We start from the raw sequence: 137995 nt of genomic DNA on the forward strand, positions 1-137995 counted from the left end.
TGCTAACCAAAAGGTTGGTGGTTTGAACCCACCAGCTGCTCTACGGGATAAAGATGTGGCAGTCTGCTTCCATACAGATTCCAGCCTTAGAAACCCTATGGGGCAGTTCTACTCTGTCCTGTAGGGTTACCATGAGTCAGAATTGACTCAATGAGAATGAGCAATATCTTTGCACCATCTATACTAATATTTACTTACTATCTTTTTAAATTGAGTCCCTTTTTTATTTAAATGAATTAATTAAAAAAAAAAGAAACTACATAATAATCGTAAATGGAAAGATAATAGCAAAAGTGTCACTTGCCGAAATTGTTGCTGTTAGGTGCTGTTCAGTTGGTTCCAACTCCTAGTGACGCTATGTACAATGGAACAAAACAGTGCCCGGTCCTGGGCCATCTTTACAATTGTTATTATGTTGCAGCCACTGTGTCAGCCCATCTCGTTGAAGGTCTTCCTCTTTTTCCCTGACCCTCTACTTTACCAAGCATGATGTCCTTCTCCAGGGACTGGTCCCTCCTGATAATATGTCCAAAGTATGTAAGAAAAAGTCTTGCCATCCTCGCTTCTAAGGAGCATTCTTTTTGTGTGTGTGTGCATTAGGTGGAAACCCTGGTGGTGTAGTGGTTAAGTGCTATGGCTGCTAACCAAAAGGTCGGCAGTTCGAATCTGCCAGGCGCTCCTTGGAGACTCTCTGGGGCAGTTCTACTCTGTCCTATAGGGTCGCTGTCAGTTGGAATTGACTCGGCGGCACTGGGTTTGGTTTGGTTTGGTTTGGGTGCATCAGGCGAAAGTTTACAACTGAAGTTAGTTTCTCATACGAAAATTTATGCACACTTTGCTATGTGACCTTAGTTGCTATCCCTATAATGTGACAGCACACCCCCTTTCTAGCCCAGATTTTCCACGTCCATTCAACCAGCTCCTATCCCTTTCGTCCTTCTCATCTTGCCTCCGGACAGGAGCTGCCATGTTAGTCTCGTATATCTACTTGAACTAAGAAGCACAGTCTTCATGAGTATTATTTTATGTCTTATAGTCCAGTCTAATCTTTGAAGAGTGGTCTTTGGGAATGGTTTTAGTTCTGAGTTAATTGAGAGTCTGAGGGCCACGTCTTCTGGGGTTCCTCTAGTCTCAGTAAGACCATTAAGTCTCATCTTTTTACCGGAATTTGAGTTCTGTTATACACTTTCTCCTGCTCCATCAGGAACTCTCTGTTGTGTTCCCTGTCAGGGCAGTCATTGGTGGTAGCTGGGCACCATCTAGTTCTTCTGGTCTCTGGCTGATGGAGTCTCTGGTTTATGTTGCCCTTTTGTCTCTTGGGCTAATATTTTCCTTGTGTCTTTGGTGTTCTTCATTCCCCTTTGCTCCAGGTGGGTTGGGACCCATTGATGTATCTTAGATAGCCACTCGCTTTTAAGACCCTAGACGCCACTCAGCAATGAGGGATGCAGAACATTTTCTTAATAAACTTTGTTATGCCAGTTGACCTAGATGTCCCCTGAAACCATCATCCCCAGACCCCTGCCTCTGCTACTCTGTACCTCTAAGTGTTGACCGTATTCAGGAAACTCCTTAGCTTTTGGATTAGTCCAGTTGTGCTGACTTCCCCTGTATCGTGTGCTGTCCTTCCCTTCACTTAAGATAATTCTTTTCTACTATCTAGTTAGTGAATTCCCTGCTCACTACCTCCCCACCCTCGTAACCATCAAAAAATGTTTTCTTCTGTGTTTAAACTTTTTTTGATTTTCTAAGGAACATTCTTGCTGTACTTCTTCCAAAAGAGATTTGTTTGTTCTTCTGGAAGTCCATGGTACAGGCAGTATTCTTCGCCAGCACCATAATTCAAAGGCATTGATTCTTCTTTGGTCTTCCTTATTCATTGTCCAGCTTTCACATGCATATGAGGTGATTGAAAATACCATGCCTTGGGTCAGGTGCACCTTAGTCCTTAAAGTGACATCTTTGCTTTTTAATACTTTCAAGAGGTATTTTGCAGCAGATTTGCCCAGTGCAATGTGTCATTCGATTTCCGTGGGCATTGATTGTGGACCCAAGTAAAATGAAATCCATGACAGCTTCAATCTTTTCTGTTGCTTATTGGTACAGTTGTGAAGATTTTTGTTTTCATATGTTGAGGTGTAATTCATATTGAAGGCTGTGGTCTTTGATCTTCATAAATAAGTGCTTCAAGTCCTCTTCACTTTCAGCAGGGTTGTGTCATCTGGATATCACAGGTTGTTAATGAGTCTTCCTCCAATCCTGATGTCACATTCTTCTTTATATAGTTCAGCTTCTCGGATTATTTGCTTAGCTTACAGACTGAATAAGTATGGTCAAAGGATACAACCCTGATGCACACATTTCTTGACTTTAAACTATGCATATCCCCTTGTTCTGTTAGAACAACTGCCTCTTGATCTAAGCACAGGTTCCACATGAGCACAATTAAGTGTTCTGGAATTCCCATTCTTTGCAATGTTATCCATAATTTATTACAATCCACACAGTTGAATGCCTTTGCATAGGTAAACACAGGTAATCATCTTTCTAGTATTCTTTGCTTCTGGCCAGGATCCATCTGACATCAGCAATGATATCCCTTGTTCCTTGTCCTCTTCTGAATCAGGCTTGATTTCTGGCAGTTCCCTGTTGATGTACTGCTGCAAACGCTTTTGAATGCTCTTCAGCAAAATTTTACTTGCTAGCGATATTAAGAGTTTCTAAGGAGCGCCTGGTGGATTAATGATATTGTTCTATAATTTCCGCATTCTATTGGATCATCTTTCTTTGGAATGTTTACAAATACGGATTTCTTCCAGTCAGTTGGCCAGGTAGCTGTCTTCCAAGTTTCTTGGCATAGACGAGTGAGCACTTCAAGTGCTGCCTCCATTTGTTGAAAGATCTCATTTGGTATTCCATCAATTCCTGTTGTTTTTCACCAATACCTTCCGTGCAGCTTGGACCTCATCCTTCAGTACCATCAGTTCCTGTTCATATGCTACCTCCTGTAATGATTGAATGCTGACCAATTCTTTTTAGTACAGTGACTCTGTAAATTCCTTCCAACTTCTTTTTATGCTTCATGCATTGTTTAATATTTTCCCCATAGAATCCCTCAATATTGCAACTCAAGGCTTGAATTTTTTCTTCAGTTCTTTCAGCTGGAGAAATGCCTTTTGGTTTTCTATCTCTAGGTCTTTGCACATTTCATTATAATATTTCACTTTGTCTTCTTGAGCACCCCCTTTGAAATCTTCTGTTCTGCTCTTTTCCTTCATTTTTTCCTTTCGCTTTAGCTACTGTACGTTAAAGAGCAAATTTCAGAGTCTCTTCTGACAGGCATTTTACTCTTTTCCTTCTTTCCTGTCTTTTTAATGACTTCTTGCTTTCTTCATGTATGATGTCCTTGATGTCATTCCGCAACTCATCTGGTCTTTGGTCATTAGTGTTCAATGCGTCAAAACTGTTCCTGAGATGGTCTTTAAATTCAGGTGGGATATACTCAAGGTCGTACTTTGGCTCTCGAGGACTTGTTTTAATTTTCTTCAACTTCAGCTTGCATATGAGCAATTGATGGTCTGTTCCACAATCGGCCCCTAGCCTTGTTCTGACTGATGATATTGAGCTTTTCTATCATCTCTTTCCACAGATGTAGTCAGTTTGATTCCTGTGTATTCCATCTGGTGAGATCCACCTGTATAGTCACTGTTTATGTTGCTGAAAAAAGATATTTGCGATGAAGAAGTCATTGGTCTTGCAAAATTCTATCATGAGATCTCTGGTGTCTTTTCTATCACCAAGGTCATGTTCTCCAACTACCGATGCTTCTTCTTTGTTCCAAGTTTTGCATTCCAGTTGCCAGTAATTATCAATGCATCTTGATTGCATGTTTGAACAATTTCAGACTGCAGAAGTTGGTAAAAATCTTCAACTTCTTCATCTTTGGCCTTAGTTGTTGGTGCGTAAATTTGATTAATAGTTGTATGAACTGGTCTTCCTTGTAGGCCACCACCACCACCACCACTCGTACTTCAGCATAGATCTTGAAATGTTCTTTTTGACAATGAATGTGATGCCATTCCTCTTCAATTTGTCATTTCCGGCATAGTAGACCATTTGATTGTCTGATTCAACATGGACAATACCAGCCCATTTCAGCTCACTAATGCCTAGGATATCAACGTTTATGCATTTCATTTAATTTTTGACAACTTCCAATGTCCTAGATTCATACCTCATACATTCCATGTTCCGATTATTAATGGATGTTTGCAGCTGTTTCTTCTTGTTTTGTGTCCTTCCACATCAGCAAATGAAGGTCCCGAAAGCTCGACTGTATCCATGTCATTAAGGTCCACTGTACTTTGAGGAGGCAGCTCTTCCCTAGTCGTATTTTGAGTGCTTTCCAACCTGAGGGGCTCATCATCTGGCACCATATCCGACAATGTTCGTAAGCTTTTCACTGGCCAGTTTTTTTCAGAAGTAGACTGCCAGGTCCTTCTTTCTAGTGTGTCTTGGTCTGGAAGCTCACCTGAAACCTGTCCACCAAGAGTGACCCTGCTGGTATTCGAAATACTGGTGGTAAAGCTACCAGTGTCACAGCAACACAGAAGCCTAACACAGTACAACAATCTGACAGACACTTGGTGGTTGCCAAAATTCAAAAAGATGTAAAACAAGTAGATAAAATATTACTGACTTTTTTTCCTAACTTTTTATTATATTTTCAAACATGCAGCAAAGTCGAAAGACTTTTACAGTGAACACACCCATATATCCACCACCCAGATTCTACCATTAACTTTTTATTCTACTTGATTACTTGATTTATTGCATATCTGTTCATCTTTCCATCCCTCTGTCCATTCGTTAAGGAGCCCTGGTGGTGCAATGAATGGCTAAGTGCTCAGCTGCTAACTGAAAGGTCGACAATTTGGACCCACCAGCCGCTCTGTGGGAGACAGATGAGGCAGTCTGCCTCAGTAAAATTACAGCTTTGAAAACCCTATGGGGCAGTTCTACTCTGTCCTATAGGGTCGTTAAGAGTCAGAATTGACTGGCAGCAATGGGTTTTGTTTTGTTTTTAATCCATCCATTAATCCATCTATCTTTTCATGCATTTCAAAGCAAATTACAGACATCAGAAAGTGTCCCTATATCTAAGTCAATTAGCATAAAAAAGTTTCTTAAAAAATGTTCTGCATCCTACTTTGGTGAGTGGTGCCTGGGATCTTAAAAGCTGTGAGCAGCCATCTAAGATACATCAATTGATCCCAACTCACTTGGAGCAAAGGAGAATGAAGAACACCATAGACAAAAGGAAAATATTAGCCCAAGAGACAAAAGGGCAACATAAACCAGAGACTCCATCAGCCTGAGACCAGAAGAACTAGATGGTGCCCAGCTACCACCGATCACTGCCCTGACAGGGAACACAACAGAGAGTTCCTGATGGAGCAGGAGAAAAGTGTGTAACAGAACTCAAGCTCACATAAAAAGGCTAGACTTAATGGTCCGACTGAGACTGGAGGAACCCCTGAAGCCACAGCTGCCAGATGCTCCGTTAACCCAGAACTAAAACCATTCCCAAAGACCACTCTTCAGACAAAGATTAGACTGGACTATAAGACATAAAATAATACTCAAGAAGTGTGTGCTTCTCAGTTCAAGCAGATACACGAGACCAAAGGGGTAGCTCCTGTCCAGAGGCAGGATGAGAAGGCAGGAAGGGACAGGAGTTGGTTAGACAGACACGGGAAACCTGGGGTGGAAAGGGGGAGTGTGTTGTCACATTACAGAGATTGCAACTAGTGTCAAAGGACAATATGTGTATAAAATTTTGTGTGAGACATTGACTTGAGCTGTAAACTTTCACCTAAAAAAAAAAAAATTGTCCCCTACACACTTCAGAATGTGTATCATTAGCTAGAGTTAAATATTTACTTAAGGTTGTTTTTCTTTTGCTTAAAATTTACATACAATGAAATGCACAAATCTAAAGAGTATACTTGCTGAGTTTTGACAAATGGTTATGCTAACCTCCTATCAAGGCACAGAAATTACAAAGTTCTCTCATGCCCCATCCCAGCCAATCTCCACACTGCTACTTCCCCTGGCCCAGGCAACCATATCTCTGATTTTTTCCCCCATAGGTTAGTCTGTTCTAGACTGTCACATAGATGGAATAATATCGTAGACGGAATAATATAGTTTGCACTCTTTTGTGGGTGCCTGGCTTTATTCAGCATGTTGTTTTGGAGATCCATTCATGTTACTGCATGCATTAGTTATTTGTCCCCTTGTATCGCTGAGTCCTATTCCATTGTATAAATATACCACAGTTAGCTTATCAACTATCCTGTCAGTGTACATCTGAGCTGTTTCTAGTTTTGGGCTATTAAGAATAAAGATGCTATAAACAAGTCTTTTGTGAATATATGTTTTTATTTCTTTTGGGTAAATATCTAGGAATAGAATTCTTGGGTCATAGGGTAGATGCATATTTAGTTTAAAAGAAACTGCTAGAACTTTTTCCAAAGTAGGTGTACCGCCTTACACTCCTTTCAACGACGTATGAGAGTTCCAGTTGCTCTACAACCTCATCAACATTTTGTATTGTCAATCTTTAATTTTAGCCATCCCTGTGGTATGTAGTAGTGCCATATTGTGGTTTTAATTTGCATTTCCTTGATAACTAATGGTGTTGAATATTTTCTCATGTGCTTATTGGCCATTCATATGCCTTCTTTTGTGAAGTCTCTATCCAAGTTTTTGCCCATTTTCAAATTTTGTTGTTGTCCTTTTATTATTGAGTTGCGGGGGTACTTTATATATTCTGGATACAATTCCTTGTCAGATACATGTTTGCAAGTATTTCTCCCTGTCTGCAGCTTGTCTGTTTATTTTCTTAACAGTGCATTTTGAAGAGCAGAAGTTTAAAATTTTGATGAAGCATTTTCCCATTGGATTGCTTCAGCATCATTGTGAAAAACCAAATCTTAACTGTAAAAACAAACAAAACAACGTTATTAAATTATAAAGTTTTCAAAATAAAACATGTAAATAAAATAGAATGTAAGTAAAAGTAGTCTAGCTGAGTTACAAAAATTTGTATTTAAAAATAAGTTCCTTGATGAGAAGAATAGTACTGATTATGACCAGTCTATAATAAAATGATACTAGTTTAATGTCATTTATGTCTAAAATGAATAGGTAGTTCTCCATCAAAAGGCAATTCTCTTTTTAAACTTTGATATTCACTAGCACTGAGAATGCCAACAGCCATATGCATGTAGGCGGAAAGAGCAAAAGATTTTAACTGCCTACTCCGATACAATTATGGGTATTTATCAGTTTGTCACATAGAAAATGGTTGTCAATGTTCAGAAGTAATGTTTTGTCACAGGGATGTGTATGTAAATTCAGTACGCAAAAACCCACACCAGTTGATCACTGTCACCTACGTTGTCCATAACTCTGGGACAGTGTGGCAGGAGCTTTAGGTAGCTGGCAGCCTGTGAGTCATGTAGGTAGTGTCTGGCCAGTGTCAGGAGGATGGCTGGGACAATACCTCCTTTGGTCTTATGCTGACAAGATGCTGTCTCCTTTGGCCAAGATAATAAAAACCTCCATTGGCCTCCTTTGGCCAATACAATACCTCCTTTAGCCTTATCCTAAGACTAATAATGATGAGATGTGCTTAGCATGTGTGAGGCACTGCTTCTATTTATCTCATTTGTTTCTTAGAAAGACTCTGAGATAGAGGAAGAGTAGAACTGCTCCATAGGGTTTTCTAGGCTTGAGACCTGGTAGGACAATGGTTAAGCATTCAGCTGCTAACTGAAATGTTGCCAGTTAGGACCCACCCAGCAGCTCTGCAGGAGAAAAATCTGGTGATCTGCTTCTGTAAGGATTACAGCCACGAAAGCCCTACCAGGCAGTTCTCCTTTGTCACATGGGGTTGCTAGGAGTCAGAACCAACTCGACGACACATAACAACAGCAATCTTTATGGGAGCAGATCACCGGGTCTTTCTCCCTCTGGTGGGTTCGAACTGCCTACCTTTTGGTTAGAATCCAAGTGCTTAACCACCAGGGCTCCTTGCTAAGCTCTTAAAGATTGTTTTATTGTGTCCTCACCTTAACTTTATGAACTCAGTTCTACTGCGGCCCCATTATACAGCTAAAGAAACAGGCTTAGAGAGGTTAAGTTGTCCAACAGCACATACTCATAAAGGCAGGTTTGAGACTTGAACCCAAAGCTCTACACATCCACAACCCACCATCTTGCCTCTTGCACTGGGTGTTTTGCTGACCACTGCCAAGATTTCTTCATTCCATTTGAGGACTGGGGTTGGTTCTTATTTTCTGCTTCATCTCCTTTTGTCTTCCCCAGGAGTCATGAATTTTTAAACCTATGTGAGATCAACCCATTCACTCAGAAGAGACAGTGAAAGAACAGAACAGGCAGGAACACAACAGTCATCGGTAAGCACTATAGAGTTCTTCCAGGAAACGTCCAATGTGGGAGGAGGAGAGACAGATCAGACCATCACGGAAATGGTTTCCTTTTTGGAAAGGGAAGGAGAGAGAGATTGGCTGGGGGCTTGCAGGTCCTGGTTGTGGTGTAGAGCAGAGGACACAGTTCCAAAGCACTTTTTTTTTTAAATATAATTTCCGTTTTATTTTCCTTCAGGTCAGTTTTTCTTTAGTCTTTAAGGATTCAGATCCTTCCATGGGCTTTGGTGGAGGTCGTGGGTGGCACCTGTAGCTCTGAATCAGGGTGGGCATATTGGGTCCTTGCAGGCTTCGTGAGGATGGCTCCTGACCACTTTCCTTGCTGTGAATGGTGCCACTCACACAGTACTGGGGTTGCACAGCCACCTTGGAAATCACGTCAGTGTTGAAGACACTCGCTTCCAAAATGTTCTGGATGGCTGCAGGCTCTACTGTGTTTCAAATGACGAACCTCTTTTTTTTTTTAAGTGTTATTTTTTTAGGGTGCTTTAAGTGAAAGTTTACAAGTCAAGTCAGTCTGTCATACAAAAACTTATACACACCTCCCTATGTACTCCTAGCTGCTCTCTCCCTAATGTGACAGCACACTCCTCCTCTCCACCCTGTATTTCCCCTGTCTATTCAACCAGCTCCAGTCCCCCTCTGCCTTCTCATCCCACCTCCAGACAGGAGCTGCCCATGTAGACTCATGTGTTTACATGAGCTAAGAAGCCCACTTCTCACCAGTGTCGTTTATGTCACGTAGTCCAGTCTAATCTTTGTCTGAAGAGTTGATTTCGGGAATGGTTTTAGTTTGGGGCTAAAAGACAGTCCAGGGGCCATGACCTCTGGGGTCCCTCCAGGCTCAGTCAGACCATTAAGTCTGGTCTTTTTACAAGAATTTGAGGTCTGCATCCGCTTTTCTCCTGCTTTGTCAGGGACTCTCTGTTGTGTTCAAATGAAGAACCTCTTGATGGCCTTGTCTCTGCGCACAGAGCAGGTACAGCTCATGGAGCAAATAGGCTGCATGTGACTGGTCCCTTTGGGCACAAACCATTGTTCTTTCTTTGTCTTCTTGGGAGCAAGAACCTGAGAGCTCCAAAGCACTTATTAAAGACGGGAGTGTAAGGCCCAAGTCACAACTCAGAGGAACCGGGAAGAGGTAAAATCCTGACAGTGGGCTGTATCTTCTGCCCGTTCCCTGGACCCAGTCTTTGCTCCCGTAATAATCACATCAGCCATCGCTCACAGGTGCCTGCCGCACAGGCCTCATGCTGGGTACCTTCCTTACAGGGTGTTCTTATTTCCCACAACAATCCAGGGAACAGCCATCATCCCCATGTTAAAACAGCTGCCTTTACATCAATTTTGACTCATGGCGACCCCACGTGTGTCAGAATAGAACTGTGCTCCGTAGGATTTTCAATGGCTGATTTTTCAGAAGCAATTGCCAGGCCTTTCTTCCGAAGTGCCACTGGTGGATTCGAGGCACCAACCTTTTTTTTTGGTTAGCAGCCGAATGCGTTAACCATTTGTACCACCAGGGACTCCCCAGGTTACAGGCCAAGAAAGTGAGCAATGGAGACTGAGCAACTTCTCTGGTCTCCTGGTTAGTCCATAAAGAAGCTGGGGCTGGATGCAGGTCTACCAGCTCCCAAAGCCGGGGCTATCACAGCTAGGTCATTCAGAGCCTATCATCTCTGGATCCACTTCCACCAACTCCATGTTATCAGGACTCCCAGGTCTAGATCAAGGGGCCACGCTGTTACCCCCATCCCAGGGACTTGGCATTCCCCAAGCAGCCCTTCCCTGCTGTCTTAGCTACCTAGCGCTGCTATAACAGAAATACTACAAATGGGTGGCTTTAACAAACAGAAGTCTATTTTCTCACAGTTTAGGAGGCTAGAAGTCTGAATTCAGGGCACTGGCTCTAGGGGACGGCTCTATCTCTCTATCTGCTCTGGGGGAAGGTCCTTGTCTCTTTTCACCTTCTATTCCTAGGTTCTCGGCAAACATGTGGCGTGTATCTTCTCCTCCATTTTTGCTTGCTTAATATGCTATTTTATATCTCAAAAGAGGTTAACTTAAGACACACCTACACTAGCTCGCTAACATAATGAAAAAAACCAAGATTTCCCAAATGGAGCTAAACCACAGGTATAAGCCAAAAGCCAAACCCCTTGCTGTCGAGTCAGTTCCAACTCATAGTGGCCCTATTGGACAGAGAACTGCCCCATAGGGTTTCCAAGGAGCACCTGGTGGATTTGAACTGCTGACCTTTTGGTTAGCAGCCTGAGCTGGATCGCCACAGAAATAGGGGTTAGGATTTACAACACGTATTTTTTGGGGGGAGACAATTCAATCCCTGACACCTGCCATGACTCCTGTATCCATATCCCAACATCAAATTTGCCCACCAGGGAGGGCCAGGTGGGGTAGCTGGAGCTGGCGGTCACGCAGTCAGATAACTGACCACAGTGGTTTGTCAAGCCAACACAGAAGAATCTAAGTTCGAAAACAGTGTTCCCATCAGCAGAAGGAGGGCTTTGGTGATCACTGTCCTGAGGACTTTGGGGCCTCTGTGGATATGCCTCAGGGTCTGTCCCAGGAGAGACCACTCCTGCGGGCCCAGCAGACCTCAGAGGGCCAGGCTGTGTGGGCTGGGGGGATGCAAACTCCCTCCACCCTCCCGGGCAATAAGATAGAGGGAACCACGATTTCAGTATCCTCTTGAAGACAGAGTTCCATGGCCAAACAAACCATACGTCCCAAACTAAGAGCAAACAAGCCAAACCTCCTGGTCTGGCTCACCCCCCTGATTTCATAGGTAATGGATCAAGGATCAGAGAGGGGTAGTTACTTAAGGGAGGTCACACAGCACTATTGGGGCCTGGGCCAGACCTAAACCATGTTCTAGAAGAGGCTCAGAAAGGAGCAGGGATGGGACCTTGGTTAGCCCAAGACATCAGCATCTCTGCCTTTTGTTCTGTCTCCTCAAGGAGCTCAGCCCAGGCCCTCCCTGGGGTAATACCTGATCCAACTGCCCCATCACCCCCTTGCCTCAAGGCCTGCCTGAAGCCAGGAGCATGCAGGGAAGTCCCCCCTGCCCGCCACCCCAGCCTCCTGGTCTGTGCAGTTTCCTCAGCTGCGCTCCAGGGTTATGCTCCCCACTTCCTAACTGTTCTGGACAATTTCAAACCTTTCTTCTGCGGATTCTCATGCAACAGCACCCGGCAAGGCTGGGGAGCTGGGGTGCAGGGGAGACCCTGGGAGGAATGATGTTTTAAGTTTTTAAAAAGCTGTCATGTAAGGTCAGATTTTGGAGAGAGCTTGGAGAAACTCTAGCTCAACCCACGAGGCAGTATGTAAGTGGTCACCAGCACAACCTTTGGAGCCAGTCTACCTAGGTTCAAATCCTGGCCCTTTCCCTTAATAGCTGTGTGACCCTGGACATGTTATTCAGCCTCTCTGTGTCTGTCTCTTCATCTGTAAAATGGAGGTGTAGATACTACCCACCACATGGGAATGTGGTGAGGTTTAATTATGCTAATATGGCGAAACCTGTGAGAGCTGGAACTTGATGGGACTGCACTGTTTTTCCTGGTCTTGCAAGTTTTCCACCTTTGACAGGGTCTAGTCTTACCACTTTTGTATTGTTCCTTTTAGTGAAAATATTTGAGTTTTCCTTCTCTGACAGGTTCCGCCTTATACAAGTTCTGGCTTTTGCAGGTTTTGCTGTACGTGTGAATACTTAGAACACTGCCTGGTACCTGATAACCTCAAGCGAGAATGGATTTCCTGGATGATGCAAACTGTTAATGCTCTTGGCTGATTATCTTCCCTCTACACAGAGGTGCCTCTGAAGAAAAGCCTGGCAATCTACTTATAGAAAAGCAGCCATTGAAACCCTGTGGAGTACAGCTCTATTCTGACACACATGGGGTCCACATGAGTTGGAAGTGACTTGATGGCAACTGGTTTTTTGGAAAGTTTGTTATTATTGTCATCTTATCAAGCCTCTGCTTGAATGCCTCCTGGGATGGGGCACTCACTGCCCCCAAGGCAGCCATTCCCCTGGCAGATGGTTCGGTGTGTTAGGAAGGTCTCCCTCCGTTAAACTCAAGTCAGCCAACCTGTCTCCTCCTGGCAATAGCCCTGGCCATGCCCTTGGAAGCCAGCCACAAAGACGTATGTCAGCCAAAGCACAACGACACACACTTGGTGTTGTGCTGTCCCATTTGCTTAAGTTAATTCTCCTTTGGGGACCTGAAGCCCACACAACCCAGAGCACAGAGGGCAGTTGTATGTTCAGAACCCAGCAGTCACAGGATGGTGTCCTCTGGCCTTGGTGCCTCATAGGGGTCTATCCCCACTGGTCATTGGGGTTGTTGAGGAGACTCACAGGCCAGGGCCCCAAGATATCCTCTCTTGCCGGGTGCCTGAACCTCAACCTTCCAGACCTCAGAGGGGAGGCAGCTGCTGGTGCCCAGGGCCAGCCTCCCTCTTCTTGCAGGAGAGCAACAAGCATATCTTTTTTTAAAATAATTTTTATTGTGCTTTAAGTGATAGTTTACAAATCAAGTCAGTCTCTCACATATAAACTTACATACACCTTACTACATACTCCCATTTACTCTCCCCCTAATGAGTCAGCCCGCTCCCTCCTTCCAGTCTCTCCTTTCGTGACCTTTTTGCCAGTTTCTAACCCCCTCTACACTCCCATCTCCCCTCCAGACAGGAGATGCCAACACATTCTCAAGTGTCCACCTGGTACAAGTAGCTCACTCCTCATCAGCATCTCTCTCCAACCCATTGTCCAGTCCCTTCCATGTCTGATGAGTTGTCTTCGGGAATGGTTCCTGTCCTGGGCCAACAGAAGGTTTGGGGACCCTGACCACCACGATTCTTTTAGTCTCAGTGAGACCATTAAGTCTGGTCTTCTTATGAGAATTTGGGGTCTGCATCCCACTGTTCTTCTGCTCCCTCAGGGGTTCTCTGTTGTGCTCCCTATCAGGGCAGTCATCGGTTGTGGCCGGGCACCATCTAGTTCTTCTGGTCTCAGGATGATGTAGTCTCTAGTTCATGTAGCCCTTTCCAAGAGTATCTTATTGCTCAGGACGGGGCATGTCTAGAAAGGGGAAGGAGGTGACCCAACTGGCCAGTAGTCTGTCCCTTTGGAAAATCAAGCGGTGCTTAACCAAGTGGTGCTAAAGCCCACCACTACAAGACTTGAAAGCGATTATGGAAATGAAGCCCAGAGGTAAGGGGGGACAGGCTTTGGGTTAATGCTGGGTTTGAATCTGGCTCCACCTCTTACTGCCTGTAAGACCACAGGCAGTTTCCTCATATGTAAAATGAGGATGGTAATAACAGTTCCTGCCTTGTAGGGCTGGGTAAAATACGGTGAGATGACTCAGGTAAAACCCTTAGCTCAGGGCCTGGCACATAGTAGGTGCTTAGTAAATGAGAACTGTGATGGGAAGAAAGTGGGGGTTAGGTGGGCCAGAATCTCCAACTTAGACTCAAATCTGAAAGGACTGCTTGGTCCCTTTCTTCTTTTTACAAGAAGGGGAACTGAGGCTCAGAGATGAGGGGTCCAAAAGTCATATGGCAATTTGATTATCCAGGTGAGCTGTCCCTTTGGCTCCTGCTCCTCGTAGGCCCCAGGGCCTTCCCCTCCCAGAACACTTCTCGCCCAGGTCTCTCCTTTCTGGGAGCCTGGGGCTTGGGTGAGGCTGGGTGCCTCATCAGGGCAGCACCTGCAGCATTGCCTGCAGTTACAAAATCATGCCACTGGGTGTCACCACACAACAAAAAACCACGGGCCAGGGGGAGGACTGGAATTGGAACTTAACGGCAGCCAACTCCTCCAATTCCTGCAGACTTTTGTCAACTACTGTCCAGGTGGACCCCAGCGGTCCAGGAGCTTCTCACAGCTTTAAGGGACGATTTCAAACTTTCCTACTGTCCCAGCATCCCAACCGCTAAAGGAAAACCCCGCCACAACCCTCCCAAAGGCTTCTCCCGGCTGAACACCTTTTTTCCACACCTGGTTCCCAGCCACAGCTCTCAAGGTGCCAGCACTTCCCCACCTTTGTCCTGTCTGGACCTTCCACGTCGGAAGGAAGGAGTCCCCTCCTTCATCGCTGCCTTCTGCAGTGCCTACTGCCTGCTAGGCACTTTGCATAGGGCATTTCAAATCCACCCTGCAGACCTGTAAGGTAGGTGTGTGTTCCTTGCTTCTTGTTAGCTGCTGTTGAGCGGCCCCCAACTCATGGCAACCGCATGCACAATGGAACAAAACACTGTCCGGTGCTGTACATTTCCTAGATGGGTGGGGATCTTACCGTTGTGATCCATAGGTTTTTTCACTGGCTGATATTCAGAAGTAGATTGCCAGGCCTTTCTTCCTAGTCCATCTTAATTTGAAAGCTCTGCTGAAACCTGTCCAGCATCATAACAACACACAAGCCTCTACTGACAGACGGTGGCTGCTCATGAGGTACACTGGCCGGGAATCGAACCTGGGTCTCCTGCGTGGAAGGCGAGAGTTCTACCACTGAGCCACTGCTAACTCTGTTCCTTACTTAGAGGTGCAGAAACAGGCTCGGCTAGGTGAATCCCAGTGTCACACAGCTGGCAAGAAGCAGAAGCAGGGTTTGAGCTCAGACCTCTCTGGCTCCCAGACTGAGCTTTCTTTCACTACATCGCCCTGGCTGTGGCTAAGATGTCTTGTAAACTGTGGGCTCCCCGAGGGCAGAGCTGTGTAGAATTCCTGTTTTTAACTCTTGGGTCACTCCTTGGCCTAGTGCACAATGATCACTTGTAAAAATGATGTGGGGTGGTATCTGACAGCCTCTCACCTTATAAGGGGGAAGGAGAATCAAGAACAACAGCCCAAGGCTGATTCCTATCAGGCGGAGGTCAGGCATGCCTCCTTTCTCTGCCATCTTTACCAATTTTGACACCAACCTTCCCTCCCACGGCACTCTCTACTTCTCTGCTGGGTTCGATAATTCATTGCAATGGCCACAAAGAGCTTACAGACAATACTCACGACTATGGGGTTTATTAGGGAAGTGACAGGTTACAATTCAGGATCAGAAACAACTCAGGATACAGTTCTTCCATCAGGACAGCCTCTTCTCAGCTGTGCCTGCAGGCAGGCTTCTCTGGCCCTCAGCCTGTTCCCTGCTTGGGCAAGTGTTACAAAGTTCTTTTATCTCTGCCTATAAGTGTCCAAAGGCAGTAAGCCTCAGCCTGAAGGGATTCAGCTCTATCTCCATGGGTGGGCAAACCTAGCGACATCAAGTGCTTGGAGGCACACTACTCTGCCAGCCAGCCTCCTGCAGGAAGGCACTCAGGTTTCTAGCTCTGTGGGCTGGGAAACCCACCATGCTGACTCCTGCTGCTCTCTACTGCCACTGTTTCTCTGCCCCCGCTTCTCAACGTCTTCAGTGTCACAGCTCTCTGTCTCTCTCAGTCTCCTGGTTCCAGGAGCTTCTTAGCCCAGGGATCCCAGGTCCAAAGATGTGCTCTGCTCTTGGCTCTTCTTCCTTGGTGGTGGTGAGATACTCTCCTTCTTGCCTCTGGGATGGTTCATTTTAAGCCTGGCGGGATGGCAAAACTTGGTGGGCCACATATACCGTATTTGCACAGTCCCACCCAATCGCTTGGGTGGGAGTTACAAGACCATGGCGAGAAAGGCCACACAAAAGCGATCCATCGTGCTACAGCACACAAAGACACCTTCCCCAGGGCCTTTCCCTAACTCTTAGGAGGCACTTACCATGTGCCAGGTACTGGGCTAATGTTTTATGTGTACCACAACCCCACAGGTTGGTACTCTTTTCACCTTCATTTTCTAGAAGGGGAAATTGGGGCACAAGTAACATACGCAAAGCCTTACAAAGCAGTAGAGCTAGGCCCATGCTGTCTGGATTCTGAATCAAATTCTTGCTATAAGCATTTTCACTCACACCTTGGAGAGGGCCGCTCTCTCCCTTTGCCCTGGGTGAGTGCCCCAACTATGGTGTTCTTGCCCTACCTCTTGGCTCATGGGTGGCGCTCACTGAGCCTTCTTCACTTGACTTGGAGCTCCTTGGTAGAGGGCAGCGCTGTGTCCTTGCAGCCTCTGATCCCCTGAGCAGAATCAATACTCTGGAAGGCAGGTGCCCCTCCGCCTGCTCCACACCCCTGACGGAACTCTGGTCACCTCTGAGTCCAGGGCCTTTATGTGGAAGTCGAGTGTGGCTGTGAGCCCCCTTGCTGGCAGGCCCAGTCGCTGCAGGGTGAGTGCAGCGTGGACATGGTCCTTTCTAGTACATTCTAATAGCCTCCCCTTCACCCACACCTCTGCCCTAAGAACAGGGGTGCCCTGGGGCCAACTCTTACTGGGTCAAGCTCTGCAAAGGTAACATTTTCAGGAAATTTGCAAGCTGGTTGTTAAACTCAGCCATAATTAAAAATCAAAATTATATAAACTTACAGAAAACCCAAAACTAAACCCATTGCTGTTGAGTCAGTTCTGACTCATAACGGCCCTATAGGACAGAGTTGAAATGCCCCATAATGTTTCTAAGGAGCGGCTGGTAGATTCTAACTGCCAATCTTTTGATTAGCAGCCGAGCTCTTAACCACTGTGGCACCAGAGCTTCATAAACTTACAAGTTAAAAAATTATAGTAACGACAAAGGTGATACTCAAAACTCATAAAAAAAAAGAAAAAAAAACCCATTGCCGACTCACAGCGACACTATAGGACAGAGTAGAACTGCCCTCTAGGGTTTCCAAGGCTGTAAATTTTTATGGAAGCAGACTGCCACATCTTCCTCCCACAGAGTGGTGGCTAGTGGGTTTGAACCGCTGACCTTCTGGTTAGCAGCTAAGCACTTAGCCAGTATACCACCAGGGCTACATTTTACTATTATTTATGCTCTTGAGGTTACTTATGTCTAGTGTATCTGCAGATGGAAATACTATATAGTGGTGCCGCTGAGCATCTCTTCCCAGTGACATTGCCTTGGTAGCTTGAAGCAGCCATAACGGGAACATTTAAAGCACGGAAGTTGGCAAATGCTACAAATTAGGACTTCTCCCACTTTTCCTCCCCAGAAATCCAATTGTTAAACATTTACAAGCCTGAGAGCCATCGGGAGGCAAACTGTAGAGGGAATGTGGACTGTGGAGTTGGCTCACCGGGTTTGAGTCCAGGCTCTGGACTCCACCAGCCATGAAAAAAGCCTGGGCAATTTGCCCCTGAACTTCACCTTCCCCATCTGCAAAATAAGGCTGAGAATAGCAGCTTTAAAAAATCGAGCATTTACTATCTTCCAGGTGGCGGATTCATGTTCTCATTAAATCTCCCATTGACTCAGTAAGGTGGGTACCCTTCTGTGGTTCCCTTAAGAAGAGGAAATGGGGCATCAGGTGGCTAAGAACCTCACCAGAGGTGGCAGGTCACGTTTCAGCCATGCTTGTAACAAAACAAAAACCCACTGCTGTTGAGTCGACTCGTAGTGACCCTATAGGACAGAGTAGAACTGCCCCACAGAGTTTCCAAGGAGCACCTGGTGGATTTGAACTGCCAACCTCACGGCTAGCAGCCATAGCACTTAACCGCTACGCCACCAGGGTTTCCATGCTTGTAACAGCTATGGCTTATTAGCCCTGTAATAACGGTACCCAGTTCACCGGATGGCTCTGAGAGTTATTTATGGTAATGTGTATGAAAGGGCTTTCCACAGATTTGGCTCTAGCCTAACATAAAACCTAAATCCAAATCAAACTCGTTGCCTATGAGTCTATTCTGACTCATAGCGACCCTACAGGACAGAACATAACCAAAACCAAACCCACCGCTGTTGAGTCAATTCCAACTCATAGTGACCCCATAGGGTTTCCAAGGCTGTAAATCTCTACAGAAGCAGACTGCCACATCTTTCTCCTGCTGAGTTGCTGGTGGTTTCAAACCACCGACCTTTCGTTTAGCAGGGCATCGCTTTAACCACTGCACCACCCGGGATCCTTAGGCAAACATACCCGTTACTGCCAAGTCAATTCCGACACATGGCGACCCTATAGGACAGAGTAGAACTGCCCCACAGGGTTTCCAAGGAGCAGTTGGTGGATTCAAACTGCTGAACTTTTGGTTAGCACCCAAGCTCTTAACCACTGCATCACCAGGGCTCCTAGCAAACATAGTAAATGTTAATTTACCGGGAGGCATGAAGTGGGGTCTGGACCCACTTACGTTTGAATCCCGACTCTCTTGTTTTCCCAGTGTGCCATCGCTGGCCGGTCGAGTCACTGTGCTTGTCTAAGCCTGATTTCCCCCTGTAAAAACAGGGATACCAATCGCTACCTGGAAGAGCTGCTCAGAGGACTGGAGATAAAGGATACAAAGTGTCTGGTGAGAAGTGGGAACTCAATAAATTGGAGTGATTGCTTGGGATTATCATTTATTTCACGGCACTCAGACAGCAACTCTTCCTGGCTCTGTCGAGGGGGGCTGAGGACAGGCAAAGCCTTAGGAGGCAGAGAGAGCCCTGCCTGGGCAGCTCCTGCATCCCTCCGCCCCTCTGGCCAAGTTAGCCCCCAGGCCAGGCCTGGAAGGGCCTCAGAGGTGTGAGGACGCTGTTGCCAGGTGCTGGTTGCCAGGCAACGCACTGTTTCTCCAAGCTGGGCCACCTTCAGGAGGGCCTGGCTTTTCTGGCTTGGCTCCTGACTCCTGCAGCCTCTCTCCGGGCCTCAGAGCTACGCTAGAGGGCAGGTGAGAGTGGGGCCAGCTGCGGTTGGCCCCCAGGAAAGCACAGAGCCAGCTTCTAGCTGAAGGCAGTGGGCAAGGTTGGGGAGCTGAGGGAGAGACCAGGGGCCTGGGGCTTGGGTAAGTGTTTGAGCTGGGGTGGCCAAGAGTTCCCCTGGCAGGAGGTTGTCCTGTCACTCCTTCCCTGAGAGGAGGGTATGTAGAGGCTGAGAGGTCAGGTACGCTGGGTCCGAATCTGGCTCTGCCACCTCCCGTGAACAAATCCTTAATCACATGGGATGTTGTCGTTAGTTACCATGGAGTCGATTCTGACTCATGGCTACCCCATGTGTTACAGAGTAGAACGGCTCCATAGGGCTTTCAAGGCTATGACCTTGTAGAAGCAGATCACCAGGCCTATCTTCTTTTTTTTTTTTTTAATTAATTTTTATTAAGCTTCAAGTGAACATTTACCATTCCAATCAGTCTGTCACATGTAGGTTTACATACATCTTACTCCCTTCTCCCACTTGCTCTCCCCCTATTGAGTCAGCCCTTTCCGTCTCTCGTTTCGTGCCAATTTTGCCATCTTCCCTCTCTCTCTATCTTCCCATCCCCCCTCCAGTCAAGAGTTGCCAACACACTCTCCAGTGTCCACCTAACTTAATTGGCTCACTCTTCATCAGCATCTCTCTCCCCCCCGCTGACCAGTCCTTTTCATACCAGGCCTATCTTCTGAGGTACCTCTCAGTGGGTTTGAACTGCCAACCTTTTGGCTAGTAATGAAGGTCTTAACCATTTGTACCCTATAGGGACTCCTTACAAAATGGGATAACAGAAACAAAAACAAAAACAAAAAAACCTGTTACCTCAAGTCGATTCCAACTCATAGCCACCCGATAGGGAGAGTTAACAATAAGGTGTAAGGAAGATGAACTGAGACACACGTAAATGTGGCCTAAGTGTTGACGGGTGTGAGTTCTTTCCTCAGTTTGGCGTGTAGGTGCAGAGAAGCAGCCCTGGGGAAGGAGCCAGCAGTATTGGGGGTTAGTTTTCACCTCTGCGGTGGCCCCGTGGAGACCTGGGGCAGGCGCTGAGCCCTTTGGAGGGCTGGGCTGATGACCCCCTTGTGCTTTCTTCCCAGGCCCCCCAGGGGTCACCCCACAGCAACATGATGGGGAAACTCCCCCTAGGGGTTGTCTCCCCTCATGTGAAGATGAGTTCGGGGGGCTGCTCGGACCCCCTGAAATTCTACGCCACCAGCTACTCCACGGCCTACGGTGAGGGCAACTAGGGAGCAGGAACCATCTCCAGGCCCCTGGACAGGAGTGGAGCCCCTTCCTCCGAGAGTGACCCCATCACACTGAGTCAATTATCCCTGAGCCCCCCAAGGACTTGTCCACAACTGTGCCATCAGCCTGGTCCCACTACACTGCCCCTTTCTGAATTCTGTCACTCTGATTCCATCTCTGTGATTCTGACCCTGTCCCCGTCATGGACTCTGTCTCCTGCTGTCACAATCCTGAAGGGCGGGGCTTTACAGGTCCTCTTACACTCATCCCTGCCCATGGATCTGTGCCTTCCCCTATTACAGGGACCCCCAGACCCCTTGGGGGGACACTGCTCCTGTCTGGGGAGCCCTCTCCTTTCTTGGCTCTGCTGGTCCACGGCCCCCATGTCTTCCATTTCCCCTCTGGCAGGTCGGGAGGAGTTCAAGCCTCGAATGGGCAGCCACATAGGCACAGGCTATAAGTCCAATTACCGGCCCCTGGTCTCATATCAAGCCAATCTCAATGCCCTGGACAGCCCAGCCATGGGGTACGGTCTGTACAACTTCCTTCTTCTCAGTACCTGCCCTGCTAGGCCTTAGCTCTCAGGCATATCACATCTCCTTAGAACAAGTCTGGGCTCCACGGATGGGCCCCGAGGCCTGGAGGCACAGAGCTTGGCCTGGCCTAGGTCTGGGACCTGGGGTGACTCAGGACATGGCACCTGGCCCGGTGCCCAAAGGCATGCAGATTCCTGAGGTTTCTGTGGGGAGAGTTGCGTGAGAAGGGAAGCTCCTGGGGAGAGCCAATGCAGCCACCGCAGGACAAAGGTGGGTGGTTCTGGTGGTCCTAACTCCTGCTGTCCCCTCAACCTCCCAGGGAACAAGTCCGGAACAATCTCCAAACAGTGACCAGTCAGAGTTACCGCCCGTTAGCGGTGCCTGATGGCAAGGACCCACTGCCCTGGAACATGCACCAGACCTGCTCTGGCTATGGGCGGGAGAAGGCCAACACAGGGCCCTCCACCAAGGAGGTCAGTGCTGGGCCAGGGCCGAGAAAGGGGGGAAAACACTAGTAGGTGGGAACAGCTGGGACTGCACTGCCAATAGTTGGTCGGGTACATCCAAACTCCCTGCAGGCCGAATTGCTGGGCTGAGGGCTGTAGGGACCATGATCTAGGGAACATCTAGCTCAACTGACATAACATACTTTACAAAGAAAAAGTTCTGCATTCTGCTTTGCTGAGTAGCTTTGGGAGTCTTAGAAGCCTGTAAGGGGCCATCCGAGATACTCCACTGGTCTCAGCCCTTTGGGAGCAAGGGAGAATGAAGAAAACTAAAGACACAAGGGAAAGATTAGTCCAAAGGACTAATGGATCACACCTACCACAGCCTCCACCAGGCTGAGTCCAGTACAACTAGATGATGCCCAGCTACCACCACTGACTGCTCTGACAGGGATCACAATAGAGGGTCCTGGATACAGCTGGAGAAAAATGTAGGACAAAATTCTAACTCACAAAAAAATACCAGACTTACTGGCCTATCAGAAACTGGAGAAACCCCAAGAGTATGTATGGCCCCTGGACACCCTTTTAGCTCAGTAATGAAGTCACTCCCGAGGTTCAACCTTCAGCCAGAGATTAGACAGACCCATAAAACAAAATGAGACTAAAGGGGCACACCAGCCCAGGGGCAGGGACTAGAAGGCAGGAGGGGACAGAAAAGGGTAATAGGGAACCCAAGGTCAAGAAGGGAGAATGTTGACATGTCATGGGGTTGTTAACCAATGTCATAAAACAATATGTGTACTAACTGTTTAATGAGAAGCTAGTTTGTTCTGTAAACCTTCATCTAAAGCACAATAAAAAAAATAAATAAATAGTTGGTCGGGGTTGAGATGACTAGGCATGGAGGAGCCACAATGTGGGGATCCACTCACCTTTATCACCTTTGTCCTCATTCCCATCCCTACTATCACTAACATCTCCCTTCCCCTCCATTTCTATCCCTGTCACCATCACCATCACCACCACCATGAACCCCACAGTCCCATCATTTCTACCATTTCCATCTCTATCCTCATTCCCTTCCCATCCCAATCCCACCCCCGTTCCATCCCATCTACATCTCCAAGCCCGCATCACCATCCTCACCACCACCACCATTATTCTATCACCATCATTACACTTACTTTTGTCACTTCATTTCTATCATCATTACTGCCATCATCTTTAGCACTGTCATCATCAACAGAACAGATATTCATTCATTCACTCAACCGATGTAGTCTGAACAGGTCTTCAACATTTGAAGGTGATAAGCGCTAGGAGACAGATGCTTAGAGGTAGGGGTGCAGCAGAAGTGAAGCATTGCAACTTCACATTGGAAGGGTCAGGAAAGAGCTTCCTACGGTGACACTTGACAAAGACTTGAGGGAAGTTAGGAAGCCAGTCATGCAGCTATCTAAGGGAAGGGTTTTCCCAGCAGTGAAAACAGCAAGTGCAAAGGCCCTGAGGTAGGAGTGCCTCTGATGTGAGGAGGGACAGCAAGAAGGCAAGTGGCTGGAGATGGGTGAGGCACCCATGTCCTTGAGGGCCATTGTCAGGATGTAGGATTCTACCCTGAGTGCTGTGTGAGTGCTGCAGGGCTCTGACCAGATGAAGGACAGGATTTTGCTTCGGTGAAGATAGTCTGTAGGGGTCAAGAGCAGAATTAGGGTCAGAAGTGACTGCCAACCCCTCACCTGCCCCTGGAGAGTAATTGGCTGCTCCCTCCCTCCAGGTCAAAAAGGTCCATTTTGACACCCAGGAGCACGGGGCCCAGAGCATCACGGGGCTGGAGCCCAAGGAGGTGCCACTGCTCCACCAGCAGCAGGGCAAGGGCTCCATGGAGTGGGAGAACGCCCGACACGTGAGTGGGCAGCCCAAGCCTCAGGCTGTGGGCTGGGCAGAGGGACTGGCTTGCCCCCTTCTCCCTCTGCCAGACAGGCACTACAGTGGCTCACCCAAGGAGCCAACTTAATGTGAACTCAGGACACCATGAAAAATGAGAGGGCAAAGGATTTGATATTTGACATTTCCGTAAGAGCATCAAAGTGGTCATCACAGGCTTCCTTACATGCATTTTATGACTTAACACCCAAGCCCCCTTCTCTCACCTGCCCCATCCAGACCCCCAAACCCAGGGCAGTGAATTGTGAAGTGAGCGTCCATTTTTTTCCATCAGCCTCTCCTCTTGTTTAGACCCACCCTCTTCTGGTCTAGGTTCTGGGGGTTCTGGGTTCAGTTGTTAATTCCCAGAAGCTCAATGTGGTAGGTGACTTAACATTCATTGTCACAGGAGAACTGTACTCTTGTGGTGCAATTTCTGGCTCTGTGATGGCAATCAGAGAGGGATTCTGTGGCTCTGTGATGGCGATCAGAGAGGGATTCATGGCAGAAGCGCAAGGCAGCTAAGAGCACAGACAGCCAAAGAGCTACCACCACCACCAAACCCACTCTGGGGCCTGGTGTCCCTTGTGTCCCCCATAACCCTGTCTCTCTGTGTTCCAGGGCCCTCGATTCATGACATCTGAGTACAACTCCAGGTATCTCAACGAGCCCTCCAACCAGCCAGGTAGGCCCATGCCTGAGCTCACACCTCCCTCCCACTGCACCTCCTTGCTCCCTCCACCTCTAAGACAGGCTCCCAGGGGGACCTGGAGCTGGTATAGGCCCAAGAAGATACCTGTGGAAGAAAGAAGGACATACGGAAAGCTTGGGAGAATGGCATCCCCCAAGCTGACCTCTATGCCTTAGGGCTACTGACCCCCAAAGGAAACTTATTGGTTCCTATCCACAACCTTCTCCTGGCCTGTTGGCCCTTGCCTTTCTTTCTACCCTTCTCTCTTGTTCCTGGCCTGGACTCCGGAGTCTTCTCCTGGGGCCCATGATCCTGGTGGGTCAGGTCTCCAGATCCTTGGATTCAGGTCACTTCCCACCCACCTGAAGTCCAGGTAAGCAAGGAAGGTGGCCTGGGGACAGCATGGGGGACTGTGTCTTGCAGATCTCTTGCAGAAGACATCAATTGGTGCCAAGGAGGAGACTGGCTTCACAGAAGAGTCCACCAAGAACCCCATTGTCTTCAAGCCGCCCTCCCAGACCCTTCCTGGGGACCCTGTAAGTCAGACTAGGCCCCTCCTAGAATCTCAGGGTACTGAAATACCTCCAGTCTAGGGTCTTCTGGCTTAAAAAAAAAAAAACAATTTATTATGTTTTTGTTGAGAATATACACAGTAGAACAAATACCAATTCAACAATTTCTACATGTACAATTCAGTGTCATTGATTACTGCCCCCTAAGCTTCTTATCTAATCTTTTGAGTTGCTGTTGTCGTTTTGGTCCCATATAGATAGTTTTTTGAAACAGTACAATGTTCAAGGCAGAAGTTCTTTACTAATTAAGCTAAACTATTGTTTAGTTTCAAGAAGACTTTGGGAATATTTTTGGTTTAAGGTTTAAAGATTATCTCAGGGCAATAGTCTTGGGGTTGGATAAGCCTCCATGGATCCAGAAAGTCTGGATTCCACAAGAATTTGAAATCTGAAAATTTCCCCCTTTTAATCAGGATTCTTCTATAAAATCTTTGATGAAAGTGTTCAATAATGGTGGGCTTCTTAGTTCAAACTCAAGTTGAAAGAGGAGTTCTCATGGATAGAAAGTACTGTTTTGGTCCAACTCCCCCATTTAACAGATGAGAAGAATAAGGCCCAAAGAGGAGAAGGGGTATAGCCAAGGTCACTCAGCTGTTTAGACAAGAGCCCTGGCCTGCAGGTTCTATCATGTCTTTCCCTTTTTCTTCCCAAACGCTTCCCTTTCCTTGGTTACCCCAATTATATCCATTTGCACTGAGTCCTCCCTAGGTGGCACAGATGGTTTCTGCTCAAATATTAATTGAAAGGTTGGCAGTTCAAACCCACCCAGAGGTGCCACAGAAAAAGCCTTGGAAATCTGCTTCTGTAAAGATTACAGCCTTGGAAACCCTACGAAGTTCAGCTCTACTCTGTAGCACATGGCGTCGCCATGAGTCAGAGTCAACTAGAGGGCAGCGGGGTTGATTTTTTCTCTTCTGTACCCAGCCGCAGTGGGGGCCCGGAGGCAGAGGAGGGTGGGGGAAAATCAACTTTACTTAGAACAAGAGGGTAAGAGGCCCGTCTGGCCAAGCTGCTGGTCTGACACGCCCCCATGGGCCTTTTTTCCAGACTCTTCTCCCGGGCAGGAGTGTTACTAAGTCAGACTTCCTTCCCATGACCCACTCTCGTGTAAGCCAGAGCTGAGCTGACGGGGGGAGGTGGCTAAGGGGCTGACCAGGGCCTGGGTGGCACCCTTGGGCTGGAGGTCCTCCTGTGGGTGGAATTAGGACATAGCTCTGGGAAGCCGACTGGGCGATGGGAGGGATGGCCGTATGCTGTACCAGTGGCCTCTTTGCCTCCTCCAGGGAGATGAGTTCCTACCTGGGTTGACCAGAGGCTCTGAGCGAGGGACAGGCTTCAGCCGAGTGAATGAAAAGATTCTGAACCCCAGAGTGAGTGGCCGTGAAGGACTTCCTCAGAGAAGGGAGTACTCAGAGCCGAAGGGTCAGGGAGGCTTCTTGGAAGATGTGGTATTTGGGCAGGATTGAATGACGGGAAGAATTAGGATATTTGGAGATGGGGAGGAAGTTCTTCCCAGGAAAAGGGTTAAAGTCCTGGGGGCTGGAAAGTGAAAGATCTGTTCTGAACTAGTGAAGTGGGCTTCTAACTAAAAGGTGGACAATTCAAGTCTACCCAGAGGTGCCTTGGAAGAAAGGCCTGGCACTCTACTTCCAAGAGATCAGCCGTTGAAAACCGTACCCTATGGCGTGCAGTTCTGCTCTGACACACATAGAGTCACCATGAGTTGGAATCAACTCGATGGCAACTGGTTTGGTTTGAGTTTTTGAGGAGGGAGGACTAGGAAGAATGGGGCTGAGGTGGGCTGCAGCTGTGCGTGTTTCCGCCTGCCCTCCCCTCCTCCTTGCTGTCCCACCCTGGCCTTCTCACCCACCTTCTCGTGGCTCTATCCCCTGCAGGCTCCCCCTCCCGGCCTGGAACCCAGCAGCATGAGCCACTGGCAATTCCAGCCACCCCAGCGGATGCAACAGACCAATGTCGCCATGCTTGGCCGGGAGACTGTGGGGAAAAAAGTAAGGCCTGGTGTATCCAACCCCCACCCCAAAACCCTCACCCTCTCCTGGCCTGACAACCCCCCTCTATCCTTCTTCTGCAGGAGCCCACAGGGTTCAGCCTAAACAACCCCAGCTATGTCCGGAGCTCCTATGACCCCGACATGGATAATCAGTATCTGACCACCTATAACCAGATGTGAGCCCCCTTCTCTGCCCAAACCTGGGGGTGTGAGGCTGGCACCTACTTTATAGACAGGGAGGCTGAGGCTGGGACAGATAATATAATAAGCTCACAGCCTTGTGGAGAAGGCCAAACTGTCTTAGTGTGGATTCCTCCAGAAGCCAACCCTGAGCCAAGGATTCAAGTGCCAGCAGTTTACTGGGGACATGGGGGAGCCAGGAAGAGGGGCAGGGAAGGGAAGGCGACCAATTCTCGGGTGTTATTAAGCCAGATGGCCCTTGAGAAGACTCTAGAAAACAATGCAAAACACACAACTCAGAATTATTCCTGCCAAGGTTGAGAGAGCTGGGGTACAAATATCCTACGTCCACCTCATTAGTTAAGGGCTGTTCCCGGGGCAGCATTAAATTCCAGGTACTTCCTTGCTCAGGCAACTCCATGATCTTTCAAGGTAACCCTCCGCATCTCTGACCATCTCCTCACTCTCCTCTCTCCCCATCTCTGCTCCAGGGTGATGTTGCTAGCGCTGTGTGGCGTCCAGTCAATTTCCATCCATAGCGGCCCTGTAGGACAGAGTAGAATAGCCACATAGGGTTTTTTGTTTCAAATAATATTTTGTTGTGTTTTCGGTGAAGGTTTAACAGCAGTTTAGGTTCCCATTCAACTGTTGGTACACAAATTCTTCAGTGACATTGGTCACATTCTTCACAATGCATGAACATTATCATTACATTTCCATTCTGGTTGTTCCATTTCCATTAATCTAGTTTCCCTATCCCCTTACCTTCTCATCTTTGTTTTAAGGTAAATGTCGACAGTTTGGTCTCATATAGATGACTTTTTAAAGGAGCACAGTACTCATGGATGATATTCTTTATTTTGTGGGCCAATCTATTATTTAGCTAAAAGGTGACCTGAAAGGTTAGTTTCAGTTCAAGGTTTAAGAAGTGTCTCAGGGCAATAGCCTTGGAGAGTCTTCCAATCTCAACTGGTCCGGTAAGTCTGAATTTTTTTGAGAATTTGAAGTTCTATTCCACATTTTTTCCCATTCTATGAGGATCCGTATCACAGCCCTAATCAGAACAGTCAGTAATGGTAACTGGGCACCATCTAGTTCTTCTGGTCCCAGGGTAGATGAGGCTGTGGTCCATGTAGACTATTAGTCCTGTAGACTAGTTTCTTCTTTGAGTCTTTGGTTTCCTTCTTTCTCTTTTGCTTTGGATGAGTAGAGACCAATAGCTGTATCTTAGATGGCCTGTCCCCATAGGGGTCCAGGCTGAAATCTTCACAGTAGCAAATGGCCAAGTCTTTTCTCCAGGAGCATGGCTGGTGGGTTCGAACTACCAACCTTTCCGTTAGCAGCTGACTACTTAACCATTGCATCATCAGGGCTCCTTCTGCTCCAGGGTACCTCACTGAATTCATTCTTTCAACAGATTTTAACTGAGCGCCAATTAGGTGTCAGCCACTGTTCTAGGCACTGGGAATAGAAAGAAAATCTCTGCCCTTGCAGAGCTCACATTCAGGCAGAGGGAGGAGGAATACACAATAACCAGCCGGTCAGTGACCATACACATGGGCTAGGAGGTGGTAAGCTCTATGGAACAGACTGAGCCAGTGACGGAGACCAGGAGGGGTGACGTGGGGCATGGGTTGAAATGTTTGGTTGGTGGTCAGGGTAGGCCACCTTGAGAAGGTGACCATGGAGCAGATGTGATCACAGCAGCCATGACGACGGGTGAGGGCGACAGCCATGAGAACAGGTGAGGGCGGCAGCCACGAGAACAGGTGAGGGCGGCAGCCACGAAGACAGGTGAGGGCGGCAGCCATGAGGACTGGTGAGAGCGGCAGCCATGAGGACAGGTGAGAGTGGCAGCCATGAGGACTGGTGAAGGGGGAGTGTTCTGGGCAGAGGGGACAGCCAGTGAATGGGCAATTACAGAGGCCCTGCTGGAAGGCCTTGGTTATCCTCTGAACTGAACCCCGTCTCTTTGGAATGGGGACCTGAGCCTCAGAGAGGAGAAACGTGTGCCTGAGCGGCACAGAGGCCCAGGGCCCATGTGGGATTGGGACTCAGTGTTGGCTTCCAGCTCTGTGGCTGCTCCTACTCCAACAAAGGGAAGGGGTAGAGGCTCCCTCTGGGCATTGGGAGACAACTATGCCCCTGCCCCTCCTTAGGCAAATGCCCTCCTCCTGTAGCTCCAACAGACCCCCAACCCTAAGCCATCTCTGCTGGGTCCCACCCCCTCCCGTCTGGAGTTTCCTGAGCCCCTGCCAGGTGCTAGGAGCCTCCAGGGGTATAATCACTGACTTCTGCCTTTATCTGTCTGCACTCCCCTTCATCAGCTCAAGGCAGGCCCAAGACCAGCTCATCTTTGCATCCTCAGAACCTGCCCAGTGCTCAGTGAATACTGGTGGGATGGAGGAGAAGCTGAATGCCTAGAGAGGAATGAACAAGACAGGGTCTCTCTTGCTCCCCCAGATGCTCACAGGCTGGGGAGGGAGGCACCACCTTGTTCTTTATGATTGAAATTACCGGGGTGGGTGTGGGGCACAAAGGAGGAGAACCTTGCTCAGGGCCAGGGCCGGGCCAGGCTTCCTGAGTGAGTTAGCCAAGTGGACAGGGGCTTAGGGAGTACCAGGCAGAGGGCACAGCATGGCCAAGGCAGGAAGGCCAGAGGGACATGAGCACAGTTTGGACTGCTGGAGCCAGGATTCCTGCTGTGGGGCTGCCAGCTGGAGAGGCTGCAGGGGCTGGAGAGGGTAGTGGCCGCCTTGGGGCCATGACTGTGGACATTTCCTTGGTGGTGTGGTGGAGGGTCCCCTAAAGATTTCACACCAGGGAGTGGTCAGATGTGCACTTTTGAAATACCTCCTGGGGACAAGGACTGAGGCAGGGAGGCTGGCTAGGAGGCTGAAGAGGGCTCTACCAGACAGACCATTGTGGCCTGGTCTGCTGCACCAGCTGTGGCTACCGGATGCGGAAATAGCCTGGATGGATTTCTCAAGCTGGAGTAGTGGGTGGGCAATGTGGGGGCTTGATGACAGTGAGATTGAGCCTCTCCACCATGGCAACCTCTGCCCATATACCCGCCCCCTCCACCCTTTAGGTACTTTGAGAATATTCCCAAGGGTCTAGACCGGGAAGGCTGGACTCGAGGTGGCATCCAGCCCCAGAAGCCGGGAGGCTATGCCCTCAACCAGCCAGTCACCCACATGGAGCCCACCCCCAACCCCACGGAGAGCCTGCAGCGCCTGCACCCCGAAGTGGGAAGGTAGCACCCCCAGGCCTCCTCTTCCTCCTCAGTCTTTGCTGCCTTCAGAGCCTCCTCCCTGCTGCCCGCTTCATCTATTCCCTTCCCCTGTCTCTGTCTGTCTGCCTGTCTCTTTTCTTCTCTCTGGCTTTGTCCATTGCTTTTTCCAATTCCATTCTCTTGGCTGGGCAGACTACTCCTTTCTCCCTCCCCACCTGCCCCCGGACCCAGGCTTCTGGCAAACCTTCCCTGGCTCCCTGAGAGCTCCCGCCAGGCTGCGTGTGTGTGGAGGGGGGGATCCAAAGATGAATGGACTATGGTCCCGCCTCGCTTGTTATTCGTTTGTGCTCAATCCAATTCCACAAAATTTATATTTATACGACAACTGCCCAGAGTTGGCAAGCAAGACTGTTTGTGGCTTGGCTGCCAGCCACGCAGGGAGGAACAGCAGAGAGAAGGTGCAGGCCTCGCAGCCCTTTGAGGCTGCCCCCGTCCCACCCTCATCCATACCTCCTCCTTGCCGCGCAGAACCCTGACCAGCATAGACCACTTCTATCGAGACACGCCTCACAGCAGTCGCTTCACCCCGCCCAGCTGAGCTGAGGACTGGGTAAGAGGCCTGGGGACCCCCACCCACGGCTGCCCTACCTGTGGGGGTGGCTATTGTGGGCCAGCCCCGCCTTCCAAGCCCTGGGTCAAGCAGGCCCTGTCCCTGGGGCCTACCCCCAGAGTGGATGGGAGGTCAGGTGCACAGAACCACTCCGGAGCCCCTCAGGCCTGCTTCCTGTTCCCCACAGGTTTGCCACCTCAACAGAACAGGAACCAGGCTACTGTTTCCAGCCCCCACCCCACCCCCCACTGGGAGTCCCCAGCTACTTTCCAAATGAAATAAAGAGCTGCAAGTAGAGGGTGCCAGACACTGTCCGGGGTGAAGGGAAGTGAGGGGGGAGGTAGGGCAATGGGACAGGGGCAGAGGCTGGAGGCTAGGGCCAGCACCTCGACTCACTGTGAGACCACACATGAGCCTCTCGAGACTCAGCCTCCTCTTCTGTGAAGTGGTCCTTCTAAGGCCTGTCCTGTCTGAGGAAGCTCTCAGACAGGCGTGGATGGGGGAAAACCCGGGGAGGCCGGGCAGGCAGGTGGGCAGCCCAGACAGGAGGAAGAGGGAGGCAGAGGTGGGTCGGGGGGTGGGCTGAGGGTCAAGTCTCATGCTTCTCTAGGCCTCAGTGGCCTGGTCTATAAAATGGGAGGGGGGTCTATAAACTGGAGGCAGGAGCAGGATGCTGGGGCCCTTCTGGGTCTCACATTGAATGGATTAAAGGAGATGGACACCTGGGCCCCGGAAGAGGCGGGTGCTGGGCACAAAGGCTGGTGCTCCCTCCCTCCAGCCAAGGCCATTAGAGTGGGGCATGCCATTCAAGAATATTAGAACAAGGTGCCCCCAGGTGGACACCTTGGGTGGGCACAGCCTTATGGGCTAACGAGTTGTGGGCGGTGCCAGGCAGAATCTGGGCCGGCTCTAGTGTCTTTTGTCTGCTCGGCCAGGTGCATTTGTACAGCTGTACGCAGTGGTCCTGCTGGCACCAGCCCCTTATTTTATTGAGGACATGGACCCCGGAGTGTGCCCGAGCTGCCCTAGGTCACATAGGGCAGACAGGCAGCAGCAGCCCTGCACATGGGATACTTCCCTAGCACCTTGCAGCCCAGCCCTGCAAGTGGGGGCAGACTCAGCCATCCAGCAGCACCTCCCACCCTCTACCTTGCCTCCATCCCAGCTCCTTGGTGTGTTCTGTTGAGCAGCTCTGCTGGCCCTGGGGCCTGGCTGTTCCCACACAGTCTGGAGAGGCAGGCCCAGGGGCTGTCCGCAGGCTGGCAGGGGCTCCATGAGAAGTGTAGGCGACTCCAGCTGGCCCAGCCTTGGGCGTGGGGGTGGGGGACACACTGTTTCTCAGCTATAAACCCAGCCACTCAGGACCCAGTGACAGTCCCACCTCTAGAGCCACACAGACTGCCTGCAGGGACCTGCTGGTCCATGGTCCCCAACATTAGGGGTGAGTCACCAAACCACATGTGCCAACTGGGCTGGACCCTAACCGTAGCCTGGCCATGGTGAGGTGGGGCACACACACACATCCAAGCACACACTGTCAACACAAAAGACACACAAATGCAAATAGAAATACGCACAGACCTCCAAAGACACGTGTATATACACACACAGGCACATAAATGCCAACCGACCAGCACGTGTGGACCCACTAACACAGCCCCCCAGACTCGGAAAAGCGACAACACAAAACAAACATGTCCACAACCACACAGATCTTCACACATAGCCACACACACAACAGGCAGAGACCTACAAACACACCAACAGGCAGTCGCACAAACACAGATGCTCAGAGACTTGTGGGACAGATATGCACACCCCCGCTCCGCCTACTGCACCGTCTCCATTTCCCTCTTCAGCTGCCAGTGTCCTTTTACAGCTCAGGTTCCTGCCCGCCCCACCTCTACCAGGCTCAACGGGGGATCTGGTGTCGGGCCACCGCAGCCTGGTTACACCCTCTCTTCAGCGCCTCCCCCTCTCCCATGGTCCCACCCAGTTTCCAGGACACTTGAGCTGGGCCCGTCCACGGGTGATTCCTGAGCTGGAGCTGTAGACTCCGCCTAAGGGGACTCCCCTTAGCCCCTGCCTTCTTCCCCACTACATGGGGCGGGGGGGCGGGAGGGGGCTGCAGACAGGGCGGCCCAGGGCTGAGGTGGCAAGAGGGGAGCCCAGGGGGGCCGAGGCCGAGCCAAGGTGTTCTGGAACCCTCGCCTGGGGCAGGCACTGAGTCCCTGCTCTCATAGGCTGGGCGACAGAGAGGGAGGTAGAAGGGCTTGCCCCAAGTCATACAGCCAGTAAGGGTGGAGTGGGGGCCCAGCACAGCAGCAACCCGAGTGGGGACCATGAGCTGACACCAAGTCACTCCAACCTCCAGGTCATTATCTCCTGAGTTAGTCAGGGCAGGCTTCCTGGAGGAGGTGTGAGCTGAACTTTGGATCAAATGGGCCGTGGGAGGCACTGAAGGAGGCAAGGCTGTGGATGAGCACATGAGGTAGGTGAGCCAAGGCTGGGCCAGGGGGTTAAGTGCCCTCAGTGGAGAAGGTGGCTGGCCAGATTATGGGGGCCTTGAGGGCCATGCTAAGGAGCACTTCTTTGTGCCCCTCCTCAACTGTGAAACTCAACAAGGTAGAGACCATGCTTGTCTTCTTCATGGCTGGAACTCCAAAGCTCACAATGGTACCTGGCACGGTTGCAGGTGCTCAACACATATTAGATGAATAAATAAATGATGGAAAAATGAACCAGCTATGGGTTTCTGAATGTCACCCACCCAGACACCACAACATCTCTCACGCAAGATCTGTCCTCTGCGCAGCCTGGCAGCTGAGATCCTGCCCTGGCTGTGGCCCCTCAGGGCCTCTGTGCTTTGCCCTACCTTAGCATACCAGGGCCCTGAGGCTGCTGGGCACACGGGAGCCCTGGGGAAGGTTCTGTCTTGTGTGGCCCTTGCCACATCACTCTCCTGCTTTGAGCTGTACAGTGATTGTGAGGTGACTCCTACCTCTCCGGGGTGTGTGGGTGACGAGGGTTTGAAAGAGAGGTGGTGTGAGAAGCCCTGGGGACTCCTCCAGACAAGAGGAACAGACGAGGCACAATGACAGTGTGACTTCAGAGTCAGTGGCCCTGGGCTGTGGCCCCTGGCCTTGAGGTGACTCCAGTCTCCTTCCTGGCTCAGGCATCAGCCCAGGCTTTTCCTCTTCTGTTTCAGGCAGTCTGCAGAGTGTATTAGTTACAGAAGTCAGACTGCCTGGGTTCAAATCCCAGCTCCACCACACCCTGAGGCTGCTTCTTGCCACCAGCTGTGTGCCTTTGAGCAGGTCACCTAAGGATTTTGAGCGCCAGCTAATAGCAGAACCTATCTTGCGGGTTAAATGAGGGGATACGTGTGCTGTGCTTAGCATGCACATAGTAGCTGCTCTGACGGTGGAGCAGGGGAAATAGAGGCCCGGGGGGCTTGGGACTTAACCAAGGCCACACAGGGGACAACCCTGGAGCCAGCCATTGCCTCCTCCTGCTTAGCCCCAATAGGCCTCCTCAAGACCCTCTCTGGATGAAGTCCTGATGCATGCCACAATGTGAATGAACCTTAAAAACATTATACTTAGCAAAATAAATCAGTTGCAAAAAGACAAATACTGTGTGATCCCACGTATATGAAATAAGCAAATATATAGAAACCAGGTTATTAGTGGTTACGGGGGGGAGGTGGTGGGAAGGAAGGGGGAAGGGTAAATTTTTGCTTAGGGGGCACTGAGTTTATGTTAATGGTGTGGAATAATTTGGAAAAGGATAGGACAGAATGGTTACACAACATGAAAAATGTAATAAATATCACCGAATTATACATGGGGAAATTGTTGAATGGGTGAATGTTTTGTTGTGTGTATTTTCACTGCAATGAAAAAAAGGGAAAAAAAGAAACTCTGTTCACTGAGACCATTTAAGCAATGGCCCTGCCTTCTAGACTGTAGGCACTGGCCACACTCTCCAGATTCTCAGTGGAGGTCCCTCAGCCCTGGGCTATAGCTCCGCCTTCCAGGCCCACTGGAAGGGCAACTCTGCTCCCTTGGCTTTAGGCAGCCCCATTCTCGTAGTCCATCTGAGTGTTGATCCTACCCCTTCAGCCCCAGCAGGCCCTGTTCTTCTGCCTCTTGAGCATGGCAGCCCCACCTCCTCAGCTTTGGGCAGTAGATCTGGCCCCATCCCACTGGCACTCATGCAAGGCAGCTTCACACTCCAGAACTGAGTTCATGAAGATCTGACTCTTTGAGACCTAGGAGGCTGTGACCCCACCCTTAAAAACCCCAGAGTACATGGCTTCACCATTTAAGACCCCAGAGGTCCTGGCCCTACCCCTTGAGACTGAGGCAGCTCTGCTTCCTGTGTTCCTTGTCTCTTCAGCTTCTGCTTCTTGGTTCCTTAGCCTCTCTGCCCCTCGGGCCTCATTGGCCTCATCGGCCTCATCTGCTCTGCTGGGGTAAATGTTCTAAAGCTCTGTAGCTCCACCAGGAAGTGCCTGGTGGCACCCCACTCCACCAGGAAGCCTCCTGTGTGCAAAGGCACTCAGCTCTCTCCATGGGCTGGCTCCAGCACTGTCTGGTGCTGGTCTCCTGGTTCTGCTGCTGCTGTTTCTCTGCCTCTGTGTCTCTGCTGCTGCTTCTCATAGTCTGTGCTGTCTCCAGTGTAATAGCAGTCCTCACTTCCTTCTAAGTCCCCACCAGAATTGTCTTCCTTGTCCATAATTCCACCAACAGTCTGTTCAAGGCAATTTGGGCTTTACTATTAAAAAAAAAAAAAAAAAAATTTACTATTAGGCACTTTAAAACTCTTTCAGCTTCTACCCCATTCACAGTTTCAAAACTGCTTACACATTTTAGGTTTCTGTTAGAGCAGCACCCTAGTCTTCTAGTACCAAATGCTTAGTTATCTAGTGCTGTGATAACAGGAATACCACAAGTGGACGGCTTTAACAAAGAGAAATTTATTCTTTCACAGTCTAGGAGGCTGGAAGTCTGAATTCAGGGTGCCAGCTCCAGGAGAAAGCTTTCTTTTTCTGTTGGCTCTGGAGGAAGGTCTTTGTAGTCAATCTTCCTGTGGTCTAGGAGCTTCTCAGTGCAGGGACCCCAGGTTCAAAGGATGTGCTATTCTCCTGGCTCTTGTTTCTTGGTGGTATGAGCCCCCCCACCCTTCTCTCTTTTTATCTTAAAAGAGATTGACTGGAGATACAACCTAGTCTTGTAGATTGAATCCTGCATAATTAACATAACTGCCTCTAATCCTGCCTTATTAACATCATAGGGGTAGGATTTACAACACATAGGAAAGTCATATCACATGACAAAATGGTAGACAATCTCACACAATACTGGGAATTATGGCCCAGCCAAGTTGACACATATTTTGAGGGGACACAATTCAATCCATAACAGACCCTTTCTGGCACAGGCTTCTCTTCTCTGGGAGAGCCTGGGTTGGTGATCAACCTAAACTGCCTTACATAGAGGCCTTGGCTACACCTCAAGGGTGCCAAGTCTTCACCCTCCCCCTAGAGCCAACTTGTATGAGACCCTTCTAGAAGCTTCTCTGCTTACCTGGTAATCAGGCTTTGGGCGTTCAGCCGAGTCACTTCTTCCAGTGGGTGATGATTGTAACCACCACCAAAAGCTTCCCTCCCTTCCTGGGGGTTATTTTAGAAAATTTTCTGAGGTGTACAATGACGATGATTAACCTTTATTAAGCCCCCACAGCCTGCCAAGTGCTGAGACTATTCCGTGGGCCTTCATCTTTTCAGCAAGAACGCAGTGGGGCCTCCCTTCAGCGAAAGTTTGGGGATGCTTGTGGGAGCTACACTGACGCATTGGTGTAGGGGTGTAGTGCCCAGAGGTCTGAGGGAGCAGCGGGGTGGAGACTGAGGCTGGGCACCACATGAGCGGGCCCCACTCCTGACGGACACACACAACCCAAGTGAGGTGGTTCCTGTCATGGCACAGTGGCAACGGATGTAGTCAGGGACCATCTGGCCTGGGTCACATGATAACACGCAGAGCCACCAGCCCATGGGTTTGACAGCTGGTCACTGGGAAAACAGAGCTCCTGAAGGGGAGTTAAAGGCATCTGTCTGTGGGACCTGGAGGCCGAGCGGGTTGCAGGAAGGCCTGCACGGTGGCGGGCCTTGCAGAGACAGACGGAGGATGCGACGCTCTGAACGGTTCCCCAGCTTCCTGTGACCATCTGGAGGATCACCTATTCCTGTGGAACTGTTCCTGAACCACTGAATATTCTAGGGCTGAGGAGGAACCAGACCCAGCAAGCCCCACCAAGGGCCTCTGTTCAAGGGCCGGAGGGGACATCATGAGCCTCCTGGGGGTGGCGTCATCTTGCTTTCTCAAGATGCTGCTACGGACATGTAAGAACATTCTTAGAGTTGGGGAACTACTCCTGGAAGGACCTTTGTGACAACCAAGTCCCCAGGGAGATGAAGTGCCTGCCCAAAGCCACATGGCTTAGTGAGGGCCTGCTGGGTCTCTCTCTCAGGGGGGGCTTTTCCACCATCCCACTACTTACCTGGGGGTCCTGGGTGGGCAGGAGTGGGGCCTGGAAACCTCTGAGGAGAGCCTGCAACACATTTGCAGCCACTGATAAGCATAGGGCCTTTGTTTTCTTTTGCTGAAGAAGGTGTGTGTGTGTGTATGGTGTGTGAAGTGTGGTATGTGTGGTGTGTGTAGTGTGGTGTGTGTCTGTGGCACGGTGTGTGTAGTGTGGTATGTTTGTAGTGTGTGTGTATGTGTGTGGTGTGTGTGTGGTGTGTGTGTTTTCAGAGGCCCCAGGGAAGAGACAGAGAGATTGAGACACTGAGGAGCTGTGTTCAGGAAAGACTTGATGAGACTCTGGTCCAAAGAGCTTTGCTAAGGGGCCCGATGACAAGGTGTGGTCCCTGTGTTAGGACAGTGTGCAGGGGAGCAGCGCTCTCCTGGGGGGCTCTGGCATCAGGGGCAGGAGGCTGGTATTGAAGATCATGGGGAAACTGCTTACCAAGCACGCAGGAGGCACCTCCCACTGTCGGGACTCCTGGAAACAACCGTGGAAGGCTCGGGTTCAGGACAGTGGTCTGTGAGAAAGTGACCCCAATGGTAATCATGGGTTGATGAAGTTTGACCATGGGGTGATCAGTCAGAGCTCTTTGCAAGTAACAGAAAGCAGCTTTGGCTAATTTAAGCAGAAAAGGAATTTATCAGAAGGATTTGGGTGCTTGCAGACACTTCGGATGAACAACGCTTGGAGGTGACCCAGCCAGGAACCAAAGCCCAAACTTCCCATGGACCTGGGCCAATGCAGACCCTCAGCCTCCCCCCCTGCCGGCTCCTGCTGTCACTACCCACCCCCCACCCCCCACCCCCCCCCATCCTCAGAGGGGCTCAAGGGTCCTTTCTGCCCTACCTCTCATTTCAGACTCAAAATCTGGGGTGGGTGCTTCTGGTGGGTGGTCACACACCTGTACCCAACTTGCAAGGGAAGCTGGGTGCCCCAAGGATTCAAATGTCATTTGCATGTCGGTTACCCCTGAGAAGGAGGGAGTAAGTGTTTGAGGAGAGACTCCTGCGGCCCAGGTACTTTACACACCTGGCAGGGGTGCAGCTGGCCCTTTGTGAGACATAGAACGAGGTGTCCTTTCTCAAGACGCTTGACTCCCATCTGTGGGAAAACTGTCCCGATAGTGTGCAGATCTACCAAGTCTCTGATGCCAATGGGGCCCTTTAGACATACTTCTCTGTGTACTGCACCACCTGCACAACTGTGTACTCAGCACATATGGATTTCACAGGCACAGACCAGGTGCACAGAAACGCACCTTAGTGTGAGCTGAGCTTAGCAAAGACATACCTCAGTCCCCTTTGAATGTAAATCCTGCTCCCTCAGGACTCAAATTCAGTCGGCCCAGGAAGGCTGTCTCTCCTCCCTTCCATTTTCTTCTCCCTTCCATTTTCTTCTCCCTCTCTATTGCCCTGGTGGTGCAGCAGTTAAGAGCTTGGCTGCTAACCAAAAAGTTGGCAGTTCCAATCCACCAGTTGCTCCTTGGAAACTCTGTGGGGCAGTTCTACTCTGTCCTATAGGGTTGCGATGAATCAGAACCCACTCGATGGCAATGGGTTCTTTGGTTCGATTACGTTGTTAGCTGCTGTCCAGTTGGCCCCCAGCTCCTGGTGACCCCGCACACAATGGAACAAAATGCTGCCTGGTCCTGCACTATCCCCGTGATTGGCTGCGCACTGGACTGCTGTGATCCGTAGTGTTTTCACTGGCTGAAGGAGTTCCAGGGTAGCGCAAACAGTTAAGCGGTTGACTACTAATTGAAAGATGGTTGTCCAAACCCATCCAGAGATGCCTCAAGCTCACCCGGGGTGCCTCGGAAGTAAGGTCTGGCAATCTGCTTCACCTCGAAAACCCTACAGAGCGCAGTTCTACTCTGTAACACGTCGGGTTGCCATGAGCTGGAACTGGCTCAATGACAACTGGTTTGCTTTGGTTTTTCACTGGCTGGTTTTCCAAAGTAGATTGCCAGGCCTTTCTTCCTAGTCTGTCTTAGTCTGGAAGTTCTGCTGAAACTTGTTTATGATGATAGCAACACACGAGCCTCCACTGACAAACAGGTCATGGCTGCACATGAAGGGCATTGGCCGGGAATTGAACCCAGGTCTCCTGAATGGAAGGGAGAATTCTACCACATAACCACCAATGTGCATATATTCCAGGGACTTTATAAATCATCTTGCTATTGGGGAGAGGCATCCATCCATGCCGTTTTCCCCAAAGATGTGTGATCTCCACGGCCTTTAATCACCCACACCTGTCCTCGCTGCACCTGCCCAGAAGCAACTGTGACCTCTGACCTCTGGTTGCTAGGGTCACAACGTTACTCTGCAGGCAGCTTACCTGGACAAGTGGCCCCTCCAGATCCATCAGCCTGCTCTCAGCCACACTCACATCCATCTTGGAGTTGCCCAAGCTTCTGAACACTTCGCCCTCGTGAGGCAGGTGTGTGTAGGGGATCCGGGGGAGGGGCCAGCTCACCTCCATGTCTACCCACCTGAGTTCTCACCTTATCAGCAGGGGGACTTGTTGGGGGAGGCCTCTGCATCCTCAGGCCACACCTGGTAAAGGAAGTGCAGGTCTCCTCTGCCCTGGTGTCCCCCAAATGTACCCAGGACTTCTCTCTTGCCACCCTGGGCTCAGTCCAGGGAAAGAGGGGGCTGAGGACTCCTTTTCGGGCCAGCATCTCTCCCACCTGCCGGTTGAGCATTCTCTCCTTTTGGGTGGGATTCTCGGTTCTGGGATGACACATGCTTCCCTACTCCAGAGTTTATGGCATCAGCTCCCTGCTGTCCATGTTCAAAGCCAAGCTTCTGGACCTGCAAAAACTATTTCAATATTTCTCCGTCAAAACCTGACTCTTCAAAGGCTGATAGTCCCAGCTCTGGGTTTCAGAGCCTCTTTTGCAACTCCAAGCCAAGGATTTGACTCTTTGTTCTGCATTTTCCTTGGGGAGCAGAGACTGTGGAAAGCCAACTTGGCATCGGAGTGGAGGGGAATGGATAGAAAATGGAGAGTGCCAGAAGTAGAACATCATTTATATTTCAAAACATAATAGCTACCTCTCATATCATGCCACTGACGCTTCGTGATAATCCTTTAGGGAAGGAGGCTATGCCCTTTCCAAGGCCAGGGCTAGGGTGAAGCTGGCGAGACATCTGTCCCAGGTACAGAATTTAAGGAGGGCTAACATCTCATGAAATAATTTTCTTTTTAAAATAAAAACTGTCTTAGTTACCTAGTGCCGCTGTAATAGAAATACCACAAGTGGGTGGCCTCAAAGAACAAGAATTTATTTTCTCCCAGTTCTGGAGGCTTAAAGTCCAAATCAGGGTCTTAGCTGTGTTGATTCCTTCCTTCTAGACAGCTCTGGGTGCTCCTTGGTTCCATGGCTCGGATCTTCACTTGGCATCTGTCTTTCCCCAAGTGGTCGAGTCTCTGTGTCTAATCTGTTCTTTTTATAACTCAGAAGTGATTAGACTCAGAACCCACCCTACTTGGGTATGATCTAATTAACAAAACTAAGACAGCCCTACTTCCAAGCAGGATTACTTCCACAGGGGTAGGGTTAGGATTCTAACACATATTTTTTGGTGGGGGGGAAGGAGGAACGCAATTCAATCCAACAAAAGCTAATGTAAAAAATCTATGATGAACAGAATATCATAATTTTAAATACAAACTGTACTGTGTTCCTGATTTTTCCTTTTGCCTCAGTCTCCAATCTGGCTTAGCATAGCCCTGGTACTGATCCTGTCTTTACTTACAATCTTAATGTTTTGTACATAGGGCTTTTTTTTTTTTTTGCATTAATTTTGAATTTTTAAAAATATTGTATCAAGCTATTACTTAATTTGATTACTGAGTTTTTTGGTGCCCCCTTAAATTTGGTGCCCAGCGCAAGTGCCTCACTCACCTCATACTAGTAGTCCTGGTCCTGGCCCATTCTCCGAATGTGAGACTCAAGACTCAGAGAGAATGAGTAGCTCAAGTGGAACAGATGTCCCCAGGGGAACATGTGGGAGAGAGGGCACCCATTCATTCATTCAACACATATGCATCGAGCTGGCACGATACAGCAGACACGGGACTGAGTACTGTGGAACATCGGTAAACAAGGGCCCTGCCCTCATGGAGCTTACATTCTAATATAGGGGAAACAGTCTTCAATCAAAGAGTTCACAGTCCATTCACTTTTATTTAATCATGATTGGAATAAGTGCCTTGAAGGAGCAATGCTAGAGCTCAAGAATCTATAACATGGGGGCCCAACATGCTCTGGAGGTTTCCAGAAGGATTCTCCCTGGGAGGGAGGCTTCAGAAGAAACCTCAAGGATGAGCGATGTGAGCCAGGCTGAGTGGGAGAGTTTCCAGCAAAGGGGCCAGCATATGCAATGGCCCTGGGGTGGAAAGAAGTTGTCAAGTTTGAGGAACTAAGAGGAAGCATGTTAGCCAGGGAACATTTGCCTCACAGTCTGTGGCTCATCTCTAGAGACCCAAGCTTTTTTCCATTTTAACCACTGTAGAAGATAAAAGAGAGCAGATGATTGTGTGTGGATGTGGTACATGCCACTTCTGCCCACACTCCTTGGCCCAATGCTCATCCCCAGACCCTGCCTACATCCAAAAGGCCGGGGAAAACGGGAGTTTAGCTGAGTGCCTGGGAAGAAGAGGGAGAAACAGAAGTTGGTGAAACCCAACGGCTCCTGCCCCAGAGAGGGTCCAGGCCAGGCAAGTCCAAGGCCAGGAGGTCATGGTTGGGTCCTGGGTCTGTATTCTCAGCACAGAAGGGGAGGATTTAGGGCAGTGATATGGGAAGATCCATTTTGCACCTGGTCACAGGTCCAGGAAGGTATTAACGTAAGTACATAGCTGCCAGCTATGACCACTGAGGCCTCCTCCCAGGGGGAAGAAGCTGTCATGCCCACAATCCATTTTGCAATATGGTGGCCTACTAGAACCCATTAGATGGTCAGGTTCCTGTCTGTGGGGTGGAGGCATGGCACTGGGCACCAAGCCACCTTCTCTGCTTCCTCACACTTCCTTGGCCTCTGCTGCTCCAGCTCTTGTGTCCCTGGGAGGGGAGAAGGAGGGTTCAGCTTTCAACAGACCCACGCAGGTCTTCATCAGAGGTAGAGTTCCAGGGCAATGTGATCTCCAGGCTATATCGGGCTCTGGTTTCTATCAGGGTTTGGTAGCAGGTTCGCAGCGGCTGAGTTGGCCTCATGAGTTTGGGTATTCAGTGAATGGCCCTGGACCAGCGGTGGGCGAGGGGCTCCCTGGAACTTGTTATCAGGAGAGCCCCGAACCCAGATCACAGTCCTGGGGTGACCATGGACTTTGGGGCCTCTTGGTCCTGGTCTTCTTGAATCTGTTTGAACATCTTAAGCTTGCCCCGTGGATTCCAGGATGCTCTTCAGTTAGGCAAACACACTGAGCTCTGGGGTCCTAGATGGGAAAGGGGGAGGAGTGTGGCTCTTAGCCACTCGTTCTCTCTGGTAACCTCAAAAATCTCCAATAAGGAGGTCCTGGGAATTGTTCGGAGCCCTGGTGGTGCAGTGGTTAAGAGCTACAGCTGCTAACCAAAAGGTCAGCAGTTCAAATCCACCAGCCACTCCTTGGAAATCCTATGGGGCAGTTTTACGGTGTCCTATAGGGTCTGTATGAGTGTCTATGAGTCGGAATAGACTCGACGGCAATGGGTTTGGCTTGGGTTTGGGAACTGTTCTGCTGTTTTCAGGATGGGGGCAGCCATCTGGGCACCCTGGGTGGTATCTCTCATTTCTCCAGTCAAGAGAGTAAGAAAAGCCCAGATTCTGGAATAAGATGGACCCCCAGGAGACCATGCGCCCCTGGGAATTGTGTACATCGTTGGGTGAGTACCTGTCTCCACCATACATTTTTCTGGAATGAGGGTCCCTAGTTTCTTGCAGACATTCAACACAGCCTGTGACCTCCCGGGAGTCCCTGGGTGGTGCCAATGGGTTGATATGCTCTACTGCTAATAGAAAGGTTGGATGTTCGAGTCCACCTCAGAGGAACTTGCTGGTCTACTTCTGAAAAATGAGCCATTGAAAACCCTTTCGAGCACAGTTCTACTCTGATACACATGGGGTCACCATGAGTCAGAGTTGACTCGATGCCAGCTGGTTTTCACTGGTTATGATCTCTCAGAGCAGCTATGCACCCTCCCTGCTCTGACATTTTGTGGTTGACTCTAATAGGTTCAAGTCCTTGCTTTCTAAGAACGGTGATGCTAGCGTTCCACGTTCTTATTCAAGTCTCAGCAGCCAAGGCGGTCCTGGCCCCAGGGAAGGGAGGAGGGCCAGAGGGGATCTTGGACGGGTGAGTTCCCTCTGAGGGCATGGGAGGGGAAACAAAGGAGACTTCTATATTGCCTGTGCTTTTTCTTCCCCTTATTTAAAAGGAAACAGACTTAAAGCAAGTATGGCAAAGCGTGCACAATTGTCAATGCCAGAGGCTGGCACAAGGGTGTTTATCGTGGAAAGCTTTGTACTTTTTCTGTATTTCAAAAAATTCTTTGAAAATTACAGACTTGGGAGTGGGCAGGACAGTTACAGCTCATAGTTAGGAACAGACGGGCTGTTTCTGGGGGCCTGTCCTTTGGGTATTATTCCAGCGTGTGTGTGTGTGTGTGTGTGTGTGTGTGTGTGTGTGTGTAGAGGGGGTGGCAAGGCTCTGAGCCCATCCTGGGACTCTCAAAACCTCCCTCTCCTCCCCAGCTCCCCGCTCCAGGTCTCAGTTTCCTGCCTTCCTGGGAAGTGGGGAAAGGCTGAGAGGCCCCGTGCTGGGCACGAGGCTAATTCATTAGTGACGCCTCGACAAGGACCGGGCACCCGCAGTGCCAGCATGATTCATCACAATGATTGCTCCGCTGCCAGGCTGCGTGGGCCCAGAACACCAGCACATTTTACCTTCACCCGCTGAGCAGGGCCTGGTGGGAGGCGAAGGTACAGGCTCTACCTACGGCAGGAGAAAGAGAAAGGAGAGGCTGGCCCTCCGTGCCCTGAGCCCCAGGGAGCTCTGCCAGGCTGTGGCCGGGGTGCAGGGGCTTCTGCTCTTGCTCACAGAGCCCAAGAGGGCTTCCTTGGTGCTGGAGTGCCAGCTCCGAGCATGTGGTGAGGGTGGGTGGCCGAGCTCCCTCCTCCACAGTGAATGTTCCCTTGAGGAAACTTCTGGGGAATAGGGAAGAGGGAGAAGGCTCATCCTCGGCTCGCCAGCCTGGCTCTTCTTTCCACAGCTTTCTGGACTCTGAGGTGCCACCTCCTCCGAGAAGTCTTCCCAAATGAGTAGAAGGGGGAGAGTTGGAATGGGGCTTAAGTGAGGTCTGGAAGGAGCTTGCAGCCCTTCAGGGGGAGCTAAGAACCCTCTTACACCCAGGACTGGTGTCCAGGCTCCATTTGGTCCCTGCCTGGGTCCTCTCCTTGGCCTGGAGTCCCGTCTTCCTGTCAATCTTCTTCTCAGGACAGAGAGGTCCATGGCTAATTCCTGGCTCTGAGCAATACCTACCTCTGCATCTCCCATCACACTTTCACCCCATGACACCCCCTGCCGGATCGCAGCTGCTATGGCTCTGCCCTTTCATTCCTTTGTTATTAGTTGCTGTCAAGTGAATTCCGACTCATGGTAACTCCATGTGTGCAGAGTAGAACTGCACTCCACAGGGTTTTTAAGGCTGTGAACTTTTGGAAGCAGATCGCCAGGCTTGTCTTCCTAGGCACTTCTTGGTAGGTCCGAACTGCCAGCCTTTCAGTTGGTAGTCAAATGCTTAACCATGTGTGCCACCCAGGACTCCTTTCATTCCTTTATCCAACATGTACTTATTGACAATCTGAACAAAAGAAGCCAGAAATAACAACAACAAAAACAACAAAGTAGGTACTGAATAGTTTCATTTACATGAAATTCAAAGGCAGGCAAGACTAATCCATGAGGCTAGAGGTCAGGATCGTGGTGGCCTCTGGGAGGTGGGGAGTGATTGAAAGGGTACAAGGGGACTGTCTGAGGTGGTGGACATGTTACATGAACGTGCATATTTGTGAAAACATCAAATCATATAGTTAAGATCTATGCATTTCACTGTATGTAAAGTTTGCCTCCATTTTTAAAAAAAGGTTCAACATCTGTATTGAGGACCTACTATGTGTGAGACCCTGTGCCTGCAGTGAAAGAGACAAACATGACTGTCCCATGGAGCTTATATTCCCGTGGGTGCAGTTCTTGTCCTTACCTGCCCTTAGGCTGGCCTCCCTCTTCCCAAAGTGGGGATGGGGGTGGCATGGGTTGAAGGGCAGGGTGCTGTTGGGTCAGTCAGTTAGATAAGCCACACCAGCTGGGTTCAAGAGACGGCAGGGCCGAGGAGGCAGTGTGTTGCTGGGGAGCAGGAATGGGCACCCCGGCTATAAACTCTATTCCCCGTATGACCTTAAGCAAGTGTCCTAATTCTTCTGAAGCCACTTCCTCACCTTTCACATGGGATTAATAATACCTTCCATGCAGTTTTTTTAAAGTATTTTTTAAAATTTTGTTGTTATTGTTAAGATTATACACAGCAAAACATATACCAATTCAACAGTTTCCACATGTACAGTTCAGTGACATTGATTACATTCTTCGAATTGTACAACCATTCTCACCCTCCTTTTCTGAGTTGTTCCTCCCCCATTAACATAAACCCACTACTCCCTAAGCTTCCTATATAATCTTTCAAGGTGTTGTCGTCAATCTGACCTCTTATAGATAGTTCTTAAATGAGCACAATGCTCAAGGTAGACATTCTTTTTTTTAAAGTGTGCTTTAGCTGAAAGTTTATAACTGAAGTTAGTTTCTCATACAAAAATTTATATACACATTGTTATGTGACCCTAGTTGCTATCCCTATAATGTGACAGCACACTCCTCCTTTCCATCCCAGATTTCCCCTGTCCATTCAACCAGTTCCTGTCCCTTTCTGCCTTCTCATCTCACCTCTGGACAGGAGTTGGCAAGGCGGACATTCTTTATTAATTAAGCTAAACCGTCACTTGGTTTAAAAAAAGACTTCAGGGAATATTTTTGGTTTAATGTTTAAAGTTTATCTCAGAGCAGTACTTTTGTGGTTTATCCAGCCTCCATGGCTCCAGAAAGTCTGGATTCTATGAGAATTTGAAACTCTGTTCTGCATTTTCCCCCTTTTGATCAGGATTCTTCTATAGAATCTTTGATCAGCTTCCAAGTAATTTTGTCATGAGAGGTAGCGATAACACACAGTATCAGCTCCACTGTAAAAAATTCATTGCCAGAGGTGGAGTAATGGCCTAGTGGTTAAGTGCTATGGCCGCTAACCACAGGGTCGGCAGTTCGAATCAGCCAGGCGCTCCTTGGAAACTCTATGGGGCAGCTCTACTCTGTCCTATAGGGTCGCTATGAGTCGGAATAGACTCGACACCACTGGGTTTGGGTTTTTTTTGGTTTGTATTGGCTTCCGGTACCATTAGGAGCACAGGCCCTGGAGTCAGACTGCCTGGCTTCAAATCCCAGTCATCTACCAGCTATGTGACCTTGGCAAGTTCCTTAACCTCTCAGAGCCTCAGTTTCCCCATCTCTAAAATTAGGATAGCAAGGGGACCTATCTCAAAAGGTGTTTTGAGGATGAAATACAAGTCTCTTAGCATAGAGCTGGGCATATGGTAAACCCGTTGCCAGAGTCGATTCCGACTTGTAGCGACCCCATGTGTTACAGCGTAGAACTGCCCCACAGAGTTTTCTTGGCTGTAGTAATCTTTACCGAAGCACGAAGCACGTGGTAGGCAGAGAGTGAATGGGAGCAAGCGCTCTACCAGGAGCTCAGGCAGGAGGGCTGATGGCAGGAGAGAAGGCGGGGCAAACGGCCGTGGGTGCGGGTCTGCGCAAAAGGAGGGACCCCAGCATCAGGGTGGTCATTGCCGGTGGTGCTCAAAAGCGCTGGCATGTCCCGTCGTCTGTCTCCCTGCAGCCCCACTCAGACCTTGAGCACTGCTGGAGGGAACATGGGGGGAGAGAGGGGTGAGAGTGAACTAGTGAGTAATCTGTCGGGCAGTGCTGTGCGGGGGTGGAAGTGGCACTACCGCGAGTTACTATCCTGAAGTGACCCCATGGGGAAGACTGGTCGCACATGGCCGGAGCGACCGCGCCCCTCAGCCCGCTCCTAGACAGCCGTTTGTACAGGGTTCTGGGTTCCTCCCCGGCGCTGCCACTGGGAGCGACCCTGGCGCAGTCACTTCACCGCCTCGACCCTCAGTGCCTTCTTTTGGACGCGCACCCACTCTGGGGCGCACACCCCCGCTCACTAACGGCGCGCTGTGGCCGGAGGTGCAGACAGCGTTGGACGTCGGGGCTCCGTGTCCGCACAGGGCCACGCTTGGCGGGAAGGGACCTCGGACTCTTTCCGCTGCGCGCAGGACCCCAGGGAACTCGGATCCCGCGCGGGCGGTGCCTTAGCCCCGCCTGGCCCCGCCCCTCCACCTGGCCCCGCCCCTCCTCCCGCCCCGCCCCCTCCGCCTCGCCCCCGCCCCCCCCGCCTCATTGGCAGCCGCGCGCGCGTCGGGGGTTGCCAGGGCGACCGGTAGCTAAGCCGCTAGTCAGCGCAAAGCCGCGCCAGACGGCCTCCGGCGGAGCGAGCGGGGGAGGCCGCGGAGCGAAGCGGTCGGCCGAGCGCGGCGGGGCCCGAGCGGGCGCCTCCTCCCGGCCCCGCGCGGCCCCGCTCCCGGCGCGGCCCGGACCCCGCCGGGGCCGCCGGGGGGCGGCGGGGCGGGGCGATGCCGGGCGGCGGCGGCGGCGGCCCCGCTTGGGGCCGGTGACCATGGGCATCGCCGAGTCCACGCCGGACGAGCTGCCGTCGGACGCCGAGGAGCAGCTGCGCAGCGGCGAGCAGCAGCTGGAGCTGAGCGGGCGGCGGCTGCAGCGGCTGCCCAGCGCCGTGTGCGCGCTGAGCCGCCTGCAGAAGCTGTACGTGAGCGGCACGGGGCTGCGCGAGCTGCCGGAGGAGATCGAGGAGCTGCGCGAGCTGCGCATCCTGGCGCTGGACTTCAACAAGCTCGAGCGGCTGCCCGACGGCCTGTGCCGCCTGCCGCGCCTCACGCGCCTCTACCTGGGCAGCAACCGGCTGCTGGCACTGCCCGCCGACTTCGCGCAGCTGCAGAGCCTGCGCTGCCTCTGGATCGAGGGCAACTTCCTGCGGCGCTTCCCGCGGCCGCTGCTGCGCCTGGTGGCGCTGCAGTCGCTGCAGATGGGCGATAACCGGCTGCGCGCGCTGCCCGCCGAGCTGCCGCGCATGACGGGCCTGCGTGGCCTCTGGCTCTACGGCAACCGCTTCGAGGAGTTCCCGCCCGCGCTGCTGCGCATGGGCCGCCTGCACATCCTCGACCTCGACCGCAACCGCCTGGGCGGCTTCCCGGACCTGCACCCGCTCCGCGCGCTGCGCGTCTTCTCCTACGACCACAATCCGGTCACCGGGCCCCCGCGCGTCGCCGACACCGTCTTCCTCGTGGGCGAGGGCGCCGTCGAACGCATGGCCGAACGCGACGAGCCCACGCCCCGGCCGCAGCCGCGGCGCCCAGCGCGGGCTTTCAAGGACGAGGAGGAGGAGGACTTGCTCATCGGGGGCGGCAGTGCAGGGGCCCTAGAGCGTGCAGGGAGCAGCCTCCGCGCCCTGGAAGCCGCTCCGGGACTGGGCACCTGAGCCTGTGCTTCTTCGGTAGTGGCTCGGGGAAGCTGTGGCTGCCCAGGTCTGTGGGACCGCTTTGGGTGAGCTGCCGGGCGCAGGCAGGCCTGGGTGCCATCTTCAGACGTTCCTGGGGAGTAAGAAGACCGTATGCTGGTTGATTTCCGGGCAGTTGCCAGACTAAGAAGTCCCCGCTCCGTCCAATCCCTGATCGATTCACTAACAGCACAACCGAGGTGCCAGCTCCTTCCTGGAGCCAGCGTCACCGCTGTCCACGGACTCCTCTCCTCTTGCTGAGTCTGGGTGCCCAGGGTGCCACCACTCTCCCTTCTCCTGGGGTTTGGCTCTCCTGGGACCACCCTTTCTGGTGCAGGAGCCGCTACCTCTGGGGTGGGCTGTGTGCCTGTGTGAGGCAGAACTCCAGGCATGGGCTTGATTGGGGCTGGTGCCCAGGACGGAGCGGGGGGAACCTGGGGTTGGGGCCCTAACAGGCTGCTGTCTTGCTCCTCTACCGGGGTTCATCGCACATCCCTCCCTCCCCAGGACCCCTAGCCTTTGGGGGAGGGGGGACATAGAAGGCAGGCCCCCCCTTTTTTTCTGTTCTCTTCTCCCAGCTCGTGCCTGGAATCTGGCTGGGAAGAAGCTCTCCCTCCTTCCCCACAGCCTGAACCTTCCAGCTGTCAAATTTGAAAAGAAGCCACTGTGCCTCCAGGGCCTCCTGCACCGAGGAGAGAGGCTCTCTGCTCTGGGAGGCTGCTCCAGCGCCTCTCCCACTGCCTGCACTCTCCATTCCCTTAAATGGGCACAGCCAGGGCGGCTGGCACGGCGAGGGCATGGGACAGGCACTGTGTGCCTCCACTCTGTCACCAGGGACAGCTCAAGGGGGTGAGGAGTGGGGGCCTCGCTCTGCCATTCCCAGGAACAGAGCTTTCCCATCCAAGCAATAAAGGGAGGAGGAGGGCCAGGGCTGGGGACACTCAGGGACACCGTTGGGGGCAGGGGCCCCACATCCTAGTGTTTTTCTTCAGGAAGAAAAAAACTGGCCGTAAACATAAATTATGTTTCTTGGAGCAAGAATGTGTGTTTCCCACATGCCTATTTATTTATAAGCCCTGGGGCACTGGGTCCTGTCGCTGCAGGGACCCTGAACTCACACGGGCACTACCACCCATCTGTGTACCCCAGCTCTGAGTCAGACTGACCCTGGCCCACTGCTGAGTCCTGTCTACCTGGAGGGAGAAGCGCTTGTCATTAGAAATGGCTTTGGTTACCCCAGGCTATTTTTCTGTCTTGCCATATCTCACTCCCTGCCTCCCAGCTCCCCAACTTCCTTGTTCCAGCTGTCTTCTCCAGCTTCACTCTCAGGGTCCCTGATTCCCCGACTCCCTATGCTTTTGAATCTCCCTCAAGCTGGGCTGACATTTCTCTGTCCTTTTACTGGTGCTGGCCCCCACCTCCCCTTCTTTGGCTCTCCCCCTCCCTTCCTCTATCTCTCACTCCCTATTCCTTTCTCTGTCTCTCCCTCTTAGTCTCTTTTTGCCCCATCTTGGCATTACTTTCCTCATTGCTAAAGAGGGAAAATTAATGATTTCAAGAAAGAAAATGGTAAAACCTCAAGTCTAGAGACCCAAGGAGATGCTGCCAGGCCTCCATCACCGTGGCAATGGTGGCTGATGTCATATGGGGCCAAGAGGTCAGGCCCTACCCAGCAGCTCGGCTGGCGCTGGGTTGGATCCTGGTGAAGGAGGAGGCTGGGGGTGGATGTAGAGCAGTCAACACAGGAAGGAAGGTTGTGGGAACTGGAATGAAAGGAGCAGGGCCAGAAACATCCAGGAGGGGAGGCAACTTGCTCACATACACGGGTCCCAGGACTCCTGCCCCAGTGCTCGTCCCACCCCATGGAACGGCCACTCTGTCCTTGGCTGGCCATCAAGTCTGTGTGTGGAGTGGGCAAGCATTATAGCCTCTTCTTACCCTCCTGGAGCCCCCAGACAGCCAGATCTCCTGGCCAACAGAACAGCAGAGACCCAGGAGGGAGGCTCCTTTCCCACCTTTGTTGCTGCCATCACCCACCTCTCCGTCCACCCTCAGGGGCTCTGGAAAGCAGAACAGGGTGCTCGGAGCTGTGGGCCCTGCCCAGAAGCACCTCCCTGCCTCTGATTCTACCACACGGCTTCTCCGGCCGTCTGTCCCACAGCATCCCCGAGACACCCGGGCACTCTTGTTCTGAGTATGAACATTTATTAGTACATCCTGGCGTGCCACACGGAACATGTATTCAGACAGGGATCCCTGCCCAAGTGGAGGGGCTCACAATCTAAACGAGACACAACACACACACACACAGGACACAGACACGGGGACATCGCCACGAGAAATGGATGGTCAGGGGAGCCACGGGCCGGGACGTACAGCATGTTCAAGTGCTGTCCTTCTGGATGTCTTTGTGAGGGAGGGGGACAAGAGCAGGACACGGCCCAGGACGGCTTCCAGAATACAGTGGTATCCAGGAGGAACTTGTGGGAGAAAGAAACACTAGTGGTCCCAGGCACAGGAGGGATGGAAGAAAATCTCCGAAGAGGAGGGAATGAAGACAGACCCAAAGAAGCGAAGGCAGGGAAAGTGGCAAAAAGCAAAGGAAGAGGCCCTGAGCCGGTGACAAGGTTGCTGCCACCCTGCTGGGGCTGAGCTGTCCCTGCTTTCACGTCCAGTGTCTTGGAGCTGTTTTCACAGAGAAAGCTCTGGCAAGGCCAGCTCCTGAGGCTACTTACCTGACCCTGGGGCTCCCTTCAACCTCTGGGCAGAAGTCAGAGCCAGAAGAAACAGCTACCTTCTAATGGGACATTTAAACCAAGTGGTGAGAAATGGTTGGGGCAGAAAAGGAAAGCAGGTGGCTTTGATTGGGGGTAGAGCCACTGGCCCCAGATGCTGGGGAGCAGGAGGCATGCTGGCCCCTTTGGCTCCAGAGTGGGGAGGCCAGTGAGTATGGGCACACAACAGGGGAGGCTCATTCCTTTTGTGCCTGTGTCTGAAACAGATGTAGCACCTGCCTTCTGAAGTACCCTGAGACCTGCCAGGCCTTGGCTGTGTGTGAGGAGGGCAAGCGGGGGCTGGGATGGTTACTGCTCTTTTGTGGACCAAGGGAACTGAGACCTGGAGGAGGAAGGGAATAGCTTGTCCCAGGCCACAGAAGCCAGAGAAGGAAGGGCCTGCAGTCCAGCTTCCCAGGCCCTCAGGCCAGAGCTTGCCATAGGCTCTCTTGAGTTGGAGAGACTTCTAATCCTAAGGGATTAAACCAGGAGCCCTGGTGGTGCAACGGTTAAGCACTCGGCTGCTAGCTGAAAGGTTGGCAAGTCAAACCCACCCAGGTTCCTCTGAGGGAGAAAGACCTGGTGATCTGCTTCCATAGAGATTATCAACAAAAACCAAACCAGTTGCCATCAAGTGGATTCTGACTCACAGCGATTCGATGAAGATTACAGCCTAGAAAACTCTACGGGGCAGTTCTGCTCCATCACATGGGGTCACTATCAGTCCAAATTGACTTTTACAGCACCTAACAATGACAAGGGATTAAACTAGAAAAGGGTGATGAGAAGTCACGGCTCCAGCCAACACATCGGGGTTCTGAGTCTTTCCTTTCTCTACTAGGACAAGCCAGAAGGAGGAGGCAAGAGCCCGTGACCACAGTGGCCCCAGCCAGAGCCCAGGGGGTGTTGGTGGGGAAGGTGGAGGGTCCTCCTTTGGTTTGTCTGACCTGCCTCAGAGGGCTGCCAGAGTCCCATGGGGACTGAAGGGGGGACTGCTGTGCCACTTGGACTGACCTTGCTGAGGTGAAGCTGCTCGCATTGCTTCCTGGGCAGCTGGTGGTTTATATTCTAGATCTGAGGATGGGCTTCAGACTCTGGAAGGACCTTTTGTCAGTGATGCCAAAGGGGATGAGTGGAGGACTCAGGCCCAGGCTTTCCATCCCTCGCACCCCACTGCCTCTTCCCCTGGGGAGATGAGGAAGGACTAGGACCCACAGAGGAAAGAGCCAAGGCCCTACTTTTTCACGATCCTTTATTAATCAGAACAGGCCTTGCCACAAAAAGCTGGCCCATTCCCACAAAAATATGATTTTGCAAAGAGGAAATCTTGCTGGCTTAGAGGGTGCGTGTAGTGGAAAATTTTTGTATGGTTCTTTTTTTTTTTTTCAGTTTTTTTTCTTCATTTCTCCTCGCTGTAATTTTTTTTTTTTTTTTGTGACAGTGGGTTTTTGTTGATTTTTTTTTTTTTATAAAACACTTGCGCTCAAGGACTCAAACACAATACAAACAGCGGCCACCAATTCCCCACCCTTGGGGCCCCCTTGGCTTTTTTTGTGTGTGTGGCTGTTTTCCTGTCCCCTCCCTGGCGTCTGGTGCCGGTGGGCAGGTGCGGGGTCCTGGGGCAGGTGGAATTTGTACAGCAGTTATGTGCGAAGATGGTCACAAGATACCTGAACAAGTTAACGACTACATCTAGGGCGCCCACAAAGACGACAGATGATGGTGATGAGGGGACCTGGGACACAGTAAAGAAGACAGGAAGGGCCTGGGCAGGCCTCGGCTATTCCTGGAGGCTGTGTGGGGGAGAGGCAGGTGGGCCTCGCTCTCAGGCTGCGGTTATAATACATTGCTCGCGGGTAGCACCTTCAGAGCCCTCCTGCCTTGACCCCCAGGTCAGATGACGGTGGCCTCACAACCTCCCCAATGAGGTAGGTGAAGTATTATTACCATCATTTTACAGATAGGGAAACTGAGGCCCAGGGGGTGTGGGTGACTTGCCCAAGGTCCTGGGATGGCGGCAGGGCTCTTCGGTGCCCCCTCCCCCAAGTTCCCCCATTTCCTGCTCTCTCTCTTAGCCCTAGACCTTCCCCGCCTCCATCCCACACCACCCACCTCCTCCTGTGCCAGCTGACCGGGCCTCAGCCCACACTCACCGCCTCTCCCCCATGCCCCGAGCTCCAGGAACTTGGAGCCTGGAGAAGTGCGGGGGCGGGGAGGCACTAGAGATGTGCCTGGGAGGGGTCAGATGGCCAACAGACTCCGCCCAGAGATGCTCGCTGCATATGATTGGCTAAGCGCTCCGTGGGCGGGGCTCGGGAAAGAGGGTGCAGTTGCCCCGCCCACTCAATAGGATTAGGTTCGGTCTCCGAGGGCTCTCAAGCTCAGGGCCGTCAAGAGGGCCTGGGTCGGTCTCTCTCACTCTTCGGTCCCCCGCGGGATGGAGGGGCGCAGGAAACTGAGGCGGATCCGAGGGAGGGGTGGAGAATGACAGCACCCTCTCCTCGCCTCACGCAGCCTCCGGGGTCGCTGCCTTCCCATCCCCTCTGGGAGTTGGTCCCCAGCCCTCCGGCTAAGGAGGGCGCAGTTGGGGCGGACCCCAATTTAAGCAAAGCTACCATATAGAAAAGTCTGGATTTACAAGGAATGTGGGTGACTCTTTGCTTTACATCTGCATTCTTCACTCTACAAAACGATTCACCTACTACGTGCGATATTCCTTCAGATCCCAGGGGATGGGAGTAAGGCCGGGGACAGGTGGGGCGGGGAGAGACAAAATTTAAGAACATTTTGATATGGGCAAAAGGTGACCTGTCTACTGCATAGAGCAAAAATAGTCAGCTCAAGAGGCAGCCTACTGAAGCAAAATGGTCCCTAAATGCCTATGTTTTTGGCAGACTGTGGATGTGGGGACAGAGGATGTGGGGACAGAGGGTTCCCGTCTTTCCTGGCGGTGTCAGGCCCAGAGACGGCGGCCACAGACTGTGGTGTCCGGGCGCCACCTGGCGGTATATGCGTGGAATGGCAGCCTAGACTCGCAGACCCCCAGTGTTTGAGGCTCTGTCACCAGCTGGGTCCTGTATCAATCAATACAGGACTAGTGTGGGGATCAGCGGATCTTAAGTAGGGATCATCCTGAAATCTGCTGTCTCCCCAGGGGGAGCCACTTCTAGCTGCAGCAGTAGCCGAGGTGAAGAAACCGCAGCTTCTGTCCCCTGCACTGGAGTGGGAGGGCCAGAAGGAGCTGCTTTGAGGGACCAGGGGAGCGTGGGGGAGGTTTGTCAGCAAGGGAATGGGGTGGGGTGGGGGTGGGGGTGAGGGTCTGCACAGACAACGAGGAATGAGGAATAAGAATCTGGCAAGCTTGGCAAATATTGCCAACTTGGCTGGGGTTTCAGGGGAGAGAGCTGAGGGTGTGGGTCCCCTGAGAAGGAAGAGAGTAGGGGAGTCCTGGTGGAATGCTATGCACACAGTTGGTGCCTAAAAGGTGTGAAAAGATGCTCAAGAGATGAAATAGCTGGGGAAGGAGCTACCAGAGGATTCTGGGGGGGGGGGCGGCGCAGAGGGGGTCAGGGGGGAGGCAGCGCAGGTCTCAGCCCAGCTCCAGCGCTTAGCCCTCTTCTCCACCCCACCCTTGCCCATGCCCTGCCCCACTCATCCCTACCTGCCTCTCCCCTCCACCCCTGGCTTTATGGCCCTGCCCTCTCCCAGCTCCAGCCCCACCTGGCCTTCACAAAACCATGTCCACTCTGCACAGCCTTCAAGCACTGCAGCCCCAGGGGGACAGGGAGCAAGTGGCCCCCACACGCGCACACACACATGGGTGGACACAACACAAGTACACAGCGCCCCGGCTCCAGGACCCGGAGCGGGCTATATATACTCTCCTTGGCATTCAGGGCCCAGCCGGCGCCTGAAAGTGCCCTGGGGACAGGCCTCTGCTGGCCGGGGCCAAACGCCTCGACCTTCCCTTTCCTGGGCCCACATGGGGGCGGGTAGGGGAGGCCTCTCTCCACTCCAGGCACTGCCTCAAAGAAAACGGCGGGCCATGCCCACCTGGCGGGCCTCTGGAGGGATCTGCCAGTTTGGCTCTTGGGCTCCCCCCACTTCTTTAGTATCAGCAAGTCAGGAAGGAAAGGGGTAAAGCAGGAAAATGGCTCCTGGAGCCCTCCCCCATAGCTGGACCGGTGGGGGGTAGGGCTGGTACTTCCTAGAAATGGGGCCGAGTCCTGGGACCCCCCCCCCCCCGCCAGGCCGAGCCTCAGGGTCCTCCCCTCACACGGCAACGGGGCCAGGCTGGGCGTTGTGCATAAAGTGATGAGGGCTTGATGGGGACCCAGGCCCTCGGCCCCCTAGGCCTCTCCTGGCCCCGCTCAGGCCTTGAGCTGGTGCCACTGGGCCACAGGCTGCCGTGGACGGGCAATCATGTCCTTCCAGTGTTTCACCTCCCCTGGCCCGCTCTTCCAGGACAGGTAGATCTGGGGAGACAATAGAGAGGTAAGCATTAGCGGCTCACTCTGAGGCAGTGCTCCCTTCCCACCACCAGGGGACAACACTCCATCTCCATGTTGACCCCAAACCAAACCCAAACCCATTGCCAGAGAGTCAGTCCATTCCAACTCATAGCAACCCTATAGGACAGGGGAAGCTAACTGCCCCGTAGAGTTTCTAAAACTGTAATCTTTACGGAAGCAGACTGCCACATCTTTCTCCCACAGAGCAACTGGGGGGTTCAAGCTGCAGATCTTTGGGTTCACAGCTGAGTGTTCAACAACAGTGCCACTGGGACTCCTTCACGATGACACACTAGCCTGTAATCAGCAACATCACATGGGGACCTCTGGCCCTCTGCCTGTATTGACGACATATCCCAGAGACAACCCCCCTCCCAACTCACTACACCCTGCCAGCCTGGCTATTTTCCTGGTTGTGCCTCCTCTTGGGAACCTGGGCAAACCTGATCCTTCCAAATCACACTCCAGCCTACTCTGCAGTGGGAGTGGAAGGTGGAGTGGCGACAGTTAGCTCTCATGCCCTTCCTTGTCCTACCTGTTGAGCACAATCTATCTCACCTTTGTCACAATCACTTCCACCTTCTGGGCACAAGCTACATGCTGGGCACTGAGCTACGAGCTTTATACAATACATCATCGAATCCTTACCTGTGAGATGGATATATTATTATCAGCCCCATTTTACAGATGGGGAAACTAAGGTGCAGAGACTTAAGGGTCTTGCCCACAGTCTGAGAATTTATAAGTGGTGCAGAGGATTGAAATCCAGGTCATTCTGGCTCTACATGGCCAGCCAATCCTGCCAGGCTCCTGTGTTAGGGACTTTACAGCCTAGCTGGTCTGCTTTCATGGGTATCCCAGAATCTCCAGGATGGGCCCAGCTGACTCCAGCTTTGTAGCTTGTCGTTAGGTGATGCTGAGTCAATTTCAACTCACAGGGACCCCATATGACACAGTACAACTGCCCCATAGGGTTTCCTGGACTGTAATTTTTACGGAAGCAGATTGCCAGGTCTCTCTCCCACGGAGCCACTGGGTGGGCTTGAACTGCCAACCTTTTAGTTAGCAGTTGAGTGCTTAACTAATTGTTGCGCCATCGGGGCTCCTTGCCTCGTGGCTGGTAAGTGGTAATGTACCGTCAGTTTCTTGGTGGTGGCAAACATTCCACAGTAATGTAAGATGTTAACGATGGAAGAAGCTGGTTAAGGGTTATGTGGCACCTCTCAGTACTCTCTCTGCAACTTTTCTGTCAACCTAAAATTATCCCGAAATAAAAAGTGTACTGAAGACAGAAGGCAGATTAGCTGTTACCGGGGGCGAGGGGGGATGGGGAGTGACTAATGAGCACAGGGTGCTTAGTTCTGGGTGATGAAACTAGAGAGAGGTGGTAGTAGAATAACACTGCGAATATCACTAAATGCTGACGGACTGTACACTTAATTGTATGTTATGTGAATTTCACCTCGATTTAAAAAAAAGATAAAAACAGAAAGTGTATCAAAAAAAACTCATGGAATGCAGACATTCTGGAGGCACTGAGGCTGGATGAACCCCCAAAACTATTGCCCTGAGATAATCTTTAAACCTTAAAACAAAAATATCCCTTGACGGCTTCTTTAAATCAAACAATAAACCAAAACCAAACCCATTGCCGTCAAGTCGATTCCGACTCATAGCAACCCTATAGGGTCTCCAAGGAGTGGTTGGTGAATTCCAACTACTGACCTTTTGGTTAGCAGCCAAGCTCTTAACCACTGCACCAGCAGGGCTCCAACCAACCAATAGTTTAGCTTAACTAGTAAAGAATGCCTGCCTTGAGCCTTGTGCTCTTTTAAGAAATATCTATATGGGATGAAATTGACAACAGCAACCCAAAAGATTAGATAGGAAACTTAGGGGGCAGTGAGTTTATGTTAATGGGGGAGGGACAGTTCGGAAAAGGAGGGTGAGGACGGTGATACAACTTGAAGACTTAATCAATGTCACTGAATGTACACGTAGAAACTGTTGAATTGGTGTACTGCTCTGTACATTCTCAACGACAACAACAACAAAATATGCTATTAAAAAAAAAAGGGAGGGTGCATTCCCAGCTCTGCCACAAACCAGGGGAGTAACCCCTCTTGGACGCAGGCCCTGCTCTGTGGAATGGGCTAAGGGCCGTGCCTCATGGAGTGTTGGGATGGTGCATGTTGGGTGCTCAGCCTGGGACCGGGCAGGGGGGTGCCCTGCTGTGAGCTCTCTCAGCCAGTGGGCTCTGTCCGTCTGAAGCTGTTTGACTGCATACTCCCACCCAGGGCCATGGAGCCCTGGGGGCATTGTGCGCCCACCCAGTTCCAGGATTGGCCCCCATTTGCAGCCTCTGCCCCGGCATGATGCCCACAGCCTTGAGTGATGCCAGGCAGAGAGGAATGGCAGCTTCCTGGCTTCCTGGGGCTGAGCTCGGGTTAGGGATCGGCTGGGCTTGGAGATGCTCAGGCCCCCTAAGCTACTCAGGCCAAAGTGGGAACAAATCCACCTAGCCTGGGCTCTGCCAAGAGGAGGCTGTTTTAAGTGGAGCTATGTTTTTTTTTATAACTGGTATCTAAGGAAAACCCAACTCCAGAAGGCTAAACTTCAAAAGCCTAGGCATGTTACATTATGTGGCCCTTGGCCCGAGCTGGTGAAGGGGGCTCAGCAGCCACAAGCCCTGCACAGCACATGCTGCCGTCCTGCAGGGCTGTCCCACGTGTGACCACAGGCCGCCAGCCAGGCTCTCTGGGCCATGATCAATGGCAGGCAGGGCCAGCTGTCCTTTTGGAGTCTACACTGCCTCCCTCATCCCCCACAGCCAGGCTCTCCATTCCCATTTGTCCAAGGGATGCCTCTCCCTCAGCCCCATTCCCTGTGGGTGCCCGGGGGTCACCTTTGGCCATCTTCTCATAAAGGGCAACGCCCCACGTGATCTGTGTTCTCCCATCAGTTGCTTCAGGTACCCACCTCCCTCTCTGTCCTGAAGCACTGGCTCCCTGCCCCACTCCCGGTCAAACCACGATGCCCAGAATGGGCACGAACACCCTTAGCATGGCCACGTCTAGCAGGAACATCTCAAAATTAACTTTTATTATAATAGTAGCCAATGCATACATCCTAGGTACTACGCTAAGCACCTCGCCTATGTTATCTTATTGAGTTCCTCCAGCACACTGTGAGGTTAAAACCAAAAACCCATTGCCATCAAGTTGATTTCGACTCATAGCGACCCTATAGGATGGAGTAGAACTGCCTTGTAGGGTTTCCAAGGAGCAGGTGGTAGATTGAAACTGCTGACCTTTTGGTGCACAGCCCAGCTCTTAACCACTGCACCACCAGGGCTCCACACTGTGAGGGGAGGGCTGTCTTATTCTCATTTTGAGAGGAGGAAATGAGGCTCAGAGAGGTCACAGCTGTTCAGAGGTGGGGCTGGGATTTGGCCCTTGCAGTCTGACTCCGAAGCCCACACTCTTAACACTAAGCCACAAACACACACAGGAAATAGACACTTCAAAGTAGAAAAGTGTAAGGGTTTATGTCACAGAATTGCATCCTGGAAAAACTCATGGTCAGGCATGGATTTTTTGGTTAATATGTGATAAGGACAGGTTATTTAAACAAGGAGAACTTTCACGTATCTCTGGCAATTCTTACACCACCATGTGAAGTTCTGTAGGGTTGGTACTAGTAGCTCCATTTTACAGATGAGAAAACTGAAGCTCAGACAGGCAAAGTGACTTGCCCAAAGTCACATAGCTGTTTAGAGGTAGACGGGGTGGGAAATGAACACAGGTCTTGGAGTCTGACTGCAGTCTTGATGCTGCCCCACACAGCTCACCCTGTGCAGACCAGACCCCAGGCAACATGCCTCAGAAGTCCTTACCTATCAGAGGGTACTGTCTAGAAAACTCTCTTTTGGGGATCCAGAGCACTTCTCTCTCCCACTTTCTTTTATCCCTGACCTTCCGGTGGTCTGTTTTGACCTATAGCGGGGCACTGCTGAGAAGTTTAGGGAGAATCTCATCTGAGTCTCTCATTTTTTTAGACAAGGAAACAGCCCAGAGAGAAGCAGGGACTGGCCTGATCTCTTTGGTGCCCAGCCCTGCACTCACCTACTGTCCTAACTTTATCTTTTAAGGAACGAGCCCCCTCTAGGTGTCAGCTGTGTACAGACTCCACCTGCCTTGCCCCCTACCTTGCCAATGACGTCATTGCGGCTGAGCTTGTCCTTGTCCATGACGGTGATGATGATGGTCGTCTCCCTCAGCTTCTCCGTGGGTATGTCGAAGGCAAAGGACTCGTTGAAGATGGGGTTCAGATTCCTCTTCATCGTCACCGTCTTCTTCTTCTCCACCCGCTTGTCTTTGTACATGAGCCACACCTTCACGTAGGGGTCTGGAGGGCAGGAAAAGGGTCAGAAGGGCCACTTCCCCTGCCAGGTGTGGAAGCCGGGGCAGGGGAGCTGTGTCCTTTCCCAAAGGGGTGAGGAATGACCCAAGCAACAATGAGAGGAATTTGCGGGATTGAGCTGATGGTGCAGCTAGAAAGAACCTCGGCCTTTATCTAGTGCCTCCTGTTAACACCAATGAGGACATGGAGCTCCAGAGAGGCAAAGGCCTGGCCCGGTGTTATATGCCAGTTCTTGTCAGAGCTGGGGCTAGAACCCAGATCCCCCTACCACAATGTTCTCTTTCTTCCTGGTTCTCAGAAGGACAAGGTCCAAGATGATTTGACTCTAAGGGTATTCCAAAGGGTGTCCACCAAGGCCTCTAGGGTAGAGGAGTTAGGACCAGAAGTGGGGTGCAAAGCATTGGGGGTGAGAGCCACAGAGAAGGTCCTGTTCTCCACATCCAGAGTGACATCCCTGTCACCAGAGCCTCCCCAGCCTGCCCGCCCTCTGCCATGAGGTGCCCCAGCACCTGATGTGCCCCCGATGTCCATGGCTTTGAGGTTCCGGGCTTTGATGATGTTCACGATGATGGAGTTGGCAGAGGGGTTGTAGCAGAGAGACAAAAGCAGCTCCCCTCGGCTCCCCTGGGGGGACAATAGGAGAAGTGAGGCTGGGTCGCGGGGAAGGGCATGGGGACTAGGTGGGGAGCAGCTCAACTGCTGCCAGGCCCCCTTTACCCTGAGCTGGTGTTTACCCAGCCCCTTTGTCACCTCCTGCATATGTGAAGGTCTGAGCTCTTCCCCAGTACCCCACTCCCTGGCAGAACCCTGAGTTCTTCATCATAGCTCAGGTATGTTTCCCCACTGTAAGACTTAGAGGAAACCCTGTCCCACTGGGGGTCCACCCACTGTACCCCCTCCCCACATCCCTCCTGGGCAATCCTAGACCTGCCAGCCCCGACCCTCCAGCCCCCTCCAGCCAAAGGTCCAACAGGTGGGGTCTTACACTCCCATCGCTGCATGGCTTCAGATCCTTCCAGAAGGTCTGCATCTGGGTCAGGTCTATCTTGTTGAGGGGGATGGATACCTCCCCAATGGGGTCATTGCGGCTGAAACGGTCGTAGTCCAGGACCTGGAGGTAGAGGATCCTCTGTACCACCTTCTCGTAGGGAAAACCTGGGGGATAGACAAGCACAGGTGAAGATGGGGCCCAGGAAGGGCCGGGTTCCTGGGCAGGATGGCCCCAAGAGGACGGCTTATCCTGTGCCTTCCCACCACCATCCCATCCAGGCACAGCAGGGAACAACCAGCATTCAGACCTTACTGAAGAGCCAGCAAGAACCGTCACTGTCTCACTTGTCTCTTTGACAATTTTCCGAGGTGGGTGGCATCATGTCCATTTTTCCGATGAAGAAACTGAGGCTCAGAGGCTTAAATTATCTGCCCAAAGTCCCATAGCTAATAAAGAGCAGAAGTGGGACCCTTAGTGTCTCATTCATTCGTCCATCCATTGTGTCCATCTTGGGGGCTGGGCAGCGGCCCCCCTGCTCTCTGGGCAGCCCTGCTACTGCCAGTTGTCCTGAGGCAAGTCTGAGAAAGTAGCACCTCGAGATGGCCATGGCAAGCCCCAGGAGGTGTCAGGACAGACAGAGGTGGGAGAAGCAACCAGGGGAGGGACATAGCAAAGGTATGGAAATAGAAGTACTCATGTCCTGTGACTCTTCCCGCCCCCTCCACCTCCACCGGATGCATCAGCCCGTCTTTCGGGTTCTTCCTCCAAAACAGATCTTATAACTGTCCCCAGTCTCCACTACCATCGCCTTAGCCCTCCCACCAGCCCCCAGCTCCTCCTGCCTGGAGACTCCCAATAGCCTCCTGACGGCACTCCCTGCTTTTCCTGCAGTCCATTCCGGACACAGCTGCCAGAGTGAGCTTTTAAAAATAGAAATCCCATCATGATACTCTCCTGCCTCGAGCCTTTCAATGGTTTCCCAGTGCACTTAGAATAAATGCCAGCCCCTGAGCCTGGCTTTGAGACCTTTCACAATTTGGCTGTCTTCTCCCCACTCATCTGTGACCACGATTCCATGCAATGACTAGGCTCCAGCTACGGGCCTCCTTGCTGGCCCTTCAACACCGACTTTTCCTGCCTCTGGACTTGGGACGTGCTGGCTCCTCTCGTCCTTCGGGCCTCAGCTATCTTTCCTGACATCCCAGACGGGGTCAGGCCCCCTATTACACATTCTTAGCACCTTCCTCTGGCAACACGCACCCCAAACCGTCATATGGATTATCTGTCTGTATCCGTGATTACTGTCTGCCTCTCCCACTAGACTGGGATTTCCAGGCTGGCATCTCTGTTGTCAATCACTGGATTTCAGGGTCTGACACTGTTTCTGGCACATAGTTGGCACTGGATAAATATTTGTTAAGTGAATAAATAGTTGAATGAATGGATATACTCCGGTCAGGTGGTCTGAAGGAGCAGCAGGACCGTGCGGGGTGGAGCGGTATCTAAGGCTGGGAGGGGCAGCCCGGATATTCGAGCTTGGGAGGCTTAGTTGGGGTGGGAGGAACTGGCCAGGGAGGCGCAGGGGGCACAGGCCAGCCTGGGGGTTGAAGTGATGGGGGCCTGAACCACGGTGGGAGTGGGATGGAGAATAGACACACCTCAGCCTGACTGGAGAAGAGGAAGGAAGGGGAAGAGCTCTAGAAAATTCTAGGGCCTTCAACTGAGACTCTGGAAGCACTGAGGAACCTCTGACAGGAGCTGGTGAGCTGGGAGAGGAAATCCTACATTCTCCCAACCCCCTGGCCTCTGAATTCCTTCAGGGTTCCTTTCATCATATTAAGCAGGAAGGGTGGGGAGAGGCTGTGTTTTGCTCATCTGTGACGCTGCCCAGAAGACCTTTGGCATTTATTTGGATGAAATGCATTAGGACATGCTGGAGGTTCCAAAAGGCCCCTGCACCTGAGTCAGCTCTCTTCAACACCAGAGGAGGTAGCCTCCTATCTGGAAAACTCCTATTCATCCATCAGAACCCATCTTGAACGGTCCTTCTTTCGAGAAATGTGCTCCAGCACCACCAGGGGGAGCTCCTACTGGATTCCCGTAGTACCTGCCATGCTGTAAATGCTTTATCTACACAGCTTTGTCTTCCATTAGACCAGGAACACCTTGAAGGCCATAATGGTGCCTCATTCTTTTCTGTACCCCAGTGCCCAGGACAGTGCTCAGCCACAGCTGATTTTGGGTAAATACTTGTGAAAGGGACTGGTGGATGGGAGCTCTGTCCATAAGCCTCTCACTGTGGGCACCATCTGTAAATCGTCCCCCAAGTGACCTAGGGAGGAGGGGGTCCAGAAACACACAAGCACCCTCCAGCTCACCCTCAATTTAGTGGGAGAGTTGGCTGTCACTTTGCAGGGCAGGTGGGGTGCTATGTGGCCAGGATACCAGGTGGGAAAGGTTCCCTGGGATACGCTGAGGGTCCTGGAGAGCTGGGGCCCCAGGAGGCGGAGCCATAGGGATTTAGTCTCACTGACTGAACTGGTTTCTAAGTGTACAGACACGCCATCTTCCTCAGGCCGGGCCGGGCTCATACACCCTGCTTCCTGGTTACCTTGAATCCCGAGAGGAGAGATTAAAGGCAGAGCTTTCAAAGACCAGCTGCAAGAGAGGGGAAGGACAAGGGCCTCAGAGGCCCTCCAGGAACCCGAGGGCATAGTTTAGAGCCGTTCCTGTGTATCTAGAGGGGCCTGACCCAGGCAGGGTGCAGAAAATGACCCCAGTTTAACAGACGCCTGTAGAGTATTTTCTGGTGTCAGACGCTGCTCTGACTGCACTTAAAATTGCCTTATGTATTTCTAGTTCCTGTTGCTGTTGTTTCCAACTCATGGTGACCCCATGTGTGTCAGAGTAGAACTGTACGTAAGCTTTTCAATTCTGGTTTTTTGGGAATAGATTGCCAGGCCTTTCTCCTGAGGCACCTCTGGGTGGACTTGAACCTCCAACGTTTTGGTTAGCAAATAAGCTCATTAACCATTTGCATCAACAGGGACTCCGCTAATGTGTTTAATCCTCACTTACTATCTCTGTTTTGCAGATGAGGAAACACAGAGTTCAGGAATTTGCCTGAGGTCACACAGGCAGGAAGTGGCAGAGCTGGGATTCAAACTCAGGTAGCCTGGGCCACAGACTGTACTCTTGGCCACTACGCTGTGGCTGCTCCATGATGCTCCACGTCTGGGTCCTATTGGTGCTCCCTCCCTTTTTGTCTTCCTCTCCCCGGGTTCCAAGGGAGGAGCTCTGTCTGGGCTGAAACCCCAGGCCGTAGCCTGGCTTTCTTCCTGGGCCTCTGGGTGAGATGCCAGCTCTGCTCGGCCCCTGTGACCTGGTCCCAGCTAGACACCAAATGTACGGGGTGAACTGGGCCAAGACATGTGCCTGTGTGTGCTTGGGCAAGTGTACCCGTGGATGTTTGCACATGTGCACGTATACATGTGAGCATGAACATGAAGATGCTGACTTGTGTGTTAGTGCATTTGTGTGCCTACAGGTGTGTATATGTATGTGTTTGCCCATGTGGTCACGGATGTTATGGTTGGGTGCGGGCATGGTGGTGGAGAAAGGGGGGGCCTGGGTGGGGAGGGTGGCACCTGCCTTACCTTCAAAGAGGAAGGTCTCATTCCAGTGGGGGTTCAGGTTCTTCCGCTTCACCTTGGTCTCCAGCTTGTGCTTCTTGTCTGGCAGCAGGTAGATCTTGACAAAGGGGTCACTGGTGCCGCTGAAGTCCTTGGCTGGCAGCTCCTGGGCCTTCATGATCTTCACGGTGAGCGTGGACTCCTGGAAGTTGTAGCCGACGCTGAACTGGATCCGGCCCAGGTTCTCTCGGCTGCAGCCCTCGTGGGCCTCGTCCTCCTCGGAGCCTGGGGACAGCTGGGGGCAGGGAGAGGCCAGCGTGGTTGAGGAGAACTCTGCTTCCCCAAGGCCCCACCCCAGGCCAGCATAGCTTGGAGGCCTCCCTGTGGCCCAGGCCAGGCCAACTGCCAAGAGGGGCGCTCTCCTTCTGGTTCCAACGTGGAGCCGGTAGTGGCTGCCCAACCCAATTCACACCCAGGTGAGGATGCTCAGGCTCAAGGGCAAGTAAGTACCTCAGCCAAGGACACACAGGGAGGGAGGGGCAACCAGGCAGCCCCCGTCTCCTGAACCCCAGGGCAGCGCGCATGGCTCCCCAGCCTCTCCTCGCCCCTTGGGCCCACCCCCCACCCAAAGCACCACCAAAGCCTGCCTTCTCCTCCCTGACGCCGCCCTGGGGTCCTTGAGCTCCCACTCCCACCTTCCCACCCTGCCATGTGGAGCCCATTGTGAAATACACCAACACAGAAGCCTGGGCTCCAAAACAGATGAGGGGGAGTGTTCATATCTCAAAAGGCTTTACCACGATTCTTTAAAAAGCGACCTTCCAGGGTACTGAGGGTAATATGATTTACAAAATGAAAGAGGTGAGTCTTTGGGAGCAACGTTTATTTGTGGAAGGCAGAATCACCCAGGACACTTAAAAATAGATTTCCAGGCCCACCACCGAGTCTGATTTGCTTGGGCAGTGGTGGGGCCTGGTGGTCTATATAGTCATTACCTGGGCATCAGGGCTGAGAACCACTGGCAGAGAGGTCAACACCTGCACTCAGCCCCCATCCCTGAAGGGGGCACGTGGGCTGGGACCCAGCAAAGAATAGTCACGTGGAGGGTGAGGTGGGTATAGAATTCCCAGCCTGACATTGAAAACATGGGAAGTGAAAGGGGAGGGGAGTCCCTGGGTAGTTAACATGCTGGGCTGCTAACCAAAAGGTTGGAGGCCTGATGATCTACTTCCGAAAAATCAGCCATTGAAATTTCCATGGAGTACAGTTCTACTCTGACACACATGGGGTCGCCAAGAGTTGGAATCGACTGGATCGCAACTGGTTTTTGGCAAATGGGGGGAGGGTCTCTCAGCCAAGTGTTCTCAGCTGTGGTGCTCATGGGGAAGGGTTTCAAACCAACCCCTACACCTCGCTGCGGGGCCCTGCCCCAGACCCAGGCGGGGGTCCACTTGGCCCCTGCATCCCTGCGTCTGAAAGGTCCTCAGAGGATTGGATGAGAACCAGGGGTGGGGCCCAGGAGCCAAAGTAGAGTTGAAAGCTCTGGTGCCACCTATCTTGTCCTCCGCTCCTGTTGCAGAAGCTCTCTGCCCCCTCCTCCATCCTGGAGAGCCACCCCAGGCTCTGAAATAGTAGGTAATCATGCACAGTGCATACCTACCATGGATGAAGACCTTTACATCAGCTTCTTAATGAATTCTGACAACAGCCCGGCGAGGCAGTTATCATCATCCTCTAACTGAGGAGACTGGCTCAGAGAGGTTAAGATGCTTAGTCCAAGATTGCACGGCCAGTACAGATCCACCAAAGCAGTCCCGCGCCCCCAAGGCAACGGAGAGACTTTCCTCCCAAGCTAGCCTGGACTCACCTGCCCCAGGTGAGAAGCAGCCAAATCACACTAATCACAGTAACTGTCCAATGTCAGAGGAACCTTGGTGGCACAGTTGTTAAGCACTCAGCTGCTAACTGGAAGGTTGGCGCCTCGAGCCCACCAGCTGCTCGAGGGAGAAAGATGTGGCAGTCTGCTTCCGTAAAGATTACAGCCTTGCCTACTCTGTCCTGTAGGGCCACTACGAGTTGGAATCAACTCAGTGGCAACAGGTATGCCGTGTCACCATGTCAGCTGCCTGCCGTGCCCAGACCCTGCCCTGTGCTGTGGCCTTCACTGGCATTCCCTCATTTACTCCTTATAAAAAGCCGACAGAGCCAGCATGATTGGATTCCAATTTTGGTTTGGGGCACAGAGAAGTTAGGCGATTTGCCCCAAGCCACCCATGACTACTTGGCTGAGTCTGAACTCGAACCCAGTCAGGGCCCTGCAATTGAGAGCCTCCTTCCACCTGCCCTGGCTCTCATGCTCAGCCTCAGTGTCTGGGGCTTCACCAGCCATACCTGGTGGGGGTGGGGTCTGAGCTGTCACCCTGCTCTTCCTCATAGTGGAAGAGGAGCCCTCCAGCCCTGCCCCTTTGGCTGGATCTGGATACCCCAAAACCCCTCCAAGGCCCGCTGAGGCGTGGTTTCCCTCCCGAGTCCATTTCCCCTGGCACTCCTCGTAGCTCCCACCAGCCTCACTCCCTTGGAACCTGTTTTCTGCATCCGCTGACCAGGGACGAGAGACCTACTTGGCAGGCTTCCTGGAAGGCTATAGGGTTCACGTCCTCTCCAGACCTCTCCACAGCCTGGCCCAGCCCTGCTGGCCATGTGGTTGAAACCCTGGGGCATGGCCTGCCTAGGCAGTGCTGGCAGACCGCTTACCTCTGTCTGTTCCTTTAGGGTGCAGTGCCTGGTGAGTGTAGCCCAGGTGGCCCAGCCCCACCTGAGGGTCCCTTGTCCATCTGGCCCTTGGCTCCCACGCAAGCCTGTCTGGGGCCAGGTGGGCTTCGCCTCAGCAGGGGGCAGTGACTTTATGAACACTCCAAGCTTTCCCCAGCATGGCCACAGATCTGAGTCCTAATTAACCAGCTGGGCAGCTCGTGATGCTGTCTCCATGGCAACAGGGCTGGCCACCCATACTGCAGCCCCGGGGGAGATGCTGCCCCAGCCCCTGCTCCTGCAGAAGGCGGCAGCAAAGAGCATCCTAGAGGCCTCTGTGCCAGGGCAGGAGCCTCCGCTCTGTCACCCCACTCCTCAGGCCCCTCCTCTGGCCAGCTGTGGGCGCCCAACTCATGTGCTGACCCCTACTTCTGACAGCTGGAGGCCTGGGGACCACAGGGGTCGGGTGCAGTCACAATGGCTTTCCACCTGCCCTGCTGATCTCTATCATCACTGTCAAGGACAACGCCCTGGCGCTGGCCTAGGGCTGGGCAGTTAGGCTCTGCCTCCTACCTCCTCCCCTGAGCACGTGGGAGGTAGGTGGTGTCTGCACTTCCTCGGGCTGCAGCTATAGGGCTGTTGGCCCCTCCCTCGGGCAGCAAGGGGCAGGCAAGCTGGCTGGGAAAGGGCCGTGCCTTCTGGGAACCTGGCTACCGGGAAGCTGCCACCAATTAGGAGGCTGTGCAGAGCGGCCAGGTGGGTAGTGTTGCGTCCTTCTGTCCGGAGAAGTGGATGGCTCAGGCCATTCCATACGGGTGGGGGAGATGGGAAGGAGGTGGCGAAGGGCCAGGCATGAAGGGGCCTGAGGGGGTGGGGAGACGGAGAAGTGGGCAGGCCCAAGGGAGACCAGATCCAGGACAGGGACCCGCTGACGTTCTAATCTGGACCCCAAAGCCATGCAGACTCTGGGCCTCATTGGAGGCTGCTGACTCCGAATCTGCATTTTAAAAAGCTCCCCAGATGATTCCGGTGTATATTAAAATTTGAGAGGCTCTGGGCTAGAGAAAGGCAGTGGAGATGGATGGTTAGAGCTGGCCAGAACCAAAGATGGCAGAAGGCCTCAGAAAGGGGGGCCATGGTACCAGAGGTAGTGTTTGAGGGGTTACCGAGGTCTAGGGAGAGGAAGTGACTTGCCCCAAGTCAAGTCCAGCTGAGCAGACAGGCATCAGGTTCCCAACTTCATGCCGTCTGGAAGCCTTACTGGGATTTCTGAGCTGCCAGACCTTTAACTGATTCCTGTCTGCAAATCTCTGGCTGCCCATTTGCTGGGTGGCCAGGGCTCTTTAGAAAGCACAGGGGGGTCAAATGGCTGTGACTTGCCTCCGCCACTAGGGGGCGCCAAGGGAAGCCACAACCTGTCCAACTTGGTGAAAATAGCCCAGGACTAAGATCCCAAGAGGCAGGAGTCACCAGGTCGGGTGTGGTTATGGATTGGAGAACCCCAGCACAGCTGCCCCTCATAGGAATCAGGACCAGTGGCTCCTGCCCTCCTGTTCTCCCTGGGTCTTGGCTGCCCCCAGCAATGGTGGGTTCCAGGAGGTCCCTCGTCTGGGAATATGAGACCTGCTGTGCTGGAGGCTCTCCCGGAGACCTCCACTCACCGGGACGCCACTCCAAGGGAGGGGCAGCTTCTGCCCCAAGTCCTCTGCCCACCAGCCTTTTCTTCTAGGATCATAAAAATATCTTCCATGAATAGGTTTTCTTAGGTCCCTTCACAATGCAGAGGATCCCTGGTGGCACAGTGGTTAAGTGCTCAGCTGCTAACTGAAAGGTCAGCAGTTTGAACCTACCAGCCGCTTCGTGGGAGAAAACACCTGGCATCTGCTTCCTTAAAGATCACAGCCATGGAACCCCTGTGGGGCAGTTCCACGCTGTCTATAGGGTCGATTAGGTGGCAACAGATAAAAGGTTCACAATTCAGAAAGGGGATGAAGGGAGATGAGTATTCTTATTCTCACTTGACACATAAGGAAACCGAGGCACAGAGAGGTTATTTTGGTGAAAGAGCTGGGAAAAGAAACCAGGTCACAAGCGCCGAGTGGTCTTGATGTGGGGCCTGGCTCTACAGGCTGCCTGTGACTTGGTCTCCCTCCTTGCGTGGACCAACTACGTGCTACCAACCCTTCTCACACGTGCCCACCCCCACCTGGCCCAGCTCCTCTGCTGGGGCCAGGCCTCCCGCCCTTCTCACCATGAGCATCTCGCTGGTGAGGGAGTTGACGAGGTCTGAGACGGAGGAGCGCGGCTCAGTGCGGCGGTCAGATTCATCGTGGGGCGTCTGGCCTGGCACTGGAGCTGTGTTCACCACCTTCCCGCCTGTGGGCAACCTGGGGGTGGGGGAGTCCAGATGAGCACACGCTGACAGGTGGGTGTGGGCTGGCCACCGTGGGCCTGGATGCGGCAGGCCCATCTCTGAGGACCTGGCTGCCACCTCCTGCAGGCAGGCCAGGTGGCGCGCTTGCCCACCGGGAGCCTGGTTTCCCCTGGAGACCAGTGCTCAGTCCCATCTTCCTTGCAGCTCCTATCCCCTTGCCTCTGCCCCAGAACAACTCTGGCTTAATTGCCCCTGAGTGTGCTCCCCACCCTTATCCAGAAACACCCCCACCCTCTAGCCATTGTCTTCACAAAGTGGTCTCTGAGCATGTTCTCTCCCTTCCAGGTCTGCTCCCCCTGCCTGCTCCCCAGCCTGGCAGGAGAGGCTCACAGGAAGGCTCCACAGTGGCGCGTCCAGGTCCTCTCTCTGCGTCATCACCCTCTGCAAACACATCCAGCGTCTGTCTCCCGGAGGCCCCCACCTGTGTTTGCTCAGGCTCAGGGAGCGCATAGGTGCCCTTCCCACCAGGGAGCCATGAAACTGACCAGGTGAGGCCAGAAGCACTGTCTACACAGCTCTGTCCAGAACTTTCCTGATGTCGGAAGTGTTCATAGCTGCCCTGCCCAGTCCTGTCACCACTAACCACATGTGGCTACTGAGCTCTTGAAATGTGGCTAGTGTAACTGACTTGTTACTTTATCTAAATGAATTTAAATTTAAATGGCCTCATGGTAGCTAGGGTGTGTCTGTACCCCTTGCCCCCAGCCCTCACCCTTCTCACACTTTGAGGACGTGCACTTGATAAGGTGTCTTCCAGGGATGGAGGAAAACGGGGCACAATGGGCTGATGGTCCCAACACCAGGCTCTGCCCACACCCTGGGTCCATGCTATTCCTGGGGAGCTGCTGTCTGGCCCAGGGGCTCTGTTCAGCATGGGCTCCAGAAGGGGGGCCCAGAGGCCTGCCCAGGACCAGGCCGGAACGTCCCATTGAGGAGCACAGGAGGTGGGGGCAGGCAGCAAGGAGATGGGGAGACTGGCAGCATGAGGTTGGGACAGGCTGGAATAGAACAGCTGTGGGACAGCCACAGACTCAGAAACATACACAGGCTGGACAGGAGCCACGGCCTCTGGGCCAGACCAGCCGCCAGCCCACAGCCAGCCACGACAGGCAGACAATCATGCACGGATAGATGGCAGGGCCTGGAGGGGAGACACCAGGATCCTGCAGCAGGCTGTGTACACACACACAAACATGGCACACACACAAGTGCACACAAGTACATGACTCCCAGGGGACCAGGGAGAGAAGGCCACGAGCAACCAGGCGGGTGACTAGAACAGCTGTGATGACACACATAGAGATGACACCCTGAGATCCTGGGAGCAAACACATCTGGGGGAACTGAGGCATGCCAAGGTTTGCACGTGAATCGGGGCAGACTGAAACAGAAAAAGCAGGGAGCGGTTTCGGGGACAGACACCCGAGCATCAGACACACCATACACCTGCCATGGAGACCTGGCCTGGCCTGGACAACATGGAAAAGCCCCATCCCGCTCAGGGATGCACCGGGCATCTCCTCCCAGACACACGGCAGTAGCAGCACACGCACAGGCACACACACATACACGGACACACACACGTGGACATGTGCTCGCGCAGACAGGCACGGGGAAAAAGAGAGACTGAAATAGCTGGAGAGGTAAAGTCAGGTTAAAAATAGAGCGGGAGAGGAGGAGATTGACTGCTGAAGGTATGAGAAAGTTGGAGTTATTTTGGCCACACCACAGCGTCAGCACAGCTGCAAAGCAGCCTGGGAAAGATGGTCAGCGCCACGGAAGCTGTCAGAGGTCACAGGACAGAGAGGGACAGAGACGAGAGGCACAGAGAGGCGGAGAGAGAGGCCAAGGGGCCCATCACTGGCCCAGGGTCATCCCTGTGAGGAGCAGATGGAAGTGAGGAGAGAAAGAGAGGGGCCAAGAAAGGTTAGTAAGAGACTGTGAAGAAGGCTGCCAGTGGACAAGAGGGCAAGGAGGAGCGAGGCGGCCGAAAGGAGAGGCAGAGAGGAGGCGGGGAACACACACGGGGCAGAAGAAACATGGTGGCTTTGGAGCAAGGAGAGCAATGGGGTGGCTTGGTCCCCACCCCGCCCCCTACTCGGGGTGGGGGTGGAACCATGGTGGAAACCATTTGGATCCCAAGGAGCAATGCCGAAGGGAATGGCTGAGAGGATGAGGCTCGGATGGGTGCAGGGCAGAATGGGTGAGCATGGAATGGACACAGCTCGGCATGGGAGCCAGGGCCTCCCCCCTGGGTCCATGAGTATTTTGAAGTCTGAAATGGAGTCCGTGGGCCCCACTTTGGTGAGGCCCATGGGTGGTGGGTCCTGGATGGGGGACTTCAAGGCCACCAGGAAAGCTGGTGACCCTCCATCTCCCTGCTGACCCGCTGATACACTCCCACCTCGCTTGGGACCTGGAGCGGCTGCTCCTTCTCATGGGCCCGCCCATCTCTCAGGAGATCTTCCTGAGCCTGTTGCTAACAAACCAGGGTGGGGACTGAAGGTCTTCCCCAAAACAGCTAAGGGCTGCCCACCTCCTCATTCCAGAGACATCTGGCCAAGAGTGTCCACACCTGCCTGGAGTGGGCAATGGTGGGCCTGGGGGCAGAGCTGGGCCCTGGGCTGAGTGGGAGAAGGGGAAGAGGAGGGACAGCTGACCCAGCCCACCACTCCCAGGACCAGAGTCTCGGAGCCCTCAGGGTGGGGTGAATGCCAAACCTTGGGATGGGAAAGAAGTAAAGACACACTTGATTCTGGACACCTCTGTGGTGGCTGGCCTCCTGGGAAACCCTCAGGTCAGAGGGATGAGTTTCCAGGAAGGGGTGGGCATGACCAGGCGGAAATGGCACGTGTTCACTCAGAAAGCCAGGCCAGGTGGGGCGGGCCCACCGCCTCCACCTCCACACCTACCTTTCCAATGGAAAGAAGGACAGGGACAAGCTAATGTCATGATCAGAAGGGATGGGTGCGTTAAAATATGAAGTGAGACCTCAGTGGCAAGGAGATAAAAATAGGCTGTGGGTGAAAATGGAGCTAGTTAATTAACACGTGGGTGATGTGAAATCTCGTTTCCAGCCTGCACCTGCTCCCTCACACTTCGCACCTTTCCCCTCGAGGGCTTCGGGTTCCTAGCAGGCCTTCGGAGGTCCCAGGTCTCTCTTGTACCCTCTCCCTATGGCCCTGTGCCCCCGAAAGCCGTGGCTCCTGCAGTGCCCAGATGGGCTAGGGTGGCAGGTCCCACCCCTCCTGCATGCCCAGCCAGGGGCTCAGGGCTGGACACCACCCTTGCCACAGAGGGAAAGAAGTGGCTGTTCTCTCGGCCCCCTCCCCAGTCTTGCCCACCATAGACATGCAACTGTGGACTCAGCATGGGAAGAAATGAGAGGCCACTGGAGGGACAGGAGGCAGCCTGCCCACTCTTCTCTAGCCCACAAGCACCCAGCAGCAGCCTCAGCCAGCCCCTTCCTGCCTTGATGGTCCTGTTGACAAGCGACAGGGTCACCCGTCCAAACACAGCCTGTGCTCAGCTCTCAGAGCCAAGTGCCTAGCCCCAGGGCCTGTCTTCCTCATTAGAAGTTTAGCATGTCAGAGCTGGGGGGAGTGGGGGACACTTTATAGGGTCACCCTGTGCAACACCTTCATTTGTCAGATGAGGAAGCAGAGGCACTTCCTGGGCCCTGGGACTGGCCCACTGTCGCAGAGCTGGAGCTAAAAGGCAGGTGTCCTGGCTGCTGGGACCCCATTTACCCAGAGGCCTCCTAGCAGGTCTGAACCAGGGGATGAGGCCTCCTCCTATTGCTGGGGGCTAACAAGTATGAGGTCGCCTAGCCAAGGAACACCCTGGGCTGGGTATCCTGTTGTGGTGCTGCCTGAGCCCTGGGACCTCCAACCTGTTCCCTGCCCCAAGAGCACAGCTCCAGCCCCTCCCTGGAAGTGTTTGAAAACACTTCCTGAATTCCTCATGGCCAAGGCAACAGGAATAAATGCCCAGCCCTCTGCTGAGCCTGTCGCTGTGACCACATGGGCTGCTCTGGTCTCACAGGGCCCTGAGCCCAGCAATGGGACTACCAGCGACAGGGAGCCCCCCAGGCCAGCCTAGCCCTCCTGTGCCCTCCTCTGCTCCCCCGGGCTCAGGTGCTGCCTCTCTGGCCCTGTTGCCAGGCCTCTCCTACACACCAGTGTTCTTTGCCTTCAGACCCCTTCACCACGAGCTCCTCTCCCATCCCCCCGCGCAGCCCATTCACGCCCCTGCAGTGGCACGTGCAGCCACCACCCCAAAGAGACCTCCAGGCAAGAGGGAGGTTGAGGTGGCGGGGATGAGGGAGAACAGGCTGTCGCCCCTCCCTGACATCCCCCCCGCCCAGCAACCACCAGAGAAACAGGGATTTCTGGGTCAGGGGTGGGGGCAAATGGAAGATGGAGGAGGCAGCAGAGGGAAGCCAAGCAGGGAGATGGGGGCAGAAAAGGCTGGGCTTGCTCCGGGCAAGGGGCAAGCATGCCCAGGGAGCAGGCTTGATCCAGAATGGTCCCAGGATGGCACATGGCCTCAGACCCAAGGGGCACCACCAAGGTGGACGTGTGTGAAGGCAGCAACTGGGAGGGGGCTTGTCCTCCCGGAGCCAACATCCGCTGAAGGCACTGCGCCTCGTCCAGCCACCTGGGCTGGTCGAGGCAGGCAGCCTCTCCACGCCTCTCCTCTGCGGCCGCTGCTGCAGTCCCTCGCCTGTGCGCATACCTCTTGTCCCCCTGAGCGTTCTGGTTCTGCTGGGTTCCTGGGTTTTGCAGGTCAGGGATATTGGCAAAGTCATCCTGTTCCGAAAGCCCTAAGACCAAGGATAGCACCACCATCCGGCCTTCCCTGCCCGGGGCAGGCAGCCCACCAGCCGGGGTGAAGCGAGGAGGCCCCATGGGCGTGGGTAGGGGTGGGGGGAAGGAGAGAGAGAGAGACAGAGACAAAGAGAGAGAAGAAACAAGCGTAAGAAACTTGCCCTGTGGGAGAGAAAGCAAACCTCAGCACTGTCAACAGCTGTAGAACAGAGTGGGTGGAGGCAGGGGAGGAGGGGTGGGGGAGAGGTCTAGTGTCCGAGCTCTCTTGGGGCGAGAGCAAGATTCTCTGGAGAGAAGTGGGGAAGGGTATGGCAGAGGCCTACTGGGACTGTGTCTGATGGGGACTGCCCCAAAAGAGCACTGAAGGGGGAGTGTTGGGGGAGGGAGCCCAGGCCCTGGGAACTGCAGATTTCCAAAGGCTGAACAAAGGCCAGAGGGGCACAGGGCTCTAATCATCTGTGCCACTGGGAGAAGAGGTCGGGGCTCGGTCGCCATCTTGCACTGGGACTTGGCAGGCAGGTTGGGGCTCTCAGATGGGAGGCTCTTAGAAAGGTTTGAAGTGCAATGGGCACTGCACTCTGTGCTTATGGAGGCCCCTCAGAAAGACACCTCTGGGTCAGGGACAGCCATATGTCCTAGATGCCAGTAGGGGTCTTGGGAACGCTCCCTGGCTACACAGCCCATCAGAGAATGGAAGTTTCTATGGTAAACAGTCCTCAGAGGCATCTCTGCCATTGCAAGCCTTCTCCTGTATACCCCTTCCAGGAGACTCAAGGGATGACCATGAAGGTTTTGGGCCTTTTGTTGGAGAAACAGTCCAGAAGGCACCAAACAGTAAAGGTGGAGAGCGAGAAAGTACAGGAACTTGGCATTTGGGCCATGCAGGCCTGAAGAAATCTTGGCAGGACATGAGATAGCCTGTGTCTGCAGGGAGGGCAGTGTGGCAGAGCCTCGGGAGGTCCTGCTCTGAAGGAGGCATGGTCAAGGTGAAGGCAAGAGTGGCTTGGAGTCAACACATGGGCAGCAGTGTGGGGTCAGAGGTCGCGGTGTGGCATCTTTAACATGAGGCAGTCTCAGAGAACTGCTAGGCAATTGCCGAGGAGCTTTGCGGGGTCACCTGCATTTTCCAGGGAGGGTAGAGAAGTGTCTGTGGCCTGCTGTCCCTCAAAACCATCCAACGTCGTGGGCATTTTGTAGGTGCTTTGTGGAGCACTGGGTCTTTCAGCAGAATCAAGGTAGAGGTACTTGTGGATGGGGCAGGTACGGAAGCATTAAGGCCAGAGGGGGAGATGGTAAGACTACCGGGATGTTCCTGAGGGGAGGGAATCCTGGGTCAGGAATTCCACCACTAAGCTACCTTCAAGGAAGGCAACATTTAGTGACTTCCCAGGGAGGTTGTCAAAAAGGGGGCACAAACAAGTGAGAAATGAACGGCATCTAAGATGAGGGGTGGGGACTGAGGGGTCTTGGGAATAGTAGGTGCCAGTGGGGTCAGAGCAAGGGAGGAAGCTAAGTGGTTGCCCTTCTTGGTCTCTGTCGCCCAGGCATGGTTACTCTAGGCTGATGCTCTCACCGGCACTTGACTTTGGGGCAACAACTTCTCCCTTCCCTCAGGACAAACCCTCATGTCTTTGGTCTCTGCCCACCAGGGCTCTGTTGGATTTGGTAAAATTCCATTTGGCTGCTCAGGAGCTAGCTGAGCTGGGGGAAAGTGAACCCAACAAAAACAACATGTTTTTCCCTGGTTAAATGCACTTTTCAGACACTCCTTTTGCTCTTCCTAAAAAACAAAACAGCTCCTCTGCATAAATAGCCAATTTGTCATTCTCTCCAGCATCACTGGGCCACAAGGGCGAGAATAAGGGGCCAAAGGAGGAGGGAGTTGGGAAGAAGCTGTTGGTGTCGGAGGAGGTCACGCCATTAAGCAGGAGGAATGCCACTCTCCCCACATGGGGTGGTCAGCACCTGGGAGGGCCTGGAAGGCCCTCTCACCCTGACTCTCTACCTAGGCCACCAACATTCGGGGCAAGCAGGGCCCTGAAACCTGGGCTCCAAATGTGGAAGGCGGCGGTCTGCAAATAGCAGCCTGCGGCCTATTTTTTTGTATGGGCCCCAAGCTAAAAATGGTTTTAGGGGTCTAAAGTGTCGTTTAAGAAAAAAAAAAAAAGGACATGTGATAGACCCACATGTGTCCCACAAAGCCTAGAATACTAATTATCTGGCCTTTTATAGAAAAGGCTGGCTGACCTCTGCTGTAAGGGACTTGGGTGGAAGAGTTGGGGGAGAGGCCAGCAGGGGAGGGAGCAGGAGCCGTGGTGGCAAGGAGAAGTGTGGACAAAGTCAAGGTGGGCTGGGGAGGATGCTGGCACCAGCCTGATGCTCATCCAATCCTGGTTGACTGGGTGGCAGGGAAGCATGGGTACACAGGGGCTCCTTCGGGGGCTCCTTTCTTCCCTCAGAGCCTGGGGAAGACACTGCCCTGTCTGATGTTGCTAGGATACTCCCCAGGTGGTGGCTGTGGAAAGGGAAACACGAGGTGAGGGAGGACAGGGGTGCAGGTGTAGCTGCTAGCTCTTGGTTCTGTTCAAGCTGGGGCAGAAGCACTTCCTTCCACTCTCCTGCGTCCACATCGAAGGCATTCATCCCGTACAAACCGACACCTGGAAGCCAGGAGTCTCTGCTGGGCACCCTGTCTCCTGCAGAATCTGGAGGTCCTTGGGTGGGGTAGGGCCCCACTGGGTATGCTGCCCACATCTGCCAGGGAGTCACAGACGGCATGTCCTTGCACAGGCGTTGGAAACTCCTCTTCTGTTGGAGGGTCTCTCTCCCAGGGGCGATGCTCCCCGTGGCCCTGGAAGCTCGGGCTGGGGTCTCAGTCAGAGGCAGGATGCTCTGAGGGACACTCTTGTCATGGGCATCCCCACATCTTATCAGAGAGCTGGCCCTGGCCTTGGGTTTCCCCTTCTTCCTCTATTTCTTCTTTCCGGGCTTATATGCTGGTCTCCTGCTTGGCGAAAAGTGCTCCAGGGAAGACCTGGGTGATGGGAAGAACCCCAAGCCTGGAAGGAAGCTCTCGTTAGGCCGGAGGAGGCAGGTGATGCTGGAGGACAGCCACCCAGGCTACCCTGGACTCAGAGAGTGAGTGCAGATGCTCAGGAGCCCTGACAGGTATGGGGCTGTGTGGGGTGCCCTACAGTGAGGGCAGGCAGACAAGGGGCTAGGGTGTGGTTCCAGGTAGACGCTGGTGTCAGCTGTAGCTGTTACTTCTCAGACCTGTGCACGCCAAAGAAGGCTTTGATTTAGAAACAACCTTTCCCAAAGCTTTGGGGACATCCCAGGTTTGTCCTCAGGGGTGGGTTATCACGGGGAGGAACTGGAGTACAGCCTGATGCAGAAGGTCATAGAGGTGGACAGGCAGCTCACAGGAACACAGGACACAGGAAAATAAGAGGGAGGGAAGGAGAGGGAGGAAACGTGGGGCAGGAAGGGGAGCAGAGTCAGGTTACCGGGAAGGAGGAGTAAGTCAAAGAGTAGGAGGGCAAGCCAGAGACTGAAAGGGATGGGGTGAAGGGGACTGGGTTTGGGATGGGAGGGGAGAGGACAGAGGTCACAGGAGCAGAAGGCAAGGCTGGTGGGAGCAGCCTGGAGTGAGAGGGGAGAGGGGACAGATCTCAGGGACCTCAGCAGCATCCCCTAGTGTCTTCACTTGCTTTCAGGGGGACCTTCTCTGAGCCCTGGAGGCACCAAGGGGGAGCTGGGATCCTCAGAGAGAGTGGTTCAGACACAAATCCTTCCATGGGGGGCCTTAAGCATGAGCCTCAAGGCTGGGGAGGGGGCAGCCGAGGGGGCTGGGTGCCCCTGCAGGGGGCTGGAGGGCTCCCAGGAGGAGATGTGGGAAGGAGGAGGCTGGGTGGGGAGTGGGGCTGGCCGCTCCAGGGGAGGACTTACAGGAAGGACTTCATGTCCAAGCCTCGGTTTCGAATCTGCCCCACCACGTGGTCCCAGCTGCCCGGGTTGGAGCGGCTGCGGCTGCCAGCCGACCGGTACTTGGAGCCGGCCGAGGCGCCCTGCCGAGCCTGGCCCCGGCCACAGGCCCGGGGGTTGGAGCCCTGCACCGAGGCCGTGTGGGCCTGCAGCTGGCCCAGGCTCTGGCTGGTGGTAGGCTGGCTGGGCTGCCGGCCCCGCTGGTGCTGGCTCAGCGGCTGCTGCAGGCTCTGCTGCCGCATCAGGGTGCGGGGTCGCTGGCATTTCGGCTCTCCCGTGGAGCTGGGGATAGACTCAAGGGTAGTGGCCGTGGACAGGGTGGAGTCCTCGAAACTTGGGGCAGGTGGAGGAGAGGAGAGAAAGGAGAAGCCGGTGAAGGGACCACAGTGGAGGAGAAAGATGCCGAGGGCCAGGGCAAGGAGGCCCCCCTGCAGGGCACGCTCAGCTGGGCCTCGCCAGGCCTCCATCAGGGTTCTCGCCGTCGTTGCCGCCACTGCTTCTCCACAAGCCCCCCCACCCCCAGGCCCCAGGCCAGCCCGCCCGCCTCACCCTCTGGCCCTGGCTCAGCTAGTCCTGAATACCTCCTGTTGGGCCAACTGCTAGACTGGTCTGAGCTGCGTGGTGAAGGCGGGTCCCCAGGGCCCTGCCGCTGTGTCATCTTGGAGTGGGAGGGTAGAAACGTCTGCTGCCGCCCCCACCCACTGCCGCCCCCTCCTGCTGCCTCACTGAGGGACACCAGAAGCATCTGCCTCCATGTTCTTAGTGATACTGCTCTTTAGAGACGGGAAGAAATCCAGGCCAGAGCAGACCTGGCCTCGTAATGCATGCTGGGTCTGAGGAAGCCACAATTTTTAGACTTTGTCCACGGAGACACAGAGGTAGCTTTGCGCTCACAGACCTTGGCCCTGTGGCCAGGCTGGCCTCAGGATTCAGGCTCAGAGACAGACTTTTGTCCTCCTTCTAGGGGTCTTTGTCTCCGAGGCCCCAGCATCCTCTCTGAGTATATTGGGAATGGCACTCTGTGAGAGGAAGGACGGTTTCTCTTTCCCTGAGATGGAGCCAGAAAAGAAAGGAGACGAGGTGGGAGCCCCCAGAACCATCATCTGACTGCTGCACCATAGTTCGGACAGAGAGTGGGGGAACTGTCCTGTCCTTTATGCATTTGTAAGAGGCACCTGTCTCACTGGCCCACCAGCATCTCTGAAAAATGCTGCAGGGGGCAAGGACAGACAGGGAACAGGCCACAGCTGGCCAGAGGCAGTAGGGGTCAGAGAGACCCAGGCTCAAATCCATCTCTGCCACTTACAAACTGTGGGACTTTGGAAGTTACTCCACCTCCTGGCCCTCAGCTTTCTCATCTGTAAAATGGGGAGAAAATAACTCCTGAGCTGCCTCCATCACAGCGTTGCCATGGGTACCTAGTGAGATCAGCCCAGGAAAGTGCTGTATTGGTAAACGCTCCCCACACCAGGGGGATGCTGCGAATGTCCCAGGAGACAGAGGCAGAAGGAGTCTGGGGTCCCTGGCCTCCTCTTGGGTAACCTGCCTACTCTGTCCCCTGTTCAGAGATTTCTGTCTCATAGGCAAGGCCCGAGCTGGGCTGTCACCAAAGTGCCACAGAGCCAAGCCTGAGAGCAGGCTGAACGACTCTAGGGGTAGCCACTACTCTTCTCTGGGCCTTGGAGGTTCCAGCCTCCTCCTCCTTCTGTCCCTTCCCTCCATCTCCCCATCTAATGGTCTAGGGCAGGGGTTGGCAAACTATGCCTGCGGGCCAAATATGGCCTGCTGCTTGCTTTTGTAAATAAAGTTTTATTGGAATACAGCCACTGTCATTAGATGGCTGCTTTTGGGCTACACTGGCAGGGCTGGATAGTTGTAAAACAGACCATATGGCTTGCAAAGACTAAATATTTACTATCTGGCCCTTTACAGAAAAAGTTTGCTGAGCCCTGGTCTCAGGCCACAGGGCAGCCACAGGGCAGTCTGAAGGAGGAGGCCCCAGGGCCCTTGGGAGCTGCTTTCACCACTGCAGCCAGCCCTCGGCTTTGCTTGCCTTGAGTCTACCCCAGGAACCAAAAGACAACAGTTAGGCTGCCCCGAGGGCTGAGAGAGAGAAAGAGAGAAAAGAAGAGTGAGAGTGAAAGAGGGGGAGAAAGTCAGAGAATAGCAAAGAGAGAGCAAAAGAGAGAAGAAAGCACAACGTGGCTGTAGCTGGGGTTTTGGAGGGAAAGCAGCCTTCTCTGGCTTGGGGGTGGGATCAAGGCTACCACTGGGGCCAGGCCTAGGCCTGGCCGGCCAGGTAGGTTCAAAGCTCCCCTGGGGCAGGCCGAGGTACAGGGAGGATGGCACTGTGGCCTCCACCTCCTCCTCCTCCTTGCTGACCTCATTTTGATTTCCTATCACATCCAAAATTAGTCCAATTTACAACCTCTCAGTCACAGGAAACTAAAACTGGTTCCTCTAGGCCTAGAGCCAGCAAATGGCATGGAGGCCTCGGCCAGCCTGGAGACTGTGGCCAGAGTGGCCATCAGAGGGCGGGGTGCTGGGCCTGGCTCTCTGAGGAGGTATGCGGCTTCCCTGTGGGACCCTTCTGAAGCCAGATGTCAGAGGAAATTGATTTAGGCTCCCTCAGGCCAACAAGCCAATGACCGTGGCCCTTGGTGGTCCCAATGGTAGAAATCACAGGCCTTCTGAAGAGGCCTGGGAAGGGCCTACATCGAGGCAACAGCTAAGAAGGGGTCAGGTTAGGGGTGGTCTTCTGAGTGAGAGACTGCTCCACTGCTGGGAAAGAGGCAGTTTCAACAGCTGAAAACGGAACTTCCATCCCAGTGGGTGAGAATGGTCTTAGCTCAAAGGACTTAGGGCCTGGTAGGGCTCAGTGTGGGCAACTGGAGGTTCTAAAAGGTAGCCCCATTGATTGGGGGGAACATACCACCCACTGAGAACGGGGCCAAACCTATACCCATTGCCCATAAATATGACTGACTGTCTGTTTGACAATCTTATACAGCAGTTAAAAAGGGGACAGCTCTTCTGCCTGATGTCCAGGCCACCCTCTGCCAATTTGACAAGTGAAGCTAGCTGGGGCTAAACAACCCAACCTCCAAAGACACACAATCCCAACAGTTGAAAGTAGGACAGCTCGCTGGCCAAGATGCGGACAGCCAGTGGGAATGGCTGGGATGAGGATGAACCAATGGGGGCAGCCCAGTGGCTGTGGCGTTATGGCACAAGCAAGACTGGGACAAGCCAATGGAGTCACGGGATGGTCAATCTCTGGGTCTAGAGCCATCTGCTGCCCTTAAGAGGGAGGGCCTGGTGGCTAATGCGTGGCACAGAACACAGGCTGAGAATGGGCTAGCTCCCCAAGGATGGGATGATCCAATGGCTGGACGACCATAGGTTGGACGCCCATGGAAGGGTGACCTGACGGCTGCAATGGTTGATCAAAGAGAAAGCGATGATCCAAGGATTGAAATGAAGCTGCCCGCTGGGCAGAATATGGAATGACCTGGTCATTGGCAAAAAGACTGCTGGGGGCAGCAGCCAGGGGCTGGAATGCGACAGGCTGGATGGCCGAGCTGGTCATGCCCGATGGCAAGGACAATGGAAGAGTCTTGTGACGGGATGGAATGAGCCAGGGGCCACGATGGCACCTCTGGGGGTAGCAGCGGGCATGCCAGGGGTCCCGCTGTCCACCCTGATGGAGGCAGGCCTGAGCTCATGGCTCCGGCGGCCATGGGGCGCCATCACTCACTTGGACAAGTTGAGCTTCCCTGCGGCCAGGTGGCTCTGCACTGTCCGCCAGCGGCCTCTCCCCGCCTTGCCACCGCTGCCCGGCTCGCTGGGGGCAGCCCCGCCGCTTCTCAAGGCGTCCTCTCCGGGTGGCGGCACCGGCGCCGGCTTCTCCCCCAGCCGGCCTTCCCGCTCCACCGCCAGCCCCGCCGCCGCAGCGGCCACTTTGGCGCCCGACAGGAGGGTGCCACTGGAGGCACACAGGAGGCAGCCGAGCCAGAGGGGCACCGGGGGTGGCGGTGGGGGAGAGAGGGCGGGCCACACGTGGGGGTGGGGGGGGTGGAAGAGGAGGAAAAACAATGACAGATAAAAGGAAGAAAGAGACAGTGAGAGAGGAGGAGAGAGACAGACAGACAAGAGACAGACAGAGAGAGAGAGAGAGACATCAGCACTGCAAGTGGGTTCACAGTGGAGCCTGCAGAGAGGAAAGAGGGGACCGGGCGGGCTGGGGGTCGGAGAACAACGCACCACGACAACGGAGGGGGGGCCCCTCCCCACCGCCTGGGGCAGGGGCGGCGGGGGTGAGGGGAGGGCAGCCACCTCCAACTCTATCCCACAGGACAACGAAGGGTTAACGACGGAGGAAGAGCGGGCTGTCCAGGCCAGGAGGCCCCCAGGCAGGGAGAAAGAGAAAGCCGTGTTAGTTAGAATTCAACACCACCACCACCACCACCATCACCGCCACCACCGCCACGAAACGCCGACCACCGACCACCAACCACCGAGCAGCCACGGCAGCAGCACACAGCAGGGAGGAAGGAGAGAGGGAGCCACAACCGAGGGGGAGGGACCAAAACGGGCAACCCCGCCCTGACTGCAGGGGGCGGGGCCAAAGGACCGGCGGGGGCGTGGCTCGGAGGGGGCTCCTAGGTGGCTGGCCCTGGGAGCGGGGATGGGACAGGGGAAGACAGGCGGGGGGCAGGAGGGGTTGCTCGTCTCCATGGTCAGCCTGCCCATGGGGGGAGGGGGAGGGAAGGAGGGCAGAGGAGCAGAAGGAGGGGCAGAAGTGAGGGACCGGAGGGGGTCCGGGGAGAGGAAGGGCGTGCGCGGAAACTCGGTACATATGATTAAACCAGGTAAAGTCACTCACTTGAGGGACAGTCGTGGGTCGCCATAAGGGGCGTAGGGTGAAATGTTTAGAATAAACTCCTTGGGAGGGTAGGAGCTCCATTTCTGCTGCACTGTGCTCTCATTGTTATTCCAAAAGTCTCTGTCTAGATCGCTGGAGGGGCAGAGAGAGAGGGGAGAAAACAGGGAGATACAAGAAGAAACAAGAGCTGAAGTTCTGCGGGGCGGAGGGGACGTGGGGCCCGGGGCCAGGGCACGCAGAGGGCGGGCAGGCGGGCGAGGGTCTGCGCCTGCAGGAGGAAGAATGGCTGGGGGCACCGCAGCCTGCGCCCCGCTCACGCACGCACACGCAGGCACACACACTCTGGAGGGCAGGGGAGAAGCGGCACAGAAAGGAGGCGAGCTGCAGGCGGGCAGATCCAAGCCTCGCACCTCAGAGCTGGCGGGGGAGAGAGAGAGAGATGGTGAGAGAGGAAGGGCAGCGGGGAGGGAGTGCTGGGGACAAGGCCTGGAGGTGGGATGAGGTGGGGGTGGGAGAGAAGGTGCTGGCTTCTGGCTAGAAAGGGCTGAAAGGTAGATCAGATTATGCTACTAACTTGCTGGGTGATTGCCAGGGCCCCTACCCCTCCTGGCCTCAGCTTCCCTGCCTGTCGAACGAGAAGGTTTGCTGTCCTGCCAAGATGTCAGCTGTCCTGCTAAGATGTCAGCTCTGCCACCGGAAGTGGAAGCCCTAGTTCTGGAAGGCTTAGGATCATCCCCTCTCCAGTCTTCTCTCCTGCCCATCCCTCCCCTCCTCCCATTGGCCTTCAGTCCCCGCTGACCTCCTCATTCCCCCCACCCCCCACTGGTGTACAGGCTTCAGGTGAGACTGGGGGGACCTCAGCTGAGCTGAAGCCCCTCTCCACTCATTCCAAACGTGCTGGCTGGGTCCTCCCACAGCCGCAGAAAAGGAAACACCTCCAGGCCTCCTTCGCTAGCTTCCTTGCTGAGGGCCTGTGCCTGGAAGGGCCTCAGGCTGACCGGTGGTCCCTCAGTCCTTTGTTTTGGGGCCTGTCGGGGGTGGCTGCCCTTCTCAGGGATGATGGGTAGGCTCAGCTCAGGCATTTGGTGACAAGATGGACCTGCCAACTCCTAGCCTGCCCAGTCCCCCTGTCTCCTCCCAGCATGTACCTGGCCTGGGGACACTGAGGACGTTCCCACCCACCCCCCCACCACCCCGCTGTGCCTCTGTCCCTTTCCAAGGTGGAGCTGCTGGGTTTGGAATGGACCCTCTCCAGCCAGGCTCCCCACCCCCTCCTTCTCCATAACATGTGCTGAAGAAGCAGGCATGCTCAGATGTGGGGACTTTCACATGGGGAGGGCGGCAGAAGCCTCAGCTGGCAGAACGCATGGCCCAGAAACTCAGGGAGTCCTCTTGCCCAGAGAAGGGCAGGACAAGGGGCTCCCCCAGCTTGCCAGGTCCCTGGGGCCCCAAGGAGCAGGGCTAGGAGTACAAGGAGAGGATCCACAGGGGCAGTCAGTCCCCAGGCCAAGGGGCATCCAGAAGGGAGTCATGCCTGGACCATCAGGAATGCTTCCAGGGGAAGGGCTCTGAGGAGGAGGGTTGGGGTGGGCCTGGGGGTGTCCTGAGGCTGCTCAAGGTCAAGGTGAGGGCACTGTGGAGAGGCATGTCCTCTGAGGATCAAGCGCACATGGTCTTGTGCTGGGGCCAGCCTCTCTCCCCCAAGAGATTGACCTTTCTCTTGGTTTGCAACCTTAGACTCAGAAGCAAAGGAGAGAAGGAAGGAGAGAATCTGAGCTGCTGCCACAGGCCCAGAGGAGACTGGACCAGGCCCAAGTCTCTGTCTGTCTGGAGTGCACCTTGGCAATGTCTCACAGGGGACTCTGGGCACAAGCCAACTCAGAGGGCCAGTAGGGACCAGGGGTGGGAGAGGCAGGAAAGGCCCTCAGGAGCCAAAACTCCCCCCTGGGAGACCCCAGGGGAACCTGCTCCCTCAACAGAAGACCCCATTTACCCCAGAGATGCCCTCTGCCCCCAAAGCAGGGCATCACACAGCGACTATGGGTGAGTCCTCCGAGTCAGGTGTAACAGAGATGGAGCAGTTGGAAAGCTTCCTTCCCAGATCTCCATAATCAAGGGACATCAGACCCTAGATCCTGGAGAATGAGCTCCATCTGACCATTGCTGCCAGGCTGGTTTCCCACCCCATGTTCCGAGGAGTTCGGTGTCCCTCAGGTTGTCCCCTGCCAGCACTGGAAAAAGAGGACCTTTAAGTCCAGGAAACATCACTCCCTTTATGCAGGACTTCTCAGAGCCTTTCATGTGCCAGTGATGATCTTGTATCTCCAAGAGGGAGATATAGAGTGCAGTGTTTCCCAAACTTAGTTGGCCACACAACCCTTACTCACAGGACATCTGTTAATTAATCGTGGACACAAGACACCTATTAATTAATCGCAGAATGCAGTTTGGGAAGCAATGCTAGAGCTCGTAGGTTTCCAGAATATTTGATGAGATGACCCTTTGGAGGAGGCCCCAAGCCCATGAGGTGACTAGGCAGTAGGTCAGCCCTGTTGCCTGCCCCTCAACTGGCCTGGGCCCTTTCTGCTCTTCCCTGGCATGAGGCAAAGGCCTGGGAACCCAGGGAAAGGTAGGCATGAATGGTGGCTTCCTTCCCTGCGGGGCAGAGGTTCTGATAACAGGGAGGGAAGGGTGGGGAACAGGCTAGGATTGTGGGTGGTGGGGCTGTAGGGTCCCAGAGAGGTGGGCTGGCCAGGCCTTACTTTGTTTTAGAGAGCCCTCAAGGGCACTGGCCCAGCCTGGCAGAAGCTGATGCCCGATGCCCTCCTGCTGCCTTCCTTGTTGGGAATCCTGTCTCCTGTCTCCAGTACTCCTGGCCCTGCCACAAGCACCCCTATGCAGAAAGGCTATGGTCATCCTGCAGAGACAAGCCCCCTGCCCCGCCCTGGGGCTGCAAACTCAGTTCAGGGCGTGCCACCACATGGTCTTCCCACTTTCAGAAAGCCTGGGGCCCGTGCTAGCACCAGCCCCTGAGACCTGCCAGCTCTCAGGCTTTGAAGACTGGAGAGTATGCAACCAAGCCCAGCTTCAAAGGCTCTTTGCGGCCTCTTGCAGAGCACAGCCACCTCCCAGCCTCCTCCTCACCACCCAACTTCAACCTCAGCCCGCCCCCCACCCCTCCACTTACCCACCCCCCCATGGACACACACACACAGCTTCTGTGAAGGCCCATCCAAAACAGGGTCAGAGCAAGAGATGAAATAAGAGCAAGAGATGAAAAAAGAGAGGGGGTCGGAGTGGGAGGGCTCTTCAGGGACACAGTTGGGAGGGAGGAAGAAGTGAAGGCAGGAAGAGATGAAGAGGAAGGAAGGGAGAAAAATGGATGAGGGGAAGGGAGAGGAGGCCAGGCTGTGGGATGGGAGCAGAAAGAAAGGGGTTGGGGAGGGTGATTGGGGGCCTTGAGTTGAAACAGGGGAGGGTGCAGCAGGGAGGACTGGGGGCTCCGCTTCTGGGCAGCAGCCCCTTGGCTAGCAGGCTTGATCCCAGGTTAAGATGGAGGGTCACCCATCACTACCTGGGTCGGCCAGTCTCCCAGTGAAGGCCTGAGCTCAGTAGAGAGGAAGGGGCTGGGGCCACTGTTCAGCGGGCACAGAGGCCTTAAGAGAAGTGGACACAGGACATCAGGGTTCCCAGTGCCCCAGCCAGGGGGAGCTTGTCTCCTGGTATCCCCCAATGACCCTTAACAGTGAGCCAGCCGAGATGGTCTATAGTCGGAAGGCAGGCCTGCCTCTTGAGGGGGGCTCTCAGGACAAAATGGGGAAGCCTGGGCAAGTCAGAGGCAGCAAGACATGAGGTGGGGGGTGGAGTGACAGGGAGGAAGAAAAATCTCTCCATTGGCCCTTCCCCAGAGTGGCCCAGTGCCAGGCCTGCGGATCCTGGGTTTCTGTCTGCCTTCCCTTCCATGTCGCCCACAGAACGTGGGAGTCTGAGCAGAAAGCCTGGACCCACTGGGAGAGGGCACAACCCAGGGGCAGGGGCTTAGGGGAGGAATCTGGAGGTCCAGGGGAGCTGAGTTGGTGGCTGGTGAGAGTGTGTGCGACATGGAGGAGTGGATGTGCAGGGCCAGGTGTGGCAAAACCAGCAACTGGGGGTTGAGGTGGGAGGCCGACCCTGCTGGGGGTGAGAGAGAGCAGCCAGAGAGAAGAGCTGGGGTCTTCGGAACCTTCTGAGGGCCTGGGAGCACAGGCAGAAAGGTGGAGCCCTGGGGCCACCCTGAGGAGTTGTATATGTAGGGAGGGTAGACAGCACGGCATCTGGTGTGAGGGGACACTGAATGTGTGTGTGGCTGGGTCTGTGGGGGGGGCTCCTCCCACCTGGGCTGCCTGTGTGCCCCCCCCCACAACCTGGCACCTACTTGATTGCCTTCTTCTCGCTGCGCCCACGCCCCGAGTCTGGCGTGCCCACAGTCTCCAGGGAATTCTTGTAGCGTTTGCCCTGTGGAGACAGCACCAGGGTCACTCCTGAGGCCAGGTTGTGCCCTCCCTGCCTCCCAGAAAGGTGGCCCCAGCAGGAAAAGGAGTAGATGGGAGCCCACTAGGCAACAAGGTCCTGGGGTCCATGTGTGAGGATACCACCATCGTGGGATACCAGTCCCATCGAGACCTGCTCCCTGCCTGGGAGGTCCCAGACCCCATCAGGCTCAAGGACCTACCCCGCGCCCTCAACCTGCACTCACCCCTGTCCCCCAGGATGGGCCCCTCCTGCTGGCCTGTCTCTGGGGCTCTGGCCCAGCTCCCAGAAACACAGCTCCCTCTGCCATGGACAGACGGCTCTCAGGCGCCTGGCCACGTCACGTTGTCCACGTCACCGCCCCCAGATGGTGGGGGTGGCATCCTGCAGGGCAAGGTTGGCAGCGGCCAGTGACGTGAGCTGCGGGGGTGGGGAGAGGGCCCCATGCCCGGTCCTAGCCCAGGGCTGTGTCCATCACTGCCTGGGGCTCTGTGGGTCCCCGTGCCCTGGGGCTGTGAGGCAGGGCTGGGCCTGGGCAGTCACCCTTTTAGGAAGACTGCATCAGCAGGAGAGGCGGCCCACTGACTCTGAGGACCGGGTGCTCTGGACCCCTTGGCAGCCCCCCAGACTTCCTCATCTCAGCATGAGGAGGGGCAGGGGCAAGGCAGGCCAGGGAGGTGGCACACCAGGTCCTCGGCTAGAGGAGGGGACAAGGCTGCAGTGGTGATTGGGCTTGCAGCCGGGAAGGTGAGCACCATTCACCTTCTCGGTTTGGGTTTCTAAATTTAGCTCGTGCGGAGCCTGGCACCATTAACATTCCTGGCCTCCACAAAGTGTCCTCACGTGCACCCGTGGGCCACGGACCTGGGCCAGACCCAGGGTTGATGCGGACAGTAGGGGGATGGGGCTGCCCCTCTGATAGCCCATTCTTCCACCAGGCACTGGCCTGCCCCTGCCCAGCTGAGTGGGGATGGACACACGCGTGTGCACACACACACACATGCACACACACATGCAGACACACGTGCACACGTTCTCCCAACATACCATCATGTGCACCAACACCACAGCCACAACAATCAATTATTCCATCCTCCCGAAAGCAAAATAAAAGCCGCCACAGCCACGTTTCCCATGCTCCTGCTGGCTGCAGCCCCTTCAGGCCGGGGAGCCGCCTGTCTAGAAAGCCTGGCGATGGAGCTCCCTGAAGGGTGTGCGTGAGTGGGGGAGGGCCCTCCAGCGCCCTCTGTCTCAGGGACACCTGGGTCCTGGTTTCCGCTCTGCCAACATTCCCAGTGTCCCCCTGGGCAAGTTCTGTCCCCTCTCTGGCCTCCCTTCCCTCCTCTAGAATGGTGTGGTGTCACCTGCTGAGCCAAGGGGCCACTCATCCTCCATCGCTCTCATCACAAGATACTGGTATTTTTCTCTTTACTTCTTCCAGCCCCCACTCCTGGAATGGAGTCCCACAAAGGCAGGCCCTGCATGGTCTCCAAAGTCATCAACTGGGAGGGTCCCTTCTATTGTCCCACATGCCTAGGGTCTGAGCCCCAGTATTGCCTCTGACCTAGAGAACTTTAAATAATGAAAATACAAAGAAGCTGAATCCTAGCTCTCTCTCTATGACCCCTCTCATCAATACTTAAGTTCACGACCCAAACAATTCCTAGTTCCCATTTGAAAGATCAGTGGCTGGAGCCCCTCCATGGTGGCTGGAGCTCCTTGGTGGTAGCCAGCAGCCCTGTCTTAGGCAGGACCCTCAGGCAGAAACCAAGCCCTCGTACTCTCCAGCACTGCAGGCCCTGCTGAGGGCAATCCTCCACCCCTACCCCTCACTCTTCTCTTCATCCTAGTCTCAGCAGGAGAACTCACCCTGGTCAGCACCCTCATCTGATGTTGGTCAGCTGCCCCTTCCCCAAGGCCAGGCAGGTCTGGGGTCCACCACGTGAGCTCACCCAGGGCATTGTGGAAACTTCTGCCTACCCTCCTTCATTCCAAAGCTTAGAGAACCTTCCCCTTCAGGCCACAACTACCAATCTACAGTGGAGCTAGGGTAGTATAGGGGACAGGAACCAGGCTGGACTCCATTTGGGGGAATGAGGCAATAATAGGAAACCCAGGCTGGGTCCAAGGGATTTCAGGTGTCTCCAAAGGAGCCCAACACCTCCAGCCTGCCTATCAGGGAAGGGGGTGGCCAGGCTGATCTGGAAAAAGCCAGCTGGAGATTAAGGAAGTTATTAATGTTTGGAAATGGGATCTGGTCTGTCAAAGTATCACGTCACTGCTGCTGAAGGGACAGGCAGGCAAGGAGAGCCCAGCAACTTGCGGAGGCATTTTAAAGCCCTCACATGGAACAAGGAGACAGCCTAGATATAAAGCAGCCCATAGGAGCAAATCTAGAGGCCCCTGGAAAAGACCCTGGCTGGGGTGGGGGTGTGCATGGGGGGCTGGTTCTGCCCCTTTCAGCTACCCAGGGCACTTCCTATGCTGACGCAGGCCCTACCTGCCATAGAGCTGTCATCTTGGAGCTCCTGTCTCTGGGGTCTGGTCCTGAGTGGAGATGAGTGGAGGGGGGGAAGGGATGCAGTCTGCCTCCAGACCCCCCCCCCACACACAGAGGATGGGGCACACACACTGCAGAAATACCCTCAAAGTCAACACACTCAGCACAAAGACCTCCCACACACACACACACAAAGGCCACCAGCAGTGCCTGCTCAGACAACCTTCTCCCCCTGGCCTCAAATACAGACAGACAGTCTCAACCTGCTTGCAACAAGCCGCACAGGGCCGCAGTGCGCTCTTGGCCACGCCCACAGCCTCCGAGGACTGTTACACACGAAGGCACGTGGCCAAGCCCCCTCCACCACCACCCCTGAAATTCCGAGACAGACGCAGACACAGGGGATCTAGGAACAATGCAGGGCGGTCAGCCCTGCTCCACACCTGCGGGGGAGTGGCCGGTCACCCGAACACGGGCACACGCTCACACACGGACAGAGCTGGCCTTCTCCGAGGCCCCTCCCCAGAGGTAGGAGCTGCCTGAAGCCGGACATCCAGGACAAGGAGTCCTGCTCCGGATTCCTGAGTTTGCCTTTCCTGAAGGAGGCACGCAGGACATGGTCCTTTTGGACTCAGCCCATAGTGCCACTCTCAAGACCCCAATACCCTCTGCCAGGGGCATCTGCCCCTTCTCTTCCTCCTAGGAGTAGGGGCATGAAGCCACAGCCACAGCCCTCCTTCCTGGTCCTTAGGGTCCTTCTGTGACAGGGGAGATGGCACCTTGTCCCCCTTCCACCATTCTCGATTCGGGGTGGTGGTGGAGGGGATCTGTCAGCGGCCGGTCTCCCCCTAGCCTGGACTCACCGCCCGGGCCCTCCATCCCCCCACCAGCCTCCAAGGTCCCCAGAGCACATCTGGGCTGGGGAATGAGGGGGGGCAGGAGGCAGGGCTCGTGGCACCCCCGGGGAGCTCAACCCTGCTCCCGCTCCGGCTGCCCTCGGCTGATTAATGCCCCTCCTGACGGTCTCGTTACTTATTGATGGTCTAATCCTGCTCGTTAATTCCCCAGCCCTCGTTAAAAATGAAAAGAAGCCGTTTGTGCTTGTACAAACCCCGAGACCCAGGATGGATGTGCGGGCGGCGGGGGCGGGGCGGGCGGCGGCGGCTCCCCATTGGCGGGACTCGCTGCTCGGCCACGCCCAGTCTCCCGCGGCCCGGAGGGGAGGGGCGGGGAGCAGGGGCGGGCGCCGAGGTTGCGGCTCGATTTTCAGGTTGCGGCTCGATTTTCAGTCTGCGCGTGTGTGCCTGCAGGTCTTTATGCGTGAGGCGGGCAGGTGTGTAGTTGCGCCCGTGCGAACGCCTGTGAGACTCGTGTCTGTCCACGAATGTCCCAAGGTGTGTGGCTCCGGGTGGGCACGCCAACCCTCAGGCAAACGCAGTGCGTGTACAGGTGGTGTGAACCTCAACGCAAATGTGCCTGACTTTGCGGGCAGGTGGGTCACCTGTGTGTGCGCTAGGATACATTCACAAGCCTGTGGTTGTTGGTGGGCGGGGTGCAAGGCCATGCCCCGCCCCCCAGGGGGTCCCAGGGAGCCTCACCAGTTTGCGCTGACACCAGTGGCAGAGGCCGCAGAGGACGACAGTGACGCTAAGGCTGATGGTGATGATGGCAGAGACCAGCAGGACGTCACGGGTGGGCGCCCCTGGGGAGGATAGGCACAGGTCAGACCCTGATTGGCCAGAGCCAGCCACCATCCCTCAACCCAGAGCCACCCAGAATAGCCACACTTCTCCTCCATCTGGCCCCAGCACCGGGGATAGGCCAGTGCCCTGGGTCCAGCCCAGTGCAGCAGAGTAGAGGGCAGGGCACGCCCTGGGAGCTGGAGTCCTAGGTTCTCCCAACTCTGGCTTGTTGGCTGACTTTGGGAAGTCCCTTCCCTTTGGAGGAGGAATTGCACTAGTGGATGTCTCTTTCTCTCCGTTACTACCTGCACAGGCCCTGTGTGAGTCCATGGGATCCGTACCATCCCCCAATTTAACACCCTAAAAATGAGCGGTCAAATGTGCCTTTCAGCCCCCCGGGGCCTCCCTGGCCCTTCCAATCCCTCCAAAATAGCCATTGCTCTTTGTCCCCTTTAGCCCACCTGCTGGCCTCGGCACCCCTGCCCTCTCATCCCATAGCCCTTCTGAAGTTCTCCCACCCATTCGCTGCAGCCCGGCCTGCACTGCTCTCATTGGCCTTACATCTCCACAGGGACCGCCTGGCAGCTACCATTCCACATGCTTCCAGAGTGGAAACCTCAATGCCCCTCACAAGATGAGCCCTGCCCTGGAAGGAAAGTCCCAGGTTTCTGTCCAAATCCTGCCTCTTCCTGGCTGTGTGGCTTTGGAAGAGTCACCTAATCATCCAATTTTCTCCCCTGTAAAATGAGGATTATACCTGTTCCCCTGGCCTCTTCACAGGTGGTTGTAAACATTAGCCCAAACCAAACGTAAAGAAAGCCCAGGAGCTATCACGTGGGCGAGTGAGCAGAGCAAGGAAGGTACAGATCACGCGAGCACTGTAAATATATGTGCACTGGGGTGCGGCCCAAAGTCAAGGAGACGATGTTTATTTACAGACGAGCCTGTGGGCCTTTTGGTGCCGGTGGTGGCAGTAATTAAGAATTGACAATAGCTGTCTGGTCCTGGTTCCTGCAGTTTTAGTTTCTGCCGCTCTTTCCTTTCCCCAGCCTCTCTAGCTTTGCCAGGGGGGCCTCATTTCTCAGGGCCTTCTTGGCTTCCTTCTACCACTGCGCTGGTGCTCCAGGCAGCCGGACTCCTCCCGGCTCTCCCTAGAATCCTGCTTGGGACTCACCTCCCCCTTCCTAACTTCCTGAGCCTCCCAGTTGTGGGGAAGACCACCCTTGTCCATCCCACTGATCCACCTTGGCCTCACCTGTACCAGGTTCACAGCCTTTGCCCCCAGGAAGCCCCTGCACCAGGTTCGCTGTCAACCTCCCGGCCCATAGCACCCAGGAGCTCCAGCCTGGGCCACATGCCAACACCCTCCACTACCACCATCTTGGTTTGAGGAGCACAGCTCTGCAAGGCTGGAGGGACACTTGCCAGGGCTCTCACACATCAGGGGACTGGATCCTTAATGTGCTGGTGTCCCAGTGGAGTGGACACAGGGCCATGTGACAGCCATAATACTGCAGGTACTCTGGAAGGGCCCCAGGGCACAGGCCTGGGATGAAGAGATGGGCGAATGGGCCCTGCTGGCATGGTGCCTACACTTTTTCCAGGGACCCCCACAGGAGGCTGCCCTGCCCCACAGGGAGAGCCTGCGAGTGCTGTGTGGTCTGGGGAAGCAGGCACCCCATACCTTTCTTTGTTGAAATCACTTTAAAAATCAAGCGAACTCCATTCTTGTGCTGAGCTTTCTGTAACCGCTATCTATCAAGAATCTACTATGAGGCATGGGGGAAAAAGGCCTTGCCCTCGAGGAACTGTCACTCGTATGAGGAAGACAGGTATGAATTCAGCTAATTATCTCCTAGCATGCCAGGGGCCCCAGAGCTGGTGAACGGCAAGACCTCTAGCCGGGGGGTTCCAGACTCCAAAAGACCCAAGTATGAGCTCAGGCTCTGCCCCTTAACAGCTATGTGATCTTGGACAGGTGTCTTAACCATTCAGTGTCTTCGTTTCCTCCTTTAGGGGAAAGTGAACATAATAATACCTGCCTCACACGGTTGTTGGACACTATTCTTATGGCTGTTGGTGCTGGTTTTATCACAGGTGTAAATCAAGGGCTGTGAGAACACAAGGGAAGAAGTGGTTGGGGCTAGGGGAGCTATCTGGGAAGGCTTCCCTGAGGAGGTGGTGTTCCCCATGGTCTAGGGGGTGGGGTCAGGGTAGGACATTCTGGCCAGAGGGAACAGCAGGAGCAAAGGAGGCAGGAAGAAAGGGCACGCTGTTTGAGGAGCTGGATTTGAGGGCACAGGGGGTGAACTGGGCTGGGAAGAAGAGTGGGGCCTGACGGGGAAGGGGTGAGTCTCTCAGGCGGAGGGATTTATTTGTGTTACAGGCCATGGGAGCCATGGAAGGTTTTTGAGCAGAGTAGGGACAGCCTTATTAACTAGCTTATGATCTGGCAGCTATGGTAGGAGCCAGCTGGAGGTCACTGCCAGCCTCCAGGTAGGTTGCTCTGCCATGGTGCCCTCTCCATACACACGTCCCACCCTCCACATACCGCTTGGCCATGGAGAAATTCTCCAAGGGGTCAACTCCCTGGAGCTCCACCCCCTCTCTCTTTGTCAAAAAGGTGTCTATCCCCTAAACCCACCCCTCAACTCCTGCTGCAGCTGGACAGCCCTTGGGGGCAGAGCCTGTTGAGCCCAGAGCCAGTGGGCCCATAGCCAGAGAGCAGAGGGAACACCCATCTTAAGGAACTAGCATTCTGTGGACATGGCAGAACGGGCACTGGAGAACTAGGCTGCCACGGACAAAAAATGCAATTTCTTGGGACCTCAGTGTCTTCATTGGTAGAAGGGCTGATCCTTCCTCGCTCTGACATGCAGTAAAGGCTTAATCCTCACAACAACCCTCTCAGGTAGGTGTGATGATTGTCCCCCATTTTACAGATGGGCAAACTGAGGCACAGAGGGATCAAATACCTTATCCAAGGTCATTTCAGCCAGTAAGTGGTGGAGCCAGGGTTTGAACCCAGGCAGTCTTGCTCAGAGTCCACACTCTGCCACCACACCACTGTCAGGACAGAGGTGGGCAGTTGGTAGTTTTCCAAGTGTGCTCTTCGGAACTCTTAGGGTTCCCAGGAATCTCTCAGGGGCTACGCAGAGGGGTGCTGAGCAGCTGAGGATGTGATTTCCCCATGTTGTCTTCACCCAGAGCAGCATCGGTTCCCTCTGTTCCACATCTTGGACTTTTGCAGAAAATTCCATTTAAAGAAAGGGATGTGTTGCTAAGAAAAATCTGAACCCCCCTTGGACTTGGTGACCCTAGGGCCCTCTGCAGCATGAGTGGATACTGTCATTTCCCAGGCAGTTGATCCACCACCACCCTGAGAGACCCTCAGGCCCCTCAGACAGCCCTTGGGGCCAGGTGAAACCGACGCTTGCCACTGCAAATTGCATTGATGTTGTGAATAAAAGTGACACCATGTTCTCGGCCAGCATCCCCTCAAGTGATGTTGTAACCAAGGGCGCACGCGTGTGCCTGCCTGGCAGCCAGAGTGAAGCCATTCCCAGATTATGGAGTCACTGTGTCTCCAGCTGGAAGGATCTCGGGAGTCATGGAGTCAAACCCACTGGTGCACAAAACCCCTTGGGCAGCCCTGTTAGTGACAAGAAGCTCCTTCTGCAGGAGGCGGGTCCCATGGACAGGCGTTGTTAGGGAGGGCTGCCATGCCTTGCTTGGAGCCAAATCTGTCTGCCTAGAACTTTCCGCCATGGTCCTAAGCCTGCCCTCCAGAGCTGCCAGGAACAAGCTGGCTCCCTCTGCCACATGACAGGCCTCCAAATCCTTGCCGACAGCTCTCATGTCTCCTTCAAGTCTTCTCCAGGCAAAGCTGCCCTAGCCTTCCCAACCCTTCCTCAGATGACATGCATGGTTTCAGGTCCCCTTATCGTCAGCATATTCACATTTGGGGAAAGAAAACATCACAGCTCCAGTCAGCCTTTTGACAGGGTTGAATTCCAAGACCTCTCCTTGGGTCCCAAGGGGTGAGGCACAGACAAGGGCAGACAGCTAACAATAGGGGATCTGGGAGGGAGGTGGGCCAGGAGCTGGGCTGGGAGTGAGGTGTGAGCTCAGGCAAGTTGGTGCCCCTCTGCCCAGGCCTGCAGTGGACACGTAGCTCATTAGAGCTCAGGATTAATTATGATCCAATTGAGCCCTGTGGGGTGTGCCAGGGCCTGCGGGCAGAACCTGTGCTCCTGACTGCGCTACCCACCCCCAAGGAGATCTCAGAGGAAAGCCTGTACGTCCGAGGACGTGGCCTTCCCACGGTCAGCCTCTGGGGGCAAACAACATGCCCTTGTAGTCTTCCCTCTAGAATACTGGCTCCATGAAGGCTTGGTTTCTTGGTCACTCCAGAACACATAGTGAGTGTTCCATAAATGCTTGTTGAAAGAATGAATGAGGAGAATCCTAGACGTCCAGGAATAATGATGATGGTGTTGTTGTTAGGTGCCATCAGGTTGGCCCCCAACTCATGGCAGTGCCACGCACAATGAAATGAAGTTCTGCACAGTCCCGTGCCCGTGCCATCCCCATGAGCCGCTGTAGATCAGACAGTAGACTTTTCACTAGCTGATTTTCTGAAGTACATTACCAGGTCTTTCTTCCTGACCCGCCTTAGTCTGGAAACTCTACTGAAATCTCTTTGGTGTCATAGCAAGATGCAGGCCTCCACCGACAGATGGAGTGTACTATCTGGGAATCAAACCTGGGTCTCCCATATGAAAGATGAGAATTCTACCACTGAGCCACCAATGTCTCAATGATAATCACAAACTACCATTTATTAAGTGCCTACATGACGGCACTGGGCTTGGTTTTTGGTTTTTGGTACTGTGTGCCAGGCTTCAGGCTCTATCACAGCAGGGTCTGTATCTACTTTGCTCACTCTGGTATCTCCCGTGACAAGCTGTGTGCCTGACACACAGGCGGTGCACAGTAAATATTTGTTGAAAGATAAATGCTTGCATGTGTTCTCATTTGTCCCCCAAACAAGATGGAAGAGAAGAGATGGGAGAGGCTGTGGTGACGGAATTGGGGAGCATCTCCCTTTTATGCACTTACCTACACATACACACACACCAGGACTCCTTCCCTTCTTCCCTCATGCCCATCTTTGTCTGGCGAACTCTTGACTTTTTCAGATCCAGCTCAAAAGCACCTCCTCCATGAAGCCCTCCTGAATCTCCCCAGCAGGAACAAATTCCTCCTGCCTTCAAGCTCCCACCAACCTGTGCCTGCACCTTTCTTTGGAAGTAGAGTGAGTAGGTGCAGGGCTCTGGAGCCAGGCAGACTGGACTCAAATCCTGGCTCCAAGACTTCTAAGCCGTGTGACCTAATGTCTGCATGCCTGGGTTTCCCCATCTGCAGACAGGGGCTGACAATAGTACAGTCCCTGGGTTATGGACAAGTTCTATTCTTAAGTCTATCTTTAAGTCGAATTTGTACCTAAGTTGTGACAGGTATGGTTTGTATCTAACGTCAGTCAATTGTTTATCTTAGTAAATAGTATATACTGTACTTTTCTGTGCATAAGAAACATCAAAGAAACACTTCCAGATCACTAATGTCTCTTTAATGTAATGATACAGTAATAGTAATGTTATTATGAACCAATGTATGTACCTCGAATTTTTCATATAGTAGACTTAATGGGGGTTGGTTCCTAACTACGGGCTGTACGTAAGTTGGACATTCGCTATTCAGGGGCTGCCTGTAGTGTGAGGTTTAGGAATTAGCACATATAATGCGCTTAGAACAGTGCCTGGCACAGTAAAAGCAGGCAATAAATGCTAGCTATTATAGCCCTGGTGGTGTAGTAAAGTGCTACGCCTGCTAACCAAGAGGTCGGCAGTTCAAATCCACCAGGTGCTCCCTGGAAACTCTATGGGGCAGTTCTACCCTGTCCTATAGGGTTGCTATGAGTCGGAATTGGCTTGACAGGAATTTTTTGGGGGGTTTTATTATCATAACATTACCGCCTATATTAGAGATATTTGGGGCACAGAGTTAGCACTCCGCGTTGAATGAAATATTAAACTGTCTACACACCGAGTTTTCTCCACTGAACAGAGGCCAGGGGTCATGTCTTACTCAGCTCGTGCACCCCCAGCCTGGTACCCTGGGATCTGGCCGGGATTTGAGAGCAGGCGTCAGTGAGTACCTGGCATGGGATGGGGAGGGCTGAGTCCCAGGGACATGGGGGCGACAGCCGGAAGCCAGGCTGGGCCTCAGGTGTGAACTGCAGACCTGACCTGTCCCTTGCCCAGGCTCTGCCCTCACTCCCAGCTCCCTCTCATCTCCTCAGTGAGCCATGATTTATGGATGAACAGAATCAAACAGGGCTGCTGGCTGCTGGGATGCCCCGGGGAGCTGCCAGAGAGGGAATGAACTTCTGAGGGCCGGTTCACCAGCTGCCCGGGGCGGGGAAGGAAGGGAGCCAGGGGGGAGCAGATACACATGCACAGGCCACAGACACGAACACCCATGGCTCATTCACACATTCACACCATGGAGATGCACCCCTGGCACTGATACCAATGGTTCACACACTCACACACACATATACACACACACATCATGGAGACGCACCCTCGGCACCAATACCAATGGTTCACACGCTCACACACACATATACACACACACACACCACGGAGATGCACCCTTGGCACCCATACCAATTGTTCACACGCTCACATACACATGCACACACACACACACACACACCATGGAGGCACACCCCCGGCATCAGTACGAATGGTTTGCACACACACACACACGCACACACACCACGGAGATGCACCCTTGGCACCCATACCAATGGTTCACACACTCACTCGCACATGTACATACACACACCAGGGAGATGCACCCCCTGCACAGATACCGATGGTTCGCATACACACACATACACACCATGGAGATGCTCCCCTGGCACAAATACCAATGGTTCACACACTCACACACACATGCACACACCACAGAGATGCACCCCCAGCACCAATACCAATGATTCACACACTGACTCGCACATGTACACACACACACACCATGGAGATGCAGCCCCAGCACAGATACCAATGGCTCACACACTCACAAACACGCACCATGGAGATGCACCGCCAGCACAAACACCAATGCTTCACACACTCACACGCACAGGTACACACACCCCATGGAGACACACCTCCAGCATCAATACCAATGGTTCACACACATGCACACACACATACGTCATAGAGATGCACCCGTGGTGCAAATACCTATGGTTCACACTGACACACATATGCACACAGACACACATCATAGAGAGTCACCCCTGGCACAAATACTGATGGTTCACACTCATACCCATAGGCACACACATACACCCTGGCACAGATACCAATGGTTCACACACTCACACACACATGCACACACATGTACATGCCACAGGCTCACCCTGGCACAGACACTATGGCTCATACACATGAGCCGTGGAGACTCACCCCTGGCACAGATGCCAATGGTTCATACTCACACACAGATATACACACCAGACTCACTCTTGGCACAGACACTGATGGTTCACACACACACACACATGCACACACCACAGACTCACCTTGGGCACAGACACTAACAGTTCACACTCATACACACACAGAGGCCATGGAGAATTACCCCTGGCACGGACACCACAGCTCACACTCACATACACACACGGGCTATGGATAATTACCCCTTTCATGGACATCACAGCTCACACACTCACAGACCACACACACACACACACACACACACACACACACAGAGGCCATGGAGAATTACCCGACACGGACACCATGGCTTACACTCTCTCTCTCTTGCTCATACACACACACACACGGGCCACAGAGACTCACCCAGGCAGAGACATCCCTGACTAAATGCACCCACAGCCACGAGCAGATGCCTAGCTCACTTTGCCCTCCACAAGGTCTAGGCATTCGTGTACTTCCTCTGGCCCGGAATTCTCTCTCCATGCTTGTCTCTTATCTACTTACATTCTGTCTGTCCTTCTGAGGTGCTAGACCTGGAGGCAGATGACCTGGTCCCTGGTCAGCTACATGACCCAGGGTCAGGCCTGTTCTGGGCCTTCAAATGAGGACAACCACCCCTGGCCTCTCCTGCTGGGTGCCGTCAGGATCAAATGAGCACTAATCTTAACTGAGCACGCAAGATGTGGCAGATGCCGTGCCAGGAAGTTCATGTGTGTGATTTCACAGAATCCCACAACCTCGACCATTATTACCCATATTTTGCAGAATTAAAACAATTTGTGCCTGAGGTTTAATACTGTGCTACAGCTGCTTCCCTTCTGGGCTGAGGGATGTGACAGCATTCTACATTGTGCTGCCGCACGGCCCCAGCCACACCCAACTCTCTCCTGTCCTCAGGCAGGCCAACCACACCCACACCTGTCAGGTTTTGCACAAGCAGTTCCCTCTGTCTGGAACACCCTTCCTTCCATTCTCTATCTTCAAGTCCCCTAGACAAACCAAACCCGTTGCCATGGAGTCAATTCCGACTCACAGCTAGGACAGAGCAGAATGGCCTCAAAGGGTTTCCAAGCAGTGCCTGGTGGATTCGAACTGCCGACCTTTTAGTTAGCAGCCTGACCTCTTAACCAGTGCACCACCAGTGTTCCCTCTAGACATTCGTTCCCTAACCCCATCCTGTATGTCTCACCTGTAACTAAAGCAATTCAGCATTGTGGGTTAATAACGAGCTCTTTCTAGCTCTTTTGCCCACTGGGAGGGCCAAGACCCCAGACCACCAGACTCTGTGGCTCGAGGTCTGGTACACAGCAGGGGCTGGAGAGGTCTGTGTTAAACAAATACATGAAAGCATCCAAGGCCCCAGATAAGCCCACATTCTCCAGGAAGTCTTCCCCAATGACAGATGCTCACAGCAATCTCTTCCTTCTGTGACCTCAATCAACTGACCCTCTGTCCAGCTCCCTTTTCATGAGAGTAGCCCTGGCCCACCAGCAGGAACAACAGGATGAGATTCTGTCTTCCCATTGCTCTGTATCTCCCAGAGCCCCTAGCCCAGATCAGGATATAGAGCAGCCACTGGACGCCCTGGAAGTCTGTGCCCATAGCTCTTCCTCCCAGAATTCCCTTGCTCTTACCCCCTCAGATGCACATACACTCCCCATACCCCGCCCTTCCAAAGTTGTTCCACCAACCCACACCCTCCCAACCTAGACTGCTACCCCGTCTTCAGGCTCTTTTGGGCACCCACAGGTCCCAGGCCACTGTTTTCCTTATCAAGTGCTTTTAAAAATTTTTATTTTATTTTTTGTTATTGTTGTTGAGAATATACACAGCAGAACATATACCAATTCAATAATTTTTACATGTACAACTCAGTGACACTGATTACATCCTTCAAGTTGTACAACCGTTCTCAAGCTCCTTTTCCTAATTGCCCTTATCCCATTAACATAAACTCACTGTCCCCTACATTTCCTATCTCATCTCTCAAGTTGCTGTTGTCAATTTGAATCCATATAGATAGTTCTCAAAGCCTACTATGATCAAGGCAGCCATTCTTTACCAATTAAGCTATACTGTTCTTTGGTTTAAAGATGACTTCAGGGGATATGTTTGGTTTTAAAGTTTAAAGATCATCTCAGGGCAATAGTTCCTGGAGTTCATCACGCCTCAACGGCTCCAGAAAGTCTGGATTCCATGAGAATCTGAAATTTTGTTCTACATTTTCCCCCTTTTGGTGAGAATTCTTCTATTGACCAAAATGTTCAGTAATGGTAAAAAAAAAACCAAACCAGACCCAGTGCCGTCGAGTCGATTCTGGCTCATAGCGACCCTATAGGACAGAGTAGAACTGCCCCACAGAGTTTCCAAGGAGAGCCAGGCACAATTCAGTTCTTCTGGTCTCATGGCAAAGGAGGCAGTCGTTCATGGAGGCAATTACTTACCAAGTGCTTTTAATCCTGGTAACTAATGTATGGTCGATGTTGAATCACGTTCACAGTCCTCAGCACCCCTCTGAAGGGTTAAATACCTGCCTAAGAGCACACAGCAGGGAATCTCAAACCCTACTGCTCTGACTCATGCCCCACCCTACCGGGGCTAAGCCCTTGAAACAAGTCACTCTAAGGGTGGAGGGAAGAGAAGAAAGAAATGGAGTGAACACAAAATAAAGAGCAGTCAGGAAAAGAGTTCCCACTCTCCTAAGAGCTTTGCCAACTGGAGCCCTGCACTAGTTATTCCAAGCACTCCAGGGACCCCGTCACATGCTCATATGCCTTTCCTGGGGCTCCTTCCCACAATCCGCTGGCCCAGCCCTTGATCTCAGTAAAGCACCTCGGTACACAGAGGCTCACCCTGCTTAAAGGTCCCCAAGCAGGTTGGGCATTGAACGTGGGAAGAAGAGGAGGGTGAGATTCCCGAGGACATGACGAGGATCCCGTGTCTATGGTGCTCACGAGGGTGCAACCACTATTCCAGAGAGAAAGCAGTGATGTTGAGTGTGGTTGGGGCCATGGCTGCCTGAGTTTCCATTCTGATCCTGCCTCCTCCCACCTGATTCTGCACTATGCACCACACCCCACTCCTCCCCTCCCCCATCCCTTGGTGGCTGCAGAATGACGTTCAAGATAGAAAATAGTGAAAGCCGGAGTCACAGGTTTCCATAGGAAGCGCCCCCCCCCACCGCCCCGTACATGCTGAGCAGATAGAAATAGGGGATGGTAGGAGGGCATTTACGAGTGGGCAGAGCCCACCAAGCCCCAGGGCCATTTGAGATGGGAAGGGGGTACATTTTTGGTGCCTATCCCATCCTCCCCTGACCCCAACACACACAAGAAAGTGAGAAAGAGCCAGAGGCGGAAAGAAAGGAACAGAAAACAAATAAGCTACACTCTGAGCCCCAACAGCCAAGCAAAGCTCTGGGCCTTGCTGTCATACTGAATTTCCTGCCCTCTCTCCATTCTAAAACCTCCCTCCAGACCACCTACCTCTGAACGGGGGCAGCAGCTTATTCCTTACATTAGGAAAAAGAAAATGAGCTTGGTAGGGAAAAGGAAAGAAAGGAAAAGGAGGGGCAAGAGAGCTGGGCACTCATTTCCCAGGAAAGCTGGGCCTCAGCCCTGCCCCCATGCCCTCTGGACATTCTCCGAGCATGTCCTTCAGAAAGCAGTGGAAGGGCCCACAACCCCTCAGGCCTCGTGGGGTGGGAACAAGGTTGGCGAAACAGTAGGCCTGAGGGGCACTGTTTTGGAAAGTTACAAGAAGCTGAAAATAGGGGCCTAGCATGAGTAGGCCTCCTCAACCTTGATTGTAATAAAAACAGATAATGCGTAAGTGAGCTAGGCAGAAAGGGTTGGCAGGGGCCACAGAGGCTGGCTGGACACAGACGGTTTAGAATTCAGAGGAGATGCAGAGTCAACAGTGAACAAAGGGTTATCTGGATGGTCCAGGAGCTGCTGCAGCAAGAAACCGGATGGGGACATGTTGGGATCCATAAGGACTTTGACTGTGCATCAGAGATCTAGGTCTGGTGAGCTATGAGGTCCTCGTTAGTGCCTCCCCTACCTCTGGTCTCTCTCCCAGCAGACAGCATGGCCTCGGTAATAATGGCTCACATTTGTACAGTGCAGAGCAGTTTACAAAGTGCTGTGCAGTTGACTGAGGTTGCACATCCATCACCGCATTTAATGGAGGTGATGGGGGTGTCCTCTGCCCAGCCATACACTCCCCTCACCACCACCACCCTCACCTTTCACAATCCCTAGGGAGGCCTGATGCACCTGGCTTCAGTCTGCAGCCTCGAAAGGCGGGGAGAGGGAGACAGGCCACCTGCACATCCCAGAGAGCTGCTGAACTTGGCAGTCATCAGAGTCAAAGCCATTCAGGATGAACAGGGTCAGGTACCAGCTCTAAGCAGGGAGCCCAGGAGTGTCCAGCCAGGAGTCAGCCCAGAACCTGCCAACCCTCCCTACCCACCATGATCCCAAAGCTTATGAGCTGCCCGGGCAGCCACGAAAACGATCACATCCATCAGAGCCACAGGAGCCCAGAAAGCAGAAGCTCAAACGGAGGGTTTCTCTCTGCCAGGAGTGGGAGCAGGGGCAGGATCAGGGACGTGTGATGATTAAGTGCAGGCCTTGACCACTAGTTACTCCTCTGAATAATGCTTTGTTGTGCCTTGGCCGAAATCAGCATCTTACTGTTATTAATAATACACGGGCTGCAAAGAAGCTGAGGTCGGAACAGTGCGCTACATTACGTTCGAGAATCTCTAAGCACTTAAGAGTTGCTCATGCTGATGACTCAACTCTACTCCCCAAGTCACAGGCATCTTTACAGGCAAGGGTACCTGCCCTGTCCTGATACCCTCCTACCTGAGGCTTGGAACAATGAAGGCTGCAGGGTCTAGGTATCTCCCATCTTGGCATTCAGATCCTTGACCTGGACTTTTGGTGGGGGAAGGGGTCTCAGGGATGCAACATAATGTGAAACAGCTCCCAGAAATGTTTAGGGAGGAAGGAGGTAACTAGTGGGAATCCAGGTATAGGAGAGAGGGATGGAGAGAGGGCACTGGGCATCCGAATCCAGTTCTGCTACCCACTGGCTGTGTGACCTTAAGGAACTCATTCAACTCTCTGGTCCTAAGCCTCCTGGTTAGAATATAGGGTGTCTGAGAGTCCCTTTCCTAGGTGCTGTTCTGCCATTTTCTGGGGTTATCTTTTGCACCACAAGTACAAGTATTAGGACAGAGTAACTCAGGCTGCCCTGGGCTCTGTCCATGGTGCTGAAGCTGGCACTAGGGTCGGCAGCGCCTCTGTCCCTGGTGCTGAAGCAGAACTCATTGCCTGGGCTGTGCCCTCCTCCAAGCCATGCTCTGCATTGCTCCTGGTGAGCGGGATCCAAGCAAAGGTACATTTTCAGAACTACAGCATAGCGGTCTCACTTTCTCCTGCCAATTCCTTCTTGATCAGCCCCCAGCTGAAGCTGTGGCAGTGACCAGCCTATCTCAAAAGCCCGCTTTCCTCGGATCAAGTCTTCAGCTGCTACAGACCCCAGGCAGTAGCCTAAGCCCAAAAAATGAGTCACTCTGCTAATATAAATGCCACACCTCATTCCCACAGAGAAGCCTGCCATCCTCCCTCCTGGGCAACACAGAAGGTCCCCTGTGAGAGGAATGGGAGATGGTCCCCAATGGTGGCACCTGGTGGGCAGGGAAACAGCAGCAGACGGTCCAGCCCCTGCCACCCCCTCACCCCTCCTGGGGCAATCTGGCACTCTGAGCTGCAGTGCTGCCCAACACCCCCATGCTCCAGGCTGTAGACCAACAGCTGTGCCCTGGCCTCCGTGGGGCACCGAGTTGCACAAGTCACCACATGGGCTCAACCCGACTGGCCATAGCTAGGTCAGGTGAAACTTCCTGCTTCCTCCTCCAAGGTGGGCGGGGTGGACCTGTTTAAACAAACATCAATGTTTCCTCCCATGGCAGGGTCAGTGCCACCAACATGAACACAAAGGCCTGTACTACTCCACACCCACCCAAACAAAAACCTTGCCCACAACCTCTCCTGAGGAAAAAGCAGGGCTGGGGGTAGTGGTCGGGAGAGAGGGCCAGAAGTACAGTCCATGCCTGTCCCCTACCCCACAGGTGGGGGCTTCTTGAGAAGCAGCTCTGACTGGTGTTTCTAGGGATTGCTTAATATCAGCCTCACGGACCCAGTGTGTGGGTGTAGAAACTCCCCTTCCTTCCAAAAACAAGAAACAAAACAAATAAAACCACCTGAAGACAACACCCAAAATCGCGGCCTCTGTGGATCAGGCAAGGAGTAAAGATTACAGCCTTTGCTTACAGTAAACATAGCTCAGATCATTTATTGAGTATTCACTGTATGCCAAGCACTGCTCAGAGTTCTGCAAACATTATGTCATTTAGCCATACAATGCTCCTGGGGAGGAAGAATCATGTTCAATTGTCCTACAGATGAGGAAAGTGGGCTTCAGAGAGGTGAGATGACCTCTCAGGATGGCACAGCTGGTGAGTGCTGAGATGGGTGGGAGAAACCACCTCTGTCTGCTCTTAATCGTGCAGCTCTGGTGGATCCACCTCCCAATCCTTCAACATCCTGGAGACCTCACTGCCCCTTTGACATCTCCGAGGCCACTCTAGCCCTCTGCCATCCTCCCTTTACAGTTGACAGGTGCATGGAGGGAGACAGTAACATTCCCGCAGTACCTTGCAGCCTGCAAGGTGCTTTCATAGACACCATCTGAATCAACTCTCAAGATACTGAGGGGTGAGGCAGACAGGGATGGCCCTCTTCTGATTTTACAAAACAGAAAACTAAGACTCAAAGGAGTAAGTGGCTTGCCCGGAGTCACACAGTGGGTAGTGGAGCCAGGACTCAGATGATGATGGTGGGACTCCCAGCTCAGTGCTCTCACTCTCCACCTTCCCAAAACTGGGGTCCTGCGGGTGAGGTGGGCAAGGGGTCCAAGGGGCCTTCATCTTCTGAGGGCCCTCCCAAGGGTCTGACCTGGACCACTCTCCCCTTCCTGTTCCCCAGGGTCCGTCAGCTAGCTCAGCTCGAACTCGGAAGCTCAGAGTCTCATTCTAAATTAAAATTTTTTCCAGGCAATTACCTCCTGCTAATTAGGAGGCACGGCTGCCAGTCCCCGGGCCCTGGACTGACCCCCTTTCTCAACTCACAGGGGTGGGGGTTGTTGAGGTCCTGGGTAGCAGCACCAACTATATAGAAACTGAGTCAGGGCCCCATTGTTGGAAGAGGGCAAGAAACTTTTGAGGGCAGGTGAGCTAGAGGAGAAACAAAGAGCTCCAAGGAGCTGGAGGAAAGGAGGTGGGAGGCTGAGGAGGGAGCGACTCTGAAGTGGGAGAGACCCAGGGGACAAGAAGCTGGAAGGAGCCTAGACATGCCCATGCAGAGTAAGAGAGAGACCTAGGCTCTGGAGCAGTAGATTGAGCCAGAATGATCCAGAGAAACAGGGATATGTTGAGGGAAGAAGAAAGAAGAGAGGAATCTCAGGAACCAGAGAGACAAAGGAGAGATCTGCCCCCTGCAGCAGGTGAGGAAGGGAGTAGGCATGCCCCAGAAAATGGTCCAGGGTACCGAAGTGAAAGAGGCAGAGAGAGGGAGATGCTGGGAGACTTCAAGAAGGAGAGAGGAAGGACAGGAAGGAAGGAGGAACTGCTGTAGGAAAATCCCAGGGGGGAGGAGGAGAGCAGAGAGGACGGCTGGAGTGGCAGCTCCCAGGGCCCGAGAAGGGCTCTCTCTACATCATTGCCCTTGAGCCTCCCCCAATGTCGGTGCCCAGCCATCTGGGCCTGCACACCCTCCTACACAGCCACAGGTGCAGGCGGGCATGACGGCAGGCCAACAGCCGGTTCAGGCCCCAGATGCTCTCTTCACCTGGGGTGGCCTACTGACCTTCCTCCCTGTTGGTCTGCCACCCACTCTGGTGTGCTAGGGATCCTCCTGGGTCATAGAACAACAGGACCAGCAGGCTCTGGGACTGTGTGGTCCAGCCTCTCCACTTTACAGAGGGAAAATCAAGGCCCAGAGTGGGAACGGTGCTTGTCCAAGGTCACAGAGGAAGTAGGTGATGGGCCCAGATGCAGAGGGCTCAGGGGAAAAATCCAGATGGAGGGTCCTGCTCCCTCCTGAGCAAAGAGCCAAAGAAGACAAAGTCAGGTCTTGGTTGCAGCAAATCAGACTCTGGTCAGCTTGAGCCCTGTGCAGTGTGGGGTGGCAGGTGCAACGGAGCGAGGGTGGCTAGAGGCTAGAAGAAGCAAAGGAAGCATTTATGGAGCACTGGGTGGGAGGGTTCTGCATGGGTTATAATTGCAGCGAACATTATTAAGCACTTACTGGGTGCTGTGTACCAGACCACTGCAGACATTATTGTGCAGGCTCTCATTTAATCCTCATGATAACCCTATAAAGTACGTATTACAGATATCCCATTATAGGGAAAATTGAGACTCAGGAGGGCTGAATGAGTTGGCCGAGTCCACACAGCTAGCCAGTAGCATGGTCCTTACTCAGCAATTGACCACTTTAAGGCCGCTACCCTGAGGGCCCCTTCATTCTGGGCATTATCTTGGGATGCTCAAGATCCCAGCCCAATCCTGGCAGAAACTGGGCCTCAGACAGCAATGGGGTTGCAGTCCTGTGTTGTGGGGGCTTCTTCTGGCCCAAAGGGGGGCAGTATCATGAGGTCCTAGTCTTGGAACAAGCCCTGTTCCAAGGCACTGGAGACTGATCTCTAGTCCGACTTTGTCACTAAGTCACTGCAAAACTTTGGGTAGGTCTCTTGCTTTCTCTAGGCCTTCATGCTCCCAACTGTACTACTAAAGGGTGGGGCCAGAGAATAAGAGCTAATGCATACATGGTGCTAGCTTTGTGCCAGGTAGCCTTCTAGACAGTTTACACACATTACCTAGGCTCTGTGCCAAGCATGGTTCTGGGTGGTTTACATATATTAACTCATTGAATCCTCCCAAAAGCCACTTCACAGATAAGGCACTGAAAGATTAAGTAACTTTCTCAGGGTCACACAGCTAATTAGTATATGGCAGATCTGGGATTTTGAACCCCATTACCTCTAGTTCCAGTGGCGCTTCCAGACTAAGACAGACTAAGAAGAAAGGCCTGGCAGCCTACTTCCAAAAATTAGCCAACGAAAACCCTACAGATCACAACGGTCTGATCCACAACTGATCAAGGAGATCGTGTAAGACCAGGGAGCACTCTATTCCACTATGCATGGGGTTATCACGAGTTGGGGGTGGACTTGACGGCAGCTAACAACTTTCGGTCCAGAACACATGCTGTTAACTGCCACTGTGCACTGATTCCCTAAGAAACCTCTCAGCCCCTGTGTGGTGTCCCAGAGAGGTCTGCCCTTGTGCCCCTGCCCAATCACACTTCAAGCATGCACACAGCTGTGGTCTGCATGAAAAGACATGTGCTTGCTCATGCTTCCACACCCACTCCTGAGCTTCCCCCAACTTCTACCTGGAATAGCCACATTCAGTCACACATTTCCACAAGCATCCTGGCACCAAGAGCAGGTCAGCTGCAGGAAGACTGTGCGGGCGCACACACACGTGTCCCCCTCTGGGCCCTGGTTGACTCGTGGGGGCCATGTGCCATGCTGCAGCGCACAGCCACGCAGCAGTGACGTGGGCCACCACACCCCTTTTCCTCTACCCCCTGGAGTGCCTGGGTGGCTCGCACGTCACATTGCGCACCTGCCAGCACCCCCATCCACACTGCCTTCCTCACACCTCTCCCTCAGCAGAAGCGGGCACCTCCCCTCTCCAGGAAGGAAGCAGGCACAGGCCCAGCCTGGCTCCCACAGCCTAAAGATGCCAGCCAACCCCAGGGATGGGGAGGGGGAAGATGTATCAGCCAAAGGCTCTGGTGGGCCTGGGGTCCACAGGTCACATCTGAGGATGAGCCTTCCCTTAGGTGTGAGTGCCTGAGCTGAACTCTCAAGACCCCAGAGACCCAGGCATAGGGCCAGACAGGGAACCTGAGGACGGAGGGTCTGCCCATCCACCCCAAGCAGGGTCCCTCTGGTGGAGTTCTCACTCCACTCCCCGCTCCCACCGCCCCATCCCTGGTCCCTGCTCTCTCCTCCCCCTGCCCAAGCATCTCAGAGTTCTGGGTATTTTTAGGCCTCAGCTGACAGGCTGTGAAATCGCTCCCTTCGCACCTCCCCAACCAGGCGGGGGCTGGAGAGGGAGGAACGGGGTTGGGAGGGGGCACACACAGCCAATTCATCAGGCTTCTCCAGCACTGGAAGGTGCCAAGTAGGGAGTGAGGGGTTCCTCTCCTTCTTTCTCCTGGATCCTCCCCTTGAGTGAGAAGATCCCCTCTGCCTTGCTGGCAGAGAGCAAGCCGGGAGTGGGGAGAGAAGGCTTCACTCCAGGGAACTGAGAATAAAACCTTTAGGGGACACCCCGAGATGAAGGGAGGCACTAAGGACACCATGTGAGACCACCTCTGCAGCCAATACCCACTCCCAGCCCTTCCTCCCGAGTCATAGGCTGAGAGGCAGGATGGCTGGGATCCTCCCAGGATTCAACAGGCATCAGGCAGTATAGTCCAGGGGTTAAGGCTGAGGCTTTGGAGTCAGGCCAACTTGAAATCTCATCCCTGCTCCATCTCTCTGAGCCTCAGTTTCCTCATCTGTATGACAGTGATAATACTATCTCGCTGGCAGGGTCGCTGTAACCATTAACTGAGGTGATGAACGTAAAGAACAAGGCAGTTTGCAGACCCACCCGGCACTGCTGGGAGAATCTTTCCCTGACCAGCAATTCTTTCTCTCTGTCCCTTCTCTGCGTGGGCTTCTTACCACAATCCCCAAGGCAGGGGCCTACAGTTCATTCCTTCATTGGGTTCTTTGGTGCTTGCTGCCCCCATCCCAGGGAGACAAACCCCCAGCCTCCCCTGGATAAGGTGATGTAGCCCACCCCACTCCATTGCAGGACACGCATATACATCATGTGTGCACATGGACCAAATGCCAGCACGCATGTGTGCAGCCGATGCCTCGGTGTGAGGGCGTTGCCCTGGGACGACCCCCGCAGGAAGTGGGAAGACGTACCAAGCCCTGCTGTGAACGGGCCCCTGTGCCAGGGGCTGTGGGCACAGGGAGGGGGGCGGCCCGCCTAGTTGCCTTGGAGACAGGTTGGCTCTGGTGGGGCTCTGGAGCTCAGGCCTGGCAGCTGGAGTGTGAGTCGTGTGGCTTCCCCAGGGCCCAGCCCTGATGCCCACGGTGGGGGGTAGGGTGTACAGGCAATCTTCGGAAGCACTTTTGCTGTGTCCACTGGGCCCTGGGCCTGTCCATCTCTGTCCTGGGCACCCTGGCTCTCCATTCCTTTCTGGGAGGCCTCCTGGTAGCCAGCCACCTAGGTAAGGCCCCTCAGGGTGCTCATCCAAGCCCATCGGCACCAGACTGTGCCTTTGGCTGCCCATTACACACCATGAGCTCTCCAGGGCCGGGCCCAGTCCAGCTGGACCACAGCCCTCCCAGCGCAGGTGCTTTGAATCAGCCCTGTACAGGTGAGAGACTGAGAAGGGGCTGGGCAGAAGTGGGGACAGGTATGTTAATGGCTGGAACTCTGGCTCCAGAACCTGCCTTCCTCCAGGCATCCTACCCTTCACACTGCCAGATGTGAAGCTCTTTGTAAAGAGCTGCTTGAAAGTCATCTAGGACTTTCCGCTGCCTTCATTTAAAAACAAACAAGCAACCAAAAAAGCCCCCAAACCCACAAAAAACCGTTTTTCTATCTCAGTGCCAGGCCCTTCATACCAACCTTCCTTCCCAAGCTTCAGCCTCTACTGTTGTTGTCGTTAAGTGCTGTCAAGTTGATTTCGACTCATAGTGACCCCATGCCTTCTAGTGGCCCCATGCAACAGAGTAGAGCTGCCCCATCGGGTCTCCCTGGTGTAATCTTGACAGAAACAGATCACCAGGTCTTTCGCCTATGAAGTTACTGGGTAGGTTTGAGTCGCCAGCCTTTGGGTTAGCAGACAAGCGCTTACCTGTTTGTGCCACCAGGGCCCCTGCTACTTTCCTGAGAAGGCCTACCTTCCAGTCCCGTTCAGGCACTCCCCACTCCTGAATTGGCCAAGACCTCCCAAAGCCTGAGACCTTCACATGGGCTGTCCCTCCACATGCAAGGCCTCACCTCTGCCTGTTCACATGCAAGTTCTTTTAGTCTTCCTTCAAGACCGCTGGAGCTAAGGCTGATGCTCTTGGGTCTCGTGGTGTGGCTGGATTCCAAAACCGACTTCTAACCTTTCACACCCACTTCCCAGGTGATGGTGAGGATGGATGAACTAATGCATCACTTGCCAAGGACAGTGCCTGGCACACAGTGAGCCCTCAACATACTGTTGATATCCTGATGGTAATTAACCCACACTGCCTCGGTGAAGCCCTCCCCAGCTCCTCCCCTACCCAGGCTGAGGCAGGCATGTCCTTCTCAGCTTCCGGAACCCTCATCCCACACATCAATCATTCTGAGCAGGGGAATGTTGATGACAGCTGCCGTTGGCTGAGTGTTTACTATGTGCTGGGCTCAATGCTAAGTACTTTTCCCACGTTATCTCACCTCACTGTCTCAACCACCATTATCCCCATTTCACAGAGCAGGAAACTGAGGCCAGGGTAGAGGAGTCACTTGCTCCAGGGACACTGCAGCAACTGTCTCTGCCAGCATTGAAATGGACAGCTGTTTGACCCTGAGCCCTGGCTTGAGCAAGCCATTCCTTGCACATATGTAAAGTGCTTAGCACACCCTGAGCGCTCCACAAATGGCATCTTGCTAATATTGTTGTTATTGTTATTACCAGGGGAAGTCCCTAGGCTGGACGCCCTACAAAGCACAGAGAAAAAAAGTGAGGGCTCAGAGGGGATCTTGGCCTGCTAGGGACTGGGGCTCAGGAAGGCAAGGAGGTATGCAGGGAGCCCCAATATCTGGGCCCAGATGATCAGGGGAACCTGAGGGACCCTGCAGTGAACCAATGCCCGACTGGGACCTGGCCGGGCAGAGCGGCAAGGGCCTGCCGTGTGCTGGCCATGGCTCTCTGGCCCCGCTGACACCACCCTGTGGTAATGAGACGGATCCAATCTGTACCCAGGGCCCTAGTGGGAGCAGCTGCCTCGGCAGGGTTTGAAGTAATTTAATTGGGCACATTAGCCACACAGCTCTCTCCTCCATTCCCCCTGTGTGGGGCCTTATGCAGCCACCCCTTCGGTCTCCCACGCCTCATGTTGCCCTACCCTGGCTCTTGGGGGCTCTACGACACTCCACCACCAGCACTACCCAACCCCCGCCTACTAGGACCAACCCCTTGGCACCTCTCCTCTCCTTCCTGAGGCTCTTGGGGGTTCTAGAACCAGAGGGCTAGGGGCCCCCTTAGGCCCCAAGTTCTCCCCTTTCTCTGACGCAAGCAGCAACTATGGGAGCCCACTGAGCCCGGGCTCAGACCTCTCCCTCCTGTCTTCCCTAGTGGGCAGAACAAGGTCACCCCCTTTCTTCCTCAGCCAGCCCCTGAAGTCCCCCACCCCCTGCACTCCGGGAAAGGGCAGTGAAGGAACGGGGCCAGCAGCACGTACCGATTCCACCAGCATCCTTGGGTTTGTCACTGTCAGAGTCGCTATCTTCCTCTTAGGCCTCTGGGGGAGGGGTGGGTATGCACATACATAGAACCAGACAGTCACGAACACACAGACAAGCCCAGGCAGGCACACAGGCACACAAGCATGCACACACTATCATGCAAATGGCCAGATCTGCGTCCACAGCCATGATGGCAGCACTGCCAGGTGAGCCCAGACTCCCAGCTGAAGGAGGAGTAAGAGGCGGCAGGTGGGAAGGCGGGGCAGGGGGCAGCCAGGGACCCTGGAGGGCACAGGCCCTACCCGGCTAGGGACAAGGCCTGGGGAGGCACCCTCCCCCAGCACTTGCCGTCACAGCTCCCCAGGCACCTGGATGCACCTCACTACAAATATACTCATTAGCTGCTGTTTACAACGGGCGCGGCACTCCGATGAGCGCAGCTATTACGGCCCGTCCAGCTGCCGCCGGAGCCTGGAGCCCTCCCCGCCCCGCAGGCTCACGTAGGTGCACACACACCCACACCAAAGCCCAGCGCTTCCCCCTGCAGCCCCACCCTCCCCAGGCACCGGGCTGCAACCCCACACTCAGTCTCAATCACATGAATATAACCATCCCCAAGCATTCCAGCTCACCATACAAGTCAGCTCCCGACACACCTCTCCCAAGAGGCCCTTCCTGGTGGAAACTATGGAGCCCCCCTCCCCCAACCCAGAGCAGGCTCAAGGCACCAGCCGCCTTCCCACCAACTGGGCTCAGAATTCCAGGCGCAGGCTCTGGGCGGCATCCAGCCCCTTCCACAGGTCCCAGGCTGTCTGCCAACTTGGTTCCAACCCTTGGGGAATTCGCTGGGTGAGACCAGAGCCCTGCCCTCCAGACAGAAGTTGGATGGGGCCCAGCGGGGCTGCCCCTATCACCTGGAAGGCCAGCGACCTCCATGTCATGAAACTGGCACAACTCACCTGGCACCACCGGCTGGGGTTCCCTGGCAAGGCAGGCGGGCACCCGGGCTGGGCCTGGCACAGGCTGGCTCCGGCACCTGGCCAGGCCAGTGACCGCCCTGACGGAGAAGGCTGACCTCACCAGCTGAATGTGCCACCTGCTGGGCATTGCCCAGGAAGCAGGGGGCCAGCTCCACTCGGGATCCATGCCCACCTGGGATGCCTCGGTGCCTCTGGGGTGCAGACTCTGCCTCCAGACAGGTCTGGGCCTCCCGCCCCCTAGGATCCCCCCTCACCAGCTTCTCTCCCTGCTGTTCTCAGCCTCACTCCCCTGGGGGAAGCAGATACTGAAAACGGTCCATCAGATTCAATAAGGATTCAAAGTCCCTGAGAGAATAGGAGGTGGGTGGGAGTGAGGGTACAGGGAGGGAGGGGGTGGGAGTGGAGGAGAACCACCCACCCCTCCTCTCCCTCTTTCCTTACCCTCACTACATCCTGTAAGAGCAGAGCTGGAGGGTGAGAGGGGACATCCCCCCATTCATTGAGGTCTTTTTTGACCTCAATGCCTCTTAGGCTGGAGCCTGGGGTCACCCAGCGGCAGGGCCTATCTATCAGTCAAGGCCTGTCTCTTGCTCACCTGACACCCACCTGTTCTCCTGCCCTCTAGCTGTCCCCTCACCTGGCCCTCACCTGGCTTGTATGACTCTACCCCATTCTACCCTGCTCTGGCCCCTTCCCTCCAGTGAAGCGGGGCTTTGGAGCTATCTCCCTGCCCACTTCCCCCCCGCTGACCCAATCCTTGAGCCCTTTCCACAAGGCCACTGAATACCACAAACTGGGGCCAAGAGGAGCCTGTCTCCACGGTGACACCACAGCTTGGGGGTGTGCGCTACCTGGGCCGAAGCTTCCCCGAACAACCCCACCCCCTCCTGACCTGCATTTCAGACCTGCTCAGTTCCAGGTGCTTCTCCCTGCCATGGCCTGTTGGCAGGTCATTTGCTCTTCAGTCCCAGACTCTGACCCAAGCCCTGGATGCAGGTGAGGGGGGCCTGGCCCTGTGCAGGGCAGGCACGGGGTGTCAGTGAAATGAAATGATCAAGCCAAGTCAATGCCCTGGTTTCTAACCCTGGTGGCCATCACGGCACACCCCTGATCTGCCTATTCAGCCATACCCCTAACTCCTGGCCCACACACAGCCCGCCAGCTCTGCCCCTGACTTGTGCCCAGTGGGGGAGGTCTGGCCTGGATCATCTCGTGGACTTTTCTGCCTTGAGAGTGGAAACCCCCAATGCCCATTCCTGATTTTGGACACAAGTCCTTCTGCCCCCACACACCGAGGGAACAACCTGCCTGGCCAAGCTGCTATAGGGGACAGAGTCCACTGACAGGTGGGACAGATGGAGGCTCCAAGCCCTATGACCCCAGGGAGGAGGCTCCCAAGGGGCTGGGAGACAGGGAGGCTGCCACCAGGACCTGAACTCCCCCAGCTCTGCTGTACCTCCCCAGCCTGTCCCCTGCTGGCCTTCTTACCAGCTCACCGCAAGGTCACCTCTCCCTCCTCCCTCCTGCCTGCCCACTGCAACGCTGACCCCTGCAGGCCTGCTGAGGCCCTGCCTGGCCCGGGACAGGTTGGCCAAGGGAACTGGAGGCCTGGACAGGCCAGCTGGGGGATGACCAGAGGGGGAAGGCTGAGGGCAGGGACAGGTCAGTGTGTCTACAGGAGGGGGCAAGGGGAGGCTGCAGGCATGGTTGGTGGAGGCTGGCAGAGTTTGGAGCAGGAGCCCATAGTGTGTGTGGGAGGGGGGCTGGCTTACATTCTTCATTGGGCTCTGTTTTTTTCCCACAGTTCCTTGCTTCATCCATAATAGATCAGGGAGTGAAGTGCTGGGGGGCCAGGAGCCCGAGTGGGGGAGGGAGTCACACCTATCACCTATTGGGTAGCTCTTGGCATCAGGCTGTGCCCTGTGGGGATCTGCAGAGTGAGTGGGATGAGGGAGGGAGTAACTTGGAGACCCCTGGGAACCAGCCTGGGGTGTGAGGGAGCAGGAGATAAAAAAGAAGGGATTGGGCCACAGGTGTTCCTAGGAGTGGGATGAGGGGGTTAGGAAGTCAAAGAACCAGGGGAGAGAGAAGGGACTGGCCTAACACAGGAACTAATTTGCATATTTCACTCCCACCTGGTGCCAGCTGAAGGGGAGGTGAGGTGCAAAAATGGCGGACACAGAGCTATGGTGGCAAGGAGGGGACATGGGGACCTGGGGTGAGCTGAGAGGAGGAAAGGTCTAGCCTGGAGCTGATGGGATCGTAGGAGATGGGTGGGATGCCAGGGGCACAGATGCCAGACAGAGGTCTCTGATCCCTCAGAGGCTGCCAGAGGACTAGGATCAAAAGCAGACACCTTCTCCAATCTATTTCTGACCTTACCCAGTCAGGTGCCCACACCAGAGAAAAGTAAGCCTCAGGCCAGCCCCTTCCCCAGTCAGAGCTGCCCCTGCCCTGGGCACTGGTGGACCCTGTATTGCAGCTTGAATGAGCAGGACAGCCCCCCACCCCAGACAGGCAGGGAGGCCAATTCCAAGAGCAGAAGAGGGAAAAGTCTAGGGGCTGCCACACACCAGGGCAGCAGTGACTCCCAGGCCCTTTGGCCAGAAGATACTTAGCACATCAAGTTGGCCTCCGTGGAGAGGGCAGAGGTGCTTGGAGGGGTGGTGATGTCATGTGTCCAGGCATGGGAGGGAAGAGAAAGGAGGGAGAGGGGACAAGAGCAGGGCCCCAGGCAACTGACCTAACAGGAATGGGGAGGCTGCCAGCCTGGCAAGGCAAGAGGAGGGGAGTGTCCTCACTGCATCCTCCCTTCTTTCCTTATACCCCAGATCTGGCCTCTGAACTAAGTTATTAGCTCCTGAGAGTGGTCCAAGTGCTGGGAGCTGGTGGCCTTTCGGGGGGAAGGTGTCAGGGTAGATGACCAGGGTCCAGGCAGACGAGGGGATGGGTCTCCAAAGGCACTGTGCCTTCAGCCCTCACTTAGAAGACATTCATAGAGGCTGAGTCTCTTTCACCCTTATGCCCAAGTACAGAGGGAGTGCAAATCCTGGAGCTGGTAGGTTGTTCTCAATCATGGCTGAACGATTGGGTGAGAGTAGACCCTGAAGGAGGCAGGGGCAGGCAGAGGCCGCCCCTAGAGGGAAGAGAGCTGATGTGGGGCTCGGGCAAGTGCGGGCAAAGCCAGCACCCACTGGACTTGCGCTCAACAGCTTGAGGGGCTCCAGGTCCCTTCTGGGGAGGGTTTTGGGTGCTATCCTCTCCCCCAGCATCCCACCCCCAGGAGATCCACAGCAGTGAGCCCCTAGGCTCTTCATCTGGGAGCAAGTCCTCAGGTTGGAGTGTCACTCTTTCAGCGTCAGAGGGAAGCCCAGAGACACAGACCCTGTTGCCAGAGCTGGCCAGCTGAAGGTGCTGGGCCTGGGGTGGGGCACCCTGGGTGGAAGCTGGGACTTAGCCTGGGCGGGAGCTGCAGTGGACCTGCCTACAGGTGGGCATAGGGTGAGGAGGCGTCGAGAGCCAGGGAGGAAATGGCAGAGCAATTTTCCAAGGAAGGAGGCTAGATTCCTTGGCCGCAAGGATGCCAAGCAGACGTGGGCTCCCAGGCCACTCCCCTGGCTGGGAGAAACGCAGGGGAGCACAGCCCCTCCCCCCTTCCCCTCACAGGGCTGGGGTGAGTTTGGGGTTCTTTGCTTCCCCCTTCCCCGAGCCTATGAGCACATTCCCCTGCCACCCCCATTCTCACCACCCTCTGCTCTTTTTCCCTTCAGGTACCCTTGCCGCCCCTTTCCACGCTCCTGCAGATCCCCCCCCGCCCCGACCCCCTTGCCAGCTGCTGCACAAGATCCCCACTTGTCCCCTGGCATCCTCTCAAGTCATAGTTGGCACCGCCGATGCCACTCCGCTCCCCGGTGCCCACAACCTTTGTCCCAAAGCTGCCTGGGATTCTCGCCCTGGAGTCCCCCCCTCGCCGGCATCCCCTGGGCACTAGTGCTGAGGAACTGGGGACGCCTCCGAGGGCACCGGCTCCTCGCTCCACCACACACGTTGTCCTTGGGCCGCTGGGGGTGGGGGGGGAGGTCCTTGCGGGGACACTGCGAAGCCGGCACCGGGCATCCAGCCTGGCAGTGCCCGGACTGCGGGGGTCCGGGTCCGAGCTGTGGCCGCTCCAACCCGCGCCCCTCGGGCTGGGAGGATCCTAGCGGGAGTCCGTGCGGCTCCGCGGGCAGCAGTCCGGGGCTGGCTTCGAGCCGGCGCCCCGCGCTGCTGCCGTCCTGCCCGCCGGTGCGGGGCGCCCCAGGAGCGGGGCCGCGCTTACCTGGGCTGGCCGCCTCCAGGTCCCGGTACATGGTCCCTTGTGTCCGGCTCCCTCCGGGCTCCTCAGAGCCTCCCGCGGCCGCACGCTGCTCTGCCGCCGCTGCAGGGCATGGGGCCGGGCGACCCCCGGGGGCGGGTCCGAGGGCGGGGGCCGCGCGGCTGCACGGAGCGCAGAGCCGGGGAGCGGGGGCCGCCCGCCCGCCGAGCACGCCGCCGCCGCTGAGCCGCGCCGAGCCGCCTCCCTCCGGCCTGCGCGCCGCGTGTGCGCGCCGGAGCGTGTGTGAGTGTGTACGAGGCCGTGTGTATGTGTGTGTGTGTGAGCGCGTGTGTGAGCGCGCCCCGGGCCCCGCCGGCGCCGCCCGGGCCCCCTGCTGCCCACTACTGGCCGCGCCGCGCACTGCAGCCCGCGCCCGCCGCCGCCGCCGGGAGCCGCCCCGAGGGCACCGCCACCGCCCCGCGCCGCGCCTGCCTGCAGCCCCCGCGGGGAGCACAGCAGAGCCCAATCCTGGGCTTCTCTAGCCTGCGGGTCCGGGCGTGCCGCGCGACCAGCCCGGCCTGTGCGCCCCTGATGGCGGCAGCCCGGCACGGGGCAGGACCGCCGAGCCAGCCACCTCCTCCGAGGTGCCCTTTGACTCCGATCCAAATGGCGTGGAGATCCATGCCGGGTTTTCCGCTTGATGGCGCCTCGAGGGCGTCAGCTCCGGACTCGACAAGGCGGCTGGCCGGGGAAGGCGGGTTGGTATATGGGAAGATCAGGAGTGGAATATTTGCCAGCGCGGAGTTTGGATCCGCCACCCTTTGGCCGTTCCCGGAGCTCGCACACAGCTAGAGCCAAAAACTCTAGGGTCTCTGCCCTGGGCGGGGGACTAATCCTAGTGACTCTCCGCACTTCAGCCCTTTTAGCCTCTGCTCATACCTCTCTCGCACCCACTTCTCCACCGCCCCACCCCCATCTTTTCTTGACCTCAACCCTTCAGCGGGTAGGAAGGAAATCCCTCCTTGCCCTTCCAACTCTGGGGGTCTCTTGGCCCCTCTGCCGCTCACAACAGCACCGATCAGGAGAATCTCCGTTCTTTCCTCTACAGAATTCTGAAGGGAAGGAGAAGGGACCCTTCTGCCAAGGATGTTAAAGGCTTGGATCTGAAACGTTGGCGGTTTTCAGGGTCAGAAAGCTCTCTGCACACACCAACACATATAATCACGTATTCCCCACCCCTGCGGGCACACAAACACACCTCCTACTCAAAGAGTCACGGACTCCAAGCTTCACACAGTGTAGGTCTCCTGCCCCCGCACGGGAGGTGTGGGCAGGAGGGCAAAATCCCTTAGGCAGCATCCTGCCCTCCCCTCCATGGCGAATTCCCTTCTCAGGTGTGTTCTCAGGGCATCAGGCTTTCCAGAGTCAAAGGGTCCTGCTCCCACCCCCAAGAAATCCACGTCACTGACTTTATACTGCACAGCGCACGTCCAGCCACACCTCTGCCTTCCCACAGCGCTGCAGGCAGCCAGGACCCCTAGGGACAAACCTCATCTCAACTCTCCCGCAGCACACACACCCACAGACCCCATCCCCTTGAACTCACATGGAGTCTTTCTCTCTCTCTCCCTCTCTCAAGCACATGCATCCTCACACATATATTCACCTCCACCCACAGCTTTTCCGGTTGAGAAACAGATAAGGAAATTCCCCAAGCAAACCTCCATGAAGACTATTCCGGTGGAGAACAGATTTCCTTGGGTTGAATGTTCTAATTAAAAATGGAAGGAGAAAAGGCATCTGTAGGTTCTAGCCCATAGTTCCTCAGTGGCCAGAAACCCCCAGATCAAAGATCATTCTGTTCCACACACTGAGGAGTGATCCACACTCCCCTTTTGAGCCTGGCAAACCCCAGGAAGCCAAGCCAGTAGGCCAGAAATACAGGGACTCCAGGCCCTCTCCTCCTCCTGCCTCCCATTGCCCTAGAAAAGAACAAACAAGACAGGTTGCCCCAGCACTGAGCACTCAAACAGGCTCCTGGTCCAGGTACAGCCAGAATTCCTCATCGATGCAACTCAGCAGGTCTTTATGAAGCATCTAGAATCACAGAGGTTTTCAGAATTGGGAAGAAGACACCTCTCAGGTGACAGATGGGGAAGGAACTGATGCAGGGAGCTACGGGCCCTGGAGCTAAGAGCCCAGGAAACTGATAAGAAAACAGGGGGTAGAACACTTGGTTGGTTCCCAGCCTTTTATAAACTGTAGTGGGATTCAGGAGAAGACCCAGTGCTGGCTCCCACCTGAGAGCTTACAGCCTGCGCCTTAAAGCAATACAAATCCCAATCTCTTTTACTCTCAGCAGGCATTACACAGCATTGTTCCAGAATGGTGGAGCTAGGTGGCCCCTCAGATACACTGGATATATCTTATGGCATATAGTTGCAGAAACTGATACGCCAGAGGATTGGGGGCCTTGGGTGGTTTTTTTCCTTCCTGCCTGCATTATCGACACCCTGCCTCTGGGCCTCAGTCACTTTGTCTAGGGGATCCAGAGTCCTTGGGCAGGGCAAGGGGTTTTTCTTTATATATGGCCTTTCTAGCCCTGGGTTTGTAGTTCTGCCAAGATGATTTGCTAGGCCACAATCTTACAAACGGATTGGACAGTTACTATGCAAATAAGGTATGTAAAACCCTTGCAAGGATGCAAACTAGGTGACTGTGGCTTACCTAGGAGATTGGCTAGTTTTTTCATCCTGCTAGGCTTAAGAGGACCATTGCGAAAAAGAACCTGGAGCAGAGTGCATCCTTTGGACCAGGAGTCCCTACACTGAGAACCTCCTAGACCCAGGAGACAGAGAGGGCTGTGACACTGGAGACAGCATGAGGGCACGAGATGGTGCAAGATGGCAAGAGTGGCAAGAACCAGGAGACCAGCGTGAGACAGCTGCGGTGGCTTCCTGGCCCACGGAGCAAGGCAACTGCAGTGGGCTTGCTGACCCACAGAGTGACAGAGCTGAGCGCCTTCGGGTAATGGAACCAAAAGAGTTTTAACACTTGCCTGAGCGGGGACCAGCGGCAGAGGCTAAGAAGAAGCCAAGAGCTATCTTGGTTGGAAGCTGTCCTGGTTGACGAACTGTCTATTGTCTCCTGAGTTGCTTCCGTTACCTCCAAGTTGATCCTGATCTTGAATTGTAACTTGTTACTTCTCTAATAAGCCCCATAATCATGAGTAAGGCCTGTGAGTTCTATGTGGCCATTGCAATCAATTATTGAACCCAACAGAGAAGTAGAGAGTACCGTGAAGGGAGCAGCTGGTGTCGGGATTGGTAAAAAGGTTGGAGTATGGAGGTATGTCTGACCTCCACCTCACAGGAATCAGCTTTAAGCTGCTTTGTTATGATTCTTATTAAAGAAATCATTCATTCACCTTGGAAAAAGGAAAGACTATAGATTTATGCGGTTCTGCCATTCAAAGCTGTGTGACCCTGGCTAGACTACTTGACACTTCTGGGCCTCACTTTCCTCATCTATAAAATGGGGATAATCTGCTGCAAAAAACCTCTTTCAAGTGTTAAAGAGCAAAGATGGCACTTTGAGGACTAACAAGCACCTCACCCAAATCTCGGTATTTTCAATCACTTCATATGCATGCGAAAGCTGGGCAATGAATAAGGAAGACCAAAGAAGAATTGATGCATTTGAACTATGGTGTTGGTGAAGAATATTGAATATACTATGGGCTGCTAGGAAAACAAACAAATCTGTCTTGGAAGAAGTACAGTCAGAATGCTCCTTAGAAGAGAGGATGGCAAGACTTTGTCTTATGTACTTAAGAAGTGTTATCAGGAAGGACTAGTCCCTAAAGGAGGACATCATGCTTGGTAAGTAGAGGGCAAGTGAAAAGGAGAAGACCCTCAACGAGATGGATTGACATAGTGGCTGCAAGGATGGGCTCAAACAGAGCAACAATTGTGAGGATGGCACAGGACTGGGCAGTGTTTTGATCTATTGCACACAGGGTTGCTATGAGTTGGAACCAACTCGATGGCAACTAATAACATTTCCTGTGACTATTTGGAAGATAAGAGCCTCCGTGGTTAAGTACTTGGCTGCTAGCTAAAAGGTTGGCGGTTTGAACTCATCAGCCACTCCAAGGGGGGAAAGATGTGGCAGCCTGCTTCTGTAAAGATAACAGCCTTGGAAACCCTCTGGGGGCAGTTCTACTCTGTCTTATACAGTTGCTATGAGTCGGAATTGACTTGATAGCAACATGTTTGGTTTTTTTTTAAATTGTGAAGATTCAATGAGATGATACAATTAAAACACAAACTATATTTGGATCACAGAACCTATTCTTGATAATGAATGCTATTATTATTACTGCTATTTGTTTATCCTTAATGGAGATATCATATATTCCTCACCCCTATGCTTTGCCTGTCAGGAAAGTTCCTCTGCGTGTCCAGCCTCAAACCATCCTGCTGCATTTGAAGGCTACTGTCTCCTGCTGGAGCATCACCGAGAGCCAAGTCAACGGTGAGTTGCTGTTTTCTGAGCACTCACAGAGGACTGGGCATAGGCAGAAGCTGGAGTCTGCCGAGTGAGCAGAGCCTCTGAGGAAAGAGATTAGAGGCAGTGAATCGCCCCCATCCTGCCCTCACATCCTGAGGGCCTGGGCCTCTGGTGCTCTGCCTCGCCCCTTCCGGCCCCCAGTGAAGGGGGCCCAGAGAGGCCCTCTCCTTCCGTGATGCTGCTGGCCCCTGTATCCTGGGTTCCATGACGTGGCAGTAAACACTGGCAGCACCTGGTTCCCCGAGGGCTGCCATGCTGCATGCCAGGGACCCCTCAGGCCTGTTTCCGATCTGGTGCTGTCATCAGGGTCCAGGTGTCCTGGGTTTGCTTCAGGGAGAGACACAAAGGGGGGAGGGACATTCTGTCCCTCAGGACCAGATGCCAGGCCTGCACTCTCCCCAACGGGGCCCCTGAGGCCACCTGGCTCTGTTGCTAGGCCACGGCTGGGAGGCAGGGCTCCTGGGTTCCCCTTCGGCCTTTGTGCCTGGAATGGTCTCCACTTTTGCTGTCTCCCCAGGGCTCCTATCCCCCCATCCCCTCCCCCTCGGCCAGAGGCTGAATTATTAATAAAAGTGCTGAGGAAGCTGTTTGTGCAGCTCACGTGACAGAACACACCTCGCTCCTCATCACCGTCCATGTGGCAAGAGACTTGCGCTGAGCATTCGCCTGATCCAGGAGGGGCAGACTCAGAGACCAGCTAGAAGGTGGCTGTGAAGGGTAACAGCAGAGCCCGCTGATGATGCCACAGCCGCCCCTTTCTCAGCCTTCCCCTTCCTCCTTTTTAGAAGGCAAGAGTCTGGAGAAGGTAAAAACATAACAGGGCAAAAAACAGGTAACAAGTTAAAAACAGACATCATCTCTCTGGAAAGGATGTGATGGCAAACTCCTAGAAGGCAGCTGCAGCCATCTCTGCACCCAGCTCGTCACAATGGAGACAGAATCAATATGTGCTGATTAATTACCTCCTCTCTCCAGCCCAAGGAGCCGTGGTGGTACAGACGGTTAAGTGCTCAGCTGCTAACTAAAAGGTTGGCAGTTCAAGCCCACTGAAAGACCTGTCAATCTGCTTCCGTAAAGACTGCAACCTAGGAAACCCTATGGGGCAGTTCTACTCTGTCTTATAGGGTCACTAGGAGTTGGAATAGACTTGATGGCACCCAACAACAACATCTCAACATACCCAGTGACCACCAAATCCTGGAGAACTACCCAGGGTCCACACTTGTCACCCCTCTGCTGGGCTCTGCGTGGAGGGCTTAGTCCTAAAGAGACAGGGGCTGGCCCACGGCCTCAAGGGAAGAACACGGGACTTGAACTATGGTCCTGCCTCTGCCATTCTCTAGCTGTTTGGCCTTGATCGGTTGCTTGACATCTCTGAGCCACAGTTTTCTCATCCATAAAGTGGGGGCTAATGACTGCACTGCATGGGAACAGGAGAATGCATTGGGGAAATGCCAAGGGCTGGCTGTCTTTGCTGGCTCCCTGAGGGTGACCTTAGGCCCCAAAGACCCTGCCCCAGGCTGACCTCCCAGGCTTCCAGAGCCCCAGATCCCCATTCCACGTCGTCAGGGTTCTCCTAGGCCATGCTGCAGTAACAGAAACCTTCTTTTGCCAGGAACCTCTTCCCCACCCCCACCTGTCTTCCCATATCCTGTCTCTCTACAACGTCCTCCCTACCCAGATTTTAGCCCTGAGTCTCTCCAAAGTTGCCCTAACACCCGCCCCCTGTACCCTTGGCTCAGTCCCTCAAACGCCTTACCACCCCAAAAGATAATAGCAGGTGCCCCGTTTCCTAATCAACCCCTGCTTGGTCAGAATCTTGCCCTTGGACCTGTGCTCTGAGACACCCCCTCCTCAGTCTTGGGCAACTCTGAGACCCCTGAGATTGACTGAGGGTGATGGGGACTAGTGGGCCCACCTTTTCAGGAGGTACTATATAAGCCCTTCTGTTTGCCGATTACCAGCTGAGCAACCCTGGGTAAATCACACAATCCTTCTGAGTCTCGGTTTACCAGCTTGTACCACAAGGATCTTGGTTTTTAATCTTGATGTGGTCTCGGACCACTTTGGAAATCTAATGAACCCCATGGACCTCTTCTCCCTAGAAAAATGCACCCACGAACACAGACACAACATTTTGTACATAATTGGGTGGAGGCCCTCTAGGTTACAGATAAAAATCCCTGGCCCAGATAAGGTCCCTTTCAGCTCTGATAATCTGAGCCAAGTTCTCCGTCCTATCTGTGCCTCCCACCATTGTGTCATGACTCTTGGGTCAGGAGGGAGGCGGGCTGGTGGTCTGTTCCCCCCATTCCTCCCTCCTGCCTCTGTGGCCCCCCTCACCAGCACTCCCTTTGGCTAGAGCCAGCCAGCTGAGCAGCCCAGACCAACATTTCAATCCCTCTGGGAGCCCATGGAACCGGCTTCACCTGCCTTTCAAGGTATTTAAAGGTTCTTTGACCAAATACTTTTTGAACTTCTGCTGATGGAAACCAAGCAGAGGCTCTTTCACCAGCGGCTCCCCCTCCCCCGCCCCCACTCCATATGATTAGTCTCTGAAGAGCTCTTTTGATATTGCAGAAACCTTCTGTGGTTTGTTCAAAGCTCTGGTCCTCCTGGCCATCTCCCTCGGAGACCCCTGCGTGGCAGCTCTAGCCAACACTGCCCACCCCAGCGGTGGCCAGTTTAATGGGGGCCTCCAACACTGGACAGCCCCGCCCGTAACTGCCGGGACCCAGGACCCGGACCGAACCCAGGAGGGGCAGGGGCTGCTTCGGTCAAGCTCTGCTCCTCCCAGCCAGACCCGGCCCGGGTAGGATGGGGAGATGCGTCCCCCAGACTTGGGCCGAATACGCCTGTCCTTCCTGCCCGGCCCAACTGAGGCTGCACAGACTGGCATGCGGCTCATGGAATCCATTAAACCTGTTTCCAGGGTCCGCTAAACGAGATCCCTTAGCCTGAGGCTGAGAGGGGAAAACCAAAGCCCTGAGAAGTTCTGGGTTTCGGCCGCGGTGTTTGAAAGGACAGGAGCCGGAACCCACCAACTCTGCCGGCGCTCATCATAGCCTCATAGCCGGCGCCACCCGGCTCCGCGCTCCTGCTCCTTCAGGGCCGCGCAGAGGGTGCGCCTGGCATGGGCGCCCGCTGCAGAACTCGGGCCGGGGGACAAGCGCGCCTCAGGTCCAAATAGTGGAGCGCTCAACAACACCCACGCGAGGTCCTTGGCTCCAACTTGGACTGACTCACCCAGGGCGCCCCGAGAAGCCGGGACGGGCGGGAGCCTGGGCGTGGATGCGCGTGCGCGCAGGGGGCGCCGCGGAGCCCGCGTGAGCAGGCAGATTACCGCGGACCGGAGAGGACACGCCAGCCTGCCCCGGAGGAGGAGGAGGAGGAGAGGAGGAGGCCGCTGCACGGAGCTGGGCGGGAGGAGGGGCAGTGCCACGCCCCGAGGGACTGAGGCCTCCTCCTCCCTCCAAGCCAGAGTGGGAGTGGGGTCCTGTCCCATCCCCCAGCAGGTCAGAGTGTTAGTTCCACAGGGCCCTGTCTCTGGGCTTGGAAGGGGCACAAGCGGAGCCTCAGCACGCTGGAGCTGGGCTAGTGCAGGACGCCAGGCCCCCTCCCTCGCTCAGGCTTCTGGGGGCTGTTGTGCTGCTGGGCCCTGCCACATCAAGCCCCAGAACCCAATCCTGGCTCTAATAACCATAATAGCGGCAGCGACCTTTTATTGAGCTCTGAGGGCTTGCCAGGCCTGAGCGCCAAGCGATAACACGCATTGTCCCACTTAACAGTCACAGCCTCAGAGAAAGAAGTCCCGTTGTGATCGCTTATGAAGGAGAGGAGCCCGAGGACCACAGGGTTTGTGGCTCGCCCGAGGTCACACGGGCAGGCAGGAGGTGGGGCAGCGGGGAGTCACACCCAGCCCTGGCTAGCGCTAGAGCTCAAGTACCCAACCACTGAGATTCACTGCCTTTGACTCTTTGGAGCTTTCCTGGAGGCTGGGCAGGCACCAAGGGCTGCTTCTCAGCCAGGTGTGGTCCAGCTCCAGGAGGTGAGGGGGAGGAGAGGCAGAGCAGCCCTGGAAAAGAGGGGGAAGATGGAGGGACCCCCAACCACCTCCCTGCCATCTCCTCCATTTCCTCCTGGATTCCCTCTTCCTGCTCCCCTTCAAATGTGGGTTTACCCCAAGGCTCCATCCTTAGCTCCATCTTCTTTCACACCGTACACTCTCTCCCATGTGATCTCATCCACTCCCACAGTCTCAGCTTTTGCTTCAACCCAACTCCCAACCCCTCTCTGGGACCCTGACTTCCCTCCCAGGCTCCCCATCTGCATTCTTAATGAACCATCTCCTCCCAGGTGGAGTGAACTCATTACTTTCTTGGGAAGCAGCCCCTCGCTGGGATTGCACCAAGCCTATTAAGGCCCCATTTCTCTCCCAAAGCCCAGATCATCCTCCAATTCCTCCCTCACATCTAATCAGTTTCTAGAGCCTTCAGATTCTTTCTCTGCAAAGTTTTTCGCCACCTTCATCTCAGACTCCGCAGCCACCGCCCTGGGCCAGATGCTCCTGGCCTCTCATCCCGGCCTCAACAGAAGCTTCCAGACTAGCTGCCTGCCTCCTCCAGTCCCTTCAATTCAGTGCCCTCCCTGTCTGTGATTTTCTGAGACAAGTGACCTGATCATGCCACATCCCAGCCCCGAAGCCTGCAATGGCTCCCCACTGACTGTGGAGTCATGGTCAAACAACTTTGCCTGCAACAGAGTCCTCCCCAGTGTGACCCTCTACCTATTGTCCCACTTTGTCTTGCCCAATGCCCTACCCCACCACTGTCATCAGGTTGATTCTGACTCATAGCGACCTCACGTGGTACAGAGTGGAACTGAGCTCCATAGGCTTTTCTTGGCTGTAATCTTTATGGAAGCAGATCACTAGGCCCTTCTTCTGCGGCACCTGTAGTGGGTTCAAACCACCAATCTTTCTGTTAATAGCAAAGTGCAAACGATTTACACCACTCAGGGACCTTCCCAATGCCCTACCTGCAGTTAAAAACTGTTCCTGAATTTCTGCCCAAAGCCCATCTCCAATGCCATTCTCCCAGATGAACTTGAGCTCTTCTGTAGCCCCTCATTGCACCCCCCCCAGGACTTTTCTGATGGAATTCTCAACTTTAATAGTTATTTGTACACCTCTCCAACCCATGCTGTCTGCCCATCTCCCCCACCTTCTCCATGGATTGGGACCTTTTAAGGGAAAGAATTACACAGTACTCTTGTGGCACAGTGATTAAGTGCTTGGCTGCTAACCAAAAGGTTGGCGATTCAAACCCATGAGTCGCTCAGCAGGAGAAAGATGTGGCAGTCTGCTTCCATAAAGATTACAGCCTTGGAAACCCTATGTGACAGTTGTCCTCTGTCCTATGGGACTGCAATGAGTTGGAATTGACTCGACGGCAACAAGTTTATGGGTATTCATCCTTGTCCTCCTTCATTTATTTTTTTTCCACTGGTCTATTCAGGAAACATTAATTGAGGAGCTACCATGTAGTAGTAGGCACTGTATATACAGAATCCCTAATCTAGGGTCTCCTGCCTTGAGTCTCTGGCATTAAGTGGGATGCATGGCAGTAATGGAGGGGTGTTCAGGGCACATCCAGGGGTAACCTTGCCCTGGGCAAGCGTTTCCCTGGGACTGCGAATGCCAGGCCCTTCTCTAGGCACTGTGGGGGATGCAGGCTTGAATAAGACTGAACCCTGCCCTCTAAGATCATAGATGTATAAAAACAATCTAATACATGCATGAAGGGGGTATGAACAAAGTGCTCTGGGACCATAGAAAATAGAGCCACGACCTTGGCCCTGGAGAAATCCAGAAGCTTCCCAAATGCCCGGTGCCTTGCATCAAGCGAGAACCTCATAAATTTTTGCTGAATTAAATTGGGTCAGGGAAGAAAGGGGACATCATAGAGACTGAAGAGGAAGAGGAGGGTGGGTGGAGCAATGACAGAGCATATTCACAACATCTGCATGAAATGGCCCTGCCACCTGCCCCAGAGAGTTGTCCTGTGGCTTACTGAGCCCATGGATATGCAGTGCTCTGAACTCTTGGGAAGAAAGAAGCTATATATATCACTGATATTATTAGTCTGTCCCCATCAGGCCACGTAAGTCCTTCTCCTCCTAAAGCCTCAGTTTCCCCCTGGAAAATCAGGTGTGCCTGGTGGCAACTCGCTTCCTCTCTCTGGGCCTTAGTTTCCCCACGTGCAACATGAGGGTATGGGGCAAGTTGGTCCTAAGGGTCTCTAGCTCCCCAGGGGAGATGCTCCATGGGATAGATATGTCCAGCCAGGAGATGCCCTCTGTCCTCTCCTGCCTGCCACACCCTGGGCTGAGCTCAGAAGTTCCCCTGATGTCGCAAAGGCCACTCCTTGTCCTGTTTGTCTTTCTGGTCAAACAAGGTCATGCAGAAAGTGAAGCCAAATGTGGACTTTCTGCACGAAGTTCCCACTGTAAATTCTGGGGCACAAGCTTCAGGCCTGTTTTATGAAAAAGCCCCTGGACGGGTCCCTTCCCTCTCAGGTATAAGGTCTAGATTCCCAAGGAGAAGCCCCCAACCCTCTCCAAATCCCCATAGGCGCTTCCCTTTATGGCCAGAGGCCTTGGGATGCAAGGTGGCCCCAGTGAGATGGGATAGGGGCCGTAGTGGGGAGAGAGAAGCTTCTGTTGTGGTATACCTCCTTAGCTCCCTTGAAGTCTACTCCCCCGCCTCTTTGCCATTTCCTGTCTTTGGCTAATAGGTCACCACCTCTTTGATCGTATAAATCAGAGACCTCCGACATGTCCCCCAAACCAACTAGTTGCTGCTGAGTTAACTCTGACTCATGGCGACCCATGTGTGTCAGAACAGAACTGTGCTACATAGAATTTTCCATGGCTAATTTTTTGGAAACGGATCACCAGACCTTTCTTCCAAGAGACCTTTGGCTTTTTTCTGACCACCGATCTTTTAGTTAGTAGCTGAGAGCTTAAACTGTTTGAGCCGCCCAAGTACTCTGACATGTTCCTATCTTCTCTCTTTTTCTTACCTGTACAGTTAAAGGCCACAAAACCTGGCCTTTTCTGCCTTCTGGCTAGCTCTCCAGTCCTTCTCAGCCTCGCTCCACCCCACATCCACTGCCCTAGCCCAGGCCCTCTTATCTCTCACCAGCTTCCTTGTCTGCCCGCAGCCCGGCTTCCTTCCTGTCCACCCTCCCGTGGGCACCAAAGCACTAGTATGAGCATGTTGCTCTTCAGCTCAAAGCTCTTCCACAGATCCCCCATTGATCTTAGAAGAAAAGCCCAGACTCCCTGTCTGGCAGGCAGGGCCCTTGCTGACTGGACCAAGAGATGAGTTAATCTTTGAAAAGATTCTGAGGATGAGAACGAGCTCATCAAAGAATGGTTTGGAGGATACATTTCAGAGATGGGAGACAGTGAGTGCAAGGGTGGGGAGACGTGATGGAGCCTCACATGAAAAGACCAAGCTCCTGATCTGGAGCCCTGTTGGCGCAGCGGTTAAGAGCTACGGCTGCTAACCAAAAGGTTGGCAGCTTGAATTCACCAGCTGCTCCTTGGTAAACCCTATGGGGGGCAGTTCTACTCTGTCCTACAGGCTGGCTATGAGTTGGAATCAATACGACAGCAATAGGTTTGGTTTTTGTTTGGGGTGGGGGTCCAGAGTGTATCAGGCATACCTACTGTGTGCCAGGCGTGTTCTTATGTTGGGGCTGGCTATAGCAGTGACCAAAACAAGATCCTTGCTCTCCAGGAGTTGACGTAGTAACAGAAGGAGATAGGCAATCAGCAAATTAAGTCAAATTTATAGTATGTTAGCAAAGAATATTGACTATCCCATGGACTGCCAGAAGAATGAACCAATCAGTCTTAGAAGAAATAAAACTAGAATGCTCCTTAGAAGCAAAGGTGGAGAGACTTCAGCTTCCTTACTCTGGACACATCATCAGGAAAGACCAATTGTGAGAACAGGACATCATAGTTGATAGGTCAGTGAAAACAAGGGCATCCCTCAGTGAGGTGGACTGACACAATGGCCATAACAATGAACACAAACATACAAGCAGCGATCATAAAGATGGCACAGGGCCGGGTAACATTTCATTCTGTTACACGTAAGATTGACATGAGTAGGACCCAACTTGATGGCAACTAACACCACCAATATTATGTTAGAAGATGATGAATGTTGTGGAAAAAATTAAAGGCAGGGAAAAGCAAGGTCTGTCTGGAATGCTGGAGGCAGGTTACCATTAGCTGGGTAATAATGTATAGCCAGTGCAAAAGTCCTGTGGTGGGAGCAAGCCCAGTATGTTGGAGGAACAGCAAGAAGGCTGGTGAATTTGCCCAAAGTGAATGAGAGGGAGAGCAGTGGGAAAGGAAAGTAGGAGAGGAGGAGGGTAGTGGGGCAGGCAGGTCATTGCAAGAATTTTGGGAGATGGGAAGCTATTGCAATGTTTTGAGAAGAGGAGGGGCGTGAGTTGACTTATTTTGTCAAAGGATCACTCTGGCTGTGTGCTGAGGGAGCAGGGCCAGAAGCAGGAGACCAACTGGGAGGCTGTTGCAGTAATCCAGGCAAGGCTTGATGGAGGCTTCAACCGGAACAGCTGCCGTAGAGAGGGTGGGAAGTGGTTGGATTCTGAATATATTTTGAAGGCAGAGCCAACAGAATATCCTATTGGATTGGGTGTGGGTTGTGAGAAAAAGAGAGGAGGCAAGGTTTTGGCCTCAGCCATGGAAGGGTAGAATTACCATCCTCTGAAATGGGGAGAAAATTTATGTTAGAGCAGCAGCGTTTCTCAACACTGTTCCATTACCACCCCTACAAGGAGCCTTTTTAGGCCTTTTCTTCCTCCTAATTGCCCCCTCTCCATGAAACTTTAATACCACGGGTATACTGCGTATTTGTTTGTGTACTGCAGCCCTTTGGAGAGCCACAAAGCATCGTAAGAGTGAAGACTTTACCCCCTAAGAACCAATTTTCAACTCCCTTGGGAGAGAGAGCATCCCCCTGGAAATTGCACGTGGTGGAGCAAGTTGTATGAGGGAGATTAGGTGTTCAGCTTTGCACATGTTGGACTTGTGCTGTCTCTTAGATGGAGGAGATATGGAGTTGACAGTTGGGTATTTGAAGTCCAGGCTGGAGGTATGGATTAGGGAGTCAGCGGCATATGTTTTTGTTGTTAGTTGTGTGTGCCAGAATGAAACATTGTGCAGTTCTGCGCCATGTCCATGATGGTTGGTGTTTGAGTCCATTGTCATGGATTGAATTATATCCCCCAAAAATCTGTGTATCAACTTGGTTCGGCCATGTGTGATTGTCCTCCATTTTGTGATTGTAGTTTTATCTTAGGGGGATTAGGGTGGGATTGCAACACCACCCTTACTCAAGTCACTTCCCTGATCCAATGTAAAGGGTGTTTTTCCCTGGGGCGTGGCCTGCACCACCTTTTTTCTCTCAAGAGATAAAAGGACAGGGAAGCAAGCAGAGAATTGGGGACCTCACATTGCCAGGAAAGAAGCACCGGGAGCAGAGCAGATCCTTTGGACCCGGGATCCCTGCACCTGAAAAGCTCCTCGACCAGGGGAAGATTGAGGACAAGGACCTTCCTCCAGAGCTGACAGAGAGATAAAGCCTTTCCCTGGAACCGACGCCCTGAATTTGGACTTTTAGCATACTTTACTGTGCAGAAATAAATTTCTCTTTGTTAAAGCCATCCACTTGTGATATTTCTGTTACAGCAGCTCTAGACGACTAAGACATCCATTGTTGAGGCTATTGTGTCAATCTAGCTCATTGAGGGTTTTCCTCCCTTTCGCTGGCGCTCTGCTTTACCAAACGTGATGTTCTTTTCTAGTGATTGATTTTTCCTGGTGTTGTGTCCAAAGTAGGTGAGCTGAAGTCTCTCCATCTTTGTTCTAAGGAGCATTCTGGTTGTATTTCTGGTTTTCAAAGCCATGAGACTGGATGAGACTGCCAGGGGAATGAGTGTAGAGAGAGCAGGACCAAAGACTGAGCTTGAGGTACCTCGTGTCGGGAGGTCTGGAAGAAGAGAGAGAACCAATCAGGGAGACTGAGAAGGAACAAGCTGGAGAAGTAGGAGGAAAACAAGAGAGCCACAGATGACATGGAAACCCAGTAGAGACAGTGTTTCAAGGAGGAGGGAAGGTTAACCGCATCAAATGCTAAGACTGAGAACTGACCACTGGATTTAGTTACTTGGAGATCGTTGGAGACCCCAGCAGGAGCACTTTTGGTGGAACAGTGGAAAAAAAAGTCAGATCGGGGTTTAAGAGACAGCAGGAGAGGAACAGAAGATGGTGGATGTAGACAACTCTGTGAGGAGTTTTAAGGAATCCCTGGGTGGCGCAAACAGTTGAGCACTCGACCACTAACTGAAACGTTGGCCATTTGAACCCACCTAGAGGTGCCTCAGAAGAAAGACTTGGAGATCTGCTGTTGAAAGGTCACATACAGGCTTCAAACCCCTATGGAGCGCAGTTCTACCCTGCAATACATGAGGTCGCAGTGAGTCAAAAGTGATTCCACGGCAACGGGTGAGGAGTTTTGCTGCAAAGGGGGTCAAGGAAATGGGGGTAGCTGGCGGGAGAGCGTGATGAAGAGAAGGTTTGTGTAAGATGGAGGAATAACAGCACGTTTGTTCACCGATGGGAATGATCCAGGGGAAAACTGATGATGCAGGAGGGAGAGATAGTGCAAGAGGAAACCTGCTAGAGCAGTCGGTGTCCCTGAGCTGAGGAGAGGGGTTGGTGGGAGCGTGGGTAGTCCTCTCCATAGGAACCAGCAAGGCAGTGTGTGTGGGTGCAGGTGCCGGTCTGGGTGGTTGGACATACTTCTAAGAGACTGAATTGTCTTCTGGAAATGGGAAACAAGGTCATCCACTGAGAGTAAGATGAGGGGAGACCCGGGTGAGGGCTTGAGGAGAGAAGAGCGTGAGAAATAGTCACCCACAAGCTCAGGAGAGTTGGCAGTGTGAGTGACCTGAGGTGGCGGTGAGCTTCCTGCACCACCCAGGCCTGGGCCAGCCCACCCACTTCTGCACTTCCAGTTCCCAACTCTATTGAATTTTAAGCTTTTCCTGGTCTGATTCTTCCAGGAGAGGGCTTCTTTCTTCATGAGCATGCCAGTTACCAGCAAGGACTGTGTAGTCTGTCTGCCAACGTTTTGCGTTCTCCACCATTCACTTGCCACGTCACCTTGGGCAAGTTTTTAACCTTCCCATGCCTCAGTTTTCTCATCTGTGAAATAGGGACAAGGGCAAGAGGAAGTGCTCTGTGTTGTTGCTTTTTTGTCCTTGTTGCCTAGCATGGAGGTTATTGTTGTTCTGTGCTGTCAGATTGGTTCTGACTCATAGCAACCCCATCTACAACAGAGTAAACACTGCCCGGTCCTGCACCATCCTCACAATCGTTGCTATGTTTGAGCCCGTTGTTGTAGCCACTGTGTCAATCCATCTTGTTGAGGGCCTTCCTCTTCTGCGATGTCCCTCTGCCTTAACAAGCATGATGTCCTTCTCCAGGAATTGGTCCCTTTTGATAACGTATCCCAAGTACGTGAGATGGAGTCTCGCCATCCTCGCTTTTAAGGAGCATTCTGGCTGTACTTCTTCCAAGACAGATTTGTTTGTTCTTCTGGCAGTCCATGGTATATTCAATATTCTTTGCCAACACCATAATTCAAATGCATCATTTCTTCTTTGGTCTTCCTTATGCGTGGTCCAGCTTTCACATGCATATGAGGCAATTGAAAATACCATGACTTGAGTCAGGCACACCTTAGTCCTCAAAGTGACATTTTTGCTTTTTATCACTTTAAAGAGGTTTTTTGCCACAGACTTGCTCAATAAATGAAGAGTAAAGCAGTGAATGAGAAGGAGGAGTTGCTCTTAGTCCTGGCATGTCAAGGGGTGGGGAGAAGAGGGTGGGCATCAGGGCTCTGTCCAACCCCAGTGCCCAGCACCCACCATATGAACTGGGGGCCCTGGAATAGCTCTTGAGTGAGCAACGGCCATCTGGTGGCAGACCCACCAGTTCAGCCCAGCACAGTCCCTGACTCAGTCCAGGGCCAACGCCACACTGGCCGCTCCCTTGGCAGAGCCCACCGGTGCAGGGCGGGAGAGAAGGGTTGGGGTTGGTGCCTCTTGCGGGGGGGCGGGGGCTCCACCCTCAGGACTTCCTCCCCAGCCTGGCCCTTCCTGTTTTTCCTCCTTGACCCCTGGAGGCCATTTCCTCCAAGGGGTCAGGACAAAGTTTGCACTCTCTCCGGAGCCCGGAGCTTTCTGGACGTGCAAACCTCTAGATCTGGGCTTTGGCGAGCCTCTAGAAAATAGGCCAGCTGCCCAGACCCTAACCAGAGGCTGTGATCAGGGGGTTCTGCTGAGGGTGTGCCCTGTGTGTGTATGTATGGGGGCAGGAGGATTAACAGGGGCAGATATGGCCTTGCACTCCTCCAACTGGTGGGCGACAGAGCAAGGCCACTGGATGGGAGCTGGCAGCCCTGGGATAGGGCACTGCTCCCCATGCCCAGCTGGGGCCTCAGATGCTCCTGGAACTTTACTCTGCCCCCTCCACCCTCCTTCCTGAAACCCGGAGGTAGCAATAAAGCCTCCCTCACAGGAGGCCTGTGAGGAACAAGAACTAATGGGCCAGAATGGGCTCTATAGACTGTTATGCCATCCACAATGTCTGTTATAGTTCCCCAGTGCCTGGCTGCCTGGCAGGGAGGGCAGGGGAGGGAGCTGCTAAAAGCCAAGTGGTGGTAAGGCTGGGTAGGGTGGGGGCACATGAAGTGCTCAGCCAGGCTGCAGCCCTGACCTTCACTCCCTTAATGAGCTGGCCAGCCTCCACTACCAGCTTCGCCCTCAGACCCTGGCGGAGGCTGGTGCCTGCACTGACGCCTGGCTGCCCTGAGCACTCCTGCAGGCAGCCTAATAGAGGGCAGGCTCCTGGAAGCCTGACAGAGACAGGCCACTACCCACTCCTATTCCTTGTGTCCAGCTCTGCCCCCTTGGGCCCCTCCCTCTGGGTACCCCCGAGGGAAGAGGCTTTGTCCTCAGGCAGGGCCATGGCATAGGTTTCAAGAACAGTCCTCGGGCTGGGGGGACTTCAGGCATCACCTCTTTGTGCTGTGGTGGGAAACAAACAGAGAGAGTGTGGGACTTGCCTAAGGATGCACAGCCATTCTTTCTAAGGTAGCCAGCTGCCTCCCTCTGCAACAGCCAGACTCTGCCCACATCTTCCCTCCAGGAGACTGTGGAATGGAAGAAGTTACCCCTTTCTGTCCCCACCAGTGATGTCAAGCCAGAAACACAGAGTGATAATAACTGTTTACTTTTATTGAGGGCCTAGGAAGTGCCTTGGAAGAAAGGGCTGGTGATCTATTTCTGAGGAATAAATCACTGGAAGCCCTATGGAGCACGGTTCTACTCCAACTCACATGGTGTCTCCATGAGTTGGAATTGGTTTGACGGCAACTGGTTTTACTACGTGTCAGGTGGGGGAAGAGACAAAGCCGCTGCCCTTGTGGCCCTCACTTTGCCACTTTTAATCTTTATAACACCCATGTGCTAGGTATTATTATCCCCATTTTACAGGTGAAGAAACTGAGGCTTAGGGAGGTTAGATGACTTAGGGAGGTAAGTGAGGTCCCATAGCCAGTGAGTGGCAGAACAGGCATTCAAACCCAAGTTGGTCAGAGTCCATCCACAGCCTGTCCTCTTAACCGCTGTGATATACCAGGGAAGAGCACTGAACTGGGAGGCAGAAGGCGTGCATTGGCCATTCACTTGGGTCTGGGCTTGGGAATTATCTTTCTCTCTCTGGCCTCAGTTTCCTCATCCGACAGGTGATCCAGAAAGTTCCTTTCCAGCGTTTCTGTAATTTT

At 53.8% G+C, this 137995-nt stretch overlaps 3 protein-coding genes across 9 annotated transcripts; 2 read left to right on the plus strand and 1 right to left on the minus strand.

The window, feature by feature from the left end:
• Positions 1–19179: 19179 nt before the first annotated feature.
• On the plus strand, positions 19180–33197 carry PPP1R32 (protein phosphatase 1 regulatory subunit 32). Of its 2 annotated transcripts, none has more exons than XM_049889757.1 (14): positions 19180–19266; positions 20384–20519; positions 20940–21057; positions 21387–21540; positions 23291–23419; positions 24061–24124; positions 24554–24666; positions 25750–25809; positions 25986–26072; positions 26598–26711; positions 26795–26889; positions 29985–30149; positions 30657–30738; positions 33113–33197. In XM_049889757.1, exons 2-13 carry the CDS (start codon positions 20411–20413, stop codon positions 30724–30726), a joined length of 1278 nt encoding a protein of 425 aa, XP_049745714.1. In that variant the 5' UTR covers positions 19180–19266; positions 20384–20410; the 3' UTR covers positions 30727–30738; positions 33113–33197. The 2 variants fall into 2 exon arrangements, with proteins under 2 accessions (XP_049745714.1, XP_049745713.1); XM_049889756.1 differs by lacking the exon at positions 33113–33197 and adding an exon at positions 30926–31018.
• Positions 33198–48166: 14969 nt separating this feature from the next.
• On the plus strand, positions 48167–50097 carry LRRC10B (leucine rich repeat containing 10B). Its single transcript, XM_049889759.1, has one exon. The coding sequence runs from the start codon at positions 48167–48169 to the stop codon at positions 49043–49045; it is 879 nt and encodes a 292-aa protein (XP_049745716.1). The 3' UTR covers positions 49046–50097.
• Positions 50098–55534: 5437 nt separating this feature from the next.
• Positions 55535–119682, minus strand: SYT7 (synaptotagmin 7). 6 transcript variants are annotated; one of them, XM_049892158.1, is made up of 13 exons: positions 119494–119682; positions 92884–92987; positions 88691–88770; positions 84277–84408; positions 83149–83376; positions 79356–79724; positions 75316–75438; positions 70396–70531; positions 65418–65688; positions 61756–61925; positions 61280–61394; positions 60556–60755; positions 55535–56312 (listed from the first exon to the last, which is right to left on the minus strand). In XM_049892158.1, exons 1-13 carry the CDS (start codon positions 119522–119524, stop codon positions 56208–56210), a joined length of 2064 nt encoding a protein of 687 aa, XP_049748115.1. In that variant the 5' UTR covers positions 119525–119682; the 3' UTR covers positions 55535–56207. The 6 variants fall into 6 exon arrangements, with proteins under 6 accessions (XP_049748115.1, XP_049748116.1, XP_049748117.1 ...); XM_049892159.1 differs by lacking the exons at positions 83149–83376; positions 84277–84408; XM_049892160.1 differs by lacking the exons at positions 75316–75438; positions 79356–79724.
• Positions 119683–137995: the final 18313 nt, after the last annotated feature.

This window comes from Elephas maximus, chromosome 7 (genome assembly GCF_024166365.1).
Source record: "Elephas maximus indicus isolate mEleMax1 chromosome 7, mEleMax1 primary haplotype, whole genome shotgun sequence".
Classification (NCBI taxonomy): domain Eukaryota; kingdom Metazoa; phylum Chordata; class Mammalia; order Proboscidea; family Elephantidae; genus Elephas; species Elephas maximus.

Excerpts from the sequence above, each read along its gene's own strand:
- LRRC10B (XM_049889759.1), top strand. The coding sequence starts at position 48,167 with ATGGGCATCGCCGAGTCCACGCCGGACGAGCTGCCGTCGGACGCCGAG.
- SYT7 (XM_049892158.1), bottom strand. The coding sequence starts at position 119,524 with ATGTACCGGGACCTGGAGGCGGCCAGCCCAG. Across the intron at positions 83,377-84,276 it reads GACCCACGACTGTCCCTCAA|TGGCACCCTCCTGTCGGGCG; the intron begins GTGAGTGACTTT and ends GTGTGCCTCCAG. Across the intron at positions 56,313-60,555 it reads GCAATGACGTCATTGGCAAG|ATCTACCTGTCCTGGAAGAG; the intron begins GTAGGGGGCAAG and ends TTGTCTCCCCAG.
- PPP1R32 (XM_049889757.1), top strand. The coding sequence starts at position 20,411 with ATGATGGGGAAACTCCCCCTAGGGGTTGTCTCCCCTCATGTGAAGATG. Across the intron at positions 21,541-23,290 it reads CAGGGCCCTCCACCAAGGAG|GTCAAAAAGGTCCATTTTGA; the intron begins GTCAGTGCTGGG and ends CCCTCCCTCCAG. Across the intron at positions 25,810-25,985 it reads TTCCCATGACCCACTCTCGT|GGAGATGAGTTCCTACCTGG; the intron begins GTAAGCCAGAGC and ends TGCCTCCTCCAG.